Genomic DNA, 144,179 nt, shown 5'->3' with positions numbered 1-144,179 from the left:
CATTTCAATTTGATAGTACACTCCTTACACAATAATAATGAGTTTTCCATACATTTTTGCAGGCAAAACAGGATGTAAGAGGGTTTTTGGAGGCAGAATAGTAAATTTGATGAGTCCCTCCATGTACAAAACCTCATTTACCGAAGGAATGGAAGTTCCTAGAAATATTGTAGAATGTCCGACAGGATAGGCACAGTATTTCTTCACATAAGGGTACAAACTTATAAAATCGTTGTACTGTAATTTCTCATTTTCCTTGATCTTGTAATACGTTCTGACAGTTTCAACTCTTCCTCCATATAAGGCGTCTCGTGGATTTAAAGGAATGCAGCAAACGATAGGATGTGTAGATAGATATCTATCGAGTTCAGGATCTGCTTTCACTATTTGTTGAAATCGCATTCCCACATTGTGACGACATGGTATCCTTCAGAACGTAAAGCTGAAACTTTACATGTTGTCTCGTATCTGAAGGCTTCAGTGTTCAACATGTCACTATGTCTCCGGATCTTACTCTCCTTATCGGTTTCATCTTCTTCGTCATCTTTCGGATACATATCCCTGTTAATTAATATGCAGCGTTGACAACCGTGCCAGTAGCATCCAAGCGCCTCATACACTGTCTGCGTCTCCTAGTGATGACCGTCCACTTTGTAACGTCCTGCTGACATATTTTTCACGAGTACGTCCACCATGAAGAACTATTACATGATTTTGTTATTCAACATAGGTTAACCATTTTAATGCAAACTTGGACATCTGATCTGCATGATGGTAACCTCCTTTAGGAATTATCCCTATAGTGTTAGGCGACATAAATTTCTGTCTGTAAATTAGTGAACTGGCAGATGCTATTGTGATACAATTCCTGAAAATATCTATTTTGCATATGTCTAGAAAATCCTGTCTCAACTTCAGACAGCCTTGTCCCAACAGGGTAACATCCTTGATGCAATATTGGAGAAGTTCGTTTGTGTCGTTAAAAGGTATATCCTTTCACATTCAATGTTATACCAAGACCTGAAACGGTGTTGATCTTCAACCGTTTTCATATATTCATATCCGTATGCAGAAGGAGGAGGTGTCGGTCCTATGTAATTTCTATTCTTATAAGTGTTCCACATATGCGGATAATATCCTTTCTGCACAGGTAAACCAAATAGTTTTGAAAATCCTGCAAGATTTGACTGAATATAGTTGAGACTGTCCACAAAATGAAGATTTTGGTATGTCATACTGACAATTTTGGTTCCGTCTAAGATGACATGAGGTTTCATTTCTCTTTTCAGCAGTCTTCGTAATACAAATCTGCAATCTTAACCTGGTGCATTGTGTGCACAGATGGTTATATTGGTAAACTTATGTTGCAATTCGAGATAGGGCAGAAATGTGTCTACAGGGTCATCCCAGAATATAAACTGTCTTGTTCCACAAACAGAACATGAAACTGTTAAATCCTCTCTTTTGTAACATGCGTGACAGGCTGTCTGCACCACAATAAGATTCAGAACATGAAGAAAAGTTTTTTCTTTCTCAAGATAAAGAATATCAGTGTAGCATTCAAAATCGTAAAACACAAATAGAAATTTTGAGTTCTCTTTGGGTTTCGGTATAGGCATGTAACTGAAATGATTTACAGGTTTCACACAATTGCATACAGTACAATATTTCATGTTGCATTTATGTACTTTCTCATATCTATTGTTTGTGAGAATAATTCTGAAACATCGGGGACACTGTTGGATTTCGCTACAGACAGTACCGTTTCGGAATGGTGTAGAAACATGATTTGTGAAACAGTGCTCACTTCTGAAATTTCGGTGGCAGGTCTGAAAAGTTCTACGAACGCCTGGTTCAGGTACACACGGTGGAGTTGCACGGCACATACAACATAGTTGTTTAAACATATGGTTATGAGGTTTACCAAATATGAGCTGGTTCCAGCCATGGCATTCTTGTTTTGCCGCAAATGATCCAACACGGTTCACTATCACATGATATTGCTGTCTCGTATTATCATATAGATGGTATATAGATTTTGAAGCATTTTCAACCTGTCCTTCAAACAAAACATCTTTAACATCACGAAGATTGTTGTATATACACTGCTCCACAAAACTTAAGCAACTCTGTACAACGTGGAATAGGTGAGATGTGGTTCCCATTCAACACTTGTATGAGACATGTACAAACATAAACAAGCACAGGCAGTGCGAGTGCCCTCTATATCGCGTGAGCAGCACCTTATAAACAAAGATTAACAGCTTGTGCCTGCCAGTGCAAACCACAGCCTAGTATTGTCCCAGTCCTCAAGCAGAGAAGTGGTGGTTCGTACATGGGATATCAAGTGTAGACACCTTCTAATGAATCTTAGACATCATTTGAGTGATGTTGGCAGAGGTCGAATAATTGGACAGCTGGAAATGAGTTAGTCCCAAGTGGAAGTGGCACGTGAATCCAATGTGAGTAAAAGCGTCGTATCAAGGTTGTGGCTTCGCTTCCAAAATGGTCCTACTGTCAGTAGACGTCATGGAGGAGGCCATCTGATGACGACATCAGCAGCTGATGACCGGTTTCTCACAATCACTGCCAGATGTAGCAACCAAGAGTCCTGCTCTCAACTGGCAATGATTTGTTTCAAGCTACGGGACAACGTGTTAGTAGTAAAACTGTTCGTAGGAGGCTGAATAAAGTAGGACTGTATGCCAGGAGGGCTGTGGTGTGTGTGCCATTGAAACGGGAGCATAAATGTGCGCGATACACATGGTGTCAGGAACATGTTGAATGGGGAGAAGCCCAGTGGGTACGACTAATGTTCTCTGATGAGTCTCGATACAGCCTGTCGTCTGATTCTGGATTGGATAGTCATCTGGAGAGAGCCAGGAACACGATATCACCCTAACTTCATTGCTGAAAGGCCTTTGGAGGTGGTTCCATCATAGTGTGGGGTGGTATCGTGCTGGATGGGAAAACGGACCTCCATATTGTGGAACATGGAACTTTGACGGCACAACGTTATCGGGATGAAATTCTCCATTCACATGTTCGTAATTTACGTGGACCATTTGGTCTGGACTTCCTCTTTATGGATGACAATGCTCGTCCACACCGTGCACATCTTGTGTCCGATTATCTGGAGACAGAAGACATTACCCGTATTGAATGGCCTGCATACTCGCTGGACCTTAATCCAAACGAGCATGTTTGGGATGCTCTTGGGCGAAGAATAGCGCAGCGCAATCCACCACCACGAACAATTCCTGAACTGCGGACAGCCCTCTTAGAGGAATGGCCCCGTCTTCCTCTCAAGACTTGATAACCACTCTGATCGCAACATGGAGGCCAGATGTCGTGCATGTGTGTCTATTCGAGGTTTTTACACACCGTATTGACAGCCTGTGCCTTCTCAGATTCCAGCTTTTCATGTTGTGTTATAGTGGTACTGAACTTTCTGGCCACCCTGTACACCATACATGCATTGTAGGTGTTCATTTGTGTTGCATTGTGCATCTGTACCTTCCTTATGTTTACTAAACTTGGTGAATTGACATTTTCTTTTCATTTAGTCCTACTTCGTTCGAGTTGCTTAAGTTTTGTGGAGCAGTGTAATAATGTTATATTCTGTGAGAACTTGCTGAAATTCTCTGTTCTGGAATTCAGCTTCCGGCACACGCATTGTCTGTCAGATCTAAATCTGCTTTCCGCATAAGTTCGAAAACAGGTTTAAGAAGATTTCTAGTTCTTCTATATTGAGTATAGGACGGGTCGTTATCAGCATGGGCATTCCCTATGAACAATTCTTGAGCTAAAAAGAGTGATTTCTTTCTATTTGGCACACCGACGATACTTCTTTTCTGCGTGCTTAACATGTAATTAGGTGAACAATATGTTCGCTTACCCCCACCTCCAACAGGTATGTTGGCATGGTCTGCTCGTAAAATTAAATGGTCTTGTTTTCGTACTCTGCATTATTTTATATATAATGTTCCACACCATATCACTGTGCAACTGATCACATCTATGCCACCCGATGTAAATATCTTTCACAGTTGAGCCAGATATTTTGGACAGAGTTAAACTTATTTTGTTTTCATCTTTGGTTTCTTCCTTAGCATAGGTGAGAAGATTTTCAACACCTTGACGGATCCACGTGCGAGGATCGACATTTTCTGGAGGGTGTGAGAAACTGAATTCCACACGTCGTCCTTTGAAACGGAATTTGGGATATTCACGTTCTTGAATGTTGTGTAATATTATATTTCCTATCTGTTCACGAGACACTGTAACACGTTTTCTTTTCTTACCTTTCCCATCTGATACAGAAGCATTCTGGGATGACTGTTCTTTTGCTGGTAACGGATGGTGCCTCCATGACGGTCCTGGCAAAGGTTTCGGGTCTGATCCGGATGCGGCGTTCCTAGAAGTTCCTGGTGATGTGACAGAGTCGGATGCGATGGCTATCTGCTTCTCCTTGGTAACTCTGGATACAGGATTAGGTGTCGATGACAGGCCTGGGGACTCTTCGGAAATATCTCTCCATCCTTCTCCGGAAAGATCGGGTACGGATGTTGTCACGGCCCTAGTAATCGGTCATACTCCTCGACTAAGGATATACTTTTTCCCGAGATGATTTTCTGCGCAATGTTTACCAACACTTCCCGGAACTGTCTAGGTGTTGTGTAATATCCATGACGATATAGTACTAACAGATCGTCAGCGGATATCTGTACATCCATGATCGTACAATGATTATTTCACGAAGACTGTCTTGTGGAGAGAACACCGTTCCTTATATACACAAGCATGACAAAGCAGCTATTTCTGTTCCTAACGTTTCTACTGTCTGATCTCCAAACTTCCCGGAAATCTGTAACGGTCTTCTGCTAACCGTCATCACCAGATGTTTTCCTGACTGATATGAAACCTCATGTAAAATTCTCGGAAATAGTTAACCGTCTTCAGCAGATGTTTTCCCGACTGATATCAAACCTTGTAAAAAGCTCGGAACTGGTTGACAATCTTTAACAGATGTTTTTATGAGTGAAACATTCTGTTATTCAAAGGGTCCCCGATCCGACCTTAATCGTCCTACAGTGAAAGTGATTACAGATTCGGAATCTGCACGTCGAGACCTTTCAGTAGAGTGGTCGAAAGGGGGCCCTACGATCAAAAATAAAGGAAGTAGGAAACCGTTGGTCCTAGAACAATGAAACTAGTTCAACGAGTTATCAATTATCGTCCTAGCTCAATTAGGAACAGAGATATAGCGATTTTAAATTTTCAAAAGAAAAATGACCGGGTCGTGTCCGGGTAATTTTCCGGTCGTGTCCAAGTTGTGTCCAGACCGTGTCCGGACTGACATGATGGATGCCGGCCTTAGTGTCCGTACTGTGCGCGGACTGACATGATGGATGCGCCTTTTCTCCCGGACTGACATGATTGATGCCGGCCCTAGTGTCCGGACCGTGCCAGGACCAGGAACGGACTGACATGGTGGATGCGCCTTTTCTCCCGGACTGTTCCCTCGTATATTTCTGTTCCGATTAGCCTCAGAGCATAAAACGGATTTGAAACATCTGTCCAATCGATCGGACCCTCACCAGACCGTGGCCGAACAGTGGCCGGGCTGTGATATGATAAACGGACTCGACCACATTTTCAACCATGCCCTCGTGATTCGTCTCGCAGTGCATAAAACAGGCTCGACCACATTTTCTACCTCATTTCTACATCAGTTCAATCCGTCACTCGATCGGACCCCTCAAAAAGGCTTCGCTGAAGAATCTGTACCAAGTAGGTCAAGGGCGGCCTGTGAAAATCAGACAAGGAACTGTTGTGCCTCACACAAGAAAGCGTTATGATCTCATATGCAGCAATCACTTTGCAAGAAATAATAAATATGATTGCTGATGTGCATCCTTATAAGAAATTGGATAGATTCCTTTTGCAGAACCCTTCCCTCCAGTTCATTTTCTCTTGATTTTGTGCAGCAGCATGAACAACCAAGATTTTTTCCGTGTTGCAAATACCCCTTTTTTATTTAATGTATTTTACTTTGTATTCTGTGTATTTTGACTAATTTGCGAAGATGGAATAAGTGATAAATAGACATTGACAACCATACCTGAGTGGGATTCTAATCAGGGACCTCTTTTATAAAAACATTGTTAAGTCCGGGATTCGAACCCTGGGTCTCCGGCAACATTCGTAGCCATCATGCCTGAGCGGGATTCGAATCAGGGACCTCTTTTATGAAAACATAGTTAAGTCCGGGATTCGAACCCTGGGTCTCCGGCAACTTTCGCAACCATGCCTGAGCAGGATTCGAATTCGGGTCCTCTTTATGAAAACATAGCCAATTCCGGGATTTTAACCAGGGGTCTCAGGCAGAAGTAGCAACCATGCCTGGCAGGGTTTAAAAACCGGTACCTCTTTCATCAAAACGTAGTTACTTTCGGGATTCGTACACTGCGTCTTCGGCATCCTAACTCAATACTATGTAGTTATATACAAACACAATCATTTTTCTCTCTACAACATCTTTTATTAACACATTGAAAATCAATAGAAACACCGCAGGTTTTATTTTACAAAAAATTGTTACCAAACATACAGATGTCTGTTTATTAACACATTGAATATCTATAGAAGTGTTACAAGTTGATTTTAGAAAAATGTCCGCAATATGCTCTATATTTATTTTCTATATACAACATATTAGTTCGTGGTGGATATTAGTGTATTAGTATGTGTTAGTTACTCGTTCAGTTTTCTTTTCTTCAACATTTCCATCATGCATATCTTCCCCTGTTTCCCCTGCCTTCTTTTTTCCAGCCTTCTCATTTCTCACACCTTTAAACAACTCCATCAATTTGAAAGAGATTCTTAAAGATAGATGGGATGCTACATATTGCGCTCTTTGTATATTTTCTATAAAATCACCAAACACTGGCGCGTCTCGTTCTTTTTCAACAATGTAAGTAAATATTTTGACTAAAGTGTCCACCGATACTTATATATCTTTACATGTCTGCGCCGTCCCGTCCTGTTGCTGCACCTACCCCTCCTGCTTCTACACCTCCGCTCCCTCCTGGTTCACCTTCCGTCATCGATATCGGTGAGGAAAGTGATTTGCCTGTTGTTATTTCACCGCCTCCCGTCATCGATATCGCTGACGAGGAAGATGATGTATAATATAATATATACCGCATCAATAAATAAATACAGTTAATATTTTTTCTTATCTCACCTTTTACTCTGCTTCTTCCACTTCCGAAGTGTCTGTTTCTGCAAGTATTTCTGGAAGAATAGCTGCTCGTCTCTGTGCAAGGTGACTTTGCTGGCGACAAAGATAGTGATTCTGGTAACGGTACTACCAGCACCCACTTTATATACTCTCCTACCCATCTACGTCATCGATCTATTCTGCGCGCATTCGTTCGCGCAGAGCATCCAACGCCAACTTGATTCTCCTATCTTCTTCCCTCCCCGGTACACTGTTCTCTTTTCCGAGAAATGTACTTTTTTACTATTATTTTCTTTCTTTACACCCGACACATTTTTCTCCCTTTGCTTTCCTTCCATCGTAGCATGCACATTAACACGTTCTTCTTGTATCTTCTCTTTTTATCCTTCACTGTCGATACCTTTAAACAATGCACCCATTCACAGACAACAGACACACTCACACAAACCTTCCATTCATCCAGCTACATCATATTTAATTTCCACGAATCACTTCAACATCTCACGCAACCGTTCCAGGAATTCAGCCGCACATCTGCTTCTCCTTTCACACTCCTTCATATCACAGACCTCAGCATCGTCTACGCACACAATGCCACCATTCACAGACAACAGACACACTCACACAAACCTTCCATTCATCCAACCACGCTGACATTAACCTCCTTTCACACTTCAACATATCACTGACCTCAACATCGTCTACGCACACAATGCAACTATTCACAGACAACAGACACACTCACACAAACCTTCCATTCATCCAACCACGCCGACATTAACACCATCTACCGACAATTCCCGGAACCAACAGACATCCATCACCGTTACGAGCTTTTAAAACGGCTCCACAATTCCGAGAAACCCAACCGTCACCGCATTCACACACTTTTCCTCCTCCAACCAATCAAAATCCTCCTTACAAAGTATGCCACGCCCATTTTATGACGTCACGCCAATCAAAATCATCCTTACAAAATAAGCCACGCCCATTTCATGACGGAAAAACAAAAAAATTATTTCATCAATTGCACATCCAATCAATTAATTTATCGACTCCAAGGAGGGTGCAATACTACTAGCATGCAATGCAATGATCAAATACACGCAATTAGGGATGTCGTGAGTGAAAAAATATTAAATATACTGAAAAATCAGACTTTCTTTCCATTATGTTAGACGAACCATCTAATGTTAACAGTAGGTCTTAATTGTTAACTGTCTTGAGATCTGTGCATAAGGAGGAGGATTTATTGATTTTACTGTGAGTTGTAATTGACTGATTTGGTGTTTTATGTCCACTTTATGCACAGTAAGACTAATCGGGTCTGGCCCTACAGTTTAAAGTGAGATCCGAACCACTATGTGCCTCCACCGGGTATCGAACCCGGTACCCCTTCATTACAAGATGACGACGCTACCACTTCGCCATCTGGGAGGCTATTGGTTTTACTGATGTGAGTACTGATTGTATATCTGAATGGTTATTTGTTCATGTAGAAATTGTCAATAAGTAGAAACTGGAGGATAAATTTATTATTGCTCAAACTGATGACGGGTGCGCAGTTATGTCGGTGCATTTAGCGGATTTTTTGTCCACGACGAGTACCCGAAGGCGTTAGGTACGCATTGCTACGCTCAAGTATAGATTTAGTGCTGTCCCAGGGAATCGATGAAATACCATATATTGTTATCCACTTTGCAACACAAGAACGTTAAAAGAAAACCATCCAATCCTTTTCACAAGCCAGGTGGTGTGTTAAATCACGCTTAGTTAACACAGTTGAGCAGTACAGGGAGCCAATAATCGACTATTTCTAAGATTTGATGACAACTGAAATGGATCGGGCAGGTGTGCACAGCGTATGGATTTGTGCACTTTTTGCAAAGCTTTCAAAGAATATTTTTACTCCTTTGATGAAAAGTTTATCTTGGGTTATCAACCAGGTGAGTTGTGGAGAAGATTTCAGCCTTTCGAGATCTAACGTTACTCTTATCTTCAGGGTAGAAGTGAGAGTGACGTTCTTGGAATATTTACTGAGGAGAAATATTGTGACCCCCTCTTCCAGGTTGGAAAGATCGACCCTGACGTTTGACAAGTCTTGCGTTGACTACGTAAAAATATCACTCTTCGCCACTGCTTTCATGCCTTAAAAACGATTGTCTAGTTATGAGCAAATTGTTTCTATCATCGCGTAATTTATTAAGACTTTGAACTTTGAACTCTCTCATTTGGTATATGTCTTCTTTCCTGAGAATTTGTCAAAATGTTTCTTTTTTATTATTATTATTTTGGAAGGAAATTCACTTTGAAATCCCCCGCTTGGCACATATTTTTAACATTTCAACAAGTGATTCAAATTAACCCCGAAGCTCAGTCATCTAGAGCATTCCATAAGAAATCATATGCAACATTAATATCAAAAGATTTTACTTGTACAAATTTAAGTGATATCCATCTGATCCAAGACTTTACATTGAACAGTCAATAATAAAATGAAACTGAAAAAATATTTTTTCCATAAGGCCATAAGCCTGGTATCTTTCCCTTATGTTAACATTGTACAAGAAAAACTTTCAAAACATCACAAAATTATCTTTAAGAGCATACACACACAGCTTCTTATCTTCCTGCCCATAGTGTTGGATTAAGCGTTTTGAGAGTTTGGTTCAACTTACACTATTTCTTTGCCATAGCAGAATACTGTTACCAAAAAATTGTAGACATTGTCAACAGGGCTATTCCCCGGTTACCTTCTACAGCATCTTTAAGAACAAAATTACTTCTAGAAGAAGATACGTAATAAGATTGAGGTACTGGCGTACGAAGAGGGGCCTGATGGGGCTACAGCCTTTCCCGTTTTTTTTTAAAAAAATCACAATTTTTCAAAGATAGCGGTAAAGAACTTGGGAAAAAACAAATAGCTAAATGACCTCCACCCCACCTAAAAAGAACCATGTTTACTATTTTGTCGAGCAGCAAATTTTTAAACGAAGGTTAAAAAGTCATTATTATGAAATATTTCATAGCGTATCCTGCTTTCTCTACAACGTGCACCTATACGAAACTACCAACCTTGGGCCTCACACGTCACAATAACGTGCCTGCAGTGAGCCAGTCTAAAGCCCGCTTTAGACGAAAGCATTTTCCTTAACATTTACGCCATGACCAAAATGCTACCGTGTAAAGTGAGAAATTTTATGGTATTTCAGATGCCATGGCATATTTCATGGCATTTTTCAAGGATAGGATCCGTCCTATTTCCGTAGCATTTTTCGTAGCATAATCAGAAGCGACCTCTAGATCACGAGTGCAGCTGAAATGGCGACAGCGCGAGATGTAAACAATGTATCACTTCACATTTTTAAAAGCCGATAACTATTCATCCGAGAGTAGGTACAAAACAATGGTGTTCCATAAATTACACATTCACTGTGCACGTATGGAAGAATATTTAGTTGTTTCAATTGTAAACACCCTGCACTCAGCATAGATGGTGTAACTCGACATGTCTATCGTGCTCTATATGTTATACATTGTAATCGCAAAGGCGTACAGAAATTTTAGATGAAATGCTTCTGTGTAAAGTACAAACAACGGCAAAGGTAATATTAGTCCTCACGGCGAACGAAGTGGGTTAGAAACCCTGCGTGCTTCAGGGCAGCTTTGAGGCACCTGAATTGTCTCGAGCTGAACCAGGAAATGGGCGATCTTTAATCAAGGCCATTCTGCAAAATGGATGCCAGAAGATGTTTGCGTGTGGATTTGCTGGACAGGCCCGTAGCTAGAGGGGGAGCAGGGGGGGAAACTGCCTCCCCCTGAGACCCTACCTTGCCCCCTCCTATGAAAATATAGAACACATTCTTAGCCTGACAAAATCACTCAAAACATAGAAATACCGATCTACAATACTATTGTCGATTTGCAAAATATTTCGTAAAAACTTTCTCCACGGCTCTGCTGATATTAATGAACAAGGAGAATAATAACATTGGCGTACACCAAAGAAGCCAATCCAACTACCACATGGAGGAAATCAGTTGTAATTTATCTAGCTGTTGTTTATTTCTAATGACAGGCTGATCAAACCAAGCAAATCAAGCGAAATCAAGAGAATAATAAATTTTAAAGCAAATAACAGTACTCACTAAGTTCACTGCCCTGCTTCGTAATCGTACTTCATAATTTTCCTTCTCTTCCGCCGTATCCATATACTGTATTACTGCAGTTGCTACAGGCTTTGTAGCTAACTTCCCTCCAAAAATTCAATAACGTTAAGTCTGATTTCGCTATGTACAGTTTCCCTATTCATCATGAAATCAAACACTTTGCACTGAAACAGAGACGACCTTTTGACAGCGTTAAATAATTTTGTAACGCAGTAACAGCTACACAATGCAAAACAGCTGACTATTTGATGCACGCTCCCTCCCCGCGGGATGATAATTTGGCTACTGCGCCACAGAGGCCGTTTATTTTGACCAAGATGCACGATGCAAAGGCATGCTTAAAACACCCGTTTTAGTTTCAGTTGCCCTTTCCCCTCTCCTCCTTTTCTTCCCCTCTTATGCTCGGGACAATATACAATCGAAATTACCCTTTCATAAAAAAAGAAAATACCTTAATTTGCAATGATGTATGGGTTGCATCGACTGCGTCACACGATCTCCAATGGAATGGGTTTGCAACACTACATTCGCTCGCACACACATCGCTGAGTTCACAGCCTTCCTAAATGATGCAACCTCCCCTCACATGGCGCTCAAGCCAAACACCCAATCAGCGTCCTCTACGCGACTGCTGCAACAGCGTCATAGGGAGCGAAACTACCATTGTGTTCCTGCCCCGATCGCGGCTTGGTCTACGTTGGTTGATATCACGGATCGCAGACTTCTCCACCATTTCCTTTGGTGGAGCGGCGTGGGAACACTTGATGTATCGAAGGCGATAGAGTTCAATAAATAGGTATAATAATAATAATGATTTGCATTACAGATTTATTTGGGTGTGCACGTGCGAATGCGTGAATAGGTAGAAGCCGCTACTGCTACCCGTATAGGTTCAAATCCTGTCCACAGCGACATTAACTCTGAAGTTACTAAATCAGCTGTGCTGTCAAAGTGGTTAAGGAGTTGGGCTCGAAATCCAATGGGTTCTGCCCTCACAGGTTCGAATCCTGTCCACAGCAACACTTTTACTTTTCACTCAGTAAACCGATACAAGATTTCCACTGCAAGGTCCTTCTTTCATGAAGTTAGTAAATCAGCTGTGGTGTCCGAGTGGGGGTCATCCTCCCTGGTGAATTGATCAGCGCAACGTACTACGAAGCCAAGGGTCCTGGAGGTTCGAATACCGTCAAGGACATGGACGATTGCGTTTGTCAGTAATGAGAAAACCGAGAATATAGTAAAACATTGATATGTGTGTAAGTAAAGAAAATGGTGAATGACGGTGGATACTACAGCATTTTACATATATAGAGAGAAGGTTACTAAGGAGTTGCATACCAAATCAAATGGGTTCTATCCGCATAGGTTCGAATCCTGTTCAGAGCTGCACTTTTAATATTCACTCAGTAAACCGATACAAAACTTCAACTGCAGGGAACGTCAATCTGAAGGTACTAAATTAGCTGTGGTGTCCGAGTGGTTAAGGGGTCCAGGGTGCGAATCCCGGCTCAGACGTGTATGTTTGTGTTCTTCTGTATGTTGGCTAAAGATGAGAATTGAAAGAAATTGACATGTATGAATTTGATGCGTGGTGAAAGCTGCAGCGTAGGGGCTTTCCTTTAAGAAGAGAAATTGATTGAGGAGTTGGACTTGAAATCCAATAGGTCCTACCCGCACAGGTTCGAATCCTATCCTCAGCGACACTTGTACAGTCTTGGACACAGCTGGGTTGTAACGACCCTATTGAAGAAGCAGTGAAGCAAGCCATCCATGTCTGACCACCAAGCGCCTTGTGACTAGACAACTCAAACAGCATGCAATTCTGCGGCTTGTGTACCAGTCAAGGGTATACATTTCTGTAAAATGAGTAGTGATGCCAAGGAGAAATACGAGATGAAGATTTTCGATCGTAATTTCTCGTGTTCTCGACATGCAATAATACTCGGTCCACGTTACGTTCCATTCTTTAATGCTGTTTGGGAACGAACCTGACGGACTGGGTTTATATTTTCACTCCTTTCATTACAGTAAATTCCACATTTTACAATTATATTAATGCTTTGAACGAAAATAATACCCAGAAAAACATCGAACACACGTGCACGCCACTCTTCTCACACACATGCACGTGAAAACAAACACACAAAGCTAAGTTTTAACTTCCAAGTAAATGTCCAAGTAACAGTAAATAGAGAAGCACGATGTGCGAAACATGGGATATTTCACAGAAAGAATGCGTCTATTTTTGACATACGTGGTTTCTATCAATAGACAACGAAACAATTATCAGTGAAATTAAGATGGATTTGCTTTTTCAGGTGTTGAGGAAGGAAACAGACTGACTGGAAAACAAAACAATGTGTTACTGATAGTGTGTTGGTTAGCTTGCAGAGCTTTCATCAGTGAGGTCTAGGTTCGATCCCCACCAAGGACAATTTTTTTATTCTTTTCTATTAGTGAAGAAGTATGTAATATTGTTTTCTAGGCATTTTGACGAAAGGATACACATCAAATTTGTTCGTTTAATCTGTATTTTCATTCTTCTAATAGGTTCTCTATCCCAAGGGGATATAGAGATTCTCTATCTAGGCGATGGATATCTTATCAATGTTTCCGTAGCTACGATTCTCCAGTCCCTTCCACCAACTTGTCTTATTTATTTACTTTATTCATATCAACTCACGAAAAACCATGAATCTAACGTAAACACACAGGTTAAAGTTAGAACAAGAAACACGCCTCGCGTTGAAGGTTCCAGACTCGAGTTCTGGCTTTTTTACGAAGGTGATTATTCCTGTGTGTCTGTTTATCATCTTTGGCTAAAAAAAATATTCCTCATTGTTGCCGTGAATAACCTAGGGAGAGACCGAAGCGACGACTAAAATAACAAAAGTGCAGAAAATGCAAGACACATCTGCCTAGGCATGTTATACCTTGGGAATTAGTAATCTGAAAATTTATTTGCGTTTCAGTCGACTACTTGCGAAAAAGTTTCGTGTTGTCTCGTTTGGAGTGTTGGTTATCATGTCGGTCTAGCATGCGCGCAACCCGAGTTCGAGCCCACCAGAAGGAAAGTCTTTTTGTCTAATTTCATCCAACCTTATTTATAAAACTGAGGTTTCTGCAAAACCTTTTCAATTGCATGCCACTTCGTATGTTGGTAATCTGAAAGCAGCAAAGATGAAAATTTGATGTTCCGAAGCGGCGATGTATTTGTGTATGTGTTGAAAAAACGCAGTTATTTATTAGCGAAAAATATGCAGCTACGTGATCATTGAGAACGCTTCCTAGTTGTCAGTGCTAATATGACAGTAGCTACATTCTGTCATCACACACCAACTTTCCATGTTTCAAAATCGTGAGTGCTGTCTAAAGCAATACTTTGATACTTGCGTTTTCATGTTCGAATCTAAAGTAATACAAAACTTTTTTTCCCCAGCAAATGACATTGAAACCATTAATAACTGTTTGCAATTTTTTATTAATATCATATATGGAAAGAATAAAAATGGGGAATTTCGCTTAAAACAACTTATAAATATTTTAAATTATGGGGATACCTGATGTGAAACGTACGATGCACGATCAGAGAGTCTGAATGTTGCATTGAAAACTGCAGAGAACAATGACTGACTAATGAACAGTGAAAGGTTTTTCCATGCTCCAATGGGATTTCATTTATAACTATGAATAAACAAGGGAGAAGGACACAGGTTGGTATGATGAACTAAATTGTAAACTAAACGTGTTAATTGAAGAAACAAAACACGTTCAAGGTTAAAATAGGACATTCAATTTCAGGCACATTACACTAACTGAAAGAGTATTTTCAAAATTAAAAGTATCACCGTTTTTCACCTTTTTCTCAGTTGTCACACATGTCAATTTCCTGTGAATTCTCAGGGACAAAACTCACATCCATGCCGGAACCGAGTATGGGTAATATTGCACGCTAGCCAACAATTTCCGAGGAAAAGTTTGCTCGCGGTTTAGGCACAAGTGGTTCGAATCCCACTTTAAACTATAGATCCAGTTTTCTTACTGTGCATAAAGTGGACTTAAAGAAGAAAAAAATCGAGGAAAAGCGCTTGAAGGTTTCGATGAGTTCCAAGGCACTACTCGTCTTGAGATCGTTCGCTCCGGGACGGCGTAGATTCGAATCCGGCTCTGGTCGGAATTTATTCGGCCTACGTATAGGGTCGGTGGCCACCCACCATCGTGAGAAAATTGGGGAGCTCCGAGTGAGTGAGCGTAATTCGGTCACGGAGACCTATTATAACGGCTGGGGATGCGTCGGGCTGACCCCCCCACTATTCCAATATTGGTTGAAGATCTCCACGCTTAAAGGTGACGAAGGAAAGCGTGGGAGGGAGACCGTCAGTCGGTAGGTATGCCTAGGCCTTTCATAGGCTGTTGCGCGACGGATATTATATGATGAGGCGAAGCTATTACACGATTTTCAAGTAGCCCCGTGGAAGCGGATAAGTTGCACGTAAAGAAGGCTTTGGGTTAGATTCCCGTTCTATTGCTATATGTTTTTAAAAATAACTCGAGCAACTAAGTATTGCAATTTTGGGTGGATACCGTTTTAAATTTTATTTGCGAAAATTATTTTTTTCGATAGTTTTTTCACATGTCCCATCATTTTACAAACATACTCCATAAAATGTTATGCCTGGCGATAAGTATACATTTCTTTCGAGAAAATGATTCAGAAATACATATAATACTATTCACAAGAAATTATGGTAATCGTTTGGAAAACAAAATTCAATTCAATATTCAACAAATCGTACAGCAAATAAAATAAGAATGTTCGTAGTAAATAAATTTAAATATATAGTCGCTCGAGTTAAGAAAAAAATTGGATGCAATCAAACGGGAATCGAACCCAGTATCTCCTACGTGTCAAACTAACACGCTACCACCCCACCACCTAATCTTCTATCAGGCGGACAATATAATCGTCTTGTGAGTAACGTTTGCTAAGTTTCTAATCTTTGAAGCACTTGTAAATGTTGTTGTGTGTCACGGAGTTATGTTTACTGCAACATTTGAGCACACAATCCAAACATACGTAAATTTTATACACAGGAAACATGGGTTTTCTGCACATAATTACGGAGCATGCGCTCTGTCACGGACTAGGAGGAACATCGCAAAAGTTACCGAAGCTTCTCTGCGGTGCTGATAGTTGTCCCCGGAGTCACGTGGTATCTGCTCATCAGTCGACATGACCTTGTGCCTGCAAAACCAGCACACTGAAGTGAACGAAGGTATTTTACGTGATTTGTAAGCTGGAACAAAACATGCCACGCGTTACAACAGACAGAGGTTTGTCTTCAGCTTTGGGACAGACAAACCACACTAGACATACAGACAGAGTATAATATATAAGATAAAAGGAAATTATTTCTCCGTCTCCTCAGACTGACAATTTTGTTGCCTTTTTTTTAGTTATTTGAGCACAGACACGGATTATATTATAGAAGTCGTCTCATGTGATGGCTTGATTCAGTATGCTGATCAGGTTTTCTGACAAAAGCAGGACGAGCTACCCAAGAACAGTAATTTTCTATCTTTTATATCTGCTTCCTAACTCATTCGGTATAAGGCAGACGAGCACATACCACAAATATGTAAGAGAACTTTTGCTAATTTGGTAACTTGTCTTGCAATTGAATGTCTGTCATGAACAGCTGGAAAGAAACTAAGGCTTTCTTTTCTAAAGATTACACTGAATAATTATTATTTGAATAGAAAACTAAAAATGACTTCAGTATTCCCATGCAGTAGACAAGAGATTCTAAACATACTCTAAAACATACTACTATTCGTTTTAACGTATTATTTCAACAATCAAGACACAAAATAAAGGGCAAGCTCAAGAGAAAATATGTTTCTGTGATTATAAAGTGCATTACGTGGTTAACATCAAGTTTGGATTTGTCGGTTATCCAAATATTATTAACTTTGACAATAGTCTTTCAGTTAGTGTAATGTGCCTGAAATTGAATGTTCTATTTTAACCTTGAACGTGTTTTGTTTCTTCAATTAACACGTTTAGTTTACAATTTAGTTCATCATACCAACCTGTGTCCTTCTCCCTTGTTTATTCATAGTTATAAATGAAATCCCATTGTTGTGGAAAAACCTTTCACTGTTCATTAGTCAGTCATTGTTCTCTGCAGTTTTCAATGCAACATTCAGACTCTCTGATCGTGCATCGTACGTTTCACATCAGGTATCCCCATAATTTAAAATATTTATAAGTTGTTTTAAGCGAAATTCCCCATTTTTATTCTTTCCATATATGATATCAATATCACCATGCAAACAGTTATTAATGGTTTCAATGTCATTTGCTGGGGAAAAAAAGTTTTGTATTACTTTAGATTCGAACATGAAAACGCAAGTATCAAAGTATTGCTTTAGACAGCACTCACGCTTCGGAACATTAAATTTTCGTCTTTGCTGCTTTCAGATTACCAACATACGAAGTGGCATGCAATTGAAAAGGTTTTGCAGAAACCTCAGTTTTATAAATAAGGTTGGATGAAATTAGACAAAAAAAAAAAAAAAACTTTCCTTCTGGTGGGCTCGAACTCAGGTTGCGCGCATGCTAGACCGACATGATAACCAACACTCCAAACGAGTCAACACGAAACTTTTTCGCAAGTAGTCGACTGAAACGCAAATAAATTTTCAGATTACTAATTCCCAAGGTATAACATGCCTAGGCAGATGTGTCTTGCATTTTCTGCACTTTTGTTATTTTAATCGTCGCTTCGGTCTCTCCCTAGGTTATTCACGGCAATAATGTGGAATATTTTTTTTTTAGCCAAAGATGATAAACAGACACACAGGAATAATCACCTTCGTAAAAAAGCCAGAACTCGAGTCTGGAACCTTCAACGCGAGGCGTGTTTCTTGTTCTAACTTTAACCTGTGTGTTTACGTTAGATTCATGGTTTTTTGTGAGTTGATATGAATAAAGTAAATAAATAAGACAAGTTGGTGGAAGGGACTGGAGAATCGTAGCTACGGAAACATTGATAAGATATCCATTGCTTAGATAGAGAATCTCTATATCCCCTTGGGATAGAGAACCTATTAGAAGAATGAAAATACAGATTAAACGAACAAATTTGATGTGTATCCTTTCGTCAAAATGCCTAGAAAACAATATTACATACTTCTTCACTAATAGAAAAGAATAAAAAAATTGTCCTTGGTGGGGATCGAACCTAGACCTCACTGATGAAAGCTCTGCAAGCTAACCAACACACTATCAGTAACACATTGTTTTGTTTTCCAGTCAGTCTGTTTCCTTCCTCAACACCTGAAAAAGCAAATCCATCTTAATTTCACTGATAATTGTTTCGTTGTCTATTGATAGAAACCACGTATGTCAAAAATAGACGCATTCTTTCTGTGAAATATCCCATGTTTCGCACATCGTGCTTCTCTATTTACTGTTACTTGGACATTTACTTGGAAGTTAAAACTTAGCTTTGTGTGTTTGTTTTCACGTGCATGTGTGTGAGAAGAGTGGCGTGCACGTGTGTTCGATGTTTTTCTGGGTATTATTTTCGTTCAAAGCATTAATATAATTGTAAAATGTGGAATTTACTGTAATGAAAGGAGTTAAAATATAAACCCAGTCCGTCAGGTTCGTTCCCAAACAACATTAAAGAATGGAACGTAACGTGGACCGAGTATTATTGCATGTCGAGAACACGAGAAATTACGATCGACAATCTTCATCTCGTATTTCTCTTTGGCATCACTACTCAATTTACAGAGATGTATACCCGTGACTGGTAGAGTACAACACACATATCGTTGCCATTGCGTAGATACCAATTTTCGTTTCGTCTTTCTCTCTCTTAGCTACACGTGTTCTACCATGCGCGCCAACCTTCGCTATTGTTGCCATATTGTCATTCCATTCCTGGACACACTCGCGCGAACATCATTGAAAACAATTGAATAGCGCTGCAGCTCGTGGTTCACACCGTTCGGCAGGGACGGTAATGTTGCAATATAGCACGGCGTAGTGGTTGCTTCTTTTATGCAGTGCATGTTCATTGGCTAGCTAGTAACTAGTGTTGCCAACTGTAATAATGAAGCACTATTTCTGTCACGGAAGGTGAAAGACAGGTTAAGTGACGGTGAGTTTTGTTGGATTGGAAGCACCATATTTTTATTTTATACTAAGAATTTGACCGGTTTGACGTTGTGTGCAAGTGCTTCTGAACTGTAGACAATTTACCGAACCCATAGCTGTGTTCAATGTTATCTACTGGTTATAATCAGGGCCAGGATTTATAGGTAAATACATACTTTTAGTTTGACGAAATATCGCTGAAATTTTGTGATATCTTTGCGATTGTAGTGATTTAAGGTACATTTTATTGTCAATATTTTTCCATATTTCTAACTTTAATAAATACTTACTTTTACATATTTAAGGAAAATATACTTAATTTTACATATTTCAACAGGTTTAATTAACAAATTGTTCATATTTCATAATATTGGAACTGTTCAAAATAAATAAATTATGTGGCTCCAACAGCATTTCAACTCTTGGCTCCGGCACGTGTTCTTGTAGAAATGGCATAGAGGAGGCTGTCATTTTTGCTGCTTAATGCGATGCATATTGTTTTCTGTGTTAAAATTGCCATGCTTTGATGGGTGACCAAGTTCATAGCAGGGCCGGCGGAAGGGGAGGGCGAACCTTGCCACCCCCTCCCCCCAGAGCGGCAAATTTTCAGGGTGGCAAAATTTGAAGAGAAGGAAAACATAAGCCTATTGAAAACTGTGGTTGAGCGAGATATTTTTTTGCGCTTAATAGTATTGAAATAGCATAAGAAGTCTCATTATTTATTTTATATTTTGATGTTTTACTTAGGAATATATTGATTTAAAATTTGCCGTTCCCGCGTAATGACCGGGGGGGGGGGGGTCGAAATGGAGCGGCATCTGCTGCCACCGCCCAGGGAGGCAAGTGCCGGCCCTGGTTCATAGCAAAAGAAAAAGCCGCGCAGCTTATCGTCTAGTGGCAGTATATGGTGTTATTGTTTTGGAAGCCGGCATCTTTTGTAAATGTACAACAAAGGCAACCGACTGTCGCCGATCACAGAGAGGAAATAATAATACTGCTTGAGGCGCAGTGTTGTGGTCCAATTGTCGCGGTTTAACACGTTGGCATGTTATTATCTGCCGTTGCAGTTCCGTACCAGTGCATACGGGTTTTGGGAGTGAACAGTTAGAATGCCACCAGCGCAATAATGCAATGGAAAATAATATTTTTTTTAATTTTGTTTGAAGTCACTCAAATAAGGAATCGTATGAAGAAGTCTTCTTTGCAGCATTTTTGGTAATTTTACGTATGTGTTAGTTCATATTTTGCGAATTTTTAGTCCATATGTATGTAGCTACATACAAAGCCACTTGTTAGTCCTGGTATAATGCATGACGTTTAAAACTCAACGTTAGATAGACCTGAATTCTCTAATTTCCTTGTTGTACGTAACAGCTGTGCATCGGCGCACTGCAGCTATTTTTCTATCTGCTCCATTAGCAACACTGCTTCTTGAGTTGTGTCGCGCATCGCGCGGCAGAAATATCTGTGCTGGACTCTATACAAGCCGCAGAATTGCAATGCTGTTTGGGTTGTCTAGTCACAAGGCGCTTGGTGGTCAGACATGGATGGCTTGTTTCACTGCTTCTTCAATAGGGTCGTTACAACCCAGCTGTGTCCAAGACTGTACGTTCCATTCAGTAAACCGATACAAGATTTCAAATGCAAGGTTCTTCCTTCTGAGGTTAGTAAGTCAGCTGTGGTCTCCGAGTGTTTATGGAATTGGACTTAAAATCCATTGGGTTCTACCCGCACAGGATCGAATCTTGTCTACCGCGACACTTTTACTTTTCACTCAGTAAACCGATACAAAATTTCAACTACACGGAACGTCAATCTTAAGGTACTAAATCAGATGTGGTGTCCGAGTGTTTCAGAGTTCCAGCATTTGAATCCCGGCTAGGACGTGGATGTTTGTGTACGTCTGTACTGATGAAAATGAGAATTGAGAGAGATTGCCAAGTATGAATTTGATGTGTCGAGAAGGCTGCCGTCTACGGGTCTTCCTTCAAAAAAAAAAAAAAAAAAAATAGTAATTAAGGAGTTGGGCTTTAAATCCAATGGGTTCTACCTGCACGGGATCGAATCCTATCCTCAGCGACACTTTTACTTTTCACTCAGTTAACCGATACAAAATTTCAACGCATGGTCATTCTTTCTGAAATTAGTAAATCAGCTGTGGTGTCTGAGTGGGGGTCATCTCCCCTGGTGAATTGATCAGCGCAACGTACTACGAAGCCAAGGGTCCTGGAGGTTCGAATACCGTCTAGAACATGGACATTTACGTTTGTCAGTAATGAGAAAACCGAGAATTTAGTAAAACATTGATATGTGTGAAAGTTAAGAAAATGCTGAATGACGCGGGATACTACCGCATTTTACATATATAGAGAGAAGGTTCCTAAGGAGTTGCACTCGAAAACAAATGGGTTCTATCCGCATAGGTTCGAATCCTGTCCACAGCGGTACTTTTAATTTTCACTAAGTGAACAGATACAAAACTTAAACTGCACGGAACGTCAATCTGAAGGTACTAAAATAGACGGGTTAAAGTTACAGTGGTGTAAGTCACTTTGTTAAAAAGAAAAAAACAGTCTGACTTACAGCACTTTGCTGATCAACACAACAGCTGTTTCCATTATTGCAAGACCTTAAACTGTCATCTGTTGACAGTTGAATGAATCTCTGATTTAGTTCACGTTCTCTGTTAACAGATTGACTTATCTCGATCTGGTTTCTATGTCAAAGTGTTTTTCTTTAAAAAAGTGACCTACATCACTGTAACTTTAACCCGTCCAATTAGCTGTGGTGTCCGAGTGGTTAAGGGGTCCAGGGTTCGAATCCCGGATCGGACGTGGATGTTTGTGTTCGTCTGTCCTGATAAAAATGAGAATTGAAAGAAATTGACATGTATGAATTTGATGCGTGAGGAAAGCTGCAACGTAGGGGTCTTCCTTTATTGAAAAAAAAAATGATTAAAGAGTTGGACTTGAAATCCAATGGGTTCTACCCGCACAGGTTCGAATCCTGTCCTCAGCGACACTTTGCTTTCAATCAGTAAACCGATACAAAATTTCAACTGCACGGTACATCAATCTGAAAACACTAAATCAACCGTGGCGTCCGAGTGGTTAAGGAGTTGGACTTGAAATCCAATGGGTTCTACCCGCAAAGGTTTGACTCCTGTCTGTAGCGATCTTTTATCTTTTCACTCATTAAACTGGTACACAATTTCAGCTGTACGGTACTTCAATCTGAAGGTAACATATAGTGAGTGTGTAGTGAACTTGGTGTCTGATTCGGTGCAATATTGAGTGAGTTACAGCTTTTATACTACTTCAGTGTTTTGTACCCTCGTCATGCATTTGAAAACAGAACAACGAGTGGCGATTAAGTTTTATGCAAAATTCAGTAAAACCCCTTCAGAAACCGTTGAAATGCTGAAAACTGCTTACGGCAATGGCACATTTTTTCAATTCAATGTTTTCATTTGCCAACGTGACGGTCAGGAAGATGTGGGGGATGATGCCAGTGAGGGTCGCCCCTTCACCAGTCGATCTGGCGGTAATGTCGAAAAAGTTCGACAGAAACTGAATGAAAACGTGGCACAGTCACTGATGATGATAATTGCAGCTGTCTGTAGATTAATTTTGGAATGCTTGCTAGAGAGATTACGACGAGTGAAACCAGAGCTGTTTGAATCTGGTGCTTGGTTCCTGCAGCACGGCGATACCCAAGCCACAAGGCAAGGTCCAACATTTTTTGGTACGGAAACAAGTGATTATGTTAAACCATCCGCTTTATTCGTCAGAATTGACATTGCTGACTACCTTTTATTCCCCAAATTTAAATCCCACCTGAGGGGACAACGTTTTGACACAATTTTGGAAATGAAAGAAGCTGTGACGAGGTATCTAAACAACAATCCCAAAAGAAGATAGCTCTAGGGACATCCAGCAATTGTACAGCCATGTTACTAAGTGTGTAGACTTAGGAGGGATGTGCATCGAGAACTAACTAAGGCTTATGGCCAGTCTCACATACAGGGTGCTTGGAAATTCCCCTTACAAACTCCTAGGGCTAGTAGAGGGGACTGAGTAGACAATATTTGGAATGGGAACCCATGTCCGGAAACATTCCGTTTGCGTGCTACAACCATGACAATGTGTCGGATTTGCCTGTATTGGTATGCAACCGGGTAGGCAGTACATGACTTCCGAAGATCACCTGATGACCTAAAGTGTAATCATTTATTACAATCATGTCAAATGAGGTGTTACGTAAGGTACAGAATTGAATGATGTGTGACAGTACATAATACAAACAAATTTATTTGGTAACAATGCCAAGGGAACAACAAAGAAACGTACTATTCATTGATGACAATAACACTTGTGTCGACAGTGGAACGCAACAATTGTGTCGCATACGGCACTGCTCAACTACAACAGTGGCTCGATATGACGACCACCAACGTCGTTGCACACATTATACCGACGAATCATTTTCCGGTACACTCGATCCATCACACCGGTGTCCCGTTAGTTTCTTGTGCAGTGACCAGAACTCGTGCCAGCAGTTCTTCCTCTGTCTCTACACGAGTCTCGTACACCATACTCTTCATACGACCCCACAAGAAATAGTCGAATGGCGTTAAATCCGGCGATAGTGGGGGCCACACAGTTGGATCACCTCGGCCTATTCATCTTTGCCCGAATCTTCGGTTAAGATGTCTCCGAACGTCACGTGTAAAGTGAGGCGTTGCGCCATCGTGCTGACACCACAGTTCCTGACAGACGTTCAATGGCACAGCATCCAAGAACAGGGCCAATACTTTCTGTAGGAAGATCACGTACGCGGCACCCGTTAGCCTGGCTGGATACCGCCTCTGGGTAGACGTCACGTGCCATCAGGTGATCTTCTGACGTCATGCACTGCCTACCAGGTTGCATACCAGCACAGGCACATCCAACACATTGTCATGGTTGTAGCACGGACACGGTAGGTTTCCGGACATGGGTTCCTATTCCAAATATTGTCTACTCAGTCCCCTCTACTAGCCCTAGAAGTTTGTAAGGGGAATTTCCGAGCACCCTGTATTTACACTTTTTATTAAGCCAGTCTTAAAACTTTGTAGACCCACTGTGTATAGTAAAACATTGATATGTGTGAAAGTTAAGAAAATGGTGAATGACGGGAGATACTACCGCATTTTATATATGGACGGGTTAAAGTCAGGCCCGTAGCTAGAAGGAGCAACTGCCCCCCCCTGAGAGCCTGTCTTGCTCCCCCTGTGAAAAATACAGAACACATTCCAAACTGGAATTCTCACTAATCTTTACAATTATATCCTGTATTACTCTAGCAACATAACAAAGATATTTATTGATTTTGTGATTTATGAAGGTGTGGGGGATTCCGTATAATGTCGTATCAGAATTGGGGGGAAAAATTCCCTTCCAGATTCAGACTTCGGTAAATGATTTCGCAATTTTCAGTATCTAGAACAGTTGTGACATTTTGAGGAGTCTTCTATTAAAGGTACCTAATGTATTTGGATATTCTTCTTGGATGTGTTGCTATGAAGTTTGAACTGCATAATTTTTTTCCCAAGTCTTCCTTTTGGTGATTCATGTGATAAAGTGAGGGAGTGGATATTTGATTTTTGTTACTTAGCTTTGCTTTTCTGCCACATCTAGGTAATCGTGACAGTGAGTGATGACGTGAAATTGATGAAGAGACACTCACAAACAGTGCTGCAACTACAGAGGGAGCAGGAGCATGGGCGTCCGGAAGGGGGGGGGGCAAGGGGCCCCTGGAAAATAAAAGTCAACCAAAAATTATATATTTTTGACATATAATTTCATTTCAGCCACAACAATATTTATTAATTATTGTATGAATATGATAAATTCAAATTTAAGCAATGTTTTTTGAGGGAACAATACTATTATTGGGGAAAATGTGCCTTGTTTGCCCCCCTGGAAAAAATACCTTCCTTGCCCCTCCCTGGAAAAAATCCTGCGGACGTCCATGGGCAGGGGCATTGTCCCTCCAATCTTGGACGGAAGTCCAATCTAGGGGGGCAAACATTGAAGTAAAGAAACATGATTAGCAGAATCTAAGAATAGCAGGACAAATGGATACTCAAGATGGAATTAATTTCCAAGTGTTTCTTGCACTTTTCTTCCAGACGGCTAAGGGCAGTTGCAGGGGGCACAGAGGGGCAATTGCTCCCTCGATTTCAAATTTTATAAAAATAAAAGTACATTTCGTAAAATTTTCCTAAAAGTCTTCTATTCTTATATTCCAAGTTCAGAGCTATACCTAGGGGGTGGCGGGAGTCAGCCATGGGAGCCAAAACGATCTAAATGGGAAAGAAAAGTCAAAGAGAATGCCATGGCGCCCCGTGAAATTATTTGCGCCCTATTAAATCAATATTGTTTTCAGTTTGCAAACATATGGATCTAAAGATTTTCCTGCTCGCTTCGATCCCAATAGGATTCTTTTCTGTAATGCATTATAAATTACCTGAGAGAGAAGTAAGGCCAGATATATAGGTACTTCAGATTGTTGCTGCTTAAATGCATAAACAATTACTTTGAGGAAAAGGAGCGCGCACATTTGAGAGACAATTTGGCGTATGAATTGATCATGTAATGTATTTAAATCTTATATATATATATATATATAAAATAAACTTTTAATACGTACACAATTTAGCATTAACATGTATTTCTTTTTGTTGCTCGACCGTTATTGGTTCATTGGAGTTTCAAGATATCATCCATTTCCTGTTACTTATCACTTTTGGAGGAGGGGGGCAAGTCTATTCTGTGGAAATTGTTAGGTTCCAAAGTGTTCCAAATGCTCGAGGGCACTGGACGTACGCCAATGCTGACAATGTTTACAAATTATATCCGTACACTCAGGTACATGAATTTTTCGTTGATGGTAGTTTACGATTTCTGAAGTTTAGTTTTCTAAAACATGGAAAACATATTGAAGTTCCTCAGTTTACTATAGTGCGAAAAGATGGTATACACAAGGCAGTTCAAATACCTATTGCATACTGGGATGAGTCTACCAATAAATATAAATTACATGACGACGAACAATTATCAGTTTTTGATATTGAAATTGGTGACAAGCTAGTATTTGACATAAAGCGGTTATACCCTGAGGACAATCCATTTTATGCGATATTCTCACTTCGAACTCGATGTCAAGACAAGATATAGTTCATGAATTACACAAACCAGCCCGTCGCAATTACAAGCGATTAAGTGTAGTAACGAAAGGTGTAAATGATTTGTTTCAGGCTGATCTGATTGAGATGGCCCCCCCAAGGAGCACTTTAAAAAATTTGGTTAAGATAAATCATGGTTACAAATATATGCTTACAGTTATTGATACCTTTAGCAAATATGCATGGGCTGTTCCCTTAAAATCCAAGACTGGTACTTGTGTTACCGAGGCTTTTAAGTTGATATTTAGTGAGGGAAGGATACCAAAATATTTACAGACAGATAGAGGGAAAGAATTTTACAATTCTACATTTGCTAAGTTAATGCAACAACATAATATTAAACATTATTCTACATACAGTGATCTAAAAGTTAGTATAGTGGAACGATTAAACAGAACATTAAAAAATCGCATGTGGAGGCAATTCACTCTACAGGGCAATTATAAGTGGGTGCAAATTTTACCCGAGCTAGTCCATGATTACAACAATACAGTACACAGTACTATTCACATGAAACCTGCTGAGGTAACCAAATCTGATGAGCAACGATTGATTTCTACTGTTTATTGTTCAAAGTATGCATACACTAGCAAGAAGCCAAAGTTTAAAATAGGGGATCAGGTAAGGGTTAGTAAATATAAACAGTTATTCGAGAAGGGTTTTACTAAAAATTGGAGTACGGAGTTATTCTCAGTGGTTCAAGTTTTACCAGGGAATAGAAATACATATATATCATAAAAGATAATCATAATAAAATATTGAAAGGGAGATTCTATGAAGAGGAACTTAGTAAAACAAAATATCGAGATGCATATCTAATCGAGAAAATATTGAAGAAGAAAAACAATAAATTGTATGTGAAATGGTTAGGTCTGCCAGACAAAAGTTGGATAGAAGCAAACCAGGTGATTCTTTGACACCAACATGGAATGTGGTACAGCGTTTACCAGATGTAGTGGAAACTAATAAAAAAATGGAGAGTTGTTACCTGATAACATAAGATGCCTCATTGCAGGCCCATCAGGTTGTGGAAAAACCACTTTGCTGGTTGATAATTTCTTGCTTGCCCCCAATTGGCTAGATTGGAAAAATAGACACTTGTATGTGTTTTCTAAAAGTTTAGAACAACCGAAATACCAACAACTCATGAAGCTGTACGAGGGACTGGGCATAGCTACATTTGCATCAACAATAAAACCTCTCGACCAATGTTTGAAAAATTCTGTTGTGGTATTCGATGATGTTATTCTGGAAAATCAGAATGAAATTAGAAATTTTTTTACACAGGTCGTCACAAGGAAATAGACTGCTTTTATTTAGCTCAAACTTATTCCAAAATTACCAAACAATTACTACGAGATAATACAAACTTAATCTGTTTGTTTCGTCAAGATCATACTAATTTGAAACAGGAAAGGGATGATATCTTGAAACTCCAATGAACCAATCAAGTTCTAGCAACAAAAATAAATACATGTTACTGCTAAATTGTGTACGTATTAAAAGTTTCTTTTATATATCTGTCAATGCAACACAATATATTAAAAGTTTGCCCCCTCTAGGATTGACTTCGACCCCCCCCCCCCCTACTAAGAATTCCTGGCTACGGGCCTGGTTAAAGTTACAGTGGTGTAAGTCACTTTTTTTTAAAAAAAAGGACTTAGACACAGAAACCAGCTCTATATAAGTCAATCTGTTAACAGAAAACGTGAAGTAAATCAGAGATTCATTCAACTGTCAACAGATGACAGTTTAAGGTCTAGTGATAAAGGAAACAGCTGTTGTGTTAATCAGCAGAGTTAGACTTGTCAGACTTGTTTTTCTTTTTAAGAAAGTGACTTACACCACTGTAACCTTAACCCGTCCATATATAAAGAGAACATTACTAAGGAGTTGGACTCGAAATCAAATGGGTTATACCCTCATAGGTTCGAATACTGTCCACAGCGACACTTCTACTTTTCACTCAGTAAACCGATACAAAATTTCAACGCACGGTCCTTTTTTCTGAAGTTAGTAAATCAGCTGTGATGTCCGAATGGTTTGTCGGCATCCGTGGCAGAGTGGTTAGCACATCCTGCTACGACGCCAGGGGTCCCGGGTTCGAATCCCGGCTCGGACGTGGGTGTTTGTGATTGTCTGTCCTGAAATTGAGCTTGACTGAATTGATATGAGTAAATGAAGTGTGATGGGGGAAGCTTCCGCTTATAGGCTTTCCTTTAAATAAAAATAACGTGGTTAAGGAGTTGGGGTTGAAGATCTCCACGCTTAGAGGTGACGAAGGAAAGCGTGGGAGGGAGACCGGCAGTCGGTAGGCACGCCTAGGCCCTTCATGGGCTGTTGCGCGAAGGATTATTATTATTATAAGGAGTTGGACTCGAAATCCAATGGGTTCAACCCGCACAGGTTCGAATCGCGTCCTCAGCGACACTTTTACTTTTCACTCAGGAAAACAATACATAGCACATGGATGTTTGCGTTTGTCAGTAATGAAAAAACCGAGAATATAGTAAAACATTGATATGTAGGAAAGTTAAGAAAATGGTGAATGACGGGGGATACTACCGCATTATATATATATATATATATATATATATATATATATATATATATATATATATATATATATATATATATATATATAGAAGGTTAATAAGAAGTTGGGCCGAAATTAAATTATTTCTACTCTCACAGGTTCGAATCCAGTCCACAGCGACACTTTTACTTTCCACTCAGTAAGTCGATACAAGATTTCAACTGCAAGGTCCTTCTTTCTGAGGTTAGTAAGCCAGCTGTGGTGTCCGAGTGTTGGGGTACGTTAGTCTCGACCTTTAAAGATATCTCCCCTCAAAACAAAAGTTGACCTCCGTAGCAGAGTGTTATCACAGTGCGCTGCAACGCCAGGGTTTCCGGGTTCGAGTCCCGGGTAAGGCATGGGTATTTGCGTTTGTCCAGACGTGATAAACTGAGAATACTGTAAAAATTGAAACTAGCGTAAACGTTGAAAAAGTGTGAATGATGGGGATACCACCATGTTGGGGTAATCCTTTTTAATAAATAAAAAAAAGTGTCTATGGAATTGGACTGGAAATCCAATGGGTTCTACCGGCACAGGTTCGAATCCTGTCCACTGTCCACAGCGTCACTTTTGCTTTTCACTGAGTAAACCGATACAAAAGTTCAACTGCAAGGTACTTCAATCTGAAGGTACTTCTGTTCAGAGAGGGGGGCACACTCGTTTGAGTTGAAGTCCAGCTTCGTGTCTGGCAGTACAGCCGAAGTAAGTGTTCGGAAAGCAGCAGTGTTGCTTACTATCAATCATTCTAACCAAACGCAGGGCATTTTGTGTCTCTTAGACTCAAAGAAAAGGGCTAGCGGAAAGATTGCAGCGTAAATATTAATTAACTGAACTGTCCACCAGTGGCGTAGCGTTATAGTACGCCCATACGCCCGGCGTTCCCTGATTTAAAATTTTAAAAATACGTAAATGATGTAAATATAAAGTAAATCTTGACTAATTTCATATATGTTTGACCTTCATGGCATTATAATAGCTATTTTTCGCGATCCGCTTGCAACGCTCCACTAACAACACTTGTTCTAGCATTTTTTTTTCAATGCCTTTCCTGCCTGGACGCCGGGCAGGTTCGGCGTAAAGAACTCTATATTCCTTGCTGCCTTTCTGGAGGGAAAGCTTGGACAGGCTTCGATCTCTACAGCACGCGCGCAAATGCTCTCTCGTACGCCAGCGTATGGAGCAGAGGGCTACGTGATTGGTTCATGTGACCCTTCCTGCCTTCTGAAGCAGACGGCAGCGGTAGCATTCCTACCCAGCTCTTCGCGCTCATGCCACTCGTGCTATGTGATGCTACAAAACGCAATATTGACTGACGTAACTTTACCAAACTCAAATATACATTTCTTAATAACCATTGCATTGTATAATTTATCGCACGAACAGCGATGTGTATTAAAAACTAAAAGATCAACAATTTTTTTGTCAAATAAGTTGGTGAAGTCCTCCTGGTAGAAGTTCAGCCTGTGCCTGCTCTACCACTTAACCCGCAAAACTATTCTTTCATTATTATTATTATTTTCGTTAGTATCTAACTGCTTAATATTGTGTCAATGGAAATGTTTAGCATTCATTTAAAAACTCGTAACATCGAATGGTAGACAAAATTATTTTAAAATGTTTATCACCATTCCAAGATGTAATAAACAGTGGTCTGAATTACTAATCGGCACTGTTACGTCAGTAGAGTGTACGATAGTTGGATCATCCACCCACCTCCGTGTCAGAGTATTTTGCACAGCGCACCAAGACGACAGAGGTTCCTGGTTCGAATCCCGACGTTAGCACGGGAGTTCTTTATGAGTGTCCCTTCATCAACTTCATAAATATCATCACTCATATTCATATTCGCGATTAACCAAAAGTGGTAGAAAAGCGAAGTAAAATATATCAAATCAATCGGTAGTTGGATCATCCACAACAATGACGTCTACTGTTGTTCAGAGGCGCTTGTGATTCAGGTAGGTTTTCTAATGACTTGCGTCATGCCGAAAAGTATAAAACACCAGAGTTCAAAACATTTGTGGCATAGTGAGGCATCTCATTTTCTAGCTAAAACATGCATGGATGATGTTTTATTGAAAACCCAGCTGACTTCAGGCAAATAATACCTGTGGCGACTAATACCATAAGTAAATTATTAAGCAAGAAAGGGCAAACCCTTCCTTTAAACTTGGCGTTCCCAGCCGAAATGCCCATGCTACGCCACTGCTGTCCACGTCTAGAATCAAAGTAATGTAAATGTGAAAAATTTATTTAAAAAAAAAAACAACGCATTTTTGACGTTTGTGGCGAAATGGGTATCAGAATGCGTTAGAATGCGAGGACCCCGGGTTCGAATTTGGCCTCAGCATGGGTGTTTCTTTTGAGTCATCTCTTCATCGAGTAGCCGATAATGGAAGAAAAGCAACCAGGTGGCACATGAGAGGAGGTACGTCCCCACATCAGTCATCCAGGCTATTAAAAATAAGTCAATGGTTGTCCTCTCATTTAACTTTAACAGTAAATGGATTTTTTGTAAAATAAAAATTGTTGGGCTTTACTATTTTTACACGTGCACGTTGATTTCGTAATGGAGCACAAAAATAGAATTGAGACTCTCGTAAAATTCTTACCGTATGAATGAATGCCTCCGTAGATTCTATAATAATAATAATGACTCTTCATTTTGCAATAAATAGTTTAAAATAATATAATTTTTGTGCCGTTGGTTAATGAGATTCGTCGTCACATAGCAGAATCCGCTATGTTGTCGGAAACTAGAGAACGGAAATAATTTAGGGTTGGAAACACTAACCTTCCACAAAAGTACGACTTCCCAACATCTTCATTAATTTTCATGCGCAAGCTTCACTTGTATTTTTGGTTTGGTTTGAGTTGGTGTTTTAAGTCCGCTTTATGCACAGTAAGGCTAATCGGGACTGGACCTACGGTTTAAAGTGGGATCCGAACCACTGTGCCATGTGCCTCCACCGGGTATCGACTTCACTTGTATTTTGTGAGCAATGTGTACAGCATATGAACCAGTGGCGATTTCTCTGGGTGTGTAAGTCGTGTGTCAACGGCCAAAGGAAAATGAAATATAGAAGAAAGTATCTGTACTTTTATCAATTACGATTTTGAACGTTTTTCTTCAATTGTCAGTCTCGAGCACCCGGTAGTTTTCGAACGCGGCGCAGCGTGCAGTGGTTGTCAGGCAGGCAGATCGGTCCCGCACTGCCAGGACGTTGGAGAGGAAATACAACGTCTTACCACTGCCAAAACATAGGATGACCACGCATGCGCACCCTGCCACCCACCAGCATGGTTACCTTCTCAAGGCGTTGTATTTGTTCCCAACGATTTGGCTTTCATTCGCCCCGCGATCCGCGTTGTATTTAAACGTGTGGTGTGAAGTGATGTGATTATTTTAGGATGGAGAATAGTGAAAGAGTCGTGCAAGAGTATTTAAATAATTCATTTTCTTCGCTTTCGTATTCAGAGAAGAAACAAGTGATTGACAATGGTCGACCATGTCCGAATCTCACGATGTCAACATGTGTTAAAGGAAAAAGTGGTGCTGGAAAAGGTTTTGAGAGACATTTTCGAAAAGAACTCTATGAAATTTCAGACTGGGTTTGCGGGTGTGATGTGCTGAATAAATTTTACTGTTGGACATGTTTATTATTCTAGACTAAAAAAGGTGTTGGGAATTATCAAGGGTATGCGGATTTGAATCATCTCAATACTGCAGTGAGAAAACACAGCGAGTCTGAATTGCATCTTTATAGTTTCTTTAAATTTAGTAGTTTTGTTGCCACCCCTACTAGAATTGACGTTCTTTTGGATACTCAACGAAAAGCTGAAATAGAGCTACACAATGGAAAAGTAAAAGAGAACAGGGAAATATTCAAGAGGTTGATTAACGCCGTCTGCTATTTAGCAAAGCAAGAACTGCCATTCCGAGGCCATGAGGAAAATGTAGCATCTCTAAATAAGGGCAATTACATGGAATTCCTTATTGCAAGTGCCGAGTTTGATCCCTCATTAAAAGAACATTTATTAAATTCTACAGTTTTTCGCGGTACTTCGGCAGGCATTCAAAATGATTTAATACATTCAGTTTCGGATGTTCTGAGAGATGAAATCTACAATGAAATTCAAAACACAGACTTTGTGGCTATCATGGTCGATGAAACATCAGACATTAGCAAAAAATCTCAGGTGTCAACAGTGTTACTGTTTTTTCGGCCTCACAGAAAAGTCATTGAAAGATTTCTTGGATTTCATGACATGAGTGCCGATAAAACTGCAGGAGCTCTTTTTAGTCACGTGACTGAAATAATGGATAAATATAAGTGTGGGGATAAATTAATTACCCAGACATACGATGGATATTTTCTCGGCGGGAATTTTAAATTCGAACACTCTTTGGAGGAAAATTGTTATAACTCTGGCACTATGGAGGCAATCTACTTCGGATAACTTTTGCTTTGCAGCTAAAACATCAGCGCATGCAACCGTGTACAATTCAGAACACCGGACCGAGGAAGGGGACTTGGGGGAGGGGGGAACGTCCCCCGAATTTCAATGGAAAAAACATAAAAATCTGGAGTTTGCCCCATCTTCTCCCGCTATTTTGGGGAGAAGGCGCGGACTTTAGTATTCTTTTCAAAGAATGGACATTTCTCAAGAGAATGAAACATGTTCCATGTTCTTGGGTGCCATAAAAGTTGAATAATAAGCTAAAATGTGATTTGTTTTTTTTTACGAAAAATAGATAATTTGCATTTTTGGAGGAAAATTGTTATAACTCGGGCACTATGGGAGCAATCTACTTCGGATAAGTTTTGTTTTGCAGCTAAAACATCATAGCATGAAACCGTGTACAATTCAGAACGCCGAACCGAGGAAGGGCGGCTTGGGATCACGACCCCCGAATTTCAATGGAAAAAACATAAAAATCTGGAGTTTGCCCCCTCTTCTCCCACTATTTTGGGGAGAAGACGCGAACTTTAGTATTCTCTTCAAAGAATGGACATTTCTCAAGAGAACGTAACATGTTTCATGTTCTTGGGTGCCATACAAGTTGAATAATAAGCCAAAATGTGATTTATTTTTACGAGAAATAGGTAATTTGCATTTTTGGAGGTAAACTGTTATAACTCTGGCACTATGGGAGCAATCTACTTCGGATAAGTTTTGTTTTTCAGCTAGAACATCAGAGCATGCAATCGAGTACAATTCAGAACGCCGGACCGAGTAAGAGGGGGCGCAACCCCCGAATTTCAATAAAAAAAACTCATAAAAATCTGGAGTTTGCCCCCTCTTCTCCTGCTATTTTGGGGAGAAGGCGCAAACCTTAGAATTCTCTTCAAAGAATGGACGTTTCCAAAGAGAATGAAACATGTTCCATGTTTTTGGGTGCCATGCAAGTTGAATAATTGTTCGCTGCGGGACGGCGTAGGTTCGAATCCGGCTCTGGTCGGAATTTATTCGGCCTACGTATAGGGCCGGTGGCAACCCACCATCGTGAGGAAATTGGGAAGCTCCGAGTGAGTGAGCGTAACCCGGTCAAGAAGACCTACAATAACGGCTGGGGGTTCGTCGGGCTGATCACCCGTCAATCCAATACTGGTCTAAGACCTCCACACTATAAACAGGTGACGGAGGAAGTGTGGGAGGGAGACCAGCAGTCGGTAGGTAAGCCAAGGCCCTACAAAGGGCTGTAGCGCTGTGGGTTTAGTTTTTAGCAAGTTGAATAATAAGCCAAAATGTGAAACTCTGTTTTTTTACGAAAAATAGGTAATTTGCATATTGCTCAGAAAATCGTTATAACTGGGGCACTATGGGAGCAATCTACTTCGGATAAGTTTTGTTTCTCAGCTAAGACATCATAGCATTCAACCGTGTACAATTCAGAACGCCGAACCAAGGAAAGGGGGGGGGGGGGGGTTGGAGGCGTGACCATTGAATTTCAATGGAAAAAAAAATCTGGAGTTTGTCCCCTCTTCTCCCACTATTTTGGGGAGAAGGCGCAAACATTAGTATTCTCTTCAAAGAATGGACGTTTCCAAGGAGATTGAAACATGTTTCATGTTCCTGGGTGCCATAAAAGTTGAATTATGTAAAACAAAATGTAAAACTCTGTTCGGAAATGTGGCATGGATATGTTGCGGAGAGGGGGAGGTGAGTCATCAATATGAAATTCCCAGGCTTACTTCCCAGCACATTCATTTCGTAATCAGCACCATGATACCATATGGTATCATCGGGGGAGTAAAGGTTAAGCCTCTAAATATTACGTGGAAAATGCATTGAATTATCATTTTTTCCTGTCCGTATGGGAGTAGTAAGGGGACTTGTCAACAGATGGAGGGGATAAGAGCGAGTGGCGCCGTCCGATAGTTGTCGGACGTCGTAGTAAGGCATTTTGTTGGGCAAACTGAAGGAACATGGAAGCAAATAGGTTCCATTTATACATACGATTTTTGTCACTTGTAATAAATATTTGGTTCAACATATTTCTGGTTATATATTGAATGAGCCTTGTATGATGAGCATCACCCCTTAAATTACCACAGTCACAATTTGAAGATTTTAAAATGTGTATTTTAAATAAATGATATGTTCTCGCATGAGTCTATTTATTAAAGCAATTGCATTTCTTTATCCTTTACAATTATAAAACCAAAGTTTTTTCCTAGTGTGATCAACATAAGATCGATAGCTTTCAACACTTTCTAGTGAATTATTACACCATAATTTTCATTCAAGAAAAAAATTCTTCTTAACCCTCGGCAAAAGATCTGTGTAGTGCAATAGTAACTTGTTTGTTTCTTTAATCTGAGCAGCTTGTTTTGCATATCTGTCTGCTTGTTCATTTCCATAAATATTCACATGTGATTTTACCCACACACAATGAACTGAGGGCTTCCCCGATGATGCAGTGGTAGCATTGTTGCCTTGTAATCAAGGGGCCCTGGGTTCGATACCCGGTGAAGGCACTTAGTGGTTTGGATCCCACTTTAAACTGTAGGTCCACTCCCAATTAGTCTTTCTGTGCATAAAGTGGACTTAAAGAACAATTCAAACAATAATTCAACATAATGAAGTTTTTCTATGGCTATTTAAACTATTAGTTGCACGAATACAATTGATTACATATGGTGATATTTTAAGTAAATTTTTATAATTAGATTTTATTGCATGTAAAACACTTTCCAAATCAACTAGTATTAAGAACTTCTGTTCAGGAACTGTACCAATATAAATCAAAGCTTGATACACCGCATATATTTGAGCTGTAAGTAAGGATGTCTCCGCTGGTAACCTAAACATTTTGATATATTTCTTTGAGTATCATGAAGAGCTGCTCCTACTCCACTTTCAGTTTTAGATCCATCTGTATATATGTGATAAAACACTTCCCAAGATTCTCTACACTCAGCTGAATAATCATATTTCAGAATGTATATACAGGGTGTCTGAATTGACACACCCTAGTTTCAACTGTATGTAACTCCACATGTTTTTAATGCATCCAAATGAATTATACATTAATAAATATACATAGTCCTGAAGTTTCTGTGAGCAAAGTAGTAATTAGTATATTTAGAAAATTTAGTACATTTTAGTATATTTAGTACCTTTCTACATGCACTTGACATTACCCCTCTCGATTTTTTCCTCTGGGGTGTCAATGACATGCATAGTGTATTCAACCAAAGTGAGAACTCTGTACCGCTTCGTGAAAGGATTACAGTTGCCACTGGGACATTTACACCACACATGCTACAGGCAACCTGGCGGGAAATCAAATATCGGATGGACATCCTCCATGCAACTCGTGGGGCACATGTAGAAATGTACTAATTTCTACTTTGCTCACAGAAACTTTAGGACTATGTATATTAATTAATTTATAACTCATTTGGATGCATCATATACTGTGGAGTTACAGACAGTTGAAGTTATGGTGTTTCAATTCGGACAATCCGTATATTTTGAATAGGTTGTGTGGGAAATTCTAACGAGTACACTGGCAATGATCTTGCTATGAGTACTTCACTACATTCTTGGTGATATTTACTAAATTGTTATACCCAAAGCATAGCTGCATTATCATTGTTTTTTTCTGAATCATGCAGCTCTAAAAGATTTAATAAAACATCATTGAAAGGATGCCATGGTAAATGTTGAATTCTAAAAAACATTTTTACTGCGATTAACTTTATCCCGACAGAAACCGAACATTCCAATGACTCTATACATTAGGAGTACTGTCCATTAATCCCGAACATCTTTTTATAATTTTTCGCCGGTGGACTTCTACTGGAGCAAGTTTTGTTACTGGAAGATTACACAAGACCAGTAGGTTGTGAATTGGGATCTCACAAGCCTTGTGAAAGTTGGTTCCTGGGAAAATACTGATGGAGGGAGCATCCGTATAGCAGCATACAACACTTCATAGGTCCCTCATTTTTAGGATGAAGCATGCCAACGATCCTTGAACCTTTCCAGGTAATGATGAAATTCAGACCAGCAGCATCAGCAACTACAGCATGTCCCGCTTATACGTATAATAAAAGAAAAATTCATAACTTCTAAACAAACTGTCAGAATGATGTGATTGTTGTTTCATTTTAAAGAATGACTCAGAAATTTTTTTAGCAACACATTCAGTGGTAGTTGCGCATGCGCAGTAGCCAGAATGTCTTGAAAACTGATATTATCAGTTTCTCAGTTGCCATTCGTCATGTGGTCGCCACAAGAAAAGGTGTTTTGTGTTTTAACGTTGTCTGAAATGAAGTCTGTGACACTTGTGCAGAGACGATATCGTGCATGTTATGGTTTGGGTGCTAAAGAAGTAGTTCCATCGTACATTTCAATAAAGAAATGGGAAAAAACAGTTACGCAAAACTGGTTCATTTCTCAAATCTTGTTAGAGACTTCCTGGACAAGCATTTCAATGGAAAATGGATAGGAAGAGGTTCGGATTTTATTGAATGTCCCCCATGCACCAGACCTCACTGTGTGATTTATTGTTGTGGGGGTGTGTTAAGGACAAAGTTTACTGTACACCGGTTAGAGATTTGCAAGACTTGCATGAAAGAATTGTGGTTGCAGTAAGCAACATTACCCCGCACATGTTTCAAAACGCGTGACTTGAGGCTGACAACCGGTTTGACATTTTCCGTGCCACTAACGGTTCACATGTGGAAGTGCGCTAATTTTCTTGATTTGTAAAAACATTTCTGAGTTGTTACTGTTTGTACAAAGTTTGGACAAAAAATATTGGTAAATAAGAAAGTTGTGTTTTTTTCTTTTATTATACGTATAAGCGGGACACGCTGTAGAAATATCACAGGGGAGCCACCTTTCACAGATTATTTCTAAGCAAGAAAAATAGAAGATACTTAACAACACAGATGAGTTGCCACGTTGAGTTCTCTACTTAGATGCTTCTTCTGGCAGCTGAAGAACTGTGTTCAATTTTGCATTGCCTTCATTCATCCTTTATCTTTCTTTCTATTTCAATTATTCAGGGTGGCCACTCTAGGACCATGATAAAATTCAAGTATAACTCCCAGTTTTCACGGCGAACTTTGCAAAAATTCAAGGCTACAAGCAGATGTTCTCTCTATTTCAACCTCATGTATTACCAACTCTCACCACCCACCCACACATACATGCACAAATATATTAATAAACTAAAGGGTCTGTGCTATTCCAATGTTTCCACAAATTCTAATTAAAATCAACTTAAAATATTTAATCTAAGGTGCGGAGTTTACATTTGCCATTTCACATACTTAAGACTTGAAATACATCAACAAGCACACATCACGAATGTTACGGGATACACTAATCTACAAAAAATGTTAATTGTGTAAGAATTTCAAACTCAAATTTACCTAATCATCTTCAAGATATCTTATCTTGCAATAATCTTCCGTGTGTCAGATAGAAGTAAACAGATTGAAAGAATTTTGTTTTATTTTCCATGCAGATTTCTTTTCTTTTCCTTCCTTGATAAAATTAAAAGCTAAACTGTGAAAAGCATGCCTCAGGGTATGACCCAATCACCTAAAATCAAAACTCTAACATTCACGCCATGGTACTTCGGACACACCCGTCAGGTAGCGCACGGGTATGCAGCATTGCGTTTGTCCTAGAGAACCATTCCGTACCAGCCTACATTAAAAAAAAATCACTGCCAAACAAATAAAAAAATTGTTACTCGATTTGCCATATGTTTCTTGAGACACTAGTCTAAATGTTGAGTGTACCCCAGGAATGCAAACCTATGCCAGCTGTAATGTCAGTTTCATGCTAATTGAACAAAGCCACCATGAACCCCTTGTAAGGTATGCAATCAGGATTATCCAGTATAAACCTCAACTTATAGAACAAACCTCACACATGTGACCAAATCAACAGGACCTAGATGTATTACATTTCAAAGAGATTTGCATGACCCTGTATATTATTGCTTAGAAATGTGAGTATGGTGAACCTTATGTTATCGACTTTCCATATACCCTATTTCTACAATGCATTTAAGATTAGCGTACACGAGTATATAGAATCAAGTAATTTTGGAGGATAGAAACACAGATAAATTCCTGATTTCCAGTGTTTAAATTACATGCCTGTTTTTTTTTGTTTTTTTTTTAGATAAACCAAAAGAAAATCTTACAATAATATTGTTCAATATATACTGTGAAAATCCTATCACGTTTGTTGAACTCTTGGAGCAGCTGATGGAAGTTTGGTCTTCACCGGAAACTGTTTTCACTAGTGGGGTTTCCATTACATCCCAGGCATTGGCCTCATTGTTCATTTCCTGGATGGTAGTCTCCAGTTTGCAGTTTTCAGCTTCCAGCCTCCTCACGCGGTCAATCCAAAGTTGTATCTGGGATGATTCAGGTACTTCCGGTTTGTAAGGGACAACACTTTGCGGTTCTTCACAAGAACACACATTTATCGGGTTTGGTGAGACTAAAGCAGTAGGTTTCACCATAGGGAAAGGTAGCGGAGAGTCAGGCTTCACAAACACCGAGACAGAAGTAGTAGATACTAACTTGGTCTTGTCCACACTAGATTTTATCGACACTTTTCCTTGAGGACACCTTGCATAAATCCAAAATTCCTGGATGACTTGGGGAATATGGTAAAAAGCTGTATCCCCGCTGCAGATCATCGGCCGCCATGCACTTTAACAAAGCACTTTTTCACTGACGAGGTGATTTCCTCCTCCTTCTGAGTTCTTCGGGATCTCGCAGAGGTGGTGGTATTAATTTAATGCGTCTTTTCACCCTTGGCACAGGCTCACATAGAACTTTCAACTTCGGGTTGGCTAAGGTCAACCTCTCCTTCAGTCTCTTTTCATACGGGAATACTTTACGACTACAATCCATTGCGATGAAATGTCAGAAATACTTCTAACGCATGATTGACACGTTCAGTTCTTATCCTCGACTGAGCTTTCATACGTTGAACTAATTCTTAAAAAAAGACAGAAGCACAGCTGAGTGACGCTAACGACACCAAGTTCAACAACTGACAATCTCTTAAGACTCGAAAAGAACACATTCATATAAACCTCAACATGTATTAATCCTTCACAATTTGTTACCCTTACACATCTCAAGTTAAAGCTTTTAACATTTATAAATCTCTTTTTCCATTGTTGCTAACCTATATAAAAGAACGTAATTACTTCGGCAGATTGAGCGTAAGTTACTCATTACATTTAAACTGCTTCCTGCAAACTACTTAAGCCTTTATACTCGGGATTCTTATACCCTCTTCATCTTCGGAGACACTCGCTCTGGCATGCCTCTCTGGTCTTACTGCACTCGAAGGAAAGGTACTCTGACCACTATATACAAACTTAAGTCTTACCAAAAGACATTCATTTTTGCAATCTCACTGCCCACGAGCCTTTCATCAGGATCTTCAACAGTTCCATCATAAGCCACAACATTACCTCCTTGGAGTCTTATCTTCTGTTCCTCATTTTCATAATAGGGTCAAAATAGATTTCTCAATACATATTGCTGATCAAATCATAGTCCTTTGGGAATTACACATATTCTTCAGATCTTCCATTTTATCACCACTGTCTTATGCTTCAGTCTATATTTATTTATTTTTTTGTTCTGGATCCCGCTTTACAAGTGCCAATATTTATGCATCTGCCCAACATTCAGGTGCTAAAATTTAAGCAAAAAGTACTCACTTGCTCAAGCCTGTTCAACTATTGGTCCCCACTTTATTATTTATGCAGTAGTCTCAACGTTTTATGTACTAAATTCACAACAAATCAGTCCCATTCACCTGTCGGGCCGCCAGAATTTAAGCAATGGTCGTGGAGCCAATTTTATGCTGTCGGGCGCCAATAATCTATGCAATGGTGCTCACAGTACTTTCACTTTCACTGAACAGTCCTTTTAAGGTCCATAACACAAGGTTCTGTCAGCTTCACTTAATTTCACAGTTCTGTCGGCTTCAATTAATTTCACAGTTCTGTCGGGTCCCACATTGTGAGTGCCATTTATTTATGCAACATCCTCAGTCGTCGACGTAGACACGCACCTTTGCTCGGCGAGCACGTTGCGGAGAACAACACCATTTCGTAATGTGCATAAATTTACCCATAATGCTAACTGTCTCTTCAGTGGAGAGATGAGACTCCGTAGTTCTCAGGGATCGGGTCTTAAAAGAGCTTCACCAAAGATTTCAGATGAAATGGGACCAATAGCTTTTACCTCAACAGAACAACAGGTGATTAAAGTTTATATTCCAGTTTATTTCCTTAACAAAATAATAATATATATACAAGTTTTAAAAACAAGACTACCCAGGGTTAACAATAATAAGTACCTTGAGAAGCTTACTCATTAATCTTACTAAAATTATCCTATACATATATACAAGTAGGGAAACGGAAAAACACATTTCTTACTTCAACCGAGGTACTTTCCCATTATTAGGTGGGATTAAGCCGAAACTAAATATTATAAGGGCCTTTTATCTCTTTCACCAGAAGGTGGAGTTTAACTTCTCTATGGTGCTTAGACTCTCGCCTTAGCGGAGAGCACCTTTTCTCGCCCGAAAGCAGAGTGGGATTCCTCTATGGTGATTGGACTCTCACCTTAGCAGAGGGCACCTTCTCTCCTTCAGGTGTTTGGTCTCTCGCAGTAGCGGAGCACACCTTCTCTCGCCCGCAGGCGTAGTCTAACTAACTTGCCAGCCTAGCTTTCGCCCTTATATACGGTCGGTGATGCTAGTGTAAGCAAGCGGGAAAATATTGAACTACCTGTATTAACATTAAATTGTTACAAAAGTTGATTATACGTAGAGGTGGATCTGTCTTTACTCGTGACGATCCGAGTTCGTTACAATCTTGAACTAACAATATTTACATTAAACAGTTACGAAAGTTGATCATAGAAGCTAACAAACTTAGAGGTGGATCCATCTTTACTTGTGACGATCTGGGGTCGTTACAATGTTATAATATATCCTCCGTCCCATATGCAATTTCATATAGCTAGTTCAGTTGAATTAATTTCCTCAGATGTTGTTCTGATTGTGGAGAGGCTAGAGGTTGGCTTGGTATCTCAGACGTAGAGCATTTGCATGGAGTGCCAAAGATCCAGGTTTACACTCTGGCTGGGCCAAAATTTACACACACACACATTTTATGGCCAAATAACTCTTTAAAGTCAACATATAATATTGGAACATCACACAGTTCTTACAAAAGAGGTATGAAATATGTTTCCACATGGAATACGTAGGTACTCAAATGACAAACATTATTATTTTAAAATATCATCTTGTTTACTTTCAAAAACAGAATTACATCTTGTCAAATAACTTCTTAACCCCTTGAATATATTACATTGCATTTTCTCACTTCGAGTTTCAGATTATCAATCACGCATATTCAAGTATTTATCTTATATACCTAATATAAGTATACACATCGCTTCAGAGAATATTTCCTGCACAGAGTGTTTCAAACACTTTACTTCTTTCTTTCTTGAGGAGAGAAAAAATAACTGCTTTACTGCACAAATCCACCTGAAATCTAATCCTCCAACCAATAAATGTTACAAGTGAAAAGTCTGGGCACATTTCTGGATCTTTCCACAGTAATAGACAAAAAATATGGCAGTCAAAATGAAATGTTCCTTGGTTGTCTGCCAGGTTGAGATCTCGTTGCCAGATATTTCATTAATTCAGACAGACCTGTTAGATTCTCTTTTGCCACTTGTAAAGCAGTCTGAAAATGTGAAAAGTAAAATTTATTACTATATTATGCAAAAGGATTGATAAAAGATTTTAGCCAATACCAATATTCTACAGAACCAATATAAAATTCACTCTAGTTTTTTGACTTTTAACGACCGTTACTTTTTAAAAGAGATTTACCTACGTTTCAGAGGCTGAATCTGCCTCCGTCTTTAGGGTAGCATGTAGTCTGTTAGATCATATAAATGGTCTATAAATGGTTGCCTTGGAGGATTATTCTCGGTAGCCTAGGCTCCACCGTGTCTGTCAGTCACAAGGACCTCTATATACATAAAGTTGCCAGGTAGGATTATCAGTGGCACAGGCTCCACTTCGTCAGATAACCACGTAAAGGTCACGATCAAGGCTGTGGCACCGTTAGGTTTCCACCTTGATCCACTTGTGTCTCTGCCAGTACTATTAGCACAGAACTTCAACCACCATCGTCCTTCATGATAGCACTTGCGTTTGGTACCGACAATCCTACAGTTGTGCTGTGTGTGTTCCAATTATATGTGCGTGTTCTTCCTATGCCATATTTACGTGGTTTTGGGGTCAGATCCCCACTTCAATTTCTCATCATCTTGACATTTGAGGGGGGGGGGGGGTTGCCCCCTAAAACAGTTTTTTAGCCGAAACAAAAAAACATGTATTTCTTCCTTTGAACCCCTCTATACACCTGCCACGTTTCATGGAAATCGGAGGGGTACACAGGGGTCAGATCCTCACTTCAAGTTGTCCTCATCTTGACATTTGAGGGGGGGGGAGGGTTTTGGCCCTAAAACAGTTTTTTTAGCCGAAACAAAAAAAAACACTTATTTCTTTCTTTGGGCCCCTCTATACACCTGCCAAGTTTCATGGAAATCGGAGGGGGACACTTAGATAACCTCCCTTGTAAGTGGACAGATAATATTCCTATAGGCTCGTATATTATCTGCTGGTAATAGTTTACAACAGACATAAAGGTGTCACAATTACCCTTCAGATTTTCTCCCTTTTGTTCCTGCCACCAACACACATGGTGAATTTTCCACCCTTGATTTTGTGATTGTCAGTTGAATTACCTCCTCCTCCTTCACCCACCTCAAATTCTGCATTTAGGCAATATACCAAGCATCACTGGCCTTTATGGCCCCCTCATGCTTTCAATAGGGAGAGATGTCCAGGGAGATTCCTCTCACCACCTCACATGGAATGGGATTGCAACACTACGTGACAGAAGATGCATGCCAGTGCATCACTGATCGTTGTCGCTCACAAACTTTCTGCGAGAATGAAGAATCAAATGACCCTAGACAGGAGAGCAGCTTGTCTCCTTTCTCTACTTGCTTGCTAGGAACGGTGAGAAGGCAACTGCCTTCGAAAAGTGCAAGTCTCCATCAGCACAAGAGACTACTGCAAGCAGAACACTGGTGAAGCATGGAAGTAAATAGATGGTGAAATGGATCGGAAAAATGTGATGTTCGAAGGAGATGCCTTTCAACAAATAACTATAATAAAAGTAATCATGCTATGATAGGGTGTAAATGTGCAACTGTCCAAATAGACAGAAGTTACCACTGTACAGAACAAGGGAATACAGTATACGAATACAGTCAACTCTCGATTCTACGACCCCAGGTATAATGACCCTCTCGAAGTAACGACCCTTATCCCGATTGGGTCTGAACTAAAAATAGACACCACCACACCATGCTTGAGTGATATCCAATAGCACTTGACCTCTGTCCTCCCCTCCCTCAAGCGCACCAATGTTACTCCACACTCGACGGCCACTACCCAATGTGCCAGGCAGCTTGTTTTGCCAAGCTTTCTCTTGGATACGCGAGAAGAGAAGATCGAATGTGCTTGAATGTTATTTTAAATCGACCTTGACTTCTTTCCTTGTCCTAAGAGCTGCTGAAAACTCGCGAGGGGAGGGAAGGGGAGCAGCCCGAAATGACTGCTGGACTTGCAGTCTTTGCCAATTTGTATGGCAGGTCAAGCTCTTTCATCGATAAATACACCAGCTTGAGAGATAAGATCGCAGGTATGTTCCAAAATACAGACGCGTGGCGCCTGGAAGTCTGGCCCATCTGTCCAGCTCTGACCTAGATTTCAGCAGGCCCCTGTGAGTGAGCAACTCTTGGCCTTGTAGCCGACAACTTCCAGTAACCGTTTTCATTCAAAACGCGTTCTTTGTTCCCTGTAACACTTCATAAAAAAGCGAAACTGTTAGAAATAATCAAAACCACATAGGCCAACTAAAGATCGTCAACCCACTTAATGCATTGTCATCCAGGTTTCCACAAAAGTTTACTTCGATCTTAAGTGCATCATAACTCCTGTTTCCCACTTCATAAGTTTTCCTAATTGTGTCGATGTCGTAATATCTGCCAAAAAAGTGTTCCATTGGCTGACTGACTTCTCCCTCTTTTCCTGTCAGCAAACGTGGGGGGAGGGGCGATGCTGATTGTTTCAGCCATTATTTTCTTGCTCGTGTGTGCACACGGGCTGATTACAGGCGAGGGTGGAAGTGGACACACCCCTCTTCCTTTCCTTTGATGTCTAAAATGGGGCAACCAGTTCTGGATATATTCTTGAAAACAAACAAAAACTATAGGACAAGTAAAAAAAAAAGTGACCCTCCCCCCCTTTCCTCAGCTCATTCTTCGCCACTGTGTGCACGGCAATGTTGATAATTGCAGAATTCAGGTCCTATTTTTTATTTTTTTATGATGTTGTCTGCATAGGAAATATTGTCCGTATTATTGTCTGTTGCATGGTAAAACGTAAAGCAAGGGTAATTTCTTTCTTCTTTACACTGCTGTTAAAAGTTCCGTCTTAAATACTGGGATTTTTCTCTTCCGCCACCTGTTGCCCGAACTTCCAGCTGGTCTCCCTTTTTTTACACTATAGCTGGTGCCAATGCTTTGTCTAGCGTCTGCAAAGCTCTTGCTTGCCGATAACAGCAGTGACTCATCCAACGCGAAGGAAAAAGTTATTGTTTTGAATCTTGCAAAGCTGTTTTGATTTGACGATAACAAAATTTGATCTCCAGAAAGGAAAACAAGAGTTAAAACAACTTCATGTTCTGTGCCATCTGGTAAGAAAAACTGTAAATTTAATTCACCCGCTGTTCTTCAGAACCATTCATGTGAAGAAAAAAAAAGTGCTCAATGTAGGAATGGTCGCTGAGACTGATTAAAAAGACATTATTCAAGGGGAAAAATTTTGGAGGAGTGGGTGTTTGACCATCCAGAATACTCCTAAATCCAACATTAAATCGTCGATTAACGTGAGAGTAAATAATGATCTACCATTTTGATATGTGAAAATGTTCAGTTTCATAAAGCTTGTTTTGAGTTCATTTTATGCTGATGGGCTAATCGGGACTAAATATACATTTTAAAGTGAAATTCAATTCCAAACCCGAATGATTATCGACTGCGTCAAAGAATACACATTGGGTGAAAACAGATCGCAAGTTGCGCGTTTCCTTTTTCACGCTGGATTACAATGCAAGTCAAGGAAGGAGTTTGGACTGCTCCCTTGAATGGGGGAGGGGGTGAATGAAGTTGGTTGAAACAAAGAAAATATGACTTTCTTTTTTACGATGTATTTTACACAGCTGAACCAGAACAAAATTTACAGCCCTGCCTTTTTTTTTTTTTTTTGCCTAGAAAGGTTGTGTGTTGTTTCTCCCGAGAGATCTAATCTTACCAGTTAATCTTGTAACATACAGTGCTCCAGTAGACCCGTATAAAATCCAACATTCATTCTGCCCGATTATCTTCAGAGTTTTGCTTGCAATAAGGGAGAGATTGTTTTCCTTTCCATAGGTCTCAGTGCAAACGGGTTTCTCATGAACTAGAATTGTAAGAATTTCCTGGAAGATCAACGACTCTGCACAATTGAAAGAAAGTAACATTATTTTAAATCCTTTTTTGTGAAAACGTTTTCATCAGTGATGTGCTCAGGATTTTCGAATGGAAGGGGTTATATATACACACTTTTTCTTGGTAGTCAGCCCCCATTTTGTCATATTTTCCTATCTTTGACTTTTTTTTTTTTAGGAATACCAGGCCAAAGGGGGGGTTATAATCCCCACCAACCCTCCTTGGGCACGCCACTGGTTTTCATGTTCTATTTTCCTTCACACAACACACATCCTGTGCATAACAGGCTGTATAACTACCAGGATAAATTATGTTACCATCTCCTAGGCATCTTTGTGTCCGTTTGAGCTCCGTTTAAGCTAAAAATTGGTGCAAATTCCAATAACGACCCCTTCGAAATAACAACCCTTTTCCCGGGAACTGTGAAAGGTCGTTGTATTGAGAGTTGACTGTATAATACTTTTTGTATTCATAATAGGGATGGGCCGATATGAAATGTTGGCCGATACTGATAAAGTACCAATATAAAATTTACCGATACCGATAACCGACATTCTACCAATCCGATATAAAATTAGAAATGGTCCTTGAAGAACCTGAAAGGTTCATTGGCCTTCTTAATAAATGTATGTTTCAAGGTGACTGCAGTGCAAAAGAAATTGCATATTTAGACATTTACTTTGTTAGAAAGTAGGGCATGGAGATTATCCATAAAAATTACAAGAAAATGGCAGAATTTTGCACTAAATTATCAGATATTTATCGATATATCGGATCGGTAATTTTTCCGATAAACTGATATGCCTATATCGGCTGATACCGATAGAGTACCGATTAATCAGTCCCACCCCTAATTCATAATAATAATAAAATCACATAATTTTACACTAAAAATGCTATTTATATTAGAAATATCACAGTGGTAAAATTACTGATACACTGACATGCTTATATAGGTCTAAACAGGGCATGTATAGTTTAGTAATTTGTCCATCTCTAATGTGGTATTTCTATTACTGTACATTTGATTCCTATTGCCCTTCTATCTGGGCTTTCCAGACTAGTCTTCTGCTATTCATTTCATTGTCCTCATAATTCTGGGTCAAAGCCAAAATCAGAACCCAGGACTTCTTACACAAAATACAAGAAAGTAAGCCATTCACTAGGTAGTAAACCCTTAAAAAAAAACTCACACACACAGAAATTCAAATTTGCATTCTGAGCTTACCTCTTTAGTCAGAGGAGCTTTCCGAGGCTGTGATACTGCAAAATAAGGTGCAAGGGCTAAATGGTTGTTAATTTGAAATGCTTGTGACAGAGGCACATCTAAGTATCGTGGGTGTGGCATTTCTACAAATATGGTCCGAAATATCGAGCCCGTTTTGTTCATAAAAGCCTATTGTAATAAAAAATAAAATAATATGAATACATTATGTGCACATGCATAAAGAATACACTGGTATGATTATTATTATTATTGTTATTATTTTGGAAATCGATACAGTACCAACATAAAATTGCAAATCAATGAATGTTATTAAAGGATTTGGTGTAACTGTATACCTAGATATTTACACAACAAGCTTATGTTAATTATACATTTATATCCATAAAATTAAGATGGCAAAATTTGCATTAATTACAGGCGATTTATTGAAATATTGGATTAGTAAAAATATCACCAATTTTACTGCTAATGACATAACTACCTATATTGGTTTAGTGCTAATTAATCTGTCCCATATGTATTAAAAAGCTGTAAATAATAACAAGGAAAAAGCATCAACTAAATAAATATTCAGATAATTTTAGGTTTTGCTGATGTTTTCTTGGATTTTACATTTTCCCAATCAGTTAATTTACACTTATTGTTTTTTCAGTAAAATTGCTGACAACTTATCACCCAATCTTTGCATGTATAGTCTGCAACTTTTACCATTCTGTTATCATTTTTATGTTGTTTTTTTTTGTAAAGTTAACATTTAAATACAGTTTCTTTTTCTTTTTCAAAATAAACACACCCACTTCAGCCTCCTTGCTTTTATATGTTCATAACAGCAATAGTAAAACCACAGAATTGTGTATGTAAGTCACAAGCTATTTACCAGAAAATAATTGTCATTTTTGTAAATTAATGGCCTCACTCCCACCTGCTGAGATGGGTGATCATTCAACCAGTTATGGGGTGAGGTGTGGTCAACACAATGAACCCTCAGTTGTTGTCATAGGTTTCCAAGACTGGGTTACGCTACTTATTCGTAGCTCCCCAATAATTTTTTTATTTTGTACTGATTTCCTGTCATTTTTGTTAATTACAATGCACATGAAAATGGTGATTCCATCAAATTGATAAAAGGACACTCCCAAAACAAAACCCATGGCCAGGCCTTACTACTGAAGCATTGACTACTCAACATGCTTGGCATATAAATTGTTACTAGAGCCTGGAATTTCAGGCATTTATGTTCGTTAAATAAAGGTACAGCTATCCCCTGTACTTTGCACTGTATCATGAAGACAAGTAGGGGATTTGGAGGTGGTCCACACATTCTCAATCTCAGCCATGCTGGGTATGATGTGATCAGCACCTGGGCACCTTTACCCCAGGTACAGAGCTGCTACATGCAAGGATACTGGCAAAATTCCCACCTGAGACCACCCACCACAGAGAATTGAACCCTGGACTCTTGCATGGCAATCAGATGCCCTACTTATAAGACCACCATGGTTCTCTGGCTAAATAGACAGGCAAAGGGACATTCCAAATATGTAAAAATAAGACACTGAAATATGAAGAATATGGATATAAACCAAACATATTCCTCACTTGCATCTTCTGTCACAAGACAGAACATGAACAATGAACATTTACTACTGATAACAATGGCCTGGGCAGTTATGTAATTACATGCACTTTCTGTTAACATTTCAGATCAAATCAGTGAAATTTTGGAATTTCAAGTCAAATAGTCCATTTCAAAGCACGAATATAAAATCATTTATTCAATACAAGATCCTATTACACAATTACAGGAAAAGCTTCATATTTAAAAATTTGAAACATATTTTTGTTCTGCACTGTTACGTGAATTGTGTGTTGGAAAAGAAATACATATACAGGGTGTCTCAAAAGTAATAGCGCAAACTGACACAGGTGAAAGTACATGATAATAGAAGCAAACAAGCCGTTTTTGAGATAATCGCGAATGTGTGATTACAAGCTGCCACTGACATCATTCTTTGTAAACGTCATCCTAGTTGGTAAAATGCTAATAATGAGTGCAAATGTGTGGTTACAAGCTGTCATTGATTGCATTTTGTAAACACCGAGTGCTTTACTCCTACTTAACATATTGTAGCTTGGTGCGTATTACTCACTATTAAATAAAATAAACAACGTTAAAATGGTATTAAGTTAGTTTACACTACTTATGTGAGTGAGTATGAAACCTATTTCGGAACAATGTTTCAGGGTCGAACTGCCCCCTTCATCAGGTTCGTAAATATTTTCCTAAGCACTGAACATAGTCCCGCATCAAAAAGTGTTAAAAGAAGATTAGATTGAAAACACTTAAAATTATCCCTGATACATTCCTAATTAAAAAACTCCTCATATTAAAATCCCGTGAAGACAGACCACTAATTTCGATTAAAACCACTTAAAAAATGGGAACACATGAAATCGATAAAAACCCAAGTCAGTTGCACGGCCAGCATTGATGAACAGCACCAATCTGATATGAGATGAAAGCTGCTTCCCCTCCTATTCATTCCCGCCTTCCCCTCCTATTAAGTCACCATTCTAATACAAATTCTCGTTCCTCGCCGGCCGCTCGGATGACCTCCGGAGTAGCATGAAAGCCGATCTTAGGTTCTTTTTTCATTGCCTTATCCCATTTCTTTGAAAAGTCTTACCCACCCTTCTTCTAAATTGGCATCATCCCTGTTAAGTTTAGTACTCCTCCCTATGCAAATATTTGCGGCTTCATAAACATTTCTACCTCATTTATTTTCCTCTTTCCTGACGAACTCTCTCTTTACGATTTCATGCCCACTTTTAATAATATGTTCCGATAACCCAGTTTTGGGGACTCCCTCTCTGATGTCGTCATCATGCTTCCCCCATCTTACGTGCATGCTTCTTCCCATCTGTCCGATATATTCCCTGCCACATTCGCATTCTATCCTGTATACACCATCTGGATTCTCCTGCCCCTTCCTCCCTTTTTATATTCTGTGAAGTGTTTTTCTATATTCCAGGGGGACTTCATCCCACACCTAACCCTGTATTCCTTTACCGTCTTTTCTATCAGGAATGTATCAGGGATAGTTTTAAGTGTTTTCAACCCTACCCTCAACCTAATCGTCTTTTAACACTTTTTAACGCAGCAGTATGTTCAGTGCTTAGGAAAATATTTATGAACCTGATGAAGGGGGCAGTTGGACCCTGAAACCTTGTTCCAAAATAGGCTTCATACTCACTCACGTAAGAAGTGTAAACTAACTTAATACCATTTAACATTGTTTATTTTGCTTTACTCCTTGCACGTTTCGAGGTTTGCTCTTTGTTTACAAAACAGAACATTTCTGAGAGGTGACGTTGTAATTAAACAGGATGGATACAATCCGTACGGAGAATTGTACATGCTTGTGAACAATTCCAAAATGAACCGGGGGTGTTCGGAAGGATTTTATCAACTAGCACAACGTTTACAAACAATGAAATCAGTGGCAGCTTGTTACCACACATTCACAATTATCTCAAAAACGGCTCGTTTGCAGACCCATGTTTACTAAGACTCTTTTGCTTCTATTATCGTGTACTTTCACCTGTGTCAGTTTGTGGTATTACTTTTGTGACACCCTGTATGTAAAAATATTAATAAATATTGTATTTGTTATGCTTCTGTTGGTTTGTTTGACTTGAGCAATTTGTTTCAAGATAGGATGGAGATGCTGGTAACTTTGTGAGTGGTTTGAGTGCATTTGTTTAGTGCATTTGTTTTTATTTTTAATACTTGATTTTACTGCTTTTAGTACATAATTATCCAGGCCCTGCTGATAACTACATGTACTGATTTTGTTATTTCCCTTGCGTTACTTCAAAAAGATAATAAAATTAGGAAAGAAACCCACAGTTTTTATATATTTAAAAAAATACACACACAGGATAATGCACAATTAAGATGACAATCTAATGAAAAAATGTCACCCCACCTCCCCTACACACACACAGACACACTCACTCACTTTCTCTCATTGCTAATACACAATAAATTTTACTAAGAGAAATCATGCTTACTCTTCCTTCCAACAGGGTAATCGCGAAGTCAGTTAAAATGGCTTGAAGCAATTCTTTCTTCCTAAAAAGACTTTGGTTCAAGCTGTTCTCACTCTGCTTCATAGCATATAATGAGCATCGTACTGCATACCTGAAAATATAGTGAGAATATACAATATGCATGTGTTATCACAGAAGAGCTGCTGAAGGAATGTTTAGAAAAATTAGTTCAATATGCAGATAATATTCAAAGCTGCACACTTGCATCTGTGCATCAACTTTACTGTATGTTTTCTTCTACTTTGACCCGAGGATCCAGTAATACAATATTTTTTCAGGGTTCAACAACTAATCCCAAAGGATGTATGGCAAGACAGAGTCAAGCAATCAAAAGGCTTGGCCACCGAAGTGGCAATTAAGCAAATTACAAACTTTATCCATGAGACTTACTTTTAATGTGTCTATTAATTTCAATTTTTCTTGTATGGTCGCATTGCTTGCATTGTACAATTATTTCTCTTGTAGTCTACGGTTATTACAAGCATAAAAACTCAGTTTGATCAAACTAAAAATAAATGTCTGATGAAGGGAGAGTGTGTTCTGAAACGTCACAACAAAAAACTATGTTTTTATTCTTGTAATAACTGTAGACTACAAAAGAAATAATTCTATTAATTTCAGTGGCCCCTGCTACCATCCACTTAGGAACTTGTTCCTTTACTGCATTGAAGAAAAGAAATAATTTTGGACCACTGAAATTAATAGAAGTATTAAAAGTAAGTCTCACTCAAGGTGGCTACAAACGAGCAGAAATGAAATTCCCTGACTTTTCCAGGTTTTCCAGGACAAAATTTACATTTTTCCCTGACAATTACAAACTACATTAAATCAATATTTTTGCAAGTGGAAATAATAAACTCATACAGATCCAGGTATGAAATTGACTTAATTTCTCTATTCTCTATGATTTGAATTCAAACTGCAAAATAGTGAATCTGGAAAATTATTGCAATTCACAAGCTAGGAAAGGATGACGAAATTTTATCATACGCAAAATTTAAAATAAGTTTAAAATAAAATACTTTATTATTTTTAAAGTTATGACTAAATGAGATAAGAGTGAAGAGAAATTAAGAAATACAGTTTGTAATTTATGAGTCACCTTATCCATTCTTGGTATTATATGTTGATATTTCCACTGAGGTTTGGAAAAATCTGCTTGCAAGAACCATGAGTGCGGACTCATTTTTTAATGCATAAAGCTACTCTCTTCTCTGTAAAGCAAACAACTTAACTCTTGCATATAAGTGAAACAATTGAATTGTACAAAAGAAAGTGGCATATTTCCTTACATTATCAATGGCATGTCTGATTCAGTACAGTATATTCAAGTGAAGTACTTTGAAACTGGCAACATGCAACCATTATTGCTGACGAAAAGGATATGAAGGTGTTTGGAATTTAACGCAAGGAATTTATAGAATTGCATTGTATAGGTACCTGATTTAGCTAACCAAACTGTAATCTGCTGTAATCTGGTACAGTCACAATGCAGCCGTTTTACGACAGTTCTAGGTTAAAAATTGCAGCTCTCATACAGTCTCCCTCCGACTCCGATGTAGCCTACATGTAGTAATCAGATGTTTGCATGCTCAGAATTTGGCACAGAGCCACCAGCAATCATGTGAGGTGTGCAGACCGGATGTCGTGAGTAATAGTATGGTCAGACGATGGTGCAGACAATTCACGGAAGGCCAATCGAATGTGCACAACCCAATACAGTTGAGTACACACGGGCCCTTTGCATCACTTCAGGTGAGAGATCTTGGACCACTCCCTGTACAGCCCTGGCCTTGCATGTACAGACTTTCATCTCTTTGTTCAACTGAAGAGGTTTCTGGCAGGGCAAGGATTTGACAGCTACACTGCGGTAGAGATAGTTCCAGTCTTTGTTTTGATAGAGGTTGAAAATATCGTGGGAAACACATGATTTAATGTGGCTGTCAGAATTATTCCATGTATGACAAGCATTAAACTTTAATCTTGAATAAAATGTTGGAAAACTTGGGACGTTCTATGTACACAGTATGGCACATATTGTTTCTTTAAGCCTAGAAAAGGCAAGAATGTTGGATTTCATGGAATGTTTCTTTGTTTTAGGACATTTTTTTTAAAAAAAATCGCTGAAAACGCTAACAATTCGCATTTTTATGCGAAATGTGCGTTATTTCGATATTTCGAATGTGCAAAAAATGTGTCCCGACATCACTGCACATTCATAAACACAACTTCGGAGCAATTAACATTTTTCACGGTTTTCGCGTTTACGAAAAATCAAGGTCCCTACTAATTGGAAATTACTTTTTGAGCACCCCTCGTATAAATCAGTTGATGAAAAGTGAAAATTTAGCAGAGCTGGCAGAGAAAAGCCAATTCTTGAAGAAAGTGATATGCTTTTATGATTGAATGATTCAAGTAAATATATTAAAATATTTACGTATTTCATTTCATAATATTGGACATGAACTTCACTCAGTGAGAGATTAATGACCATCTCTGACGAGTTTAAACAGACAGGACAGAGAGTGGCCTTAATTTCATTCCAATACTAGTGTTGCAGTAAATTTGAAGTTGGGAGAATGCACTTGTCAAATTTATATAATTTTCACCAATGCAGATTTGTTTCACTTTTTCGTGATATCCCGTTTTGTTGGATTATTCTTTATATCTAAGAATAGTGCAATGTCATTGTAAACGTATGTTAACTTGTGTGAAACCAGTAACACGTCAGGATGAAGAAAACCTTCGTAAGCACTGCTACATTAAATAAGGTGAAGTGAGACAGAAGAGTAATAAAATTCGAGCACCATATTTGAAGTCTGAAGCTCTTATTTATGCATGCGATATTTTTTGGATGTTGCAGTCTGAATACATCCAACAAAAATCAGTCCCATTAGAGTGTAATGCATGCAATTTCTGTCGCATGTTGTAGTGAGATACTTTGTCCAGTGGCGATATTCGACAAAAATTGTATGTATCAATGGAGCCTATTTGTTTACATGTTCCTTCAGTTTGTCCAACAAAATGCCTTACTACGACGTCCGACAACTATCGGATGGCGCCACCCGCTCCCATCTCCGCCATCTGTTGACAGTTCTGTCCCCTTACTACTCCCATACGGACAAGAAAAAAAAATATAATTCAATGCATTTTCCACGTAATATTTAGAGGCTTAACACATTTTTCTGCCCCTCCGGAAATTAATTAATTAATTAAATAAATAATTAATTAATTAAATAAATAAATAAATAATTAAATAAATAAATAAATCTCTCTCTCTCTCTCTCTCTCTCCTGCCATCAGTCGTTTCGCGCTGTGGTTGTGTTGTGCATAAAAGGGGCCTAAAAGTTGAGGCCAAAACTTAGCAACAAGATTTCCTGTTCCAGTGCAGAGTTCCATAATGATATCTTTAAAAAAAAACTAATAAAAAGTCAATCAAGACAAAATTCCCTGACATTTCCCTGAATTTTTTTGACACCTCAAATTGCCTGACTTTTCCAGGTTTTCCAGGTCTGTCGCCACCCTGCTCACTAATGAAGTTAGTAATTTGTTCATTTGTATTTATTAGTATTCTATAAAAAGGAATGAACAGATATTAAGATTATGAATTGTTTGGACTTTAACCACTGCACTTGATTTTTTATGAATAGCAATGTTTCAGTAGCTTGTTCTCCATCTTCAGAATAGTGTAGTGTACTGTATTATGTGTTCAATTTGCCTTATACACTTTACACTACTCTGAAGATAGAGACAGGAGTCGCTGAAGCACTAGTATGTACAGGATGTCCATAAAGTCATGTAAATGAGAATTTGAATGTATGTAACTCCCAGACCATTAAAAAAGGCTAAGCATGCAAAAATGAGAATCAGGCTACAGTAGGGTCATTCCATGTCAAATCAACAAGGTCCTCAACCTTACATTTTTTGATTCATTTGAAATTTGGCAAACTGAAAGGGCCACTTGAAGTAGGAAAACATGCAACTTTGCAGATCCATATCTTTTGTATTTCCGAAATTACAGTGTTACAAACTGTGCAATTTTGACCATTTTTCCAACATCTTGTTAACTTTAAATTACAATATTTTGGCAACAAGGGCACCTACACAAGTGATTCGGATGGCGTTGGAAAGGTTTTGAAGGGCTCTTTCACATGAGTTATATATAGCATGTCTATGCCAGGATAAAAGAACAACTGAAGGTGGTTTAAAGAAAACTTTGGTAGCCATTTTCTCAAAAATGGGTCTTTTAATTTTTTAAAAAATTACATGTCATACATACACTATTACTCAATAAGTATACAAAATTTAAAAATGGGATGCCAATGGGATCCGGAGTTTTGTTAGATTTAGGTTAGGTTAGGGTAGAGTATGCTAGGTTAGGTAATGGATGATAACAGATTTTGATAGACAAATTCCTAATATTCAAAAGTAAAAGTCTAACAGAAACCAAACACAATATTGTTTGAATTAACGTACATGAATATGATGTTTAAATTCCCGTTTAATATAAATACAGGGTGACTCAAAAATTCTGAATTTTAATATCAAGGGGTAGTTTAATTAGAATATTAACTTTGGGAGTTACTAGGTAACTCCATTATTAGTGCACATAGCGAAAAATAAAAAGAGGGGAAAGTTGGTGGAAGTAGGTGTTTCAATCTAAAGTGCTTCAATTTTCAATGTAGCATACACTGTTCAGGATGTACACTGGTACGACCCTAATTGGTAACCAAAAATGCCACATGCTTGGCCTGGAAGTATGCAGATACAAATTGTGTCAAAAGATGTTGCATTCTTGCTGGTATATATGTGGCCTTCTTTGAGATAATTTGATTTCTCCAGCATGCAATTTATTTTTTAAGTTAAATATTGATTCTTTTGTAACTTTTGAAAATGATCATCCTTCATGAGTAAAGTAGTTGTTCTGTGTTGGATATAACATAAAATAAACATAAATTGGTTGTACACACGTGTTCGTAATTAACCATAGCACAGATTACATCACCTACAGTGTCGCCATTTTCTATTTGTGAACTAACCGTAAAATTCTTTTTCAGGAGGGATTTTCGTGTGCACACTAGGTATAATTCTTACTTCTGAGAAATAGCATGCTTGTCTTTCATATTGCATAACCTTCAAGGAGGGAATGGGCAAGTAAAGGGAAAATAAAGTTATTTACTGTATCAGGTGTTAAAATTTCCTCGTTGTTAGTGAGCATGTTGCATTGCATGCTATGTAAACATAATACAGTGTGTCCGAAAAGTCACGCACTCAGGTGTTTACGACCGTATAACAGAATAGCGAAACGGAATGAGAAGAAACGCTTTCTGCCAAGAGAATGCCCTGTATATTGGGAAAATTTAGAGAGACAAACATATGTAAGAACATGCATGTTTTAATAACAAATAAGCAAAGTGTTGCCAAAGGCAGAAATTTTTCTTTTGCAAATCGTGCGTATTGATGCACAGAACTCACTGAGGTAAATTATTGCAACATTTCACAATACCAACGAACAATTTGGATGGCCATCTATTGAATTTGACACAAAAAAAAAACTTTGACGAAGTTTCAAAAACATTGCACAAGGGAATAAATGGGCTGTTCCAAAAATCGATGTTTTCACAATATTACGATGGACACTGGCAACACTGTTGCTGTCACGTGTCACTAACAGACGTGTTTCACCGCAGGCTATCACACTAAGGCACTTTTAACGACAAAGGAGAAAGTTTATTTATTTATTTATTTATTTGAGAAATCCTGAATAGAGAGGGTTATTCTTGAATATATGCAATAAATTACATACACCTTGCAACCCTGAAATGTGGGTACAGAAGAACGTGTATCAATTGTTGTGTTTTCTGTGCCTTAGGTGGTTGCTGTTTGCCGCGAACGGCATTCCAGATTGTATCTACTTATGCTGACGTCATGTGTGTGTTTTCAAAATGCCATATTCTACACAGGAAAGAGTGTTTATTGTTGATGAATATATCCGAACATCGTCATATTCTGGCGTAAGAGAAGCATTTACTGCCAAGTTTCCGACTACTCCCTCTCCAGATAAGTCGTCAATTTTTTGTCTTGTGCAAAGGTTTCGCCAAACTGGGTCAGTACATGACAGGCAACGTTCAGGGCACCCTTCTGTGTTAGGAGCTGATGTTCTGCAGCGTGTTGAACAAAGAATGGTGACGTCGCCACAAAAGTCTGTTCGAAAGCTCACCTCAGAATTGGACTTACGCAAGTCAACTGCTTCCAAGGCTATACAGAAATTGAATTTTACCCGTATGGAGTTCATGTTGTTCATGAATTGAAAGCGGTGGATGTCCCGGCACGGTATCGTTACTGTCATTGGTTTCAATCATTCGTTCAACAAAAGGGTGTCAATGTAATGAATAAAGTTTTTTTTTTTTTTTTTAGTGACGAAGCCTGGTTTCAATTGGATGGGTATGTCAACAGCCAAAATTCCAGGCATTGGGCGACAGAAAACCCACATCAGTTGCATGAACTACCCTTGCACTCTCCGAAAATCGGTGTAAGGTGTTGAATATCGCTACGTCATATTGTGAGACCGTTATTCTTTGAGACAACAGTGGATACCGCAGTGGATAGACTCTTCTATCAGATAAATTTTTTAGAGAGCATGATTAGTTGAAGATTAGGCACACACAGGAGATTTACTACGTAAAAATTCTACATGATACTTTGTGTCTTTTCTACTGAAAAATTAGAAAAAGGGTGGCAAGAATTTCTGTTGATTTTGAATTTATTTTGTTACAAATGTTCCCTGTGATTTAATTAACCGTATACTGGGGTGCATCTGAAGTCTTTTGGTACAGGATGACCAAAAAATAATTTGTCCAATTTAAAGTCAACATATTGACACATTAATTTTTTTTTAGTTTTTCTTGTATGTACGCATTGCTTGCATTATAGAATTATTTTCCTGTAGTTTACGGTTATTACAAGCATAAGAAAACAGTTTTTCTTTGTGACGTTTCAGGAGAACACACGCTCCTTTCATCAGACATTTATTTTCATTTTGACTAAAGATACAGTTATAACAATGGTTAGTAATTTTTAAACAAAAAGAATCTGTTATATAATGGATGTTGTCAATGTTACATTGTTGTAATATAGCAACTTAACTGTGAAAAAAACAGTCTGTCTCATTTTTATTTAAATTATGAATCCAAAATACCATCAGGCAACTCAAATTCATCACTGCTTTCACAAAGTCTCTTGATGCCCTCTGTCACACTAAATTTCAAAGATGGTGGCTCACTCCATTTGTGAAAAAGAAAACTCCATACTGGATCCACGTTTTTTTCACAGTTAAGTTGCTATATTACAACAATGTAACATTGACAACATCCATTATATAACAGATTCTTTTTGTTTAAAAATTACTAACCATTGTTATAACTGTATCTTTAGTCAAAATGAAAATAAATGTCTGATGAAAGGAGCGTGTGTTCTCCTGAAACGTCACAAAGAAAAACTGTTTTCTTATGCTTGTAATAACCGTAAACTACAGGAAAATAATTTTTTTTTAGTATTAATATTTTTAAGGGGTTTGTTTTTCTTCTAGTTAGCAAGATTAGAGTTCCACGAGCCTCCAAAATTAGTATCTTGCATTATCGAATGGTGGTGATATGAAAATCGGTTGGACTTTAAAAAAGTTTTAGCTCAGGAAGTTTTGGTGGTATGAGGGATATGGATGGGGTTTTCATATTACCTGAAGGGGTGGGCTCCCACACCAGGGGAGGACCATCTTAGTATGATAAATTTCAAATTGACTGTGGCTGACAAATCAGTAAGCAAAAGACTGGAAACACACAATACACTACCCTCAAGATGAGAGAAAGATTGAGTTACGTTTTTTAATGTCACTTTCCTTCCACTTTTGGCTAATCGCAGCGATGAGACAGAAAGTCTTTTGCCGGCTTGGTGGCCAAGTACATTATGTGGTTGACTTTTGATCTCAGGGCCAAAGTTCCTGGGTTCGAGTCCTAGTCTGCCAATGGTGTTTTTTATTACTGTGCCTTCATCACATTTGTCTAATCACTCTTTCTCATTGTCATTATTAATCAAAAGTGGTTGAAAAATGATGCTAAATAAAAATACAAGCAAAAGGCTGAAATGTTGGTACATGTAAAACCAAGTACAGTGGTTAAAATTCAAAGCAAAGTTTGTTATTGTGTATTAACAAACTGGAATATGCAATCACATGCAGATATATCTGAATTCTTGAAATTCTGGTGAGGCCACCTTGCTTGAGAATTAGCACAGAATATCAAGAGCCAAGGTTCAATCCTTGGTTGAATAACCATTGCCCACAAGTAATTGCAAATCCTTTCTGTGTCACATGCCATTTCCAACAGTTTTATCATTAAAAAAAAAAATAAAGTACTACCTACACATTCTCTTACCAATGCAATAGTGAGCAAGTACGTGATAGTATCATGCCATCCATGCTGAACAATCCATGATAAAATACAACTGAAGGAATTTCAAGTGTACACACTAAATGTCCAAAATCTCGGCATCTTAATATCTGAAAAAGTAAGAAATTACTTACTGAGTACACAATTACACACACACACACTTTCATTTGGTTGCAATGACAACCAGGTTTTCGTTATCTTCCAATGGATTGTAATACTGAGTTGTTTCACTTGAGTTTATGTATTATATAGTGAAGTATAAATCACGTTCAGTGTAATTATACAAGTTTCTATTAGTATCTAATAAAAGGGAATAGATACTACATACATCGGAACTTCCACAGCATTGTGTATAATCTTAATATATTAAGAATGATATGTAATCGGTACTCTTAGGCATATCAGTAAAATTGCTGATAATTTTTACTGATCTACATTTAACTTAGTGTGAAATTATGCTACTGTGCTTTTATTTTTATGAATATAAAGATATATTAGGGTGGATCAAATGAAAATGGAACAGGGGCCACAGAATGAAATGAACAAGGTTTATTTCAAACGTAATCTCCAAAGTTACACAAGCACTTGTAGCACTTGTCTCACTGTTTCACCAAGTAGTGAATACCCTGCTCGTAAAACTCCTTTGGCTGAGATTGGAACCAGTTGCGAACATTGTCTAAGTGGAAGCATCGATCCTTCAATGCCTTTTTCAACGGACCAAAGATATGGAAGTCGCATGGTGATAGATCAGGGCTATATGGTGGGTGTTCCAACACTGTCCACCCAAACGTCTCCAACATGTTCTTTCTAACAGCTGACGTATGTGGAAGGGCGTTGTTATGCAGCAAAACCACTTCAGAGGACAATAGACCGGGCCGTTGTAATTACGTTGTGTAAAGTTAATTTCTAAATACATAGTTTATTTTGTCACACAAAATGTATTACAATCATATGTGATGTTTGAGGAATAAAAGACACAGTTGATAATAATTTGACGAAAGCAAGTTACAAACTTTTCCCACGAAACTTACTTTTAGAGGCCACCAAAATTAAGAGAACTTCTACAATTAAGTTTCACGGAAAAAGTTTGTAACTCACTTACGTCTAATTAAAAAAATAATGCTGGTAACTAGGGATGGGCCGATATGAAATTTTGGCCAATACCGATAAAGTACCAATATAAAATTTACCGATACCGATATTCTACCGATCCCATATAAAATTTGAAATGGTCCTTGAAGAACCTGAAATGTTCATTGAACTCCATAATAAATGTGTGTTTTGAGGTGACTGCAGTGCAAGGGAAGCTAAATATTTAGACACTTACTTTTTAGAAACAAGAACATGGAGATTGTCCATAAAAATTACAACAAAATGGCAGAATTTGGACTAAATTATAAGATATTTATCGATGTATCGGATCGGTAAAATAATCGGTAATTTTACCGATAAACCAATATGCCTATACCGGCCGATACCGATAGAGTACCGATTAATCGGTCCCATCCCTACTGGTAACATAAATGAAAATGAAAATTTTATACAAATATTTACTTTCAGCAGTACATATTTCCATTATCAGGGTGGAATTAACTGTGATAACATACTTTAAAACACAGATAGGGCAGATTAATCGGTAGTCTATCGGTATCGGCTGATATACGCATATCAGTGTATTAGTAAAATTACTCATAAATTTACTGATCTGATATATCTACAATTTTGTACAATATTGTGCAATTTTGTTCTGGACATATAATCTCCACACTGTACTTCCTTTCAAATCAATATCTACCATGCAGCTTTTCTTGCATTGGAATTAACTATTTAGAATGTTATATCAGATCAGTAGAATATTGGCTATCGGTATTGGTAAATTTTACATCAGTACTTTATCTGTATCAGTCAAAATTTCACGTTGGTCCATCCCTACTATAGAAGAAGAAAAATTAATGCACATGTTTAACCAGGGTGGCTACTCTACGACCTTGATAAAATTCAAGTATAACCCCAGCTTTCAAGGCAAACTTTCCAAAAATTCAAGGGTACAAGGTGTTTTCTCTATTTGTCTCGCCAGCCACACATACGCATATACACACAAATATATTAACAATATAAAGGGTTTGTGTGATTCCAATTTATATATGTATATTTAATTTGTGCAGAGTTTACATTTGCCGTTTCACATACTCAGACATGAAATACATCTACAAACACGAGTGTCAAATGTTACGGGATATACTAATCTATGAAAAATTGCTACTTATATAAGAATTTTATACTCTAATGTACCTAATCAACTTCAAGATATTTTGCAATAATCTTCCGTCTGACCTAGATTGTTCTGCAAAGGACACTAACAAAACAAACGGATTGAGAGAATTCTGTTTTATTTTCCAGCCAGCTCTCTTTTCTTTTCCTTCCTCGATAAAAATGCTCAACTGTGAAAAACTTGCCTCAGGGCATTAATAAATATGTATAAATTGAATGGGATTGGGATTAATAAAAGTTGCCATTTTTCACGTCTACGGAGAAAAATTCAAGTACAATTCATGCATAATTCCCGGAGCCAATAATTCATGCATAATTCCTGGAATTCAAGGAATTCCCGGCGAGTAGGCACCCTGTTAACAGAGTTGTAAAATTTGTACATAAAACTACACGACTAGTATAGTACAATTCCACACGAGTAGTGTAGTAGTATCAGCCAATACCAGTAGTATCAGTATTGGAAAGTATAGGTTGGAATTTAATCACTGATACTGGCCAATACTTTTCAGGAGTCCAGAAATCTCTCAGGGTCCACAAAAATGTAGTGCGACAGTTTTGCAGCATAAATATGCAGGAAATTAGCCAAATGCAAAATAAACCCTATTTCATTATTTTTGCAACAACATTGTGGGGGAGAAAGGAATTTTGTGATGAAATTATTATTTAATGAGTATTTTAAAGCAAACTTCTGGTCAATTACGAGCCACGGTGGTCTAGTCGGTAGGGTGCCTGACTCCCATGAAGGGGACCTAGGTTCGATTCCCAGGGTGGGTGATCTAACATCGGAACTTTTCCGGCCTTGTGCCTGTATAAAGCAGCTCTGGGGTTCACCCATCCGCAAATAAATGCAAAAATGCCGGAGATCAAAGAATGTGTAGGGTCCTACCCTGCACCTCATGACATGGTGTAAAGTGCATGGGGAACTTTTACCTTTTTTACCTCGTCATTGTTACAATTTTCAAATATTGGAATCGGCAATGGTATTGGTTCAAAGTGGTATCAGCTCAGCCATATTTGTTATAGTTGTGACAACTGCAGGATTGTATTGGCAAAATTATGTTGAAAGTTTGATACATGGAACATGCAAACCTTTATGAAATCAGGACAAAATTATGAGAATTCTCACAAGAAAAAAAAAACATTGATATTAGGAGAAAAAATGGCTGTTTTGAAAGTTTATTATAAAAGTGAGTGTGTGTAGAAATTTCTAGATATATGTCTGATGAAGGGAGCGTGTGTTCTCCTGAAATGTCACAACGAAAAACTGTGTTTTTATTGATTGATTGAGTTGGAGTTTAAAGTCCATTTTATGCACAGTAAAGCTAATCGGAACTGGACCTACAGTTTAAAGTGGGATCCAAACCACTATGTGCCTCCACCGGGTATCGAACACTGTGTTTTTATGCTTGTAATAACCGTAGACTAAGAGAGAAATAATTCTACAATGCAAGCAATGCATACATACAAGAAAAAAATAACTTCTAGATACAACTGAGTATTGAAGTTCACATTAAAATTTATCAAACATAACTACAAGATGCATGCGGAAAGTAAAGATACATCATATGTAGGTTGAAGGAAAATTTTATTATGTGCATGAGGCTTTGATTTTGATCCTTACATTTTCTCCTTGTGTTCATTCAGCAGCACTACACAGAGCTTGTTTCAGAAACGTTTTTGAAATGACAATGCCAATCCAGAATCCCTCCCACTGCAAGGTGCAGTCCATGACAATGCAAGAGGCGAATATCCAGCGGAAATTCACGAATTGTTGCAGTTTATGACAATATTATGAATGAACAAAATGTGAAGTGAATACTCGGGAGGCAGGAATGATGTTCACGATGAAGAAAGCAGTGGTCAGCAATTTTTGATCTCTGATGACCTTCTTCACAAAACTGAGGTTTCACGATAAGAGAATCGCATAACCTTTTTCCACAATTGTCTAAGAGCATACTTTATGAGGCTGCGATTATGAAATTAGGGTGCAGAAACTTGTGTGTATGCTGGATGCCCATAATGTTAATGGAAAAAACACAATAGTGAAACAGATGGGTTTCATGCTCAAGTTTCTCATGTGCTAAGCAGAGGAAGATCAGTTTCTGAACTCCATTGTGACTGGAGATGAATGTTGATTTTACCATCACAAGCCTGCATCCAAGCAACAGTCACTCACATGATGCCATACGCATTCCCCGAACACCAAGAAATTCAGCCAAAAAAATCACAGCTTCAGTTTTCTGAGGCAGACGCGGCATTCTGCTGTTTAACTACATGACTCCTGGCGCAACAGTTAATGCTGACACATATTGTCTTGTCAGACATTGGAACAGATTTGATTGACCAGGAGAGGAATGACATGTGGTGTCTCCCTGCTTCACAACAATGCTCGAGTCCACAGTTTAGTCCAGACCTCACACCCAACAACTTTCTTCACCTAAAGAAATATCTGAGTGGTAAACGATTCAACAACGATGACCAGGTGAAAGAAGAAGTTGGCTCCCACAATGTGTAAGGATAATGGTGGCAACTATGTTAAAAAGTAAAGTATGTACTGGTATTTTTTTGTAAAATAAAAATGATATGAATGCACACTGACCCTTGTAAATTTTAATTTTCAAGCATGCCTCGTATCAATGCACTTTCAACAGGATAAGTGTATGGAAATGTATAGTGGAACCACAAGGAAAGAAACCTGCGCAGACCCCATCGCGCTGGCGGGTGGGGGAAAAAGACAGGAGGAAGAAGCCTTCAGAGTCGCCAACGTCGGTGTTGCCAGACCTATTGATTTCTCGGTAGGATTCCATAATAAACTATTGCTATGGCACCTCCGACGGCCAGCTCAAAAACACGTTTCCTGCTCATCTTTACTTGAACATGGAGGGGAGATGTGGAGTGGAACTCCACTCAGCCCTGAAAAGTGCTGTTTGAACTGTGAAATTATGTCAAACACTACTCAATTGTGCTAGGACATTATTTTATTACTTTTACTACATTACTATTTTTAGATGGCTGTATTTTATCCCACCCTAAACTCTATTTTTATTTTAGTTATTTTACGTTGCTTTTGTGCCTCTACGGGTAAGTACGACAATATGGATGAATGAAAAACTGATGAAATGGATGAAGTGACACAAACACAGTGAAACGTCCTTGCCTTACGAGGTAGAAACACTGACTTCGTAGCGTGGGCAAATTATGTTATACATGTATGTGTTTGTGGGTGTGTGTGTGTATTTCTAGCAGATGGGGAGGATGGGTGGCACCCTAGCAAAAGCGTTCCTATCTTGAATTATTGAGGAAGACATGCTGTCTAATTCACCAAATATATTTCACATACGTAATGCATTTTTTCATTATGGTGCAGGACGCGTGCCCACCCCTATCGATAGCTGTACACCGAACACCAGCAGAAGGCAAATTGATTTGTTATTGTTAGCATTCGACTTGAAAGATTGTGGAAAATCGCTGACAACGAAAGGCGGCACGTTAGCTTCATCTGTGAACACAACTTTCTACCATTTCCTGTCATAAAAATTCCTCGCGATAATAGAGGCATCCCAACCCCTTGTGTCGATGCTGAGAAAGGGCAAATTTGAGGGTGTTTTCCACGCATCCTCTAACCGGAAAATGCGGAAGAGATTAAAGGTGTTGGTCGGTTCCTTCGGGCGGTTTACTTTCTTTTGTTTGAAACATGTCCACTCCTGAAATGGAGATCTTCGGTATATTTTCGCCAAACACAGGGTGCTGGGTTTAGCACCATTGTTACAAAAGTATCTGTGACGTTTACACCGTAAACAATGCACGCCACTCCCCCTTGCCCCCACCCCCAGTGCGCACAACTATGCCGGCCTTCCCCCACAAGAACGTCGTTCGTCCTCTTCTATTAGATCATCTGATTTTGTAGCAGAACTTCTGGTTTCCAAGGAACAATCTCCCGAATTTTTCAAATCTGACCTGGCAACACTGCCCCGAACACCGATAACGGCAGGGAAGTTGCGCGAACGCTTTGGACGGAAGGTTTTTTTCCTTGTGGTCGAGCTATAGCAGTTTACTCACCAAATCGTAGAAATTCAACACCTCATGGAAAAACACTATACTTTCATTCTCTACTATTAACCCCATAATACACAAATCTTGAACAAATGTTGCTAGTTTTATGAGGGTTTCCTGAGTGTCCCATTTCTTCCCCACGCTTAGAAACAGGGTAGGCAATTGATGCTTTTCCCGAAAAACATCTGTTGTAACCTGAAAGAGAAAACATTGAGGTTATTAAGTACTTTAATCACACTTTTTTAATTACATTCTGTACGGATCACACTGTGGTTACTAGCCTTGAAGTTACCTAATTATCTTTGGTACTTGTAAAGATACTATTCTTTGCTCATTCACTCCCAGATCACTGCTGCTCTTATATTATACATTGTTATTATTTACCCCCTCTCCCCAAAGAAGTATCAGCCTATTTTCAATGCAACTTTGCATGGTAGTAGGAAAGTACCAGTGCTACATACTACATTTTCGATTCACCTTCGTCTACTGTGGTGGTCACAGGAGTGTACCAAATACATTTTTTTAAACAAATTGGATTTTCTTCTTCCTCCATTGACTTTCATTATTGGGAGGTATACTTCTTTTCAGATAAGTGGCATGCCACTTTATGTGAACAAGAGTGTACAATGTACGAAAGTTACAAAAAACAAATGACAGTCACATCTCGGTAAAGAAATGGCAAAACCTTCTATTTTTAACCTTTTTAAAATAAACTTACCTTTACATGTTTTAAACTTTGACTATTCTTGTCTTAACCTCTGAAGAAGCCACATGATGTGGCAAAAGCTTGAATAACTAACAAGCAAGTACATGCTTAAAATGGATTTTAGCTTAGTGAAATTATGGCAGGTGGTGTAAGTTATGCCTTATCTTCTTCTTCTTCTTCCTCTAGTCCCCTTCTGCCATCATAGCGTAGGGTTATCTAAAACCTTTTTACTCTGAAAGTGCGTAACTTGATCTATTTTCCTACATAGGCATTGAGGCACTTATCACACCAGGAGGTAAGTTTTTGTATACTCTCGTCATTCACTTCTGCTGCCAGTCCATTAACAGGATATGCAAATGGCATCCAAGGTTGCTCGGATTGAGCAAGTTGTGCACGAGATTTCATGCACGTTGCACTGTGGTAGTGGTTGTGTGGGCAGTTAAGATGAACCAGAAAATCGAGAATCCTGCCAAATGTGAAGGAGAGCTGTTATTCGGTTTTTGCATAGAAAAACTCATCCTTCTGAAATTCATTGTCAAATCACGGAGGTTTATGGTGATGAAGTGACAAAACAAATCAACAGTGTGACAATGGTGTAGGAAGTTCGAGAAGGATGGGCCAATGCCCATGATGAGGAATGTCCTGGCCAGCCATCTGAGTTGATAGGGTTGTGATCCGTAACGCATGACAATGTTACCAGTCATCTCAACTACTGACCAGTTTGTGCCATGCCTGCTTACTGAGGAACACACATGACTTCTTAACATGATATACAAATGAAGGTGAAGACTTTGTGTCCCGCTGCGTAGCAGGTGGAGAAACCTGGTTGCCTACTCTATGCCCAAGAGCAAACTTCAACCCATGCATGGCATCATCCGCATTCTCCCACCAGACTGAAGAAAGGCAAGGAGACACTCTCCATCCCCTAGACAATAAGCACTGTATTCTGGGACAGATATGAGTTTTATTACCAAGTTTATGCTCCATGGTAAAACCATCAATGCAAATGCATATTGCGGGACAATGCAGCGATTAATTACAGCTATTCAAAATCCCAGGAAAGGCCTCGTCTGATAGTGTGATCATCCTCCATGATAACGCACAGCCGTAAGTTGCCGCACCAACACAAAAGCTACTTCAGAAGTTTCGGTGAGAGGTTTGTAAGCGGTGAGAGGTTTGTGAGCACCTAGCCTACAGCCTCGATCTTGCTCCTAGCAATTATCATATTTTTACAAAATTAAAAGAGTTTTTTGGGAGAAAAACACTTTGGTGACAACGGCAAATGGTAACTGCATTTCTCAATGGACTGGCAGCAGAAGTGTATGACAAGGGTATACGAAAACTTGTCTCCCAGTACAATAAGTGAGCCTCAATGCCATGGGTACCCATGTAAAAATTATCGCAAAGTATGTACTTTCAGAGTAAAAAGATTTTGTTCAACTAACTTCTTTCAATCCTTTTTGTATTACCAAATGAGTACTACTTTCTGGTCATGCTTCGTACATTTATAGTAAATACATAATAGTAACATGCATAGTGTTTAGAGAAAATTGACCACATTCTTACCACATTTTTCAGCAAAGCAGTCAAAGATGAAATGATGAGACATCTTGAAGGAAGAGGAGATGACATAAACATATTGTACAGTTTGTCCAAAATACAATCATACAATTCTGGAAAAAAGAAGAGAAGGTAATAAGGATCTGCAAAAAATAATTTCTGCCACAGGATGATTAATACATTTTCAAAATTAATCTACAAAAATTGTGAATAAAGTATACAAATCTTTTAAGTTATCAGCATATACAGGACTTGAAAATGCAATTGGATTTATTAGATGGATACTACTTTGAACCAATACCAATTCTGATGTAAATATTGTTACCAATTCCGATACACATATTTCATACTTTCTATTTTTGTTATTTTTCTACCTCTTGGGTTAATTGTGACAATGAGGATGATTGATGAACTGATAAAATAGACAATGGGACAAACACAACGATACGTCCATTATGTACCCTGTGTTCAAACTTGGGACCCTGACCACTCCACCATGTAGGCTAGTGGTACTCTATATTTACACAATGCAGCATGTTAAAATCATTCTGAATACAGTCAACTCTCGATACAACGACCTTTCACAGTTCACAGGAAAAGGGTCGTTATTGGAATTTGCAATAATTTTGAGCTTAAAAGGAGCACAAATGGACACAAAGATTCTAGGAGACTGTAACGCTATATATCCTGTTATGCACAGGATGCATGTTGTGAGAAGGAAAATAGAACATGAAAACGTTTTCACAAAAAAGGATTTTAAATAATGTAATTTTCTTTTAATTGTGCACAGTCGTTGCTCTTCCCCAAAATTCTTACAATTCTAGTTCATGAGAAACCCGTTTGATCTGAGACCTACAGAAAGGGAAACAACTTCTCGTTTATTGCAAGCATAACTCGAAGAATCTTGACACTGGTCACACTGGCGCCAGCAAAAATCTGGAGATAATCGGGCAGAATGAATGTTGGATTTTATATGGGCTTACTAGAGAATTGTCTGTTACAGGATTAAATGGTAAGATAAGATCTCTCAGGAGACACAACACAACCTTTCTAGGCACCAAACAAAAAAAGACAAAAAAAAACAACAAAAAAAAAAAAACGAGGCTGTAAATTTCATTCTGGTTCGGCTGTGTAAAATACATCGTAAAAAAAGTCACATTTTCTTTGCTTCAGCCAACTTCATATTCATCCCTCTCTAGGAAGCAGTCCAAAGTCTTCCTCGAATTGCATTGTAATCCAGCCTGAAAAAGGAAACACGCACTTTAAACTGTATATTTAGTCCCGATTAGCCCATCGGCATAAAATGAACTCAAAACAAACATTAAAAAAAGACCTGAATTCTGCAATTATCACATTGCCCTGCACACCAGTGGCTGAGAATGAGATGGGAGGGGAGGGAGTAATTTTTTTATTTGTCCTACGGTTTTTGTTTGTTTTCAAGAATGTATCCAGAACTTGTTGCTTCATTTTAGATGTCAAAGGAAAGGAGGAGGGGTCCACTTACACCTTCTCCTGTAATCAGCCCATTGACACCCACCCCCCTCTCACATTTGCTGACAGGAAATGAGGGAGTAGTCACTCAGCCACGTGACACTATTTTTGGCAAATATTATGACATCGACACAGTTAGGAAAACATATGAAGTGGGAAACGGGAGTTATGACTTGCATAAGATCAAAGTAAACTTTGCGGAAACCTGGATGACAACGCATTAAGTGGGTTGACGATCTTTAGTTGGTCTATGTGGCTTTGAATATCTCTAACAGTTTTTTTCGCTTTTTTAAAAGTGTTACAGGGAACAAAGAACACGTTTTGAGTGAAGGCGGTTACTGGAAGTTTATGACTACAAGGCCAAGAGTAGCTCACTCATGGGAACCTGCTGAACACCCCTCGTGAGTTGTCTGCAGCTCTTAGGTCAAGGAAACAAGTCAAGGTCGATTTAAAATAATATCCAAGAACATTCGATCTTCTCTTCTCGCGTATCCAAGAGCAAGCGAAATCAAAATGGCAAAACAATCCTGGTGTGATGGGTAGATGCTATCGGGTATGGGGTAACATTGGCACGTTTGGGGGAGGGTAGAGCTAAAGTGCAATTGGATATCACTCAAGCATGGTGTGGTGGTCAGAACAGACTCACTTGCGAGCAGTAGAGCACTCGTGAAGGGAATGACTGCAAATAAAATGAGTGCAACAAACATACTTTAAGTCGATTTACTTCAATTTTTCAACATTTTTCCAAATTTTTCACGATTCCCATGAAAATTGTCATTACTTCTAGAGAGTCGTTATATCCGGTGTCGTAGAATCGAGAACCGACTGTAATTATATTTGAATTTATAAGACATGTCAGTCAGCTTTTTCTGAAATCTGTGGGATATTTGAACTACAAAAATGTTTTGGATTATTTTTCAGTAGGGAGAATTTTCTCATTTTCATTTCATTTTCTTATGAAAAATAATCCATTAAATAAAATGAAAACAAAAACAAAAATTTAGTTAGACAACACATGGACTTAGGTGTTCTTTTTGCGCTTTACTCCAACTATAAAGGACCCTCAGATTTCATTCATATACGAATCTTGCTCAGGATAGGGACAGATGGAAGGTCTGTGTTGCTGCAGCCATGAACCTTCGGGTTTAAGAAGGCTAGAGAGTTAAGTTAGTTAGTTAGTTAGTTAGTAGCAGTAGTAGTAGTATCAAAGACGTTATTATTCTCATAAATTACGCAAAAAAGGGTAGAAGTCTGTGCTAAAGCATTTGTTCGGCACAAATTATTTGAAATATTTTTTCAACACCGTAAATTTCACATTAGCTAATAATGGAAATCAAACACACAAACTGTATTTTTGAATGGCAGAAAATGAATGATAAATGCATTCCGAAGATACATGTGTAACTTTCATGTACAACATATGTTTTACATATATGCAACATGGAGAGACATAAAATAGGAAATACATATGCAACAAGCTAACACTAAATTGTGTATGTATTCAAAGCTTATTCAATACAAATATACAATACATATTATTTAAATACATTGCATTACAGAAAAGAAGTAGAATGCAAGCGAAGCGAGCAAGAAGATTTTTAGATCCAATTTTTGCAATTGGAAACAATATTGATTTAATAGGGTGCAAATAATTTCACTGGATGCCATGGCATTCTCTCTTTTACAACTTTTTTTTAGATCATTCGGCACCCATGGCAGACTTCCGCCGCCCCTAGCTACAGCTTTGAACTTGATGAAAACGAGAAAAGCAGATAATGCGAGCGAAGCAAGCATGAAAATTTTACAAAATGTATCTTTATTTGCATAAATTTTTTAATTGAAGGAGGTAATTGCTCCCCTGTGACCCCTGAAGGTGCCCTAGGCCATCAATGTTTGACCCCACAGGGTGCCAAGGCATTCTCTCTTTTACAACTTTTTTTTAGATCATTCGGCACCCATGGCAGACTTCCGCCGCCCCTAGCTACAGCTTTGAACTTGGCGAAAACGAGAAAAGCAGATAAGGTGAGCGAAGCAAGCAAGAAAATTTTACAAAATGTATCTTTATTTGCATAAAATTTGAAATCAAAGGGGTAATTGCTCCTCTGTACCCCCCCCCCTTTGCAGGTGCTCTTGGCCGACAATGTTTGTCCCCCCTTGCTACACTAAAATTGACTTCCATCGAAGGTTGGGGGAGGGGGGAGCAATGAGCCCCTGCCCCCCTGTGGTTGCATCACTGTATAATACAGACATATTTAAGCAATATATGTTTACTTTAGAGATACTTTAGGCTCACTGCCATTGTTAGTCAACCTTATTCTGCACAGTTTGTCTGCTCGACTAACCTTGTATTAATGCGAATAACATCCCTCCCCCCATCCAAACAGATTCTAAAGGCATAAGATGTGGCGTTTCATTTTAACCCTATCGCCGCAATCACACACAGGTAGGTAGAAAAACTGCACATAATAACAAAAACTAAAAATCAATAACAAAAACTAAAAATCAATAACAAGTCAATCAAACGATACAATCGCCCCCTTTTTTGTGGGAATTGGTATAAAATGTTGTCCCCCCAAAAAATTCCCATGATGCAGTCACGTCATGAAACCCCCCCCTGTGGGCACCACCTCCTTCACCCATGATCAAGCAAGTGTGGGCCCTAACTCCACACCCCCTATATGCCTACATGGCATGGTGCAAAGCACAGGGGAGCACTTTACTTTTTTTACAGTAACTGAAATTCGTGCAACTTTTTGAAGACTGCATATTTCTTACCTGTATATGTGCAGAAGTTTATTCTCTCCATAAGTTGGAATATGTATGGACTATAATCAACTCCATTCCACATTGGCAAAAACTGTGCCAGAAACTTAGATACAACTGGAATGCCTTGTTGAATGTAGTTCTGGAGAGAAACTATTTGCCTCAGGAAAGCTTCCTTTTCTTCTCTGGTGACCTTAGGGTCAACTTGATCCAAAAAAGCTAGAAGTTAAAAAAATAACAATTGTACAAAATAGACTGTATATTCTAGAAATGTTGAAAACCTAGAATGTAGCAACATTGATAACTGACCTGACACTTGCTAATAAAATTAATGATATATTCACAACCTCAATCAATGTGTACAGACCAGATGGCTGATGGAATTCATATTAAGTAAGAAAATTTTGTAGTTGAAATTTAATTTTTAATTAATCTATACAGCAATATCTGAATTTTTAAGTTTTCCATGGGATCAAAATGAAAAATTTAAAATGTGAGAAAATTTTATTCCATTTTACTCCACTGAGATGATGAAGAGTGAATATATAATGCAGAAGAATGTACACTCCGTGGAACAAATGTTTTTCAGGAGACCAAGGCAAGAAAACTTAAAGAATGGGAAAATATAAAATTAAAAATAAATATGACCATCAAAATTGAATGTACGAGGAGGTGCCCAAAAAAAAACGGAATTATAATGTTGCGTGAATTACCGATGTAGTTACGGCTTGTGCTGCTAGGTGTCATTAATATGGGATATCTTGCATCAATCTGCAAGTTGGCATTAATCTGTGCTGAGCGGTTCGTTCGTAGTGTTGCATTGTTTGTGGTGTTGCGGCAAGAGTCTGGCAATTTTTGAGTGATTGTTGAGATGGCGGACCACAAGGAGCAAAGGACCTGTGTTAAATTTTGTTTCTTGTTGGGAAAAACGGCTGCTGAGACCGTTGTTATGCTTCGCCAAGCTTTTAATGTAGCTGCTTTGGGAAAGACACAAGTATACGAGTGGTTTTCCCGGTTCAAAGATGGCGACATGTCAACTGAAGACTTGCCAAGGCCTGGCCATCCTTCGACAGACAGAAATGAAGAAAACATTGGAAAAGTTCGAGATGCCATTAATGAAGATCGTCGAAAGACCATCGAGCAAATTTGTGAAGAAGTCTAGTTTTCCTGGAGTACCTGCCAGTGCATTTTAACTGACGATTTGAAGATGAGACAGGCGTCTGCTAATGTGGTTACTGCACCATGGCAACGCCCCAGCCCACACAGCCATGTCAGTGAGACAGTTCTTGGCAAAGAACAACATGGTGCTTGTCCCCCATCCACCGTACTCACCCGATTTAGCACCCTGAGACTTTTTTTTGTTCCCGTGGATGAAGAGGAATGTACCTACAACATATACATGTACGATCAAAATAAAACAAAGTGACAAAATTCAGTTTTTTTTTTTTTTGGTACCTTCTCGTTTAATGCATGAAAATGTAAAATCTGGAAATTTAAAACTGAGGTGACCACAGGGACACTTGGAAGTCTGACAATATCTTTGCTCCTGAGATGAACTTGGAACCCTTTGAAACTTTGAAGCACTTTTTCTCGTAATTCGCTTGATAGTGCAAACTAATACATTGGCATATCAATACCTATAGGGTACCGTAACACCCATCCCAAACTCAGTTTCCCAAGCCGTGTTCTCTTCTTGTAAGTCATGTGAATCAAAGGGTTCTAAACATTCTCGTCATGAAAGCTAATGTTAAATAACCAAAATATTTATAACAATTTTCTTTCTTGCAAAAAAATATTTTTGGTAATACCGTATTTGAGAAAAATAAAGGTTTATATCAACAATCATGCAAGATTGTTAATTATTTGTTACAGTGCCAACCAGTCAAATCAAGTAATTGATACTAGTATATTGAGCTATTAGTTGCAGATCTAGTACTTCCTGGGATATTTATAATGGGCATGAGTGGACAGAAATGGCTCCTGTTTTTTAGTCCCCTAAAATATAGTACCGGTAAGTTTACCTACCAAAAAGTATTTACAATAAATTATATTTTTGTACAATATTACCACAAAGATTGAACAAAGGAAATACTTATTGAACTTACCACCACATAGCTTACTGTATAACACATATGAAAATCTGTCTTGCTCATGGGAATTCAAATGTGCTAGAAGAAAATGACCCTGGTCTGTTCCAAGCAAAGATGTGATTTGGCATGGCAGTTTCAGTGCTGAAAACTTATCCATCAAGTCCTTCAACCTACAAAGGAAATCACATACATAGGAAAAGTTCACAGCAAAAATCTAGCAGCACATCCTGATATTTATATTCAAATGATTCTGCAAAACTCTATGTTTTATTTAGGTTGAGTATTTATTGTTCAAAACTATTAATTGATATTTTCAATAAGCTTTTATAAGCTTCTGGATTCCACCAAGCATGTAGCAAATGTACTTAAGTTCACATAAAGCCGAAGAACATAACATACTGCAATTTTTTGCATGTATTGGACATAGATAGTGGACTAGTTCACCACATTAAGATATCACTAGTACAACTAAAGCCATAGAAGAGCAAATAGTGTACCTAGTCATATCATAAATTCTGTTACAAAGTTTAGACAGGGATGGCAACACTGGTTGGCAAGGTATCCCTGCAATGTTGGATCAAACAACAACCAGTGTTTGGCTGTGGTAGCAGTAAGGTGAATTTCACTGCGAGTTGAATCGAGTGGGGTGTATACGAGAACAGTGTGGCAGTAATCGCACTGCACAAAGTTTGAAAATCACCATCGGGCATTTTCAACACCCTGAAAATGTGTGGTCCATTTTGGAGGGCATGGTCTGTAGGAAGAGGCATCTAAGTCTCAAGTCTCAAGCGTTCTCTTGTGAAGGCAGTGGCGGACTTTCCCCTCGAGACCGTGCGTGCTGTGATCGATGACTGGCCTCAGAGACTGCGGGCCTGTGTGAAGGCCAGAGGTGGCCAATTTGAACAGTGATTGGAGCTCTGTGTTGGCACGACCTGTACCTTTGTAACATCCATATATTAATACATTAGCTTGCTCACTGTGCTTGTAGTTCATTATTAATTTTGTCACAGAAATTATATGACTAAGTAGTAGATGAACAAGTATCCAACATCACACCATGGCAAAATCGCATTCATGCTTCAACACTAACGCTGAAGCATACAATACAAGGACATAAATCGTTTCACAAAAAACTAATAGAATTGTGAGTAACATAAGTGCATGTTTCATGATTCAAAATAACAATACAGCATAGCGTCATGAAACCTTAGGATAGGTCCACCAAATGAGAACCTATGCATTTTCTTTATAAAGGGTGTACATATCACGAAGCAGATAAACAAAACCCTTGTAGAGAAACATGTATTTGATTTTGCATAACTGGATGACATATCTTAATACTGAATTAAAAAACAAAAACTTCTTACATCATGTGCCGGAACAATAATAGTTAAATTTGACTTATGTTGTAGCCAGAGAAGTAAAAGAAACTGCATGAAACACATTAAAAACTTAGGTCCAAGCTTTCAACATCCTCTCCCTCTGGGTGATCAGAAGGGAGGAAAAAGTTGGGAAGGTTTGGGAGTTTGATGGTATTTGCTTGATGTTTGGCTTAATTTGCCACCAGGTGTCCTAGTGATTGCTCATTGTGTGCGGGTCAATGTTGGATTCTCAAGCTACTTTTGCTTTTATTGTGGTATACCAAGTTAAATGCACGTTTCCACAAATGTTGTCATTTGATTATTTTTCATATTTTGGGAAATGAGAGACGAGGTAACAGTGCAGCAAGTTCCAATGAAAATGGTGGCAGTCAGGCCCATAGCTAGAATTGATCTTGGGGGGGGGGGGGGTTCACGGGTTATCAGGAGTGGGCTATTTAAAAAAAATTAACAGTATTAATTGAAGGTAAATTATGTTATTGGGGGTTATTATGTTTTATAAAATTTTATAAATATCACACGAATACTACATTTTTCTACATCTTCTAAAACATCTCTTGAAGTGTTAATTCGTACCATACCCTGTTCGATTGAGAAATATTGACCCTGGCAGACCTTGTCAGCTCCTTGCTCAGAAATGTGTAGGATAAGCTTTCTACAGGAAATGGTAAGAACACTGGCCTTTGGCAAGAGGTGACGAGAGGCCAAGCGAGGGTTTATATACGTGCGCATGAGAGCGACACGAGGTCTTTTAATCTGGAATCATCGGAGAAGCAGGAGCTACTGGTCTTATTTCTAAACCGAACAGGGTAAGCTAGTCTACACCCATTCTGCCATTTGCATTGCTCACTTCAGTCTAGAAACGAATCATGAGTCTATTTTAATGAATAGTTAGATATTTGTACCTGCCAGTTCAGGGCTGTCTCTACCATCAACTAGTACTAATAGTACATCCCTATTTAAGATCCCCGCGTTCAGAGGAACGCTACGTGGTGGATTTGCTGGGGCTTCTCATGCATTTTTTCGGAAATGCGATGAGAAAATAGAACGCTACGTGGTTTGAGATGCGTGGGCTTTTCATCCATTTTTACGGAAATGTGATGAAAAATTTGAGCAACGTGGTTCTTTTGGAAATGAAAAGCGTCATGCCTTGTTTTCCTAAACAGACATGAAAATTGAAAGGGTAGGCATCGTAGTGGAGTTGCGGAATTTTTTCATTTATTTCACTCTGAAATAAATGAAAATTGAAATTTGTTAAATAGTGACATGTCAGAATTGTTTTTTTCTTCGCGAATCTTTATTTTTGGGGAAAGCTGCGTAGCACGCAGTTTTAATGTTAATGATGGTTAATGTCGATACTCAGCTTTAATTCAGTCCTTACCCACCACACCCACCCAATAGGCTAATCACCCGCTGCATTAAAGCACATTACAATGCGGAGGAAATGAAAATAGAATGTTTTCTTTGGTAGCCACGGGCAATGAGGCAACAGCTCTGCGCCCTTGCTTCGTCGCGGTTTTCCACGTCGGTGCGATGTGGCATAAGGTACGTCCGTCATTCCGCGCGCCGGAAGGTTCGATGTCGGACATTAGAGAGTCATATTCCGCCCCTAATTTGGCCAGCCCGGGCACGTCTACCGACGAGCCCTTGTCATTCCGCTCCTAGTAACGCCGTGGTTCGCTCGAACCCGGTACCTTCGGTCAGGCCCTGATGGCTATGACAGAACTACCACCTGGGAAATTATCATCAATTCCCAGGATTTTATCTAAATTTTGAAAGTGGCATTTGATTTTGATGACCCTTGTCCTTGCAGTAGTCTCTTGAAATACAATTTGGTAATTTTTTTTACATGCATTTGGTGCGTGACTTATGATAGTTCGGCTATAAACGATACGACTCAATCACATCACACCATGGTGTGTGTACTTAGTGGGTCACAGCAGAGAGTATTGCTGAAGTCAATTGTGTTTTTAATTAATTAAAGTCCTTTAAAGTTTCAATTTCATATATATTTTTAAAACAGACCGTAACTTGTTAATGATCCGAAAAGTAACGCCGTTTGTGTTTATGTGTTTTAAGTTAAACTGTTAAAGATTATCGCAAGGAGGATATTTAATTGTATCACGTATAGTTTTGAAATGCACAAGGATCAGTGGTCGACTCACTCGTAATTTAAAATGACTGAAATCTCCTCGCCCCGAAGATGGGAGCCTTGGTACTAATAATTGTAGTGCAAATTGATAAGGAGATAGTCGAGAGAATACACGAGTCAGTCGCAGAGCATTTTTATTTTTACCTTGTTTAAGGAATATTTCTTTTACTAAAGTAAAGTTAATATGTGAAAAAACGAAACGCTAATTATATTTCTAGGAATAGAGGAGCAATTATATGTCCGCTACTATACGCTGGCGTAAGTAGTAAGAGTGACGCTACCATTCGGTTAGAGTATAACCCGCTCGTTGATTCAATGTTCTAGCTAAGGATTAATTAATAATAGGTGTTTTAGTTGTACGCGCAGAAATACTGGTAGTGAAATATAAAAGAGTGCGCAAGTGTTTATATATATATGTTTTAAGGAATAGAGGAGCAATGATGTCCGCTACTAAAGGTAGTAAGTGTGACGCTCCCTTCCATTAGTTTTAAGGTTATGTCTTCCCCTACGAATTAATTGTGTACACAGAGGTACCCGTACCCGACACTGTCATTGTAGCGCAATGACATAAGAATGACTTAGTCTGCATGACTTTTAGTTTGTTAAAACACCATAGTTAGGCGTAAGCCAACTTGTAATGAAAAGTAGAACGAGACGTAAGCGGTATTCAAGGCGTGGAGTATTTCACATATTAACGAGATTTTTTTGTTATTATCCATATATTTATTGTCTCTCTCAGCTATTTATTAAAGGATAGCTTAATATTCCTCCTTTTGCGTTATCTAGCTTTGAATTTTAAATACCTTAAATTTCATGTGTATTTATATTATGATATTTATATTTCAAGTTACGGCATTCCTTAATGTTTAAATAAACACTCTTCAGCATTATTCAACAGATTTCGTGTGGTTATTTAATCGCATCGCAAATCACTAAATCACTAAATAGCGATAAAAGTTAAAAAGGTTGTTTAAATTAAGGCAAATCTGGTTGTCATTTTTTTCATTAAATAACGATGAAGTATTGCGAATAGTGTAATCAATCAAGCCCTCCCCTTAGGTATAATCACGTTTACATTCCGTCAGCTTACGATAGGTTTAAACACGCAAGTTTAATCTCTGCACCGAAAGCACGATTCATTCGTTGTTTTCCTTTTGTTCCTTCGAACTCAGGATATGTGCAGTCGCAAGACTCAAGTCCAGGATTTTCCTCCCATGTAAGTCGCCAGATTTCCGTGCGGAAATTTTCACATTCGAGTTAGCAGAAGAAACATATCTTATTTCAGTCTCGGAGAGAGAGAATTTGATGACACCTTTCTTTGTTGTAGATGAACTTTACACTCAGCTGGCGTTGACACTGAAATTCCTAGCTTCCCAAAGAGGTGAGAATAAGAGTCTCTTCAAGGGTGCTTATTTATGCGTTTTTCTCGTTCCTTCAGAATTTTCAAAAGTTTCCCGAAAGAAATTTAATTACTTCTTACAGATTAATTTCATGTTAATCTTCGTAAAGTAGGTAATAGCGAGTAATTGTGCTTATATTTTAATCTCCCACACGTCATAGACTTTAGTTGAAGTAATATCATACAAAATCCTATACTTTTCTCCCGGCCCGGCGTCATGATGTTCATTTACGGTTCCGTTTCAATTTTTTTTCCTAAGGCGACCATAAAAAGTAGTTTTGTTTACCTTATTAGGCTAAAAACTCAAAAGAGTGGATTTAGACGCCTACAGTTGTCATGGGTCAAGTGTAATCTCTTACGCGACGAGCATTTATGCTAAGTGACGAAGAAAATCCACGGCGGGTTATAGCATTATTATTATTCCTCTTTTCTGTTTAACGCAATGCCTTATATATATTTTTTTTTCCCTTTATTCTCAGAACCGTAAATTTACTTCACAGATAGCCAAGAAATGTTTTCTAAATCAATAACCCAGTTTAGTTTCAGTTTTGAATTTACTGTTATCCTATTAATAATTTGGAACTTCATTTTAACTGTTTATTTATGCTATACGTCAGGCGTATGCAAGCGCAAACCAACCTTGACTAGTGAGCGTTAACAGTGCGTCACTATGTCGCCTTGATTTATTCATCCATTTTATTATGTACCTTTCGTAATTAATGATTTTAACGTCATTGGAGCCCTGTCATTTACTCTTTTATTTTACTTGTGGCTAGGTCCGTTTTAACAGCTGTGACGTTACCAAATTTTGGGTTAATTATTTTTTTTCCGTCAGTTCCTCATTTTTACAATGCTTTGACACTTCTGACATGATATTAATGGATTTCGTCGGGTTATTTTTCTGATACCAGGGGATATATTTTATACCATCTACATATTACTTTTATGTATTTATCAATATTTAATTCTAGATATTTTCGTTTATTTCATTGTATATTGACCATGTCCCAACACAGGGCATTTAGTGATATATCATAACTTTAGTTTTATATTGCACATTATTTTATATTTTGGGAGAAGCCAGGGGCTATATATATAATTTAGTCAATATATACATATATTACTTTTGATGAAGTCATATTTTCATTTTAATGGTGTTCCAGTGTTAAGGCATCAAATGACATTGTCTGCCTTTTATTTATTTAGCCTTCATTCAACCTTTGTTTTTTTAATTTATATCACTTATTGGGCAGTTTATTTTATTTTAGTTTACTTATCTTTACTCATGATTTTCACTTGCCTATAGAAGACTATTACTTTACACATTTTTTTATATATTTTCAATATTGAATGACTGAGAGCAATGTAGTTTTTCCCATGTCCAACCTGTTTCCTCCCCTGTTCGGGAATTCCACGAGTTCAAGGAATTTCGGTAGTCCAGCGATTTTTTTGAGGCCGGAAGAAGAACGCATTCCTGAAGGCTTTGGAGCTCACCAGCCTCCTTTGGTTTTCAGCGGTGTATGTCACGTAGCAGCACCGAAAATCCTATTCCAAGTGACATCCCAGGATCGGAACAGCGTCAGAAACATCAGAAGAAATGTCATCTTACAGAGCAAACCCCCCCCCCCCCCCACGACTCTAACCCCCCTTAAGAAGAAGCATGAACATCTTTCATGTACATCGTCCCCTTTTGCTCTGTAAGGCCAGGCAGTGTATTTCACCACATATTGGAACTTTCCGGGTACAGTCAACGACCCAAATGTGTTGAGACCCACCCCTGTGGATCAGCAATCTGCCAGGCCACCTGTGAACAGTTTCATCCTATCAGTGGCCATATTTACTGTTCCCCTTCTTGGAGTGTTCGCAGCATGGTACACCTTCCGTTTTCACATGCAACCAGCGTACGAAATGTGTCGCCATTCGATGTGTGCCGGAAATATGCAATGGCGTCTGCTGTGAACTTTCGGGGGCCTATCATAAATACCCCCCAGGGTTCGCCATTAGACAACGCATATTTTGGGGCTTGGAAACGCTACTTGGAGTGGCTTCCATGGACTACCCTGTGTTCGCCCGCCCCACGGCCAACGTCTTTTCATCTGACCTGTACTGAACAGTATTCTTGAACTTTCCAAACCGGGATTCGAATCCGGTCCCCCAGTGCAATTGTGATCGGTCAAGGACCGTGTATGTCCCGGAACAGTGCTTCGTACCCCAGGACTCCGGGGTTTGAGTGTATTTGGATTGCCCTGCCTTTTGATTTCTCAGGTCATAGTGTGCACACATAGTGTTCTACGAATGTCAGTGAAAACATCATCTTCAAATATTTTTTTTTAATCTTCGTGTGGTTGTGTGCAGTCCAGTGGAGCTTGGTGTTTACCATGGTCTTTTTGCTCTCGCCTCGAACTGTCATCCTGATGAGGCGGAAGATTGCGAGCATGCGGCCTTAAGGTTTCTCACGGATTAAGTTCGGTGCTTAGTTAGCACTTGTTCAGAAGACATTCGCATGTCTCGCATCACGATGCAGTGTGTTGAACTTTCCGCTGACTCCACGGACCTGCGAACAACACTTTATATCGCATGTGGACCAACCGTCAGCATTGTTGATTACGAAAGACTCTTCCAGCATGTGGCTAATGAAAACAAAAGACTTTCTTTCAGCATTCAAGCTTGAGCTTAATTCTGTTCCATTTAATTTTCGGTGAAGGGTCTCCGACATTTTTTTATTATTTTATTTTATGTAACCTATTTTTTTTCATGTAATAAACAAAAACCTTTTAAATTTTGGTGAATGGCAGAAGGTTCAATTTAAACTTTAACGATTACAATTTCAATTTTGGGAAATTGTCTCGCAAGAGGGAGTGTCGTACCATACCCTGTTCGATTGAGAAATATTCACCCTGGCAGACTTTGTCAGCTCCTTGCTCAGAAATGTGTAGGATAAGCTTTCTACAGGAAATGGTAAGAACACTGGCCTTTGGCAAGAGGTGACGAGAGGCCAAGCGAGGGTTTATATACGTGCGCATGAGAGCGACACGAGGTCTTTTAATCTGGAATCATCGGAGAAGCAGGAGCTACTGGTCTTATTTCTAAACCGAACAGGGTAAGCTAGTCTACACCCATTCTGCCATTTGCATTGCTCACTTCAGTCTAGAAACGAATCATGAGTCTATTTTAATGAATAGTTAGATATTTGTACCTGCCCGTTCAGGGCTGTCTCTACCATCAACTAGTACTAATAGTACATCCCTATTTAAGATCCCCGCGTTCAGAGGAACGCTACGAATTGACTGATACTGAAATCATCCCTTACACACTCCGTACTTCTTTAGATGATACAGATATTTATATCACACACAAAAATTGCACATATTCAATCACAGTACCTACAGTACATTTCACGCCCGGCCGAAGCAATGACACTCCCCTTCGTTCCCAAATTTTGAGAGCTGTTGACCTTTGATGAAGATGTGAAGGGAATTTTCATGATGACATCAAAGTCACAGATTTCTGTCTAAATGGGAGGTCGCAACAGGGATAGTGAAGGTACAGATAAAGAAGGTCCTCCATGAAAGAACTTACTAAATACTTGCAGCTACTTAACTTCAGCTCATAAACAAGATGAGTGAATGTAATAGTTGCTGTTCATGTTCTGTGAATTTATGCTTAAAGTTGTGAGCTGTCTACATTATCACTCATCATTGCAAACAAATTACACAAAATAGTTTTACCTAATGTCAAGTGAGGCAGTGCCTGAGGGGGACTGATGGCAGTTCCGGGGGGGGGGCTGACGGCAGTTCCGGGGGGGGGGGGTGCTATGGGTTGTGTGGCAGTGGCCAACAAAATTAATAGAACACAAAACAGCTGTGGTGGTCTAGTCGGTAAGGCATCTGACTGCCATGCAGGAAACCTGGGTTTGGTGATCTAAGATCAGATTTTTTCCAGCCTTGTACCCACATAAAAGTGGCTCTGGGGCTCACCCTGCCTCAAATCGATGGGTACCTGGGGGGGGGGGGGGAGTAAAGGTGGCCGAAGTGAGGTGCTGATCACATCAACTCCAAAATGGCCTAGATTGAGAATGTGCGGGCCTTACCCCAACATCTCCTAAATATGTCTTCATGGCACAGTGCTATATCCACGGGGAACTATACCTTTACTATGGAAAAATAAGTACTAAGTTTCTCTGTATTTAGATTATTCTTGTTTGATCCTATTCTCCCTAAAAGCCTCTTTCCACCTTGTTTTTAGCATACATAATTTACCACTTTTCCAGTAAAGAACGTTTTTTTCTCAATAACTGTTTGGAAAAACAGGATGTGTGTTCACCTTTTTCAATATATCTGAAATGTTCAGAGGTTCTCCCTTTAATTGGCCTTTTGTTTTGGCCAGTGTATTGTCTATTGCTAGATGCATATTTAGTTATTGACGAAAACACGAAATGTGAAATAACACCATGTAATGTTGATTTCTCATGTGTTTGAAAGGTATGAGGTGTATTTTGCTACCACGTTTTGTCACGAAATGAACTCTTAACACGAAAATTAAGGTTTATTTACTTCTCACGTCTTAATTATCCTGCGAGTTATGCAAATCACAGGAAATTAATTAATTCTGCTGTAAATACATATTTGATAAGCAAGAATTGACTCCTTGACACAAGAATAAACTTCATCCTCTGATATTAGCGGAGAAATATTAACTTTGTGTAGTAAGTATAGTTTATACATTAAATTTAGGTTTTTATTCACCATTTTAACATCGAAATGCTATTTTATATACCACTTTTGATCCCAAATATGCCCCCTTTTTATACTGAAATCTTGATATTTTATTCACCATAAATATGTGGCTCTATCTATTGCAACTGCAATCATAAATTAACAATTTAATATGTTGATAAAATGTGCCAAGTGTGACTTTTGTATCTATATTTTTCTTATTGTATGTCATTTTTCTGTCTCTTTAGGCTAATTATGATTATAAGGACGAATTATGTTTGTATGTTTTCCTTCATCAATTCCATCTAAAACATCCATGCTCAGCCAGTTGATCACTGCACATGTTTGGTCATCAAGATTGCTTCATATGTGAAATACTGGGTGAGTCTGTTAAAAGAGGCCCCATGGAAAATGTGTTCCTTGCATGTAGGCAACCCTGGTACACCGAAGAGAAGAGCAGGGTAGAGAACATTCCAGGATATCGGTGCCAAGCAGTTTCGACAACTTGACATAGAGGGAGATTGAAAAGAGTGTCCAGTAGAGACCTGGAGACAGGCAGCATGCAGGTCAGTTGAGTGCAGTTGAGCAGCGAGGAAAGTTTGTGAGTGTGGTTCGGTGGATCGGCATGGTGTTAACGGTGCAGCAGCATATCTTTATTGTCGAGACGTATGCACGCCTCGGTTCTTGGAAACAGTGTGCAGATTTGTTTACAACAGATTTCACGGTGAATGGAGTTCCAGAGAAGGTCCCAACCAAATCAGTAATGCAAAAACTGATTGCAAAATGGCGGGAAACCGGATTCGTGCTGAATAGGCCAAAAGTGCATCTAAAGACTGTCCGCACTGAGGCAAAGGTGAGGGACGCAGAGCAGCTAATGATACGCAGTCCACGAAAATCATCTCGTTGTTTGGCACAACAGTTGCAGGTGTCCCAGTCAACCGCTATGGGGATCCTGAAGCAGGACTTGAACTTGCAGGCATTCAAAGTTACCGTGATGCATCAGGTGCGGGATATGGACAAGGCAGCTTCATTTCCAATGAAGCATGGTTCGATCTGTCAGGCTACATAAACTCCCAGAACACGTGACACTGGTCAGGTGACAATCCACACGGGTTCATGGAGGTTCCACTGCACGCCCAGAAACTCTGTGCCTGGTGTGCCATGTCGTCACGCCGCATCATCCCAGTGTTCTTCATGAGACTGTGAACTCTGTTTTGTTCCATCCGTAACATATTCAACGTGTTTGTTGAACAACTGGCTGAGGCTGAACGAGGGAACGCTTACTTTCAGCAGGATGGAGCCACAGCGCATACAGCATGTGCAACGATCACGCACATTGAGTCAGTGTTCCCACCTGATCGCCTCATCAGCCGTGGCATGAACCAACCTTGACCAACTCGTTCTCCAGATTTATCACCCTGTGATTTATTCTTGTGGGAAGCTCTAAAGAGACAGGCGTATAGCAACAACCCTCACACACTCGAACTCCAGAACAACATTATCACAGCTATCCAGGCCATCCCACAGGATGTCCTCGCCCGTACTTTTCAGAACATGTGGTATTGTCTGCACACGTGCCTCGAGGTCAACGGAGAACATTTCCAGCACCTCCTCTAGGTAGGTTGTTGTCACACTGTACTGTATTTACAGATGAGATATTTCATTAATTTACGTTGATGTCAAGTTGTCTAAACTGCTTGGCACAGATATCCTGGACTGTTCTCTACCCTGCTCTTCTCTTCGGTGTGCCAGGGTTGCCTACATGCAAGGAGCACATTTTCCACGGGGCCTCTTTTAACAGACTCACCCAGTATAATCAGTACCACAAAGCTTTGTGGACATCTGTATGATACTGCCTTCCTTTCGTGGTTTCAATCATCAACATGATGATCTTGATCAGGGGGCCTCAAGAAGCACAAGCATTGAACAATGTTTTAAGTGACATTATGATCCTGTATGTAGTATTTATTGCATTGTAGTCAGTATATTGTATTTTCCTTTTTTTACATCACTTTTCTGTCCCTCCCTTTAAGCTAATCATGGCAATGAGGATGAATGATGATCATATGAAATTCATGAAAGCACACTCACAAAGGAATGCCCCTGTGGGGGATTTGAACCTGATTGAAATCATGAATCCAGCATTGAGCATGCTTGACCACTTGACCTGCTTCATTACTACAATGAAGGATATTCAAGAAAAACGTTGATGGAATATACAATGTAATATGATCCAGCTATTTTTAATTAACACAAAAAATGAACAAAGTTCAAAATAAACGAACCTGTGAAACTGATACACAGGGTAATACTTTTCCTTTCTGTACAATGTTGACTGAAACTGTATGTATTCAATTCCTGGAATAAGGTCTGTTTGTATCCTTCTTGCCTGCAAAATAATAGATATCCTTTTCATATTATTATGTACAGAATGTACACACATACAAAAAGAAAAGAAAGAAAAGAAAAGAAAAGGAAAGGAAAGGAAAGGAAAGGAAAGGATAGGAGAGAGAGAGAGAGAGAGAGAGAGAGAGAGAGAGAGAGAGAGAGAAGATCACCAATTAAGGCATTTTAAAAACAGTATGAATGAATAACAAGGTAGTTTCATAATAATAATAATAATAATAATACGTGGGCTATCCAGACAGTAACTTACATTTTGGTGGAGTGGTGTGAGGGGCGAGGCTAATGCCACCATCTTGGTGTCATAGAACGTTCCCACACTCAGTATGCATGCAGCTGTTGTAGCATGCAGTTCATGTTGCTTCTGCTGTGTTCACTGTAAATGTTTAAAATGTGTGCTGCAATCAAAAATCCCGCAAGTTGTGAAGTGATTAGATTTTTGTTGACGAAAAACAACAAACCTGAAATTCATCGGCAACTTTGTGAAGTGTACAGAAACGACGTAATGAGTGAAGGCGGAGTGAGTCAGTGGTGCAATATGTTTAAAAGTGGCCGCACTAATGTGCACGATGTAGAGTGAAGTGGCCGACCGAGCATTGTGACTGATGAACTGGTGGTGAAAATCATAGCAAAGATTCATGAAAACCGCCGCTTCACAATTACGGAGCTCTCGCTTGAGTTTCCTCAAATTTCATGAAGTTTGTTGCATGAGATTGTGACGCAAAAGCTAGGCTACCATAAGTTTTGTGCAATATGGGTACAGAAATTCTGAGCTTCAACGACGACGCGGAACTGAAGGCAGGCCTGAATGAGTGGTTGAAGTCCCAGGTGGAAAAATTCTATGACGATGGAATTAATAAGCTGGTGCACCGTTATGATAAGTGTCTCAATTTGTACGGAGACTATGTTGAAAAATAGTGCGAGTTTGACTTTCAAATGTATATAATAAAAAATGTTTTCCTTCAATTGGGTTTTATTTATTCCAAAACGTAAGTTACTTTCTGGTTAGCTCACGTATTTTGTCGCACACTCCACACAGCCACCATGGTTAATGAATTTCCATTACTCCAATGAACAAATGATAAATGGCTACAGCAATGATATCTCCAAATTGTAATGAGTAGAGTGTATATGTTCCTGTATATTTTTGCATTATGTTTTAAATCACATGACCCCTACCACATGAGTAAGTTTAACTGCATTTTTCCATTAATGATGTATGTATATTCATGTCATGAAAAAATTTACTCATAATTAGGGCTGAGCCAATACCGGTATCAATACCCAATACCATCTGATCTTGAGTGGCAAGAAGAATAGCCAAGGGAAACAACTCATTTGTCAAGATTTGTCCTTTTCAAAGGTTTGTTCACCCTTCCTTGTGACTCGGGGGTCCAACACAGGAAGTTCCATGTAGATTTCCTGGAAAGCAGATGACAAGTTCCAAGGCAGGACTAAAATGCTGCACCCAAACGTGACGTTGAAGGCATGTAACTGCATAGTGGTCAATGCTATGTGGAAATAAAAGAAACAATTCATTGCCAATTCTTGCTCTCAAACTCACGGGGTAAGAATGTGGACGTTTTCAAAACCACCACAATTATCATGTTGAGCTGATTGAAGTTCTTGGAAAGGAGATGAATATCACTGTGGAGAGGAAGGATTATGGACTTCAACTCTTCTGTGTAAGTCATTGGTGATTGCTGGCCGATACCAATACTGCAGAGACTTGTTTTTGTTGCAAATGACTGAGAATAATGGACAGCAGGGCATAAACAGACCCGGCCAAATGACCATTATTATATATATATATATATATATCTGTATTTGCATATATTTATACGTTGTTTTCCTCCCTCTCCAGGTTAACCCAAAAGACAAGAATGGTGTTTACATGAAATTGAAGCAGGGACACTTATTATAATCCACCCATTTTGAGGTGTAACTGCAACACTTTAAAAAGGCTTACAACATTTCAAAAACTTCTGCTTCTCTTTTTTGCATCCTCTGGGTCTAGAAAGAAGTTCACATAAAATGTCACAGTACATTTTAAAGTGCTATAATGTTTCAAAGAATGAACACATACCAGACATACGCAGGCAACATTTTGAACCTGCACGTTGTGGAATTGGCTTGTAGCCTAATCTGTACTGAACAAAAGAAGGCATAATATGTAACTCTAGCTTTTGTAGTTTCAGAGATATAAAATATTATTTAAAACCTTGTGGAATTTAAATTTTCCACTGAAATTTTCTATGATCCACACTACCATGTCACAGCCAGCGCTTAAGAGTTAATACGCAGATTTTTCACTGCAATTTCCAGGTTTTTCAATCTTGTGCCTTACGTTTCACGTCGACATAGGATCCACTCTAATATTATCTACCATCTATTATCTTCCCCAAATGCTTTTTCTGTTAACCATTTCTTCCAGTACGTCTTTTAGCAGGAAGTTTCTTCTTATTTCACCAGCTCTTTTCAACACAGATATACTCCTTACTTTGCCCATTTTACATGCTCTCTTCTTCACCATACCTAGTTGCTTTTCCTCACCTCATAGCATCAGGTTTCTGCATGAAACACTTCAGCAGTCTCTTCCTTTGCTGTTTGTCCAAAGGTCCACAAAACACACTACAGTCAACTCTCGATTCAACGACCTTTCACAGTTCCCGGGAAAAGGGTCGTTATTTCGAAGGGGTCGTTATTGGAATTTGCACCAATTTGCAGCTTAAAGGGAGCTCAAACGGACACAAAGATGCCTAGGAGATGGTAACACCATTTATCCTGGTAGTTATACAACCTGTTATGCACAGGATGCGTGTTGTGAGAAGGAAAATAGAACATAAAAAAGTTTTCACAAAAGAGAATTTAAAATAATGTTACTTTATTTCAATTGTGCACAGTCGTTGCTTTTCCAGGAAATTCTTACAATTCTAGTTCATGAGAAACCCGTTTGCACTGAGACCAATGGAAAGGAAAACAATCTCTCGCTTATTGCAAGCGAAACTCGAAGAATCTTGACACCAGTCAGACTGGTGCCAGCAAAAGTCGGGAGATAATCGGGCAGAATGAATGTTGGATTTTACACGGGTTTACTGGAGCATTGTCTGTTACAAGATTAACTGGTAAGATTAGATCTCTCGGGAGAAACAACACAACCTCTCTAGGTAGGCTACCAGACAAAAAAAATAAAGGCAGGGATGTAATTTTCATTCTGGTTCGGCTGTGTAAAATACATCGTAAAAAAAAGTCACTTTTCTTTGCTTCAACCAACTTCATTCACCCTCCTTCCCCATTCAAGGGAGCAGTCCAAACTCCTTCCTTGACTTGCATTGTAATCCAGCGTGAAAAAGGAAATGCGCAACTTGCGATCTGTTTTCACCCAATGCGTATTCTAAGACAAGTCATTAAACAGCGTGGCAGTCGATAATCATTCGGGTTTGGAATTGAATTTCACTTTAAACTGTAGTCTCGATTAGCCCATCAGCATAAAATGAACTGAAAACAAGCTTTATGAAACTGCACATTTTCACATATCAAAATGGTAGATCGTTATTTACTCGACGATTTCATGTTGGATTTAGGAATATTCTCGATGTCAAACACCCACCCTTCCAAACATTTTCCCCTTGAATAATGTATTTTTAATCAGTCTCAGCGACCATTCCTACATTGAACACACTTTTTTTTTCCTCCACATGAATGGTTCTGAAGAAAAGCGGATGCAAATTAAATTTACAGATTTGCTTATCAGAAGGTGCACAACATGAAGTTATTTTAACTCTTGTTTTCCTTTCTGGAGATCAAATTTCGTTATCCTCAAATCAAAACAGCTTTGCGAGAAACAATAACTCTTGCCTTCGCGCTGGATGAGTCATCGCTGTTATCGGCAAGCAAAAGCTTTCCAGACGCTAGACAAAACACTGGCGCCAGCTGCATCGTAAAAACAAAGAGACCGGCTGGAAGTTCGAGCAACAGGTGGCAGCAACAGGTGGCGGAAGAGAAAAGTCCCAGCATTTTAAAGATAACGCAACTGTCGAACACGAAACTTTTAACAGCAGTGTAAAGAAGAAAGAAATGACCCTTGCTTTACATTTTACCATGCAACAGACAATAATACGGGCAATATTTCCTATGCAGATGACAGCATTAAAAAATAATAATAATAAATAAATAAATAAAAAAAACTGAAATCTGCAATTATCAACATTGCCGTGCACACCAGTGGCGGAGAATGAGCTGGGGAAAGGGTAGAGGGCCACTTTTTTTTTACTTGTTCTATGGTTTTTGTTCGTTTTCAAGAATATAACCAGAACTGGTTTCCCCATTTTAGACGTCAAAGGAAAGGAAGAGGGGTGGTTCCTTTTCCACCCTCGCCTGTAATCAGCCCGCATCAGCAATAAAATCCTCGCTGAAACAATCCGCATCGCCCCCCCCCCCCCCCCAACGTTTGCTGATAGGAAAAGAGGGAGAAGTCAGTCGTTTAACGGAACACTTTTTTGGCAGATATTACGACATTGACACAATTAGGAAAACGTATGAAGTGGGAAACGGGAGTTATGATGCACGTAAGATCGAAGTAAACTTTTGTGCAAACCTGGATGACAACGCATTAAGCAGGTTGATGATCTTTAGTTCACCTATGTGGTTTTGATTATCTCTAACAGTTTCGCTTTTTTATGAAGTGTTGCAGGGAACAAAGAACACGTTTTGAATGAAAGCGGTTACCTGAAGTTGTCGGCTACAAGGCCAAAAGTTGCTCACTCACGGGAACCTGCTGAACTCTAGGTCAGAGCTGGACAGATGGGCCAGACTTCCAGGCGCCACGCATCTGTATTTTCGAACATTCCTGCGATCGTATCTCTCAAGGTGGTGTATTTATCGATGAAAGAGCTTGACCTGCCATACACATTGGCAAAGACTGCAAGTCCAGCAGTCATTTCGGGCTGCTCCCACCCTCCCCCGCGAGTTTTCAGCAGCTCTTAGGACAATGAAACAAGTCAAGTCGATTTAAAATAACATCCAAGCACATTCGATCTTCTCTTCTCGCGTATCCAAGAGCAAGCGTGGCAAAACAAGACTGGCGCGTTGGTTAGCGGCAGTCGGGTGCGGGGTAACATTGGTGCACTTGAGGGAGGGGAGGGCAGAGGTCAAGTGCTCAAGCATGGTGTGGTGGTGTCTATTTTTAGTTCAGACCTAACTGTGAGCGGTAGAGCGCTCGTAAAGGGAATGAGTGGAGGAAAAAACAATGCATTTTTCGGCCGATTTCCTTCAATTTTTCAACTTTTTTTTCCAAATTTTTCTATTTTTTCTAAATTTTTCACGGTTCCCGGGAAAAGGGTCGTTACTTCGAGAGGGTCGTTATACCCGGGGTCGTAGAATCGAGAGTTGACTGTACTTCTTTTATTAAAGACTTATCTTGCATCCTCAGTTTGTCTTCCTAAGTGTAGCTCATGTCAGTGAATATGATATATTGCAAGTACCTGAAACTGTGAACTGGTTCAATGCTTTGGACATGAATTCTCATGTTAATTTTCCTTGGTTTCTTCCCAATAACCCTCTGTCACGTTCACGTTTATTTTCATTCTAAACTGGTCATAGTGGGCATTTAAGTCTTCTAACATACAATTCACTGTCCTTTCGTCTTCTGCTATTAAGGCCATGTCATCTGTAAATCTTAGACATGCTTTTCTTCCTCCAATTATTACCCCTCCCTTAATCTGCAAACAGTTTCTTACTAATTCATCTAAGTAGATGTTGAATAATGCAGGTGATAGGCAGCATTCTTGTTGTACTCCTTTCCCAATTTCACTTCTGAAATTTTTATCCAACTCGCATTTTAACTCACTGTTCATGTTCTAATTGCTTAATATTCTCAGTTCTTTCAAATCTACACCAATTCCTATCAGTATTGCCCAATTCAATATTAAATGCTTTTTCCAAATCCATGAATATTTCTTTTTTCTCTCTCTTAAGTACCTTTTGTAAATTGTCTGCAGTTATCCAACTAAATCTCTTGTTCCTTCCTGAAACCAAACTGTTCTTCTCCTAACTCTCCATCAACCATAGTGTATGAGCACTCACAGGATAATTTTTGCTGAGTGTGGTATCAGGCTGTAAAAAGTAAAAGTAAAGTGCTCCCCTGTACTTAGCACCACGCCATGAAGGCGTATAGGGGGTGTGGGGGTAACGCCCCACACTTTCTTGATCCGGTATCAGGCTGATTGTTCTGTATTCAGTACATTACCTGGAGTTACTTTCTTTCTGTAGAGGAACTAGAACACACATTGTGAAGTCTTCTGGCCAATAGCCTTTCTCATAGATTTCATTACACAAGCATAAGATCTCCTTCTTCCCCTCAAACTGGCACTATCCATCATAAAATCAACATTACTGCACACCTTTGCTGCAAGGGTATGTAAAATGTATTTGAAAACTTATCTATTTCTCTTAATCCTGTTCATGCAGAATTTGGGCATAACTCCTGGTGCCAAAAAATCATTCATAATTCCCAGCCAATGGATTTGGCTTGAGTTTTATAAGTTCATTGTGTCAACCCAACCACGTAAGAACCATAAGTAAGAATCATACACAACTGAAACTTCAGCCAATACGAAATTGTTGCTTCACAGTGTTGTTTCATAAGAGTTTTAAAACAAAACTTTCCTGATAGGAACCAGACACCAGAGAGCCCACAAAATGGATGTAATGTTATCATATGCAATGTGTGTGTGACTAATTTATCCTAGTGCTTGTTGACAAGTTGAACTTCAAGTTTCCTGTTTACTAGAACAGCCAAAGCATCACTTCCTTTGATCAGAAGTGTAGTCAATTAGCAACGCTGATAAAGATTATTCAAGTGTCATATTGCAACCAAGTGCAGTGACAATGCTATGATTAAATCATGAACTTCCTCCTACACACCAATTCCTTCGAAAAACCAAACCCATCATCCTAAACAAGAGTAAAAGTAACGAGACCTTTATGGCAAATGAGAATCCTGTGTTTTACAGTGGTTCCGACCAAAGAATGGACTTGGAAATTCTATTTTTATCTTTTCTGTCGAAAGCAAGGGAGGGTCACATGAACCACTGAACCAATTGGCTTTGTCCAGCTGCTGTAGCGAGGGGGAAGTGAGCATGTTGACATGAAGAGGTGTCATGTACGACTGGACAAAAATCAGGTGTGTAGCAACCGGTAGTAACACCGCTTTTCCCACCTTGAACTGCAGGCAGAAAGTCTGGGTTTCCTCAAGTCCGTTCTTTGGCTGGGTAGACTTTAAGTGAATTACGTATTCAGAGAATTCTATGCAATCCAAAATATTCGTATGTGTATTAACTCACATATTTCATAATCACAAAATGTATAAAAACCCTTTTTCCCTCCCTTACAATAGTGCAGTGTAAAACACCTACTCATCCTCACCAGTGCAATTAGACAAAAGTGGGAGAAAAGCAACGTAAAATATCAAAATCAATCAGTATTTCAGGTTTAGTCATTTAACGTTAAGATGTGTTATGCACACTAGTGCACAAAGCTCTATCAAACTAAAAGGCATAGTATACAACAAACTTATATTTGTTTAGAGAAGCCATAACTTACACCACGTGCCATCATTTCACTAAGTAATAAAGACCAGTTTTGGCATGTACTTACTTTGTTCTCTAGCTTTCACCACATCATGTGGCTTACTCAGGAGAAAGGACAAGAATAGTCAAGATTTAAGACATGGGAAGGTAAGTTAAGGTTAAAAAGATATAAAGATGATAAAAAGATAAAAGACAGCAGTGCCCTATCACTCCTTCATACTCCATCTCTGGCTGGCAACTGACTCACAAATTTACCTTCCCATGACTTAAATCTTGACTATTTGTGTCCTATCTCCAGAGGAAGCCACATGATGTTGTGAAAACAAGAGAACAAAGTAAGTTGTGACGATATCACCTCTTTTGGTGATATCTTCGTCACGTCCATGTGGCATCTTGTACTTGTTTGAACTGATGTAGAAGCGCTCATTACGGACGTCAGGGAAGAACCTGGATTGTAACTCTGCAGCGGTACCTAGGGAGCTTCGCGAGACATAATGCACGGTAGGCAGACAGTGGGTGAGGAAGAGTTAGCGGAAGTACCACGGTTCGCACAGCAGCAAACACCTCCGTCTTTCTTTTTGGTCGAGTGTGCCAAGTTGATTTCTTTGGCATCATCGAAGTGGACGGAAGAATGTGGAAGATTTGAGAGGAAATGCCCGGTCCTTGCCCAAGAGTACAGTATCAGGATTACGGTGTGGTTTGTGATATGGAGTTCCCTGGTAAGAATCCATGAGTGTTGCAGCACCCCATAGACGGTTGTCCTTGGGTCACCTACAGACGATTGACAGCAGCCCCCTGTTTTGTCAAAGAGAAGACTTCACCCATTTTGTGTGAAGGCAGTTTCACTTAGATCGAAGATCGACCCTCGACTGCCCCTTATTCCAGAGATGCTAGCGAAGTGAATCGATGCCCATTTGATCTTCTGGACATTCGGGAGAGATTTGTGACACAGCGCAGGTTTTTGATTGAAGTGCACCCCATGAGTATTTGGATGTTCCCCGAGACCCAAGAGTAATGAGGACGAGCCCCTAGTCGTCAAGAGACCAGTTGCTGCAAAATTCCTGCCCCGTTAAGAGACAGTCTACAAGCCAGAGTGATAGACATACAACGAGAGTGGTGGATCCAAAACGAAGTTGTGTTCAACAGGTATCTATCTCACTTGAACCAGTGCAGTTGATTGATTTTGGTGGGACTGTAAAATGAGGGAGATGCCCCAGTGAACTGTTGATTGAGAGATTTATAATAATAACTGTGGGGAAAGATATGTGTTTGGCCCCCTTTGCATTTAATTGAAGTCAATGGGATATTAGTTTAAATTGGTGAATACTTCCGTTAAATCAGGGGCGGTTGTTTGATGGGCCCTTTGTATGTTTCTGGACACGTGACCTGTAACTCAAAGAGAAGTACTGTTGCAAAAGTGTGTTTAGGTTATTGGGAGAATGTAGTTCATGCGAGTGTGTTGGAGAGATGTTACGTAATGAATCAGTTTTATTATACCGTTAACTGTGGAACTTGATTGTTATAAAAGGGGAGGGACAGAGTTGATGTTAATGAATGTGCCTGGGATTAATGGGAGTTGTTACTTGTTTAAATGGTATTGCAAAAATGAGGATATTAATATTGTTGTTAAGAGAAATTGGACACGCTGTGTATCATTTGACTTCTTATGAGGATAAGACCCTTGAGAGTTGTATAAGTAAAATAAAAAGGTCCAGCTAATTGTAAGATTGTTCTCTTCTGGACTTCACTCACCTACAAGAGACTGACTATTCATTTGAATTAAAGGGAGTAGAGCAGGTTTGGGGACTTCTGCGTGAATTGAGCGGTCACTCTGCATTCATTAGTTATAAGTAATTGGTGTGTGTAAATCCGAGTACCCCTCATGGGCAAGAAAACCAAACCTTCAATTTTGAGTCCGTTTATGGTGGTATTATTCAGTATCAACCTTGATTTGAAATTGCAGGTAACATCATAAACTGGGCCAGCACTACTGTCTTGATAAGAGTCAAATATAGGGACAAAGTGCATGCCAAAACTGGTCTTTATTACTTATATATGTTTGTTTACATTATAATGATGTTTTACTATTCTAGATCCCAAGTAAGGTGTAGGGAAGATAGGATTTATAGGGTCAACGTGTAAATGTAGAATTACTGTACTATTGTGTACTTGTTTGATATTCACAACATAAATGTATTACTTAGAGTGAGTATATGTACTATTAACTATGTATTAGGTATTCAGAAAGATAACATTTGTTAATGTGGCATGTAAGGTCATTATTTCCAAAAATTCTGCTTTTGATATGTGCCTCTGTGGTTAGATGTACAGTTAGCTTCTAGCACTTATGCTAGACGGTGGTTACCCCCATTCAATATCTAAAGGTAGAGGTGTTGATAAAAGTGAACAGTCCAATAACTTGGGAGTTCTATGTTTGGGTGGAATAGTGGCTGTTGATCCTCAAGTAGCCTGGTAAATCAAGACAAGTTACGATTCAAAAGAAGCCTCCTAATAAAATGAAAGGATAATGAGAGTAGAAAACCTGTCATTTCTTCTACTGTAAAAACACCTCAAATTATATGCAAACAAAACCCTCAATGACACTTACATTACGCCTGCTTGATAACTTGATATTCCACATCAATCCACAATCTCTGGATTCCAATCGTTGATGTGTCTGCCGTTCCTTTACACCTTCGAATCTTGTAATCAATTTCTCAGGAATCTTTGGAAATGCATGAGTAACATTCATTATAAGTAATGTGTGGGGCACACTTTCTGGTTTGTAAGACTTGTATCTGCTGTAGAAAAGAAAGAAGAAGAAAAAACATTTTATTTCACTCAGGTTCTTTTTCAATAACAATCATTCCTGAATACTGAATATTCACTATCCTCATTGAAAAAAAATATAAAATTGCTCTTCACTTTTGGAAAATCATTATTCATAATCAATGTGCATTTAACCTGTGGTTATTATTATTAATTTTTTAACTTAACGTTTCAGATACAGTACTGAATGGCCAATGGCCATTTTACACTGAAACTGTAATAGCCCAAAAACAACAACAAAACCAAATCAAGATGGCACGGAAAATTTCCCAATGTAGAAGGGAGAACTTTGTAGTGAGATTGATAAGAAGTCTTATGTTGTGGGATGGTTTCGTGAGTACTTATAGAATACATTGATTAGTTAGAAATTCAGTTTTAATTTTACTATTGATGACGGTCTGTTAAGGAAATCATTCATGTAAAGAAGGAACAAAAGTGGTCCTCAGATGCTTTGTGGAGGGGGAAGGGGACACCAGACAAAACAGGGAGAAAGCTCGAAGAGATTGTAACGACCCTGCGTGTCACCATTTACTAATAGACCCTGCGTGGCCATCACTAACATATTATTAGACCCTGCATGGTCACAATATTCCGATTAAATTAACATGTCAGTTGAAAGAGTTGAGCAGGATGTACCTGCGAGGCATAGACCTTTAGTTTTTAATTTAACTTGTTCTGTAAACGTTATTAATTATTGTAATTTACACTGCTAAATCCATTGTTTAGTATTGCAGAGTCCTGCGTGACTCATTATTAATTGTATTGTCTTAAAGCACAAAGATTTTGTTATGGTAACACGTGCATCTAGTGATTTTTCCACTAGTGATTTCTCAATATCAAACCATGATAATTCTCGGTACGGAGTTTGCAACATGTAAACAAAAAGTGAGTTGGCAACGCATACTCTTATTAGAATTTTCGCTGCCCATGCCACCGCAAGTATAAAGCCAGCGCTGCGAGACAGGGAGCTCAGTTGGCTCCCTGATGTCAACTGGCAAACATACAGGGTAAACCGGCCTCTCAGCCATCCCAGAAGGAAGGAGGAAGAAGAAAGAAGAAAGAAGAAGAAGAAGAAGAAGAAGAGCCTAACAGCAACCTACCTACCTGACCCGATCGCTTCAGCTGATAGGTGCTCAGGTTCTTCCTGCCCGGCTTGTCTGGGAGTACCAGGACCTTCCTTCTTAACCTGCTGTCCCTGTATAGGAGACACCGGTTGGCTTTCCAATTCCCAGCTAAAGCTGGGGGTGTCGCGGTATCCTTTGATCCCTTTACCTAGCACCCACTCGTCGGGGGTGCAGATTGGCTACGGCCAGTTCCCAGCTGGGGTTGGGGGTACCACGTGCTTCCTACTTTCTCTTACAGAGGAGCCCGTGACTTCAACAGCGGCCAACACACTAAATAAAATTAGGTCCTTATACTCCCCATGGTGCCTCACTGCGAGGAATAAATTGAATGATCCCTACCCCCTTTTATCTCTTCGAGACCAGAAGTAGTGCAGGTAAATGCACGTGTGAGGTAAAGGTAAATGCACGTAAGTGGTAAAGGTAAAAGACACGTGTGCGAACAGACATTCTTATGTTGTGTTTATCATAAACAAATTATATACACTGTTGTGTTTATCATAAACAAATTATATAAACTGGTGTAAGCTTTCCTTATCCCAGTAAGCCCTGAGATATTTATAGGAGTCTATGTTCAACTACTGGTATGAAGTTAGCACATATGGGTAGACTTTTGCCGTCCTCCTAATTATAGTATGTAGAGTGTTGAGTGCAGCCTGCATTGCTGTGCTGCTGTGTTGTGAACGTTGCAAGGTACCAGAAAGGATACCTTGCTCTCATGCACGAACATAGTGTTCTAGCAAAGATAGAGAAATTTACCAAAAATATTAAAGTTACAGTTAAATTTGCTGAAGGATTTTGATGTGCCCAAATATATAACGTCAAGCTGGGAATTACTTAAAATACAAATAAAAAGAGTGTGAGAAAGTAATATTGATAGTTTGGTCAAGCAAAAGCTGCCAGAAAGAAAACCATGCTAAGCAGTATTTATATGAGGTGGTGCAAACTTTAACAACCTGTCTTTGATAATTTTCTCACAGACAATGGAGAGAGGTAACAAAATATTTGACAGAACCTGCCTCCAGATTTATAGATTGGTACAATATTCGCACATTGGAACAGTTCAGGAAACACTTATTTTAAGTAAGAAGCACAGAGGTTGAGCCAAGGAGTCGGCAGTTTTGCGAAGGAAACTTTTGGGAATCATCAAGGCCTAAGGAGCAGTACAGTGGCCAAAAGGTGAGGAGATATTCTTACTTCTTCAGGAGAGGTTTTAATTAAAGACAGCATGTGTGAACTAACAGATTTTATATGAGGAAGAGGTTCAGACACTGACTCAAGAAGAAATTTTCATGAAAAAACATATTGAAAAGTTGTGCTCTCTCAACTATTTTTCCTTCAGCGTACTATATTTTTCAGAGCATAAGACACACGCTTAATCTTAGGATGAAAATATATCACACTATATTCTCAAGTATCTTACCAGCACATTTTACCATTATTTTATCAGTGGCAGTTGCCAGAAATATTTCTCTACTTCCCAATTACTGTGCTCTTTTTAATAATGCACAACTTGTAATTTAAATGTGACACTGCAGGAGAATCTATTCTGTAAAGGTGGCATTGTATAGGAATTTACTCTAGAAATAAAAGGTTGATCACTGAATATCACTTTAAACTGTTGACTGCCATACACCTTTATGGTACACCCACTACTTACAACCGAACACAAAAAGTGAACTGAGGATGCAAGAAGCAGCTTTCCCTGCCTACAACATTCCTTAAAGGGAATTTACCCTAGTAGCCTAGGGTATTAACTGACCTTCGGCAGACAAGATGCAATTACATTTAGACAGAAAAAAGTGCATCTTATCTGAAAAAATACAATATTTTTAGAATTAAGGTCGTCTGCATGCCATATGTCGTTGTAAACATTGTGCCAGTTAAAATTATTAGCCAACAATGAAAAACTATAAAAATACCTACCAGAGTAGTGACGTAAGATATTTAGGATTCTCAGCCTTTGCACATTGATTAAGAAGCCTGGTCACTCTCCATTTACTCACATCATCTTGTCTAGTAAGCAAATATAATAAATGACAAGCATATGGTGCCTGGAGAGAGAAATAATACAGATAATCATCTTAGGCCAAAATAATACAGCTATACACATCATTGTACTTAGCACCTTATTATCTTACATTTTGACCACCTTATTAGCTAGTGCTACTATATATTACCTTTATGCTGCTCCAATGGGTTTTGGATTTGAGTCTAAACAGGGCATAATTGTTCTACCTTTCTATTTCAAGTTATTTTATGTTGCTATCTACCTCTTGTAACAGTGGTGATGAGAAAGAATAATGAACAGATGAAATAGGTGATGGAACAAATGCAATGCCTTGATCAGTGATAGCTGTTGATTAGGTTTATTTAATATAATTTTCCTGCCACTTTTTATTAATTGCGACAATGGGGATAAATAATGGTGATAAGATGAGATGTATGAAGGAGTAATAACAAACATATGTGAATGACACCACACACACACCTCCACATTCATTGCCTTCAGATGTCACCCCTTGACCAGTGCTTGGACCTGGGAACTCTGGTCTCATAGCATGGAGGCTAGCATGTAATTCTTTCTTCTAATATTATCTAATCATCAGCGGCGAAGATATAGTACAAGCAATGAAAGCAAGCACTGCTTGCACTACTAAAATATTATTTAATGTACTTAATGTTTTAGCCTTATTTAGTTTCCATCGCAATCGATTTCACAAGATTTTACAGCCTCAAACTCCTCTGCTTGCGGCCGCCGACATGGGGAACCTATGCATCCAAAGGATCATATGGCGAAGCCTGAAATCTTGTTGGGGGAACGGGCCTCAACCCTCACAGAAAAGCTGAGCTTCTTAGTGCTTCTCGGAAAGCAGAAGGAAACATTGCCAGCAGACGAATAACCACTGTGTGTCTTCATAAGCACATAAAGAAGATCACAAGGATACTGATAATTAATAATCATAAAATAACTGAAAGAGGCCATTATCATTACTCTATATTCCATGTAGGTCACTTAAATTACAAATTATTTTGTATTTCGCAAATTTTGAAAAGGGTCCAAAATTTGACATTGGGGTTGAGGCAAAGGTGGAAAGAGCGAACTCTTGTGTTCCGGGAAGAGGAATGTTTGCACCCTGCATCCAGCTTGAATTACGTCACCAGTGTTGAGAGCTACAGCGTTGGCAACTGTCAATTTATTAACACGGTAATTCAAGTGAAATTCAATAAATTGATGGTTTTGAAAAGAAATTGGAGTGGAAAAAAGTATCTGAAAAAGGGACTATCTTCCGATATTTGTATACATTAGGGATGGCCAAACAGATCCGGATCCGAAAATTCCAGAATCTGATCCAGATCTGGATCCAAAAGTTCCGGATCTGGATCCTGATCTGAAAGTTCCGGATCTGGATCCAAGAGTTTTGTATCTCAATCTCCTTATAATATTACCACACCTTAAAAGGTATTATGATCTTCGATTACAAAGAAATTTTTCATTAGTTAGTCCTACAGGATTTTTTTTCAAGTGTTATTTCTAAAATCCTTTGCTACGCATCGTCTAACACACTCGTGCACAAAAATTATCTTACGTTGTTTAACATAAAATGTCAGAGGTGATTTTGTAAATGTCATTGAAACGAATATGTATTCATTTGAATGTATTGGAAGTGGAAAAACACATAAATGTGAGACATTCCATTCCAGGATGAAACCTTTAACACATTTAACAAGATAGAAATGTTATACAAAAATTATACAATTGTTCTACAGTTACAGTTTTAAAAATTAAAATAAAACATTATAATGTATGCAGTGTTACATAATTACAAAGTGTAAAACTAACAAGGGAGGTTATCTAAGTGTTCCCCTCCGATTTCCATGAAACTTGGCAGGTGTATAGAGGGGCCCAAAGGAAGAAATACGTGTTTTTTGTTTCGGCTAAAAAACAGTTTTAGGGGCAAACCCTCCCTCAAATGTCAAAATGAGGACAAATTGAAGTGGTCATTTGACCCCTGTTTCTCCCTCCGATTTCCATGAAACTTGGCAGGTGTATAGAGGGGCCAAAAGGAAGAAATAAGTGTTTTTTTTGTTTCGGCTAAAAAACGGTTTTAGGGAGCAAAACCTGCCTCAAATGTCAAGATGACGACAAATTGACATGGGGATCTGACCCGTGTCCCCCTCCGATTTCCATGAAATTTGGCAGGTGTATAGAGGGGCCCCCGTTTCTTCCTATGCCATATTTACGTGGTTTCGGGGTATGTATATTATAACAGTTGGGCTGAAAAGTTCATAGGCTGACTCATAGATGGCGTTACTAGAATTAAATCCATGTGATTTTTACTTAGAACTAACCTTCAAAAGATACGTGTATAAATTTCACAGCTGCCGGATAATTAGTTCGTGAGATATAGCATTGTGAGTGAAGCAGCTTTTGTTATTGTGAAAAAATGGATAAATAAGAATTTGGTGTGTTAATAAAGCATTACTTTTTTGGCGAAAAAAAATACTGTTGAAGCCAAGGCTTGGCTTGATAAACATTATTCGGACTCTGCACCAGGAAAATCAACCGTTGAGAAGTGGTTTGCTAAATTTAAACGAGGCGAAATGAGCATCGAAGACGATGCACGCAGTGGACGCCCCAAAGAGGCTGTTACCGACGAAAACATCAAAAAAGTCCACAAAATAATTTTAAATGATCGTAAAGTGAAGTTGATAGAGATAGCTGAGACTTTAAAAATATCAAAGGAACGTGTTGGACATATTGTGCATGAATATTTGAACATGCGAAAGCTGTGTGCAAAATGGGTGCCACGCGTGCTCACAATCGATCAAAAGCAACAACGTTTTGATGATTCGGAGCAATGTTTAGCGATATTCAACCGTAATAAACACAAATTTTTCCGTCGATATATTACAATGGATGAAACATGGCTCCATAACTACACTCCAGAGTCCAATCGACAGTCAGCCGAGTGGACGGCACGTGATGAACCGAATCCAAAGCGTGGAAAGACGCAACAGTCAGCTGGCAAGGTTATGGCATCAGTATTCTGGGATGCGCATGGTATTATATTCATCGATTACCATAAAAAGAGCCAGACCATCAACAGCGATTATTACATAGCGTTGTTGGAGCGTTTAAAGGATGAAATCACGAAAAAACGGCCCCATTTGAAGAAGAAAAAAGTGCTGTTTCATCAAGACAATGCACCGTGTCACAAATCAATGAAAACGATGGCAAAATTATATGAATTAGACTACGAATTGCTTCCCCATCCACCATATTCTCCAGATCTGGCCCCCAGTGACTTTTTCCTGTTTGCAGACCTTAAAAGAATGCTCGCTGGAAAGAAATTTAGCACTGATGAAGAGGTAATCACCGAAACTGAGGCCTATTTTGAGGCTAAAGAGAAATCGTACTATACAAATGGCATCAAAAAATTGTATGACCGCTATAATCGTTGTATCGCCCTCAAAGGCAACTATATTGAATAATAAAATCAAATTTTGTCAAAAAAATATTTTTTACTATGTTAGCCTACGAACTTTTCAGCCCAACTGTTATATATGTATAATAGCAGGTAACAATATGTTATAAACACATTCTTACTTTCCAAAGAAGCGCTCATGTGGGATGGCCAAACGGATCCGGAACTGGCCATCCCTAATATAAATCACAATCTAAATTGTATACATTGTACACATTAAGAACAAAGAAACATTTTGTATTACTATGGCACTTTATTACATAAACATTGTATACATACTCTTTCTGTTGTAATGATTCTGATTCCACAGCGTAATTTCTATCTCCAAACTGATATATTTTCTCTCCCGTGACTGACAAAATTTAGGAAATAGGTTGGTATCACTTTCTGTTGTTTCTGAGCTTTTCAAAGTGATCTTGTTTGGATGTGTTGTAGCTGGGGAAAGAATTTGTGAGAAAGTGAGTGTTTGTTGCTGTGTTTTATCTGTTTCATTTAGCTTGAGCGAGAAAATTGTAGACATGAAAATCGTGGAAGCAAGGCAACCAACAACTGATTTACCTGACTTTAAACAATTATCACATGGAGGCTTTGTGCGACACTTAGAGAACTTTAGAATTTATTATGGAGAGTACATGTCCATGCGTGTGCTTCTTGCTATTTTTCGACGTAGTCACCATTAACCTCCAGACATTTCTGATAGCCTGGCACAAGCTTCCGTATACCCTCAGCATAAAAAATCTGCTGCCTGAGAGTGCAGCCAGTACAGAACTGATGTCTTGGATCACTTCACTGTCGTTGAAAAACTTCGATGCAAGCTGGTTTTAAAGGTGAAGAAAAAAGGAATCGCTGGGGGCAAGGTCGGGGCTGTATAGGGGATGATCCCCTGTCACTATGAGCAAACAGAGGTCATCCCCATCCTCCTCCCAGCGGGCCAAAAAATCACGTGCAGCTGTCCTTTGCTCTTTGTGAGCATGTCAGCATTTTTGGTACCCACCTCGCACACAGTTTGTGATACCCCAGGTTGTCAGTCACAATTCGATGCACTGTTTTCGCAGACACTTTTGGAAACTCTTTGGCGAGTTCAGATATTGTGAACCAGCGATTGGGACACACTTTCTCGTTAACGCGTTCCACCAGATCGTCCATCTGAACACTAGGCCTTCCGCTACGCTCATCGTCGTGGACATTTGAACGCCCTTCCCGAAACTCTCTGCACCATTGCCTGATCATCCCTTCACTCATCACTGTCGGTCCATAAATGACACACAATTCCCGATGGATGTCAGCTGCATTCTGTCCTTTGGCGTTTAGAAATCGTATGACAGATCTCACTTCACATTTGGTGAGATTTTGTATTACGGCAGCCATTTCACCTTACTGCTACTCGCATGTACGCAACCCCACTCTGGCGATTCTATCTCTGTTGCAAGCACAGAATACTAGGGCATGCACCTGCGCATTCTCAACTTCATCAGTGTTGCTAACCCAGCGTAAAAAATTATCGGTCCTTTTTTTTGACATGTGCCTCGTATATAAAGTGAAAGAGGAGGGAGGAAACATTCACCAGACGCAGAAAAACTTCAAATTTTTGTGACAAATTGTCACATCATCGGGAGTAGAAAAAAGGTTCATGAAACGAGTGACATCAACAGTGTGATAGCATGGCCTGCTGTGTTGCCAGGACCAGAAAGAAAAAGTAGACAGTTTCACACACGAAAAAATCATGTTGTTCCCTCGCCAGGCTGTCAAAAACTGTGAGTGGTGAAAGGTGTAGGGGAAGTTAAAGGGTGTTGCTGAAGGTGAGGGGTGGTTGGGGGGGACATTGCATTGCACTCATGGTTGATATACGGCCCTAGCCTCTCCCATCTTTTGCATACTGAGTTGTTGGTGGATTGGGGCAAGGAGTGGACGATCGCTACCTGGAAGCAGTCACTGAAGGGAACATTGTGGTGATTGGTGTGAATGGCTTACTGCTTGAGGTTGATAAGTCTATCATGATAGAAAAAATTATGTCAGCAATTACAATCCACAATGTCTGCCTCATTGAAAGTATTAACAAGAGAGGAGCACCATTCAGTTGTCCTTTTCTTTGGGGAGGGAAACACATGTATTCCTTCAGCTTGTTTGAGTAGCACAGGAAAAAAAAAATGGGGTGTTAAATTTGACTAATGCATTTTGCTCTGGTCAGCCTCAGATTTCAACTGCAACTGAAGCAATAACAGCAATGGAACCAAGTTACACGAGAAAATCAATGAATGATGGGATGATACAGGAACTGAATACGAGTCACGGCTCAGCTCAATACATCATTCATGACATACTACAGTACCACAGTCTCTGCTAGGTGGGTATCAAAACAAATCACCCTCGAACTGAAAGAACATTTGTGTGTATGATTGAGAAACAGTTATGAGGTTTTGAAACCGGAGATAGTTATGTACATTGTGAGTATCAGTTTGTTTCAGAGGTGTCACAAGCTATTGTTTCCATTTAAAATTTTGGAAGCTGAATTCAAGATGGCAGGTCTCAAGATGGCGGCCATCATCATCATATGCCCTATAACATTTCCCCCACCCCCACAAACCTACGGTGTTAGTTTTATACAACAGTATGTCATTCAACTTTTATTCTGGTGTCTCCATACTTTTCGACCACTCTGTACAATAATGTTAACATTAACCACTTCTATTTACAGCTTGAATCTTGGATTCATCCATGCTTATCAACAAACTCACACAAAAAACATGATGATATTCAAGCCTTATTTTTTTTAATGTTACAATGTTGACACATGGCATGAGCCAAGCTAAACTTAAAGTGGAAATGTTATGTTTTCATTGGCCAGGAAGGAGAAAAGCTTTCCCAGTGTTTCAAATAATATTTACCAGTTTCTCTGACTTCAGCAGATGGAAATATGTCTCATACAATGTATTAAGAAGATCCGTCTTAACCAAATCATATTTTATTAGGCCTGAAAAGAGATAATAAAATTATACGAGTATCAATGTCTAGCCCATTACATGATGTACATCATTTAAGAAATAAGGGCCATTCAACCAATAACATATCAAGAACTCTCATGTTTATACACATTCATGTTACCTTTGTTACTGAACAGCCCTCATGTAAATACATAAAAATTATATTTGCCTTAAGAACACCAAGTTCTTCAGAAATGATGAAACTGCATGTAAAGCATGTTATTTTATCCTATAATTCGAAACAATAAAACCACACATGTTTTGTAAACAAGCACAAAAATTATTGAATTGGCAATGTTTCAATACTCACAAGTTCCTTCTTTTCCTTTAAATGCATTGCTAATTCAAGAATTGTAGTGCATGTTTATGTAACATATGTGATTTTATTATTTCAAAGTACAACAGAGGAGCAATTACCCCCTTTGATTTCAAATGTTATGCAAATAAAAATACATTTGCAAATTTTTCTTGCTTGCTTTGCTCGCAATTTCTGCTTTTGTCATTTTCGTCAAGTTCAGAGCTGTAGCTAAGGGGCGGCAGGAGTCGGCCATGGGCGCTGGATGATCTAAATGAAAAAAAGTTGTAAAAGAGAGAATGCCATGGCGTCCAATGAAATTATTTGCACCCTATTAAATCAATATTGTTTTCATTTGCAAAAATTGGAACTAAAAATTTTAGTGATATGAATCATGTCAGTGATATATAATCATGATATTTGGTGATATATATCATGTCAGTGATATATCGTCACGATATTTGGCGATATATATATCTCCGAGATGATATATCGTTGATATCACAAAACTGAACAAATATTGTATCACATCGTCTGTGGCGATATTTTCTTGATGACATATCACAATATCAACCATCCCTAGTTTTTATACATCTGAACTAAAACATGTCAGGTAAACATATTCATTTTTAAAAATAACCATTATGAGAACAAAACATATAATTGTTGAAAGGTAAAACTTGTACTTAAGTTTACTTCATATTTTGTGAAAATATGTTATTAGTGAACCCCCAAATTGTTATTTTTTTCTACACTGTTTGCACATGCATTGTTCTTATTGCCTTCTTCCATTGCTTCACTTGTTCTAGCATGATCTGTGCAGTGTGTATTCTCATCATGTTTTCTTTTGCTTAGCAACCTTCCTCATGCATTTGGCTCTCATAGAGAAGTCTTTGCACATCCACCCAAATTGCATTTAAAAAATATCCAATTGCAATCACAAAGACAAAAAATACTGACTTTACATAACATTGCTTAAAAATGGACAAATACAGACCAAGATGAAAATACAGTTTTCACTGACCAATTTCCACCCTTGATGACATGAGAGGTAAGCGCTAAAGCATACTTTTATCCAGTAGCTGCACTCATCAACTCCCCCCCCCTCAATTTTACAGTACATTTGGCACCATGCTGTGTATCTGGCACTCATTTGTTTCGTGCCGCCAGCAACCTTTGTTGCCTTGTGAAACAAAAATACCCGATGTCAGTTAAAGAGAATTCAACCAATCCCAGATTCGTTGTTTCCGAGCCTCCAGCTGAAAATGCAACCAGTATAACAAGGATAATTTTTTCCATGCTTTGATTTTGAATTTTACTTATTTTACACCATTCTTCTGCCACTTTTGGATAATTTCAAAGATGAGGATGAATGATAACATCACCGTCAATTTTGGGAAAAAAATCAGATGATTTCAAATCAATAGGTGATTCTGGAAGTATTTTGAATGCTGATCACTGAAATTACATCCATTTTTTTCTAGGGCTAAGCCGATACCACTTTGAACCGATACTGATACCGATGTCAATACTATCACAGATTCACAGACACCAATATTTGAAAATTCAAATAATCAAAAGTTGTTCAAAATGTTGATTAATATTAGTGCATAAGTATTCCATTCTAATTTATGTATCAATTTACCAAGAATTTTACTTTGAAATATTCAAGAATCACATAAGAATATTAAATTTAATGTTATGTTATAACAAAATTCAGTTTTTCACACAAAAATAATGAAAAATGAAAAGAAACTTTGAATTTTGCATAATTTCAAAGATGATGAGAATGCGGAAGTTCCATGTGGCATGTTTGCGAACCCCATGAAAGATCAAAATCCGGAAAGTGTCGGTCAGTATAGGTAAATGAATTACAACCGATACTTTCCGATACCGATACCACTGAAATCAGACGATACCGATACATCAGCATCGGTATTGGCTCAGCCCTGATTTTTTCCCATCACGTCAGGATGTGTAACAATTTCACAATCAAAATTCTCATATTTGCCATTCTATTACGCCTATTACAGAACGCAACAAAATAAATTTAAACAAAGGAAATTTTGGTTGTTTACAAACCAATAGGTGATTCTGGAAGTATTTTGATTTTGATTTTACAATTTTGGGTGCATCAGCACTTAGGCTATTTTGCATCCGTCACATTATATGAGGTCCAGCCCCTTTTCGTTACAAATAACAACTCTAGCCTTGCATAAATAAAACCCTAAAATACTCTGACTTCCATTAAAAGCTGAGGCTGCAAACGGGCACTCAGCACACATAAGGACAAAAAACAGGACAACACACACAAAATTATACTGGCCATAGTGGCAGTCGGCAGAGCCTTGTTCGTCTGCAAAATGCAGTCCAAGGTGTACTATGTGGAAGTGAGGTTGACTTTTGGGCACCTATGTGGAAGGTCACCCCTTACACCCCAGAAGTATTTTGAATGCTGATGACGGATATGACATAAATTTCTTCCCTAGATCAGGATTTTACTCCACGTCATTCAGTTCAATCAACCCACTACATTATAACATTGAGTTTTGGACATTTTGTTGAAGAAATTTTTATGAGGGATTTCGAAAATGGAACTTCCGAAATCAAAGTTAACAATTTTCATGTCAATGTGTCTTGTGAAGATAGAAGGCGGATTAAATGCTTACTAATCTATGTGCATTAGTAGTTCAAAATTGGAGGATCTGTATTGTAGGAAACCAATATTTTACCATCTAAACAGAGCCATCTATTGGGGAAATGATGGAACTATACATTTTATTGTGAAATTAAGGCAGTTAATATATTGCTAGTTTGTGAAAAAAAAATAGACTGATGGGTAAAAAAGGATTTCATTTTTGGAATCAGCATGCTGAAATTATTCAGAGACAACAGTCATCTGTGAGTCATCCAAACCCATACTGGCTGGTGTAATCAGATAATATTGATTGAAGAACTAACACACAGGACTCAAACCTGGTAGCTTTAGGAGCCAGATCATAAGTCACTCACTCAACTTGCTCAGTTATCAAGGCAGTTTTCTTTCATGATGAAATAAGATATGTGCCAAATCAATGATTCTATAAAACACATGTCATTGCCATGTTTCATATTTCTAGTTTCTATCTCACTCTAAAGATGATTCGATTGTGAGTTTTGGTCAACTCTGAAATACAGAGAACATAATATCCATAATAAAAATGAACACTTACCTATTAGCCAGTTTAATGCACATATGATTTTGGTAACCATTACAGTATCAAAGTAAGTTAAAATCCAATAAATAACCTTCACAGCTACTTCCTCAGGCACTAGATTCACAGGAACAAGACATAGGAATAGATCTTCATGTTTCAGCACGCCTTAAAAATAAATATTAACAATCAAGAGCTGATATGTATTTAATCCTTATCAGGAAGCATGAGGTCCTTACATGCTACCATAAAGTGAACCTAATGAGGGTTTTCAACTATAGCTTATTTTTATATTGTTGAATTAAATTTTACAGGAATATGAAGTTATTTTATTGTGCATTGACAAATAAACTACCCAAGTTTGCTTTCAGCCCTCCTTATGCTCAAATAGGCCAATCACGACCTACAGTTTCAAGTGGAATCTGAAGCACTGTGGAATGTACAACGTGTCCGGCTTATAGCTATAACAAAAGAAACATGCACTACAGTTTACAATTACCTGCCCCAGTCAAAACGTGTGTATGTGCAGTACTGCCATCTGTTGCAATTTACAAAAAACATGAAACGGTGTCACGTGCATGTGCATAGGCACAGTAAACACATGGCGGAATGGACTCCACAACAGAAGGTGTTCTGTGTGTTGGATATATGTCGTGCTAAGGGTGCCCATATAGAAGTGTATTGACATTGTTAGTCACAGTGACAGAGCCAGTGTCTCTCATTTTGTGATGTGTAATGGCAAGGTATTGTGCATCAGGATACACCTTCATTCTCAATAAATTCTTGGTCAAACAGATTTTCAGACAGTTTATTTTTTCATAGCTCTAAGCTGGACACCCTGTACTTCCTCCAAGGATCAAATGCAGGTAGTAGAACATTGATAATCCCAATCTCTATTATTCATTTGTATTCAGATACAACAAACTATGTTTATTTTAGTAAAAACTATGATGATCATGGTTTAAACCTGAGTCACTGGCATTCTATGACAGATATCCACCTACCAGAAACTACAAAGCAAGTTTTTGGCTTCTCCAGTGACAGCTAGTGCCGTCTACCTCCTACTGAGAAACTTAATCCAAACTGAAATGAGCTATAGCACATAGAAGATATTTAATAAGTTGAATCAAAACTTTTCAGTGGATTATTTTAAAATGTTGAGTTGAAAAATGAATACATGAATATAAATACAAAAAAATATTCCATATGTATCAGAACTGAACTCTTACCAATTTCTTGCAGCATGTTATAATATTTCTGAAGATATAATACCTAGCATATTTGGTCTGACGAATACACAGCATGCAGTGCAAAATTATTTTAAAATAGCAATGTTTGTTCCAACTTAATTTGTATGATTTTTTATTTAGTATATTGCATATTACCACAAATGTAACTGCAGCATTTATATCACCGATCCCAAATAGTGGGAAAACAACTTTGTCACATTATGGCTAAAGTTCTGAAATTATCTCACATCCAGTACTTATAGCCCTTACTCAGATTTAAAGCACTAGGCATGATTGATTTCACATGAGCACTGAGTGGAATCTCTCCAAAAGAAGTATTGACTCAAATGAAGGTCTCATGAGTGCTCCACAACTGTTACAGAACTAGGGATGGGACAGATTAATTGGTACTCTTATCAGCATCAGCCAATATAGGCATATCAGTGTATCAGAAAATTTACCGATAATTTTACCAATCAGATATATCTATAAAATTTTTGATATAATTTTTATGGATACATGAATATAATCTCCATGCCCTACTTCTTTAAAAAGTAAATGTCTAAATATACAGTCTCGGTTGCGTTGCAGTCATCTGGTAATGCACATTTATTAAGGAAGTGAGGAATACATTGATATTCCTAAAGGACCATTTGGAATTTTATATGAGATCAGTAGAATATTGGTTATTGGTATTGGTAAATTTTACATCGATACTTTCAGCCAAAGTTTCATATTAGTCCATCCCTACAAAGAACTAATGGGACAAGATCAACTTTCAAAAGCCCAATGATGGTAAAATTTTAGTAGTTATTATCAATCATGTTACAATTAATAATCAATAAAATATTTCTATCTAAACTATCTCAATATTAATGTGCACTACTTATACAGTGTGTTGCAAAAGCTGCACAACCCAAACTTTGATGACTTTTGTGTAAAAATTATGATTTAGAATTTTTCATGTAAATATATGGCCAATATTTAGGCACATTTTGTCTATGTCTGTTGAGAAAGATTCCACCTGCTAGTGCTGCCAGCTAAGGTAATATGCCCATAAAATGGCACTTTTTCACTTATTCATTTAATCGTCCATACCAAACCTATCATGCTGCATATGACCATTATTGGTCGCAAATAACAGATTAACACAGCATGTCATCAGATGTCTAATTTTGACCCTTCTTTAATTTCTTGCATATTTTTCTCACCCAAAGTAGCATTGTGGAAAAAATATAATGCTGTCCTCCACCATTGATTAATTTATAGAATTTTCTGTTTGGAGTAAACAGATAATGATAAGCATGAAAATATATCTCAATGAATGAGGCTTTATAATGCAGAAAACCATCTGTAAATATCTTACGGTTTTCATGTTATAAGCCATCAAAGTTTGGTTAGCTTGACATTTGAAATATTCTATATTAACAATACCAATACAGTCAAATCTCAGTTTTATATTTTTCAACAGGCCAGGGTAAAAAACATAACATGTAAGAAAATGCAAAAAATTGGGAAAATTTTATAGCATCTTGCTCCATGAGCATGGAATGTACAGAGTGTCCGAAAAGTCACGCAACCCGGTGTTTACGATCGTATAACGGAATAGCGAAACGGAATGAGAAGAAACGCTTTCTGCCAAGAGAATGCCCTGTATATTGGGAAAATTTAGAGAGACAAACATATGTAAGAACATGCATGTTTTAATAACAAATAAGCAAAGTGTTGCCAAAGGCGGAAAAAAAATATTTGCAAATCGTGTATATTGATGCACAGAACTCATTGAGGTAAATTATTGCAACATTTCACAATACCAACGAACAATTTGGATGGCCATCTAATGAATTTGACAGAAAAAAGAACTTTGACGAAGTTTCAAAAACATTGCAGAAGGGAATAAATGGGCTGTTCCAAAAATCGATGTTTTCACAATAATACGCAGGACACTGGCAACACTGTTGGTGTCACGTGTCACTACCAGACGTGTTTCACCTCAGGCTATCACACTAAGGCACTTTTAACGACAAAGGAGAAAGTTGGTTATTCTCGAACATATGCAATAAATTACATACACCTTGCAACCCTGAAATGTTTGTATCCCTAAATGCTTCTCTTACGCAAGAATATGACGATGTTCGGATATATTCTTCAACAATGAACACTCTTTCCTGTGTAGAATATGGCATTTTAAAAACACACACAGGACGTCAGCATAAGTAGACACAATCTGGAATGCCGTTCGCGGCAAACAGCAACCACCTAAGGTACAGAAAACATAACAATTGATACACGTTCTTCAGTACCCACATTTCAGGGTTGCAAGGTGTATGTAATTTATTGCATATGATCGAGAATAACCAACTTTCTCCTTTGTCGTTAAAAGTGCCTTAGTGTGATAGCCTGAGGTGAAACACGTCTGGTAGTGACACGTGACACCAACAGTGTTGCCAGTGTCCTGCGTATTATTGTGAAAACATCGATTTTTGGAACAGCCCATTTATTCCCTTCTGCAATGTTTTTGAAATTTCGTCAAAGTTCTTTTTCTGTCAAATTCATTAGATGGCCATCCAAATTGTTCGTTGGTATTGTGAAATGTTGCAATAATTTACCTCAATGAGTTCTGTGCTACAATATACCTAATTTGCAAATATTTTTTTTCCGCCTTTGGCAACACTTTGCTTATTTGTTATTAAAACATGCATGTTCTTACATATGTTTGTCTCTCTAAATTTTCCCAATATACAGGGCATTCTCTTGGCAGAAAGCGTTTCTTCTCATTCCGTTTCGCTATTCCGTTATACGGTCGTAAACACCGGGTTGCGTGACTATTCGGACACTCTGTATAATATGGGAAAATGTAAATTCCAGAAATGTAAAACTCAAATTCCACTGTATCTTTTTTACATTTTATGGTACATTCATATTTACATTTCCAAATTTTGCAAATTATTAAAATATGATAATGTTCATTTTCAGTTTTAAAAATTATATGGTTAATTTCCACCAACAACAATTTGTTTCTTCCATAATAAATTCTGAACAGGTTTGGTGATATTTTGTGGCAAATAACGTTCTTGTAATATTATGACTATAGATCACAACAACAGGTTTCAAAACATTTGCAGGCAATATAGCAATTACATCAATTGTTGATTTAATTACACAATTAATGCAAAATGTTTACTATGCCAATAAGAGGGGTTTGGGTCCTTTAAAGCCTCTTCTTATATAGGGCTACAGAGTGGTCTCTTGTGAAGGTATTTAAAAAATCACATTTGACCCTTATGCTTGTTCATCACAAAGGTGACAATTATTCACGGAGTTACAAAAGTTGAGTATAAATGAGAAAAAAGAATAATTGCATAATTTTGTACTCGCTCATTATACAGGGTTTCTGAGAATGAATGGTGAGGGTTTGGTGAGGTTATTGTGAAAGATATTTTACGTGGTATACCTTGAAAGTAATTTTATTGGGTTCAGCATGGCAGTAGGCAGAAAAAAATTCAGGGGGGTTCATTCATACTTGTACTCATGGGCGTCAACAGAAATTTGAATAATAGAAGTAATAACAATACTTATATAATAATTAAAATTTCATAATAAACAAACTTTATTTTAAAAATAATAATAATAATTATTATTATTATTATTGCTGTTGTTATATCCTTGAGGAGGCTTACCCAATCCAGCAGATGAGTGAATATCCAGCACAATTATTTTTTTTTTCATTTCATTCAGTGTGTATTGAAATGCAAAATTATTATACAGTAAATCCTAATTAACACAAACTCGCTTAAGACGAACACTCGGTTAACATGAACAAAATGTTGGTCCCGGCAGGGATGTATTATATCTTATAGAAAGTTTTATTGATTAACGTGAATTTCGGTCACCACAAATTACGAACTGTTTTTTTAGTCTGTTGCATTATTACATCTAATTTAACACGAACTTTCAAAGTTTTTCATATTTTTTTCTGTTGCTCCTCTGTCGAATTGACCGCTAGTTTTATGGAAGCAATGAGTACAGTTGGCCGTGAAGTTACCAAGCATTTGTGTTCCCGTCTGCGACAGCGCAATATACAGGAATTTTTCACCAGAAAATGGTCTACAAGTACTTTTTAAAAAGTTAATTCCTGTTGTACTGTTTTGTATGATGACATACATAATACGTATTGTAAATTATTAATGTATAGAAAGAACTGTATTGCAATAATAAAATTTGAGTCCCCGTTTAGCAGGATTTTTTTTTATCCCAAACTCTTGATTTTTCGGTCCCTTGGGATTTGTGTTAACGAGGGTTTACTGTATTTTGTTATTTCATTTAAAATACCTTCAAGATAGAGCTTTAAAAGTTAGATGGAAATCTTAGTCATAAAGTTCTTGTTGTTTGACATTAAAACTTAATTTTTTTGAATTTTGAAAACTGTGTGTGTAGACTGGTGCATGTACTGTAACCTAAATACGGCCGTGGGGTTCAGCAACTAAAACAGTTTCTGTATATGTAATGTACATGGTTTATATGCAGCAGATAAGAAAACTAGAAAAACTGTCCTACCAGGTGTGAAGTTGCAGTGTGAATTTGTGCATTGAAGTACAATATACACCATACAAGAGAAAGCTGCTTGTGTCCTGTGGCTGGTAGAAAACAAATCTATACATCAGTACAAAGAATCCATCTCTCAAGAACAATGATCCTTAATAGTTCACACAGTTATGGGAAATTAGTTTCTTTACTCTCACTACACATCAGGTAGACTGTGAACACCACAAAAAAGTTTGAAAATAATCCAACGGTCCTGTGTTCGGAGTACACAAAAATTGCTCCCTTGCCATAGTCAACAATTGGACTTTCCGCATTGTATGACACTGTACGAAAGATGGCATGCATACCAAAACCTACTAGCATAGAAATGCTGTCCAGAATGTGTTTCAGTTAATGCAGAATTTGTTTGAGTTCAAAATCATCTGTCTGCTTACTGTACAAACGGTTTGTTGTTGAATCTAAGAAGTAACTTTCAAAGTATACTGTGTAATGTATCTTTCACAATAACCTCAGCAAAGCCACACCATTCATTCTCAGGAACATTTACATAAACAATGACATTTTTTTTAACGAAACGCTCAAAATGCGAAACAAGCCAGAATTTATTTTCAAATAAACACACCTTTGAGTGTTTTATTAAACAAGGAAACTAGGCAAAATAGTGTTATCATATTTAATGTATACATTATGTACAGTCACAGACACTTCTGGGTTGTAATGGGCTCATTTACTTTCAATGGAATAGCTACAATGCAGACGTGTCCGTGACTGTACATAATGTACATAAGCAATGACAATTATTTTTTAAAAAACTCATATTTCATGTACAATTAAAGAAAAATATAATATTTATATCTTTGAGAAAGGTCGTCAGATTATGAATATGTAACAAATCATACTCAATCAAGACAAATTATTAATTAATGATTTAAGAATTATACATACTAAGATCAGTGTTAATTATAACATCAACTATAATATTGATATTTCCATCACTCAAACCATTCAGAAAAGCCTCCTCTCGCAATATCTTCATATGGTTTTCAAAGGCTATTGTTTTGATTGCATTAGACTTCTTGCCTAGAAATGCAAGAAATATAAGATTAATGCTAAACTAAAATGAGGTAATAAAAATTATGAACACAAAAAATTTCTTACATTGCAAAAATTTCAGAGACGTAGCTTCTACCAAACTACTTTTCTTAAAAAACTGAACCTCATGCATTTAGTACATTTTAACCCAAGTTACAAGTGTACGTTCTCAGAATTCTGTGCTAATGGCAGTTTGACGTACTTGTACATATATACATTTGATGCACAGTTGACTTTGAACTGCTGTCAGATGCCATCTATTGGCGGTAGAAATAAATTATTTTAACCAGTTGACCAGAAGAGTGTTAGTCTTTACTGCCATCTACAGAGAAGTAAGAAAACTACTTGCACAATGTTGTTTTCATGAGTCAAAGATTACAATGGTAGTCAAGTGTTAGTGTTAGTAGTTTTGATTTGGCTTCCAATAGTAACAAATGTGCACAAGAATTTACTCACATTGCAAATAATGAAACTGAAGGTGTAAACTAAAGGGTCCGGCAATACAGGATGTCCCAAAAGTAATGATCCATTTTCATGAAACCAGTAATGCATTGTTTTCTTTCACAGGTGTTTGAAGAGATGCTTTCTATAGAACTATAGAAGAAAGAATACCCATTGTTTCCTGGAAACTTGGTGGTAAAACTTTCGAGGATGTGTGGGAGCTGTACCATCGAAGATATGGAAAAGAGCCACCAACAAGAACCAATATCAGGCTTCTTGTAAACAAATTCAGACAAACTAGTAGCTTGCTTAATGAGAAACGTCCTGGACGACCATCAACATCTGAGAGGACAGTCCGGAGCATTCGTGAGGCCATTGAAAAGAGCCCACGTGCTTCCGTTTGATAGCTGAGCCCGTGAGTTGCACATTCCACGAACCAGTGATTGGCGTACTCTTCGTTTTACCCTGAAGAAGAAGGTGTATCACATCCAGGTAATGCATCACCTGGAGGAGGAAGCTGAAATGGGATGACCAAGACTAAGATTTATGGACAGTTCATGTTTGCGGAGCTTGAGGTTCAGCAGGCAGGACTTCTAAATTCCTGCCTGAGGGGTTAACTGTTCTCAATCCTTGCAGAGTCATGCTTATCTGGGACACTCTGTGCTCTGATAGCAATACTGCTGTTCACAGAGTTCAGTTGTTCAATTTGGCACATGTGTTCCATGTTTCAGTTGCTACTTCTAGTGTTAACACATTGACTGCCACCGTGTAACTGAAAATGTATCTCTTCTGGGCCAATCCGATTTTCTTGTTACTGACCGACTGTGAATGAAATGTGTATGTATAATATCTCAATACAATTGAAATTAAGCCCATTATTGAGGTTTTTGTGGTGTGTATGCATTTCTATACACGCGGCGTAGGTTTTCAATTTGACGTTGTATGCCACGTGTATATGATTTCATACACGTAATTATTCGCTTTGTGTTACCACATTTTGTCTTGTTCTTTCCGAATATCACGTTGTTTTAAAATTTTGTGGTGATGAAAGTACCAAAATTATCAGACTACTGGAGCACTAATGCTTTATATGATTTTCATCTTTCCCGAAGTATAATGAGTAGAAACAGATTTGAACTGCTTCTACGAATGTGGCATTTTGCAGACAATACACGTGTTGTCCCTAATAATAGATTACATAAAATTACGAACATCACCAACAAACTCATTTCACGATTCCAAGAAATATACACACCAGGGTAAAATAGTGTCGACGAAAGTATGATACCATGGCGGGGAAGATTTTCATTTCGGCAGTACATCCCTTCCAAAAAGAATAAATACGGAGTGAAAGTTTTCAAGTTGTGTACCAGCAGGGGCTATACATGGAACATTATTCTTTATGTTGGAAATATAAACATGTCCGGTAACATGTCAGTTCCTGAAACTGTTGTGTTACAGCTTGTAAGACATCTTCTCGGTGAAGGCCGGCGCCTTTACACAGATAATTATTGCACCAGCGTTCCTCTTGTTTACCTTGGCCTTTACAATAATACCCATCTGATCGGTACAATTAGGTCTAACCGTAAATATTTGCCAGCAGATGTTCTTCAAGATAAATTGAGGAAAGGTGATATTGTAGGAAAGGAAACTCAGGAAGGTGTGACTATTCTGAAGTGGAAAGATAAGAGAGATGTGTTAGTCCTATCTACAGCTCACTCTCCTGAAGAGGTAACTGTAACAGAAAGACGTGGTTCAGAAATTAGAAAGCCTACCGCAATTGTTGATTACAATACTGGCAAGTCCTTCATTGACGTAAGTGATCAGTTGGCTTCATATGGGAATGCTCTGCGAAAGACTACAAAATGGTACAAGAAAGTTATTATTGCATTTATATGGGGAACGGCTCTCGTGAATGCCTACATTCTCTACAGTGACTGTATCCAGTCCAATAACATACACATAAATGAATTCAGGAAACATGTAATCCTAAATATTCTTTCTGAATAATTACCTCCTGGACAGTAACTCACCTTAGCTGAGCAACAAGGCAGAAAAACTCCAACTCATCACTTGATAGACAAAGTACGGGATAATGGAAGAAAGAAGCAAGGACGCTGTGTACATTGCTACAAAATCTATGGCAGAAGTGGAAATTCTGACTCGACAGGGAGGAAGTTTGCCAGGTGGGTGAAGACAGTATTTGACAAATGTCCCAAAAATTATTTTATGTGCCGGGAGTGTTTCAACAAAAATCATTGAACTTCCAAAGTGTTCGGTACAAAATATGTCATCCTTATATCTATATATCTACAAGGAACATAAGTTTACAAAAAAATATTATATAACAAATCGTTTTGTAAGAATTATGATGTACTAGCAATTTATTCCACAATGTATTATCGTTTGCAGTGAATTCCAACCAGAAAAAAAATTGTATTTACACATTTACCCTTCTTTTTTAGTTGTCAACACATTTGTACTAGTGAAAAGAATACGTAAGCGTAAATAAAGTTTTGAAGATTTTTTTACTCTTGTAAGACATTACAGAAATTAAAATTATTACTGCCCCATCTTAGATGTACGCCACGGCTATTTAACAGTCATATAGTTTTGCTTGAACTGTGAATGCGTTTCCATACACGCGGCCAAGAATCAGGTTCTTGTTTGTGTATGGAGTAGCATACACGTGGCCCAGAAGCAAGAAGCCATGTGTATGACATATCATACACATGGCAGTCAATGTGTTAAAACAGTTCTTTAGAGGAGAGCCTATTGCATCCCTGAAACCAAGGATTGTTGTTAACCTCAAGGCGGGTGCTCAGGTTGAGTGCCTTTTCACACCTGTGTGTCAAACTCTCTGTGGAAATTCCATTCCTGCAGCCTAATGAGGCTATGGAGTCTTTTCTACAACCAGGATAATTGTCTATGAAGACATCCACATTGGTCAGAAATCACCGGTGTGTATCAGGTTGGTACAAAAAAATGATGTCAAAACACAGTAAAATCTGGAATGTTTCTTGTTGAAACAAATGAAGACTAGATATTGAATGCATTTGTACCTTCTCATTTGTTAGGAAATGTCAGCAACAGTGACAAAATTTTAAGATATCAAATCTCATCACATATTGATATCGCAATTTACATGTTACAAAAAAAAAAAAAAGGTAAAGTGCTTAGCACCACGCCATGAAGGCGTATAGGGGGTGTGGGGATAACGCCCCACACTTTCTTGATCCGGTAGTGAGTGGGGGTGATGTGATCAGCACCATGCCCCTGACCGCCTTTACCCCCCAGGATTTCCCCCAGGTACCCATGTTATTCGACGCTGGGTGGGCGCCGGGGCCGCTTCCAGCCGGGGATCGAACCCGGTCCCTTTAGCATGGTAGTCAGATGCGTTGTTATTGTTATTACAAGGTTATTGTTATTTAACTCCTTTAAACAATTATAATTCGGACTTCCTTATTAATTTAGCTTCTAGGCATCCAAGAGGAAAGCGGACAGACATCCTGCCAGATTAATTACTCACACACCATTATACTGAGGAGAGAGGGTGTAAGGTCAGCCAAAATGACCATAAAATGGGTCTTTGTGAAGAAAATTTAGGGAGAGTTGATGTTTTTGGGGGCAGGGGTGATAGGGTTGTGACGTATTGTGAAGCCTTCAGCATGCAAACTGTGTGTGTGACAATTACTACATCAATTTTGCTTTGAGGACAATGTGTCTGAACTAATCTACAAGGCATGTACTGAAAGTAATGAGCCAAGTGATACAGAGTGTCCACAAAGTCCTGTTCCTTGAACTTTGAATAAGTTGGTAACGAAATGTCGGAAATGAATACAACTTTAACAGAAGAGAGCATGGTCCTTTGGGATGTTTTTGCGGTTGAAAGAAATACACCACGTACCTGAAGAAATGCAGGAGAGGGAAGGGTATCACGTAGGGAGGAGAAAAAATGGACAAAATTATATTTTTGTCCCCCAAAATTCTCTCAATTCCTGATTTACGACAACTTTCTCTGAACTTTTAGTCTCTATGTACACAGAAATGTCGAAAGAGGCTATTTTTGTTTTGATTGCAATGTGTAGGGTGACAGAGAAATGAAATTTTATGACGTCAGCAGGACGAACATCAAATTGCATGACACGATGCATACTGGGTATCTACACAACATGGGAAGAAAAAGTACTAATATCGAGTGATCATAAATTGTAACACCTGGTATGGACGGTTACTTTTAATGTTTGTTGGTCAGCAAGACTGACTTCTCTGGTGAGCAATCCAGGCAGCGCTGGTCTGTTTGTTGCATTGTTGGCTCGTTGGTTGTTTCGTACGTGAGTGACGTTGTTTTAGCTGCTGCGAGTGCTCTTATTAATTTGATTTAAAAGTTATTATTCTTCTATCTTTTGAAAGAACGTGTTTTTATCCTCAAACAGTGATGAACAGGTGCAGGAACAGTTTTCATTGAGGTATCCTCGTAACTGTGTGCCACATAGGAAAACAATATTGCGGCTTAAAAACATATTTGATGAAACTGGTAGCGTGTGTAACAAGCCACGAAGTGGAAGACCTAGTGCCTTTACAGCTGATTTCTTGGAAGATTTGGAAATCTGTATGCTCGTTCGCCTAAGAAATCACTCTGGCATTTATCGAAAGAATCGCCGATCCCCAAATCTACCATACATAAAGCACTGCGTGCTTACCGTGTTCGTGTCGTACATGAACTTAAATTTCCGGACATAGACAAAATAATATGATTTGCTAGATGGTTTCTTCAGACATTCAGGTCTCAAAGGGAACTTGACAAATTTTATTTTTCCGATGAAGCATGGTTTCACCTATTGGGTTATGTTAACAGTCAGAACTGTAGGATATGGGCTACTGAAAGCCCTCATGTTTTACATGAGTAGCCACTTCATTCCATGAAAATAGGTGTCTGGTGTGCGATATAACGGCGTTGTATTGTTGGGCCATTTTTCTTCAACAAGACTGTGAATAGTGCTGTGTATATGAACATTGTGCAGGAATTTGTTTAGATGTTAGAGGAGGATGAGAGAGACACATGGTTTCAACAAGATGGGGCCCCAAGTCATTCATCACGCGAAACAATGCCTTTCTTCAGAGAATATTTTCGTGACAAATTGATTGGAAAGGGCTTGAGGCCACCTCGTTCCCCCGAATGGCGAATCATGCGTAAGCATTAGAAGAGAACCACAAAGCATATGGGGAGAGTTGCAATGTCTGAGAAAACAGTGTATGATCATTTTTACATTTACCATGAGGACGTCATCAAAAATGACAGAATTAGAAGAGGACAAAAAGTTTCTGGAGAGGCAAGAGAAGAAAGGAAGACCAGGATTCATGACGAAGCTGGACGAAGAGTATGCATCGCATCAGGCAGCCAGTGATAAATGCATATTGAAGGTGGAGCAGGAACACCTCAGCAAGAGGGTTACCGCTTTGAAGGGAGGTACCAGCGGCAGTGAATATATTGAATCATTTTCTTGCTTGGGGGATGAAAAAATAGTTGATGCAGTGACCAGAATGGTCCTTTCAAGAAAAATTATGCAAGCAGTATAAGTGGAGGAGACAAACTAATGACTCAAGTATTTACTGGTCCTGCACATAAAAAATGTGGACACACATTAAACATTTTTTTGGACTCATTTTAAAGTAAGAGCACTAACCATAGTAGTAGCATTGTCACCTTGTAATCAAGGTGTCATGGTTCGATACCCGGTGGAGGCACATAGTGATTCGGATCCCACTTTAAACTGCAGGTCCAGTCCCATGCCTTTCTGTGCATGAAGGGGACTTAAAACCTCAGTTTGATCTCTTACCTGCAACAATTTGTGAATTGTGATTTCTCAATTAGCTCTATAGGTACAGTTGCACTTTGTATTTTTCTTATTTTATGTCCCATCTAAGCCTCTGTGGGTTAATAATCATGATTATGAGAATGAATAGATGTATGGAAGGTCATTAAGAAAATAATTTGAATGCCCATATTAGGACTGGAGCATGTTGCGAGAACCTGAATCAAGAATATTTAATGTGCAATCAAGCACTCAATATGCTCTGCCACCAAGGTGACTTGTAACGGAGGTAGACTATTCTAGAAAATTACCAATAATAATATATCCCATACAAATCGTTTTTGCATTTCCTGAGATAGATCTATACACTTTTTACCAAAGCCTGATGCAAGTCATGGGTCAATAGAATTAATTACTCTTTGGATGGCCAAAAATTTTCAGATCTAGTTGCCCAGTTTCGAATCCCATGGGTACCGAGTTCCCAGAAAGGAGTATCTGGATTTTGGATGTATGTAACTTACATGAAGAACAACATCTAGCAGCAACATCTATCTGTTCTCCCCCACAACATTATTTCATTTTCTTCTATCAAATATTCCCAACACAATTTTCATGAACACTTTGTGATATTTCTCCCTTCTTTCAGATCTCTTTCCCTCACGGCTGACTTTGAGGGCAATTTCCAACTGTGAGTAATACGCACATCACAATATGTTATTTGCAAGAAGGCAGGTGATCTCAGATTTAAGATTTTTTCCGCAATAAACAAGTCTAAAATTAGAACTGAAAATTGTCAAAAGCAAAGGAAAAACACTCGCATATATATTTTTTTAATATGTCTAACCTATTATTGTTTGGTTATTCCAACTTTCATTTCCCACATTTTGATGATGCATGACAATATGTTCTGAGTCATTCTGCAGAATTGTTATTGATTTAAAAAATATATATTTTAAATAACACTGGATTTAAATAAAGTAATAAAAATGTATGCAAGTAGTAGCAAGAAAAAAATCGAAAAATCACGTATTTCCATTAATTTATACAAAGTAGTGCTTGGTTGCACCAAAAAAAAAAAAAGCCATCATAGGTGGCCTGCTTATTTGTGTTTCACTTTCTCTCTCTCCTGTAGTGGGTCACAAGTGGAGGCTGAAGAAGATGGAACGTGGGCCACGTTTTGTGTCAATACTCTGTTTCTGACCATACCTTGTCACAATTTCTGTGTGCCGCAAAAGTGGAGGAATGATGTCATGGTAGAACAAATATTGTGCTGCAATATGACAAATAACATTATCTGTATTGTGTCATTTTGCAGCAATCTATGAAATGCTAAAAGATGGAATGGAACATTTCTTGTGACGCTGACCTTTGCGACAGAGTGGCTAGTGTAACTCTCCAAAATACAAATGATCTCACATTCAAATCCTGGCCTGGCCATGACCATTTTTCTGAAAATGTCCTGTAGTCCAAGAATCACCCATCCTCATTGTGATTAGCCAAAGTGACAGAAAAATTACGTAAAATAATAATGAAATCAGTTACTGATCATCATCGTTGCCAGAGTTTGAAGAGCGAGCAAATTGTAATTCATGTAAACAAAGGGGCATCCTAGATATACACATGAAATGGGTATATAGCATGTTCACCACTGATTGCAACAACCATAAACATTGATGAACTAATGAATTAGATGAGCGACAAACACATTCCTCAGAATTAAAATCCAGAACTTCTGGTTTTTCATCATGTCATGCCAAAAAATGCAGTTTCCTATACACAATTGCCTCTGTTGTTGAACTGCTGTACATTCTTGCTGTGACTTTTTCAAAAATAATATAGTACAAATGTAATTTTGAAATGTAATTAGGTCATGCCATATTCTAAAAAATGCTACACTTACAATAAATAAATGGTTGAAAATTTTCACTTACCTATGGGTTTGCCAAAATTTCCAAAGCACAGATGCTTGCTGGGATTTCTTTTTCCAGTTAACTTGTTTACAATACCTTCTAAGTATTCCACACCATGACAAACATTACAATTTTGTAACTCGCTAGCTACATTTGAAAGGTTTTTACTTCAGTGCACTTAAAAATTTTGTAATAAGAATAATTTTAAATATCATTTGGTGACAATGATTTTTATCACTTTGTCTCTTAACTGCCCATCATACTCTTTTCATCAGGCATTGGTAGACACTCTGAGCTAACTATATTCACAATTCGGAGGAAATGGAAGAATGAGCAATGCATGAAATCATCTGAAGTTAGTCATTTGTTTTTAATAAAAACAACAAATCTATACATAAAAAGACAAGGTTATTGAGAACATGAATCTGAAACCTTATTTAAATGAAAGCTTGCACCATTCTGAACAAAAGAAGAAAAACTTCAAGGTTGTAAGGCAAATCCGAATGAAGACATAATGATTTATGCAGTAATACATGTCATTCGAACTGGGGTTGCATGAGGCATATGTGGAGATTTTGAAAAGCATGTAACTTCTGAACCCCTTGACCAATCTTAATCAAATTAACATCTTTGAAATCAGGATTAAAAGGTTTATGAGTACACTAAATTTCATAAAAATCGGGAATGGTGGGTGACACTTTCATAAAATCCTGATGATTTGACATGGAATGACCCCACCATTCATTGTCATAGTCACTATTAACCTCAAAATAGTGCTCGAAGTGAAAATTCCAAACTTGGTTAAGTTCGGGAATAGTTGGGGGAATGCATAAGCAAATTATCCTAGCTGAAGAATGCTTTAGGTTACTCCTCCGTACCCCTCCTTCAAGCACTTCCCAAAAAGTAGAAAAGCGACTACAATAGCAGATATATAAAAAAGAATGGATTTACAGATAGTGAATTGCTTAAATACTGAAGTCAGAAAATCTCTGCTGCTATGTGGAAAACCCCTTGCTCTAACTGTCAAATACATTGTACTTTGCATATCTTTTATGTGCAGAAGGACATTCTATTTGCCTTTGCAGAACAGAAAGCATCAAAAATAGAAAGAGCATGACTTCCGGTGAATTAGATCATGTTGTACAACTGTTTGTTCACGCATGATGAGATGTGATTCAAACAGTGATTAGCACAATCATAACAGGATATAAACATACTTCAGGTAAGATATTGCAAAAGAATGCTGCTTCATGATAATATTTTTTCGATGTGAAAATAATTCTGCAATGCCTCAAACAATTAAAGTACTGTATGCATGGACAAATATGTACTTGCACATACAAAACCCATGGTGCAACAGCTCATTGAGGGCCCAGACCTAACTACTGACTGCCGGCTTCACTCCCACCTGATCCTACTCACTCAATCACCTGAGGTGGGGGATCATCCAACCACTTACAGGGTGACGTTTGGACAGCACAACGAACACCCAGTCGTTGTTGTAAGTTTTCATTACTGGGATACACTACTCATTCGTAGCTCCCCAATTTTCTCACAATGGTGGGTAGCCCCCGGTTCCATACACAGGCCAAAATCTCAGAAAAAAGTTGTTACACTTCCTCCAGGAGATTCGAACCTGCACACGTCGCATAGCCGAAACCCAAAGCATGCGACGCCTTAGACCGCTCAACCACAGTGTGGGACTTGCACATCCACTATTTTTATTTTACACTCAAATCAATAATGTTGCGCATTCGTATTCGTTAGAGGAACTAAGGAAAGAAAATTCAAATTTGCATTTTAAATTCTTGTTATATAATGGTATTTTCTGAACATGAGCAAAACCAGGCCAATGTCTGATATTTTCATTAATTCACTTGTTTCTTAGAATTATGTTACTAATTTTCTGTTGCAGAGCACAAAAGTAAACACAATAACAAAAACTGTTTGACCCTGAGTTTTGTTTTAAGTCCACTTTGTGCATGGATAGACTAATCAAGACTGGACCTACAGTTTTAAAGTGAAATCTCAACCACAATGTAGTTCCACCATGTATCAAACCTGGGACACCTTGATTACAAGGCAATGACATCACCACAACACCATTAAGGAGACCTCTGTAACTGTTCACTGATAAACAAGGAAGAAGAAAAGCATTTGAAAAATGAATGAATGAATACATGATAAAAAGCTATTCAGAGTTGATGCATGTTATCAATAAATTACAGATACATACCTTTCAAATTTCTAATGAATCTGATGCTTTCATCTACCATTTTTGTATTAGAGTAACCTGTAAAAAAAAAGTAATGTTAAAATGAAACAAATACTTTCATTTTGTCTAAGAAGAATTAATATATTTGAGAGTCTTAGGGATTTCCTTGTGAAACTATTTTTAAGCTTGTGCAAGGGTGTTTATTTGTAAGTCTACAATGATCAATTTCATCTTATCATTCAACCCCATAGTTGTGATTAGCAAGAAGTGACATAAAGTGATGGAATATAAGAAAAGCAAATACAGCAAAACATTTATACATACATGAACTGTTCTTGGAAACCTGAAGAAGAAAAAAAAAGGGGTCTGTCTTTGGAGGAACTGCTTCGGCTCCGGTACCCTTTTCTGCACCCTCGATTTTTCGCACATTTCAAATATTCTCGTTACAAAAATTAGTTCTTCATGTCTCTTGGTTTAATCGTGACGACGAAGAATGATGAACTGATGAAATGAGCGATCAGGGTTTGAACTCGGGACTTCTGGCTTCGTAGTGTCACACTAACCACTACTTAACTACGGAGACCGGTTCATCGTCGATATTTTAGGTTTTTATGCGAGCTCTACAAATAACATTACATGAACAAGATATTTGTACAAACCAAGACATCGACAACTAATTGTAATACTTGTAAAATGCAAACTAACAGTACCTTTTTCATAATAACAACATTTCTTCAGATAGAAAAGTCAATTCAATATGCAGCACACTTCCAAATTTGTCTGCGAGAAACTTCAAATATTCCTAATCTATGGTTTGAATGTAGTGCCTTAGAGTTTGAACGAACGAATCAAACGAACGACGAATACAAAATCAAAACAACTTGCTCCCGCGCTAACGAAAACTCTACTTTAAGTTGAACTAAGCACCTCATGGACTGGAAAGCTCGCTGATCATGATCATTGATCAGCCACAAAAAGTGAAGCCACTTTTGCGATTAGTTCCTCCTACAAGGGGTGTGCGGGACAGAATTTGTTTGGTTGGGACGGGATCGGGAAGGGAATTATTTTTAATCCCGACATTCGGGACGGAAAAAAATCGCTATTTCCCTACAAAGTCGGGAACTTTTCTGGACGGGAAATGTTCGAAATTTCCCGAAACTCTGAAAATCTCGAATCCTACACGTCATTTTCAACTTAAGTGATTGTTTTTGCATCCCGAAAAGTCATTCCCCGAAGTCGGGATCGGGACGGGATTTTTTTTCCCGATCCCGGTTCCCACTTTTCGGGATCCCGCACACCCCCACCTCATACTGCCCAAGCGGGAAGATAAACGCCGTTATCTTAAAAACATCTTCCATCGTAAATACCACATACAGTGATGTGCCGTAGATTATAAGTTTACGTCTACATGCGTAGTCTACACGTAATCTACGCGTAGATTACATTGGCTTGTAGTTAACATAGACTACGCAGACAATCTAAAGTGCATTAAAATTAATTTTCAAGGGTTTCATGAAAGGAAAGTGACATTTTCAACTATATTGGTTCCTAACGAAATGAGAAGAATCCTATTTAAACCAAAATTTCTCTTCTCTTCTATCATCAACTATGGAAGAAGATAAATAGTATGCAAAAAACAACAGATGGCAATCGTGAGGTAAAACTGGTCTTTTCCCCATAAAGCACTAGAATATTTCCTGTATTGGGTTCTTCCTAGGTGAGAAATTGTTCGAATTTGGAAGAAAGAGTATGAAAAGTTCTCCTCAGACATCAACAACTTATACGCAGTATAATTTTCTTTTAATTCCACAGCGCCCTTTGCTAAGTTATCACCTTTTGCCATGTTGTTTACATAGATTACGTAATCTACGTGTATAAAATAGTCTACGTGTAGAATGTAGACTATCGTTGTTTACGCGTAGACGCACATCATTGACCACATACCTACCATATGGGTACAGCGCCTTGAATAACGTAGTGTGGAAACGACCCAAGAAACTGGTTCCCCGAGACAATGACAAGTAGATGGCAGTGCGATCGACACAGCAGCTAATTTTGTTATGAAAGTAATGCGGCTTAGTTAGTTTTTGGAATATATTGTGTAGATTTGTTTCTCTAGAAAGGCGGTAAGTGAATTGATGGAAACAGTTATATTTGTGGAGTGATTTGCAGTCACGAAATGGTATTAATTTACACAGAAAAGTAACATAAATACGTTTTATGTGCAACGCAACACGAGCATCAACATATCGCATGTGAGGCTGGACGTCAAACGTTGGATTGTGTACACAAGTTTATTTTTGTATACTAATAAAATTGAAATAGTGTCATGAAGGGGAAACAATGTTTCGTGGCGTACATATTATGAAGTCATTTTCCCGAAATGCAGATATTCGAAAGAATTTAATTTCATATTCCATGGAGTTGAAATAGCCGATTACGATGTACCTTGTCATCTCTATCAACAAATTGCTTTACATTCGTGTCAATTGGTAAGTAGAACTTTGGTGTTAAGGACTGTGCATTTTTACTCGTGACTTGGCTGTAAAATGTCTACCTTGTACTTGATGAAAATAAACCGCAAATTAATTAAATTAATTAATAATAAAATTAATTAATTAATTAATTAAAATAAACGAGTATTGTCTGTATGAATTTCCATAAAAATAATATTTGTGACAATGACAATATTAATGAACCTTTCAGGATAATGCATACACAATACTAATTCTCGCAGCAATTGTCATGTTACCATGATGTTACGTGTTACAATCCATACCTATGTTTTCTTCCGTATTGTTAATAAAAAACTCAAGGACAGGTCATGATAGACGGTTCATAATATTCTTTAATATTTTCGCGACTACTGTACCAAATATCATAACAATTTTCTGATGCAAAGAAATGTTACAAAGAAAAGAATCAGACGTTGCAGCAAAAAACCCATTTACTTCCATTATAAGCAGTCGAGCGCTCTACCCCCGGTGTCAACACCAGCGCCTCTAGCGGATTTCAATTTCAATTTACAATTCATGATGGGTTAAAACAAGGAGATGCATTATCTCCATTGCTCTTTAATTTTTCCTTAGAATATGCTGTTAGGAAGGTAAAAGAAACTAAAGGAGGACTAAAATTAAATGGTGTGACTCAGTTGTTAGCATATGCAGATGATGTAGACTTACTGGGGAATGATGTGAATACAATTAAGAATAATGCTAAAATATTTTTCAAAACTGCTAAAGAGATAGGTTTGGAAGTTAACAAAGAGAAAACTAAATATATGCTTACAGGCCGAAACCAAGTGTTAGGTAATAATCAAAATCTAATTATTGATAACAACTCGTTTGAACCAGTTTCCAAATTCAAATACTTGGAGTAATATTAACAAATGAAAATTATATTAAAGAGGAAATAAAAAGTAGGCTTAATTTAGGGAATGCATGTTACTTCTCTCTTCATAAACTTTTGTCTTCTCGTGTAATATCTAAGAAACTAAAAGTTAAAATATACAAAACAGTAATTTTGCCTGTAGTATTATATGGATGTGAAACTTGGTCCCTTACATTGAAAGAGGAACATAAATTGAGAGTATTTGAAAATAAGATCCTTAGGAAAATCTTTGGACCTAAAAGGGATGAGGAGACAGATGACACCAACTGCACAATCTAAGTATCACCCAACCTGCAATGATAAGAAACGAACTTTTTCTTCTGTCCCATCTCATTTCGAAAACATTCACTTGTCCCATCTCCTTTTATGAGACAAGACGGAACATGTCTCGTGAGCAACACTAGCATTAACAATAGAAGCATCCCCCTAGCTGTCCCCAAAGTCTCGAGCAAACATCCTCCCATGTAACAATTTCCAGTTCAATGAAATGTCACTCACAAGGAGACAGTCATGCCCAGGTCGAGAGTCAAATCTGGAACATGCGACTTCCTCAGATAAATCATGAATTTTGTGTATAATAATTACAACGCCAGTTCATTCCTGGTAATTCTGAATCTGCAGTTTGGTTTGCATATATAAGCAGGATAATATTTAGTTTTCGAGGGCTGTACCGTCGAAACGAGGAGTCAATATATATATATATATATATACGTTGTTAATTCTATATTTTTCGAGACTTGAGACGAGAACGAGAATTGCCCTCCCAAACCAAGACGGATGTTTATAAATTGAGACGAGACTGTCAATGAGGCATTTACAAATAAACACGAGACAGACATTTACAACTCTCAACGAGAAAGAGACCAAGGCTTTAATATGATTCGAGGGGAAAAAATAACTGATTTGACAGTCTCAATTCAGTTTCTTATGGCAGAAATTCCGAAACTATAAGGAAATTGCAGATATTGGTCTGCAGTCCCATCTGGTGTGTGGAATTACGAAATTTCCTTTCCATCCGTATCCCGTCCTATACGTCTCTAATTTAAGAGAATGAAATAAGTCCGAAGGAATTTTTTATGAACAAGCGGATAGAACAAGGAAACTGGTAATTTTAGTGAACCAAAAAAAGAGGGGGGTTGGATCCGTTGAATCCCCCTTAAATACGCCCATGGTTATACACATTATTTCCTTGTAATAATTATACATAAACTAAGTATAGATATGTACTGTGCAACTAATGTAATCTTCTGAGTGTATTTTCTCTTATCTGCACAAAAATATTTGATCATAATTTGCGCAACAGAAATGGAACACAAACTGAAATTGCTTTATGGAAAAGAAAGTTAAACAGGCTTTATAAATAAAGTGAAGAATGTGAAAATTCCTAATTTGCACTACATAGATTACGGTAAATATAAGTTTAAAAAATATTTTTGAGTGTCTGGTCAGCAACCAATTTTATAAGTAATATTTACGCATGGCCTGAGAACACGCACGCAGCTGAACTCTTTCATTTATCTTGCACGTGAGCAGCACGGATATTTCGTAGAAGAATGATCATTACAAAGCATAGCTTTCCTTTCTCCTATCGCTCCTTCTTCCATTATTTAAGTCGGTACAGATTTGTAAAACTGCTGCACGTGTTCGCTCACCGTGGGCTACCCATCCGGAGCTGGACGCTCGAAGCAGACGACAAACGAGCTCTCCCTAAGGAGTGACGTAGTAACATGGCGGCGGCGTGTTTTCAGCGCAACGCTAGCCTCGCAACTTTGGAAGTCTCGTTTCTGCCTTAAACTGGACGCAGAGAAACGAGAGAACTTGCAGGGGTAATTTTTCCAGGGTGTAGTTTTTAAAATTGTTGTAAAAAAAATTGAGTGGAAATGTCCATTTGTATTCATGTCCAGATTTTATTAGAATGATTAAATCAAGAAGACTTAGGTGGGCAGGCCATGTGGCACGAATGGGAGAGGAAAGAGGAGTATACAGGATTCTTGTTGGGAAACCTGATGTTAAGAGACCTGTAGGAAGACCAAGACGAAGATGAAGGGACAACGTTGAGATAAACCTAAAGGAAATCGGTATGGGATGGAAAAGAGTATATAGATCTTGCTCAAGATAGGGACAGATGGAAGGCCTGTGTTGCTGCAGCCATGAACCTTCGGGTTTAAGAAGGCTAGAGAGTTAGTTAGTTAGTTAGTAAAGAAATTACTAATAAAGTTTACAAATTACATTGATTACATTAAATTATAAAATTATAATTTTTGCAATTCTGGATGATTATAAACAGTTTCAATTTTTTATATATAGTCAACACATGTGCGACACGTAAAAATATTTTCGGGCCTCCCCAATCGCGCACATAGTGGTTCGGATCCCACTTTGAACTGTAGGCCCAGTCCCAATTAGCCTTACTGTGCATAAAGTGGACTTAAAACACCAATTCAATCAGTCAACGTAAAATATTTTCATTTTAATTACTCCGGTGATGTAGTGTCGACTATAGGGCCTATTCCCTCGTGTTTCTGTCCAGTCTTTTCGCTTTACTGCCTGAATTCACTGATTTTTCCGTATCGGATCTGTCTGAAAACTATGCATAGATAGCCAATAAAATAATATTTGTTCCCAACCTCGTGTTGTAACCAAATGACACACAATGATTGTCGCCTTATCTTAAGAACTGGCCTTGAACTTTTGAACTGCATGTTATTCCATTCAAACCGGAAGTAAAGTTCCCGCCCACGCCAAGGAAGCACAGAAATGTAAACATCCGGTGAATAGCCCCCATATTTCATCGCCTTTTTAGCATATAAACAGTGCTAGAAGTGAGGGGGATGCGGGGGATGATATCCCTCCAGCTAGCAAAATTTTTGGATAGCACCCCCGACCCCCTTTCCACCATAGGGCCTCCTATATACACGGAGTATACGTATCTCGGAGGCCCCGGTTGACCTTACAGCTTTCGGCATCTTTGTTGGCTTGGGAGGGAACTTTACAGGGCCACCGTTAGGGGTGTGCGACGCGTGCCCCCGCAAAGGGCTTCCAAAATATTTATGTAATATTATTAAATCTTTCATTAACATTCGATTCTTGTGCAGTAAACGTGATCACATTGGAATCAGGGACGTCGTTGGGGGAGGGGGGGGGAAGGGCCCACCCAAACATCTACGTGGCCCCGGCAAATTTGTCTTTACATTATACAGGAAATTTCACTTTGATGATGTGGATAAATAGTGTAAAATAGTTCTTCAGTAAATTTTGCTTACAGTTTGAAACTAGTGTTGCCCACGAGACGAGACGGGACAGGCTTTTAAAAATTCGAGACGAGACGAGATTGATCATGTCTCCATTTGACAAACGAATATTTTCGAGACGAGACAGCATTTCACAGCATTTCCACGAGACGAGACAGGCCAAAGTCTCGTCTCGTGGGCAACACTATTTGAAACACTGCTCATGAATTGTTCTCCAGCATGACCCGCAAGTACAGCGCCTTGAATAACGTAGTGTGCAAAACGGCACTGGCCCGAGCCTGTGGCCGAGTGGAGTCGACCTCCGTGGCGAAGTGGTTAGCAGAGCGCGCTACAAAGCCAGGGGTTCTGGGTTCGAGTCCCGGGTAAGGCATGGGTATTTGTGTTCGTCCAGTTGATAAGAAACAAAGAAAATGTAAGAATTGAAAAGTGTAAAAGTGAGAAAAAGAGTGAATGGTGGGGGATACCTCCGTGTAGGGGGTATTTCCTTTAAAAAAAAAAAAAAAAAGTGGTTAGCAGAGCGCGCTACAACGCCAGGGGTTCCGGGTTCGAGTCCCGGGTAAGGCATGGGTGTTTGTGATTGTCTGTCCTGAAAAAGTCCTGAAATAGAAATGTGAATGAAATGATATGAGTGAATGTGATGGGGGAAGCTTCCGCTTAGGGGGCTTTCCTTTTTTTTTAAAAAAAAAAAAAAAAAGTGGTTAGCACATCGCGCTGCGACGCCAAGGGTCCCGGGTTCGAATCCCGGTCGGGCTTGGTTGCTTGAGAATGTTTATTCATCAATTTCATCATTTCATCACTCATCCCCATCTTGTAATATCAACAACAACAACAATTATTCCTGTCCCAGTCTATACGGATTACGGATAAGCCGCCAGAACAGGGCTGTCCACCCCTCAAGGCCAATGGCGCAATCCCCCCTAAACCTCATCATGCGTCCCCCCCTAAATCATGTGGTAATCCACATGTTGTATTTAATTACGATAACGTATCTACTAAAAGTAACTTTTTTTAAGCTTTATTGAACACGATACTTGATCTGCCCGTCCTCCTTAAACAAAAATTTCCCTCCCACAGCTAGACCGTGAATGCATTACCCCTCAAAATATTCAGGTCAAGTATCGTGTTCAATAAAGCTTTAAAAAACGTTACTTTCAATGTCCATATTTTTTAATGGTTCAAATTTTCGAAATAACGAAAGCTAGCAATCTCAAGTGTCATAATTATATAAATATGTATTTAAACAGTGTTTGTGGTTGGATAACAAGATTTTTTTTTTTTTTTTTATAAAATATTTATTGGTTGTGGACAAAATCCATGCACCAGTTAACAATTTATCAATTGGTATTATATACATGTATGCACATAATATTTACTCACAATTATTCCTTTCATAATAAATAGTTCCCAAATTTCATTACACTTTTACAGAATTATATTAGACTTATTAAGATATTTTGTAAGAATATAGATTACCGAGGATGAAGGTGAAGTCAGTAAACAAGGCAGTGTCAGTGGCGCTTGATGTCCACTCCTGTACAATTCCTGTAAAAATGGTTCTCTGTAAGTTTCATAAAGTTTGCATTGAAATATAATGTGGTTTGGAGTTGCAGTATATTCATTGCACAAACAAACTGGCGAAGTCACTAAATTCTTCTTGTACAGATGAGCTGCGGCGATAGTGTGATTTAACCTGCAGCGCATTATAGTTGTGAGGGAACTCCGGGAGAGTTGAATCTGTTTAAACCAACATTCCTTTGGAATTCTTTCTTGTATAGAATAGTAGGCCTTACCGCATTGAGTGCCAGTATTTGTCCACAAGTTTTGCCAGTCAGTAAATAGTATTTTTCTAGTGTGTGATTCCAAAACTACGGACGGAATCTTTATTGAAAGCGGCCGTTGGATTGTTTGATTCGCTGCATATTTTGCCAAAGTATCTGCTATATTATTCCCTTCTATTAAAGAATGTCCAGGTGTCCAAATAAAGTTGATATCATATCCCAATCTCGTTAATTTCAGTGTGAGTATTCTTATGTTAACAATGTACCATTCCGTATGACATGACCATGATGTAAACTGTAAAGAATTTAGCACAGAGGCTGAATCGGTTGCAATTAGAACTGAATTTAACTTCTTCTTTTGTACATAAAGCAATGCCTGTCGTATTGCAAAAGCTTCTGCAGTGTAAATTGACAGATACGATGGCAAAGGAAAAATTTTGAATTCTGCAGAATTATCACAGTAAAATGCTGCTCCTGTTTTTCCAGACGTTGATTTTGAAGCATCTGTATATATGTGATATTCACATTGTAATTTTGAATGTATGTAGTCTTGATATATATTATTTGAAATTGTAGGGATTGTCGTCCTGGAAACTCTACTTGGGTAGGCAGGAAAATGAATCCTCATGGGAGATATCATATTAAAGTAGTCTGTCATGAAGCATGGTGCATTAGGTAAACGAATAATATTAGCTTGAAATTTATTAATGTCCTTATAAGCATAATATAGTATAGGTAATCTGCATTTATATTTTGCTGTACGTCTGTTGAGCATCAAAGAGTCTAACAATTGAAGTTTTGGTATGATCGGAGATGTCGTGTTGGCAATTTTCTTAAGTAAAAATTTGCTCGCAAGATATTTAACTCTAAGTTTGTATGGTGGATCTCCCACTTCTACGAAAGTTGCTTGTTTTGGAGTCCCTTTCCAAAGGCCATAAATCCTGGATAAACTGCTATATTGGATAGAAGATAGCGTATTAAAAGCCCAACTTAAATTATCATTGTACATAAAGGAACCATACTCTAGTCTTGAGTTTAGCATCTGTTTATGGATCTGATGTAATAATTTAGGATCAGCACCCCACTTTTTCTTAACTGTCAACATTTTTATTATGTTAAACACTTGAGATCCCTTACATTGTGCCAGTTCTACTTGTGACTTCCATTTAAGTTTTTCATCTAATATAAGTCCCAAAAATTTATGACTTCTTTGTTGACTAATAGTTTTTCCGTTTATATTTATTGATATGCATGAATGAGATCTCTTCTTATTAAAAACTACCACCGAAGACTTATCTGGATTTACTTCAATTCCATTGATATCACACCATGATGATAATTCATCCAGAGATTTTTGAATTTTTTGAGCCCCTTCTTGAATATTTTTACTACTAGTGTATATAACAATATCATCTGCATATTGTAATAGACGAGTGTGTTGAAGAATTTTTGAGCCTAAATCTGCCGTGTACATATTAAATAGCATTGGACTCAGCACTGCGCCTTGTGGTAGACCTTTATGTGTATAACGTGCGGTGGATAACTGTCTTCCATATCGAATGTACAACTTACGTGCCAATAATAATCCAAGAATACTTTTTATAAAATTACGTGGAACGTTCATTTTCTCCAATTTTTGTAACAGTATATTTGGAAGGACAGAATCATAGGCGCTACTTAGATCGAGAAAAACTACGATACAAAATTCTCGCCGTATGAAAGATAGCCATATATCTAACTAAAATTAGTGTCGCTAATACATCTACTGTTCCAGTTCCTTTCCTAAATCCCATCTGATGTTTCGGTAATTTCTGATTATATTCGACCCACCATGTGAGTCTGTTCAGTATTAAATGTTCATATAATTTAGCAAGGCACGATGACATTGCAATAGGTCTATAGTTCGTATGTATTCCTGATTGTTTACCTGGTTTTAATATGGGTATTATCACCACTTCTTTCCACTGTGATGGAATTTCTCCACTATTCCATATTGAATTGTATGTATTTAGTAAAATTTCATATCCATTCAAAGGCCAGTGTTGAATACATTCGTATGTAATACCATCTAAACCCGGAGACGTTTTCTTTCGTTTATGAACAACATATTCTAATTCATCCATAGTGAATAGCGATTCTAACGTGGATGTTTCTGGATATTTCATAGAGTTTAACAATTGACAAAGATTAGTTTCAACCGTATCTGGTGTCAACTTGCGGTGAAATTCTTTTATCCAGGCTGAATTGATATCTCCTCCAAAATAATGACAAGTATTATTATTGGACATACTTCTTATTATTTTCCAAGTCACTGAAATAGAAGAATCTTTAGTTAATGTAGAGCAAAATGACTTCCAAAAGTATGATTTTGATTTCTTTAGGAACCTCTGAGTTTTTGCTGCAATTTCTTTATATCTAATAAAATGATTGATGGTAGGATTCTCCTTATAATTTATGTATGCTTTTTGTCGTTCGTCTATCCATTTCTGGCAATCCGTTGTCCACCACGGAGTCACTTTTCTTCTAGATCCAAAATTAGATACTGTTGCATTTATTTGTTCTTGTCGAATGAGACACACCAATGTGTCATACGATACTTCTTGTTTCAACAATTCATTCTTTATTGCATTGTTTACATTTCCGGAGAATTTCTGCCATTCAACCCTTCTTGATATATATTGACTATTGTTTTGTTCAGAGCGCATAGTAAACCACGTTATATTTTTATTATGTTGAAAGGTTATCATAATTGGCATGTGATTACTGTTGTAACACTTCTCTAATACACTCCAATGGATTTTTGAAGCTATATCATTTGAGGTAATAGTTATGTCTGGAGCACTCGGCTGTTCATTAGGTCTTGAGATTATTGTAGGTGTTCCGTCGTTGAGTAATACAGCTGAGGAATCTTGCAAGTAATTATACAAATCTTTACCTGATCGATCAGTTAGAGAACAGCCCCACATAGGGTGGTGTGCATTAATGTCCCCTGCCAGCACAAATGAAGTGTTTGGTGGAAGCTGCCCAACGATATTCTGCCACACTGTAACAGGAAGGAGCACTGTGGGAGGGCAGTAAATTGATACATAAGACGTATCAGCAATCCGAACACCTGTAATCTGAATTTGACTTTATATTTTGAAACAAAATAATGTCATACTGTATATTTCTTTTAACACCTATAGCTGAACCACCGTATCCATCTAAACGATCATCTCTTATCCAATTGTAACCTTTAAACTTCAATGTTGAGTCAGTTTTCAACCACGTTTCTTGTATAAGAAGGACATCTGCAGAAAAATAAGATAAAATATGTTGTAAATTATGTCTATTAGGAATTAAACTTCGTATATTCCATTGTAATATTTTCAAGACTTTGTCTGGCATGCTGGTTGTTGAAATAAGTATTGCAAAATACTTGTAGCAATGCAAGTCCAGTCCTGGTTAACGTTCAATGTCGAAGTCCCTGCTAGGCTACATAATTGTTCTATAAATAATGAAAAATTATTTAGGAATTTTGTAGAATTTTGTTCTTGTGCCCGATTTGGCTGGATAGCTTGAGCCGCCTCTGCAAGAACAAATAAATTATTTTGTTGGCATGTTGTCGACAAATCCGGAGCATTGTCTTTTCGAGATCCTGACAAAGAATAATCAGGGCTTGTCATTCTCTTTTTATATTCATTTTGTCCAAATGGTTTCAATGTTTGAGAAGATTTCTGGCGTTTTCCTTGAGAAGACTCAGTCTCTTCCAAATATTTTCCAGCTTTCTTTGAACTGTACAATGGCCTTTTATTAGATACACTGTATTGATCTTGTATTATATTATTATGATATGAGGTGCTACTCGAATTGTTAGATATCGAAGAATATGTAAATGGCATTACTGTCTTTTCAATTTCCTGAACATGGCCAGTAGATATCTGTTCATATCCATACATATAATTAATTTTTGGGACTTTCTTCATAGCTTCGTTAAACGTAACATTCTGAACTGTCATAATTTTGATTATTTCCTTTTGGCGTTGTTTTTCAGGACAGTTTTTGTCAATTGCAGTGTGCTCCTGATTACAATGGAAACACTTGATCTTATTTGTGCATTGGACGATTCGTGATTCTCACCACAGCGTTTGCATTTTAATTTACTTTTGCAATTAGCCCTGAATTGCCCATAATAAAAACAATTAGTGCACTGTTTAATCAAGGGAATGTACCTATCAATATCAAACTTTTTGTAAAACAGTGTGACATATTGTGGTAAGGATTGCGAGTCGAATGTTACAATTACCGTTCGAGTTGGAACAGCAACGCGAGTACCCTCCTCGTACTTATACTTCACAATGCGTTTTATCTTTATTACTTTGGCTGTTGATGAATTTATATTTTGCAAAATTTCATCTTCACTTATTGACTGATGTACATCTTTCATAATTCCCATTCTTCGTACTCGGTGTGATGGAACAAAACCTTCCCAATTATTCTGTAACAGTAATGGATTCGAAAGGAAATCATTTGCATAATTAGATGTCGTAAATGTAAGTCTAGCTAGATTTTTCCCAAGGCTATCTATCTCTTTCAAACCTCTAATATTTTCTTTGCTGACTATTTGGCCTATTTTTAAAATGTGAAGTTGACCAATGTTTCCTTTGCCATTTCCACCTGAGGCATCCTGATGTTTAGATTTCACAAATATTTCATACGGACCTAAATGATTACTTCTGTACTTCAATACCTGTTGCTCATAAACTTTTTTGGAACTTGATTTACTAATTTGTTGGGTGTAATCTATATTATTACACTGAGAATTCAACTTATTAACTTCTTCTACCGAAGTTATGATTTCCACGTTGCTGGAAAGTTCCATGGCACTAATGTCCGTGTCCATGTTGGATTCAGCTGGTTTTGTACCAGCAAATTTGGCTTTACGGCCTTTAGATTTTTTCATGAATTAATGTTCACATTGTCGCACATATATTTAGAACGACACTAATATTCAAACAGTAAACTATAAAGTCTCAAATTCTAACTTAGAACACAAAATTATCTTTGCAACAAATCACTTACACAATCACATCTGTAACCACAGACTCAATCCATAATTGTTCTTGACTACACAAATTAACACATTCCCATTTCCAAAATCACTTCCATTATCTCGCAACATTTCAACAAGATTTTAATAACCCACAATTGTGAAATGTGAATTCGACACTATTTATTTTCCTGTTTTATCGAGTAATGTGCAAGGCGTTACTATGCAGTGCACAGTTAGTACAACTATTGCAGCATAGCATACAGGGAATCATAGGCGCCGACTCCATGGGGCTTGGGGGGCTCGAGCCCCCCAATATTAACGATGTGGGGGCAGAGCCCCCCAAATAATTTTGCTTAAGAGGATCTAATGTATTATTTTGCTTTTCTTGTAAAGTTTACTCTGAATTGTGCCACATGAACTTAACTTTAAATACACATTTAAAATTTTCTAGACCATCAACTTTGGGGGGGCTGAGACCACTAAACCTTCAACTTTGGGGAGGCTATGACCAGAGACAGCAAAACACCTGACTTATTACTATATACTAAGTATGTAATTTTGAGTATTGTTAAAATTTTTACTAAAAAGAGTTTCAAAAGACGATGTGCATGAACTAGGGTAGTGGATGGGACGTTCGGGCTACAAATGGCTCTCACATGACATTCAGAATGAGATCATTGATATATTAGGGAGATACGTTTTGCGCTCCGCGGTAGCAGATATTAAAAGTCGAGAATATTTTGCTATTATTGTTGACGAAACTTGTGACATAACCATCCGTGGGCAATTAATATTCTGCATTCGAACTTTGAATAAAAGAATTGATATTTTTGAGGAATTCATGGGCTTTTATTAGGGGTGTGCGGGACGGGATAGGAACGGGAAAACATTTCAATTTCCCGACCAAGTCGGGAAATTTTCAGTACGGGAAACGTTCGAAATTTCCCGAAGCTCTGAAAATCTCGAATTCTACACGTCATTTTCACTTTAAGTGATTTTTGGATTAAAAACTAACAATTTACGATAAGTTCCAGAAATTGACAATGCAGAAAACGTCGAGAAATAACAACATTTTAAAATGACCATTCGGTATTTCCCGACTGCTCGGGATCACGAAAAGTAGGAAATCATTTCCCGAAGTCGGGATCGGGACGGGAAATTATTTTCCCCGATCCCGGTCCCGACTTTACGGGATCCCGCACACCCCTAGCTTTTATGAGATTCCGAACACTGAGGCCAAAACTTAAAGAAGGGAGAGAGTGAATCATTCATTAATTTATTTCAGTGATCAGAGCCCCCCCCCCCAATAATTTTTACAAGTCGGCGCCCCTGCAGGGAATCAATAATATTGCTAATAGAACCATATCATCAAACTGACTCACCTCCTTTAAATTAAGCAGTATACCGACACTAAACATTACAGTTGCATTTTAAGAAATTATATTATTAATAAATATCGAGAATATTGTTTATGTCTTGTAATGCAACTACAGCATAATTCTTCACAATGGTCTCATGACTATACTAGACCCGCATTTTTGTAATGCAGGGACGTAGCTAGGTTGATATGTTGGGGTGGGGGGGGGTGGGCAAATGTCAGAAATACGCATCGTATATACATACAGGGTGTCTCATAAGTAATTGCGCAAACTGACACAGGTGA

At 38.3% G+C, this 144,179-nt stretch overlaps 1 protein-coding gene across 2 annotated transcripts; it reads right to left on the bottom strand.

The window, feature by feature from the left end:
• Positions 1-43,090: 43,090 nt before the first annotated feature.
• Positions 43,091-129,878, bottom strand: LOC145988396 (centromere protein I-like). 2 transcript variants are annotated; one of them, XM_083123278.1, is made up of 16 exons: positions 129,776-129,878; positions 129,087-129,143; positions 118,537-118,671; positions 111,836-111,985; positions 108,233-108,318; positions 101,785-101,912; positions 98,517-98,709; positions 88,202-88,305; positions 76,287-76,441; positions 74,194-74,400; positions 69,934-70,040; positions 67,668-67,856; positions 61,323-61,447; positions 52,855-52,984; positions 48,781-48,948; positions 43,092-43,666 (listed from the first exon to the last, which is right to left on the bottom strand). In XM_083123278.1, exons 2-16 carry the CDS (start codon positions 129,124-129,126, stop codon positions 43,559-43,561), a joined length of 2,025 nt encoding a protein of 674 aa, XP_082979404.1. In that variant the 5' UTR covers positions 129,127-129,143; positions 129,776-129,878; the 3' UTR covers positions 43,092-43,558. The 2 variants fall into 2 exon arrangements, with proteins under 2 accessions (XP_082979405.1, XP_082979404.1); XM_083123279.1 differs by lacking the exon at positions 118,537-118,671 and having other exon boundaries at positions 43,091-43,666.
• Between the last annotated feature and the right edge of the window lie 14,301 nt (positions 129,879-144,179).

Source organism: Lepisma saccharinum, chromosome 5 (assembly GCF_977018435.1).
Source record: "Lepisma saccharinum chromosome 5, izLepSacc3.1, whole genome shotgun sequence".
In the NCBI taxonomy this organism is placed as follows: domain Eukaryota; kingdom Metazoa; phylum Arthropoda; class Insecta; order Zygentoma; family Lepismatidae; genus Lepisma; species Lepisma saccharinum.
The sequence above is the reverse complement of the archived record's forward strand: the minus strand, read 5'-3'. Positions and strand labels throughout refer to the sequence as shown.

Coding starts and splice junctions, on each gene's coding strand:
- LOC145988396 (XM_083123278.1), bottom strand. CDS start 129,126: ATGGTAGATGAAAGCATCAGATTCATTAGAAATTTGAAAG. Junction 111,986..118,536: donor TATAATTAACACTGATCTTA/GTATGTATAATT, acceptor TTTATTTTTAAG/GCGTGCTGAAACATGAAGAT. Junction 108,319..111,835: donor TGCATTAAACTGGCTAATAG/GTAAGTGTTCAT, acceptor ATCTCTTTTCAG/GCCTAATAAAATATGATTTG.